At 39.7% G+C, this 123571-nt stretch overlaps 2 protein-coding genes across 4 annotated transcripts; one reads left to right on the plus strand and one right to left on the minus strand.

Moving 5' to 3' along the window:
* Nucleotides 1-45129: 45129 nt before the first annotated feature.
* On the minus strand, nt 45130-62323 carry LOC119900764 (guanine nucleotide-binding protein subunit alpha-11-like). 2 transcript variants are annotated; one of them, XM_038715994.1, is made up of 8 exons: nt 62164-62323; nt 61707-61868; nt 57745-57929; nt 57347-57501; nt 53979-54107; nt 52531-52660; nt 48825-48978; nt 45130-46603 (listed from the first exon to the last, which is right to left on the minus strand). In XM_038715994.1, exons 2-8 carry the CDS (start codon nt 61855-61857, stop codon nt 46398-46400), a joined length of 1110 nt encoding a protein of 369 aa, XP_038571922.1. In that variant the 5' UTR covers nt 61858-61868; nt 62164-62323; the 3' UTR covers nt 45130-46397. The 2 variants fall into 2 exon arrangements, with proteins under 2 accessions (XP_038571922.1, XP_038571923.1); XM_038715995.1 differs by having other exon boundaries at nt 61707-61879; nt 62164-62296.
* Nucleotides 62324-75236: 12913 nt separating this feature from the next.
* On the plus strand, nt 75237-120831 carry LOC119900765 (guanine nucleotide-binding protein G(q) subunit alpha). 2 transcript variants are annotated; one of them, XM_038715996.1, is made up of 7 exons: nt 75237-75372; nt 103037-103221; nt 104236-104390; nt 108429-108557; nt 112066-112195; nt 114942-115095; nt 115582-120831. In XM_038715996.1, the coding sequence occupies exons 1-7, from the start codon at nt 75237-75239 to the stop codon at nt 115770-115772; spliced, it is 1080 nt and encodes a 359-aa protein (XP_038571924.1). In that variant the 3' UTR covers nt 115773-120831. The 2 variants fall into 2 exon arrangements, with proteins under 2 accessions (XP_038571924.1, XP_038571925.1); XM_038715997.1 differs by lacking the exon at nt 108429-108557 and adding an exon at nt 107739-107867 and having other exon boundaries at nt 115582-115772.
* Nucleotides 120832-123571: the final 2740 nt, after the last annotated feature.

Raw genomic sequence — 123571 nt, forward strand, 5'->3', positions numbered from 1 at the left:
TCAACCTGACTGCTTTACTTTACCACAGAAGTTAACTTACATGCTTCTAGATATACCTGTAGGTGTAGAGTAATAAACTATATTATTATATCATTATTACTTTTATCGGATCAAAATAATCGTTTAGTTTGCATTGAGCCTAGATAAGATTAAGTTTAATATTGAAATCCAATACACTTTTCATCAAATTTAGCAAATATTTCTTTGGTTTGCTAGCTCTCTTTTTTTCCTAAACAGCCGGGGCTCTGTAAATGGAAAACAAAGAAAGTGGTGTGGACCTTGCCCACAACATTGTTCCAGCCAATCAGCAACAGGTGGCGGAAGTGCTTGTGCGCGGAAGTGATGGGAGGAGGGGGAAAGAGGGATCACTGAAGGGAAGGGTGTATTTGTTTGGCAGTTGAGTTCAAATATCAACAATCCTTCTGCAGAATCACTTAACCCTAGTTCCAACTACACATTTGAAACCCGATTTGCAAGTAGCCGAGCTCGCTAACCATCTGGCTGTGATGAGCACTCGTCTATTGTTATATGTGAACTACTCAACAACGCGTCAAAGAGGCTATCTAGCATGACAGATATCTAGCATGACAGATATCTGGAGGAGTGGGCCAACTTGACATCCACATCCAGCCAATGAGAGCAGGCAGCTGGCAGAGAAGGCAGTTATTTTTTCACTACAAAACATTTTTTTACTCACCTCCAGCTCTCTCTTTAAAATGTCTATTTTTATAATAATAAACAACTCCCGTTTTGCACGTGATTTCCCCTGTCACTTGGCATAACATGATTTGGAGACCAGCAGTCAGGTGACAGAGTAGTTGTCAGTCTAGTTTGAACACATAGCAAAGTCAAGACTCCTGACAGCAGATCATGTAGTCTGAACAGCACAGCGATCTTGCTGACATTGAATGTCGTGTAGTCTGCACTAGACATAACTCTTCATTGGTCTTTAAACATTGACGTTTGTAATTTGAATAGAAAAGATAACATTTAAGTTCCCTGCTTGAAAGCAGTTTCTGAAATAAAACTATCTTGTTAAAAAGATGTCTGTCTTCTCTTTGTTGTCGCACCTGAACCTGGTCTCGACTCTCCTCAGATGAAGAAGATTCGGTTGCAGATGCTTTAGTAATGCCTTTTTTCCTTGACTTGGGTAACTCAGCCTGTAAAAGAAAGGCAACAGAGAGGTTGTCAAAACCATGAAATGTCTCATTTATCTCCATCTCATTCAGGCGAAACACCGTTTTATCCCTGCTGATGAGTTATTCGTCAGTGCCATTTTGTGGAATTTAGTTCACAGTTTCTTCTTATGACTCATGTCATGGATTTGTGATTTATTCTTTTACTTCACAGTCCTTCTGATGCCTTTATTGATCCCAGGGCTTTACAAGTGTCTCTCTTTCAACACTCATACTGTAAAGGCTCTGAATTGCTCAAGTACCTAGAGAGAGTGCTGGGGCTGCCACCTGTGTATAAGATCACAACACAAAGGTGTATGTTGTGTCATCTTCGCCTTAAACATTATTCAACATTATTATTGTTAACCGTATAATGATGTTCAGTATTTGGCTTCCAGGTAGATTTGCCAGAACATGACCTAAAATCTTCTTATTCAGTTGTAACAGCTACTTGCATTCAGAGTTTAGTTACAACATAAACTCTAAGGTTCTTAGTTCCTTTACCTTCTAGACAAACAAGAGTTTGGAGAAGAGTTAAAATCAGCGAGAATGAAGTAAGCAGCTGGATTTATATACAAGTAAATCATTCATTGTCTTATGTTTTTCCATTATTGCCTTATTTGTTAGTTGTGTAGCAGGAAATGTCAGATGTGCCCCTTATTCTGCCTGTCACCTCTTTTAATGAGCATTTGAAGCAGGGTTCTTAAATTGACATGAAAGCTCCTGCTGAGAGGGTTTTCATGGAAACTCTGGAGGGTGCTTATTAAGACTCATTAAGTTTATGTTCCAGACAAAGTAGAAAGAGCTGTTTTTGCAAACTGCACGAATATACACAGCAACCTTTATCTTTACATCCTTTTAAAAAATAATTTTTAATATGTGTGTTGTAACTGACTTATCTCTTAATATTAATTAGAGTTAAAAAAGAGAGATGTGCTTGTTGAATGTATGTAAATGTGGAATTTTTAAAAGCATGCATGAAATCTTGCATGCTAGTGGTTTTGAATTCACCAGTATGTTATGCAAGATTGATGTTTCACACAACTGAAAGCTTTCTTTGCATGGTTTTTGTTGCTATTATGTTTCCATGGCATCTTAATGTCATGGTGAAGATGCATCAAGAAATCAGAAATACTTTAAAGTCACCATATGGTATATAAATATTTTGCATATAACATATTTAATATAATATGATCTCAGACTGGCAGAGTGCAGGGCTAAGTAGCTCAATAATTTGGACCTAAACCTAAAAGAAACATTCAATTTCTACTTCTGTGAGTTTATCTGAATGCGATCACCTCTGAATACAAATTACACTTGACTGTACGTAGATAGACCCTCGTTTTATATCATAGATAAATATCTTAGTTTGATGACCCAGATTCAAAGTGAACAGTCAAAACAAGAGAACTTCTTCTTTATTAAAAGAGACAAATGTGCAGGCCATCCATTGTACTGGATCCATTGCACACTGTTGTTTTCTGTATACACACTTACTCTCAGCCAGATCAACTATGGCATCTTCCATCAATGGTATGCAGATGACACAGTTATATGCCTCTCTCCAGTCCAGTGACTCCTGCAGTCTAGATTATCTCTTTGCCTGCCTCAGTGATGTTAAATGTTAGATGTCCCACAACTAAAAATGTAATGATGATAAATCTGACGTCATAATCTTTGGTCCAACAAATTCCACCAGGCAATAAAAATGTGAAGCTGCTGGAAAATTGCTGGAGACCTGGAAATGTCCGATGCAAATCTCTGTTTTGAGGTTCGTGTTAAGAACTGTCCTGTCATGCTTCTTTCAGCTCAGGAAAATCTCCAAGATCATTTTTATGTCCTACTGCCTGGACTACTATAATGCACTTCATGCTGGTATCAGTCAGAGCGCCCTTCACCGACTCGATACAAAGTCACGTGCTAACCAACTTACACTGTGTGCTTGTTATGTTCCATAGTGATTTTAAAGTTCTACTGATCACTTTTAAAGCCTTAAATGGCCTTGTTCTAAATTATATCAAGGATTTATTGACCCCCAATGTACTTGTTTCCTTAGATCTGGTTATTCCTAGATCCCGGCTTGTGAGTAAAGGTGACCCGGCCTCTGCTGATAGTGATCAAAAAGGCACCATTATTAGCGTATTTTATATCCATTCGTAAAATTTTCTTTTAAAGGAAAGAGTTTGTATATTTTATATGTTCACTCTTGCCATTTTACTCTGTTTACTTTGTTTTATTTCCTGGTTTTTGTGATCCCTGTGTTGTTCAATTAGTTTTTTCTTTCCACACAGCACTGTAGCCTATATTAATAAAGTTTCTATATAGACACTTCAGTATCTGATTTGTCTCATCTACCATGCCAGACAGCAACAATAGTGTCAATTATTATTGTCATCTATCTGCAGGTGCAGGAAACAGTACCTTCTGTCAAAGAAAATTTCATGCATCTCTCGCTGTTGTATAAATATATTCATTCTTTGGGTGAAGTCCAACACAAACCTGTTTTCCCATTCCACAGTCGTCTACACTGTCCACATACATTTCTCGGAAATGGGTTATTAACTGTTGACTTACTCTGTGTGCTCTCGCTGTTCTGTGTGGCTAGGTGTGGCAGTGCAGGTAAATGATGTTTGCAGAGTTCACACCCCGTGTGAACTAGGAACAGGGAAAACTAACAACAAGAGGAATCTGTTACAGAAACTGAGAGACTTATTGTGACATATTGTGATGTGTGCTACATGAAGCATGTTTATATCAACAAGTCATCATCTCATTAATCGTCATTATTCATTTGAATCCTTATTATATTGTAATATACAGTTTACATTTACAAGAGCAAAAGTGTTAGGTGGCTAACTAGCTTACTACCTATAGTACTAACCTAACATTACTTCCAAAGGTAAGATCATTAGTTACTACATGATTATGTGGGGTTACAGTTTAATTTAGAAAAAGCCCTATACGGGACAAATACATTTACATCCAGTATGCTACTGTATCAGGGTTTAGAAACGTTTGTGACTCTGTCCTGCTCTTTTTTGGATTTGTGGATGTTAATCCTCAAAGCCTCTTGTAAGCTATAGAAAATTCAAACAATAGCAAAAAGAAAAAATGAACAAATACCCTTATTTCATTTACTGCTTTATGATGCAAAAGTACATTGATTTATGACACAAAGCAGATAATTTTTTTCTATTGTCCAGCTACGTTGAGCTATCAGCTTACACCATAGTAATGATGTGCGCTTGTACTGTCAGGGCCAGGATGAAGAGAGCCAAGAAGAGATTATGTGTTATAGCTAAATGAGGTCAGGAGTGTGATTATCACAACAAAGACTCTAATTGAGGTAATAATGGTGAATAGGTCCTTCAGAAAACTTTTACCTCCATCATCTGCAATTGACACACGTCAGTATGATATATTTATGTTGTGATGCCCTGTGGGGTCATGAGTGGGTGTGGTCTCTCTCTCACTCTCTCTCTCCCCCCCTCTCTCTTGTAGCTCAAGAGCTTACTGTGTTAACTGAAAGCACCTGGGCCCTGTGTCTTGAGTGTAGGCTATTTGTAACCTTGCTCTCTCATTCTGCAGGTAGCTGCTGTCGAGGCCAGGTCAGACCTCCCTGTGGGCTGGCTACCTGGTTTCCCCTTTAGTTTGGGTTTCTTTGGTTGGACTATTGCTTTGTGGTATTTATCTTGTTTTTGCATATTACAACACCTTCATACATACATTCATGCACCCATCATCCTGCACAGACACTACTGAAACCACAGACTATATACCTCATACTTTAATTATGTTAATTTGAAGTAACTATTGATTAGGCTTATTTTCATTAAATAAACATTTACCATGGTGTGTCTCCCTTTGGTTGTGGCCTTTTGAGCCAGGTCTTAACAATGTGAACAGACACACATGAACATGCATCAGGCCATACAAAACATTGTTTTTGCTTCTGGTTAAAATCTAAGCAGGCACTGTGGTAAGCACTCAAGAGGACAGGGAAAAAAAAGTGTGTGGATGACAACTGTTTGCATTTGTTGGACTCACCCAGTGTGATGTGGTGATGAAGAATGAACATGACAAAACCAGCTGAGACAGGCAGCAACCATTTCCCGGCTCATCTGTATCTCCAGTCTCCTCCCTGTTTGTTGTTATTAGAAGGATACATTAGCAAACACCCACACGTCCATTGACAGATGGGAGTTCCTTCTGGATTAAATTGTCTGTATAAGGAGCATACAATAATTTATGGAATAATTTGGGACGGGGTTAAATGATACCCTTTTCTGTTTCTCCCCCCAAAATCTTTTAAATATATCTCTATAAACTAAAGACCAAACACAGTGACAGCCAGCGAATTGAGTGGACTGTGTTTGCTTTCATTTCAACATGTGATATAAATCAAATTTCTTCCCAATCATTCGTGATCCTGTGAGATTCCTGGAATCAAATGACATTATTGTGATGCTACAGGAGTTTTGTCTGTCTTATTTCTATTTTTGTTTTGTTTTAGAAGATGTCACTCGGTACCACTTTGGCCACGATTTTTTTTATAGGCTCTGACATTAACAGCAAGCCTTCTCCACATGCAACCCAGCTGCTGCTGTCAAAATGGAATTGCGGGTGGAAAAATCCAGAATGCAAGTTTTTTAGGTGACTTTATAAAACTGCTGTCTTCGGGTCCTCTCGCACACTTCTAATTCTTTTTCAGTCAAATAGACTTCCATGCAAGACATGTTTTACTGTAAATTCAAAACAGAATACAAGTGAGCTGGTCCCAGGGAGCAGCTGATCTCCCTCCGAAATACATTCACTTTTTAAAACTTTCTGCTCCTCCTTTTGTGGGCCTTATTGTGGGGCCCACCTTCTTTAAACATATCCTGTTCACCCATGACATTATTATGACTTTTTACAAATGTAATGGTATCTATTCCCTACTGGGGTTTTCTGATTCTTTTTCCTTCTCTGGAGATAATGGTGTCTTCTTCCTATAACTGTTGAATACAGAAAGCACATTCATATTCTGTTTCTGTTCTCATGATGCACATTAACCGTATATTCCCTACAGCAGGTGTTTGCAGAAGCGCTCTCATGCTATTTCTGTCCTCATGGCTGTACAATACATTCACTGAAGACACCATTACAATCCGTCATTAGACATTAAAAATAAATGTTTTATCACACCATCCTTTATTCTTTGACCTTTATTATTTATACACAGATGATGATCAATAAGAAAAAAATTTCCCACCCAGACACATACAGGGAGAGAGTAACAGAGAGAGACAGGTGTGTGCATGTGTGTCTGAAGGGAAAAAGCATGGTAAGCAGATTAAAGAAGTTTATGAGTACATACATTCTTTTCAAATACAACACTCCAAAAAAATAAAGGAACACTTAAATCACAGATCTGATCTCGTTGAAGGAAATAATTCAACATCTTTCTTTGTACATTGCATAATTCGTTAGACGTCAGTGTAAACCAAAATCACTAACTGATTGAGGGCTGGATGCATGGTTTTCTGGGGGATCTGCTCCCAGACCTGGATCAGTCTGTGGCACTACTTGGCGGCATTGGATGCACTAATAGATAACGTCCCAGAGGTTTGAAGTTGGATTCAGGTCTGGGGAACATGAGGGCCAGTCACTGGCATCAGTTCCTTTGTCATCCTGGAACTGCTTACACACTCTGGCCAAATGAGGCCAGGCATTGTCCTGCACCAGGGGGAACCCAGGGCCCACTGCACCAGCACAAGGTCTTACAATGGCTCTGAGGAGTTTTACCGATACCTAACAGCAGTCAGGGTACAATTGGCTATCATGTGGAGGTCTGCGTGAACCTCCAAGGATATGCTTCCTCAGAACATCATTGACCAACCGCCAAACTAGTCATGCTGGATAATGTTGCAGGCAGCATAACGTTCACCTGGTAAGAGTTTTATTTAGAGGAAACATAGTCTGACATGACAATTATTTTTATTAGAATGTTACCACTAGGAGTAACTGCACATATTGCCAAATTAATCCCAATTGCTTTCATCAATTTGTCAATTTTCATCAACTTCATCCCTCATAAGCTCACCGATTTGTAACTTAGCTGGTTATCAACAGAGCTACAGGTAAGTTCCATACTACCATCCATCATGATGTGGGATGAAACATTAGTGAGACATAATCACGTTGGGCAACTCATATCTGCTTGTTGCAATTGCTTGAGATGTAACCCCTGCCAAGAGGAGACCCTTGCCTGCCGCTAATCAGTCAGTGGGCTTTTGGCTAGTAACGCTAGATGTTAACAACTACACTGAGCAGACAGTAGCTGTGGTATGTGGGATGTTTTTGGTTACAGTTATGTGTGGACAAAGTTGGATGAGCACTTTAGACACTAAAGTATAACCCATCTTGCACTGTCTACTGAGAAAAAAAGTACATATACTGTATTTATATATCTTTTTCAAGAGGACTGAGTATTTCTTGTTTTTTCATGGACTTAGTTAATTGCACATTCCTATTGTTATGTTTTGGTAATTAAAAAAGGCTGTACTGTTCAGTTAATACATTTTCTAAATCATAGCACCTATAGGTTTCTGAAGTGACATTTTTAAGCATGAGGTGTTTTCTGGTTGCACAGTGTGTAGCTGTAAAATGGGTGGAAAAAATCTCCACCATATTCATTGTGGTTTCAATAAGTAGGAGTCAGTTACAATCACTGTTTCAGTGTGTTCAGTGTCGCAGCTAGAGCCCATTATAGATGAGGGTGGACCACATTTATTGATCTACCTTTGTTTCCAAAATTACAGAGCAGTTCGATTTCAATCAGAGTTTGCTGTTTATTGTTATTGATTAGACAATATTTGTACATGTAATATTCGTGCATGTTTTCTAATTGTTTTGGGGTGAATAGCTGGGCCTTGCAATAGTTTCCACTGAGCTATTTTTATAACAGCAGTGATTGATCAATGTGTAACTTTAAATGGTTTAGGATTGCTCATCTCATCATTTTAGAGTTTGAGTTTATCAGATGCAGGAACTGGCGTACTGGTGTCTTATTGGTATGCGTGTGCTATATCTGTTGTCAGTGCACACCAAGCAGAGATGCTGCTCATCCTGTTGGCTCAGAATAGGGCAGTAACCTTTTTTTAAATAACCTGTGTGTTTTGTAATGAATTTATTTTATTGATTTATTCAGCATACTCATTTAGATCATGAAATGTCAGGAAAAACACATCACAATGCAACTCATGGTGACATGAGCGCTTGCTATGGCCAACCAACAGTCCAAAACCCAAAGATCAATTTACAATTAAATAATACTGAGAAAAGCAGCAATTGCTCATATTTTAGAAGCTGGAACAGTGAAATGAATGTCATTTGGTGCTTTTGAACTGACTTCAATATTCACTGCACTAATCAATATTTTTATATTAACAATAGATCAAATGACTACGTCTAATGTGAGCAGGGTTGCTCATAGCGAGACACCTACAGAGAATTATAATGCACTTCTGCTTAGCATCTTTCAGGTTTTTGTTTTTTTGTTTTTTGATTTTATGAACTTTACTGACACATCTCCTTTCTCTTCAACCCGATTTCCAGCAGCATCAGCAATCAGCTGTTTTCAGTCAAAATGATGAACCCACTGTACGCTACTTGCCCACCAGCAAACATCAGACAAAGTTAGCGGCTAGCTGGTGATCATAATGTAATTAGTGGAACATTTAGCAGCTATAGAGCCAGATGTTTCCTTCAGGAGTTGGTGGACAGAAACAAGACTAAAATTAATTATGTTCTTGAGGTTGACGGACACAAGAATCTACAAATCCAAATAAATGCTGATGTTGCTCTGTGTCAATCAACTAAATCACTTCTGTCACTAATAGTTTCAGCACCAACTCAAGACACTCCATGAAGTGCTTGGTGCTGACACACAGATTGACAGTCAAGAGAAAGACAACTCCACCCTGCCTCCTTCCAGCTGGGCTAATTTCATGACTTTCAGGTGGGAAACGAGCAGCCGTCTTGCTCTGAGTATATACTTTCATTCGCACCGGGCTGAGGGCAGAGGGTCTTAAACGTATTGATTGGTCACCGAGCTGTGAGAAGCACAGATGAGAATCAGACCTGCAGCTGCATTTAGGGATTGAGTGTGATGATATTGATTGTCTCAGCTCACTGTGTCTAATTCCTCTTTTTTGATCACATTTGGCTGGCATTGCTGTTGTATTGTATTTCGATACACTTCTTTTATTTCTATACTGGACTTGTGATCTGGATCACAGATTAATGAACGCTTCTACTTCGGGTTTGCCTATTCATTCCAGGCTTCAGTGGTTATTCTGAGATGCTATAATAGACTTCTACAGTTAGCCTGTCATGAACCCTCATCACACCAGACAGCATGACACTGAAAGCGAATGGGAGCATGGAGAGATGAGGAGTTGTTTGAGACACACTTGCTTCCTCAGCTCCATGAGAAGGTATGGTTTTGATGTTAAACTATGGTAGACCGGCATAGCATGTCACAAACACATGCAGAGACAAGTGACTGCACATTCTCGGCTCATCTCATACCTCAGAATGTGGTGGATAAGACGACTGTCAGTCTTTCCATGCGCCTAAAGAATGCCACAATAGAATTTGATTATATTTTATTATGAAAAAATGCATATTGTACAGCTTGATATGTGCAACATATTAGACACTAACACGCTAAAGCTAAATTTAGACATTTTGGCAAATATGTTTCAGTTGAATTCAATGAGGCTTTATTGGCATGGGAAACCGATGTTTACATTGTCAGGACAAATGTGAAATAAAAATATGAAAATATATGAAGCTACAGCCAGCGGCCACTTAGCTTAGCTTAGCTTATAGCATAAAGACTTGAAACAGAGGGAAACAGCTAGCCTTTGAAAAAAATTATTTTTTAAAAATCCACACAATAGCACCTACAACCTCTAAAGCTAAAAAAAAACACATGGCCTATCTTGTTTGTTTAATCCATACAAAAAACTAAAACTGGAGACTCCAGGAAATTGTATCTGGTAAAGAAACAGTTCAGTACTAAACCCCTTAAAACACAGTTTTTTGTATGGATTTAAGATTTACAGAGCCCAAGATTTCCATTGTGACATTACAGTATATTTTCACCTGTTGCATCTCAGGTTTGTCTTCTTTTTCAATCACTTCCTCATATTTCTTCTTTTCTTTGTCCCCCTCCTCCTCCTCTAATCTCTATCTGGTCACGTGGTCCCTGGCTGCAGATTTAAGAGCGCGATGAAGGGATTAGCTTTAGATTTGGTTTGCTTTTTCTCTGCTGTGCTGAGGGCCATGTGCTCTTTAAAAGCAGACAGACATGGGAGTATAGATTTCCTTTACAAACTGACTTAATAAATTTGTCACTTGTAATAGCACCCACACCACGCTTCACTTCACACTCCGGCAGCCTTTTCTAATCCACAGTTAAAATGCGATGCATAATGTACAATCTAGTAATGTTCAGTCCCTTCCACAATTACAAGCACCACTGATAAAGACAAGCCAACAAGACTGCAACAGCTGAAGCACACAGATAATAAGCCAAACTGGTTTTGGTTTTAGCCTTTTAATCTTTCTTTTTGGAAGCAGCTCTTGAAATGTGTTCTCTTGGTGTGCAGTAACCACTCTGAAAAGGTCACACTTTGTGGCACCCTTGCTGTGCTAATTAATGTCAATAAAACTAGATTATGAGTATATTACCAAATTGTGTCTCAGCATTTCAGATGAAGCCCTGCTGGATCAACAAGCCTGCATTTTATACTGCCATCTTAAACTTTCATGAAACATTTCGTATCATTTTATTCACCAGATGTTCTTTCTTGTGTTGAAAAATGCCAAACAGAGGAAATATCAAATTATTCAATTCAGTTCACTTCAATTCAATTCAATCAACTTTATTAATCCTACTAGGGGCAATTAGTTAAGAGCAGCATGTCTGCAACAGTAGCCTTCATAACACAAAACACAAAATATTCACAACATACAAACTGTGCACACTTGAAACCCCATAAAGGACCCTACAGGGAGTTTAAAAGTCTGATCACCAAAGGGATAAAAGATTTGCAGAGGCGGTTTGTCTTGCACACAGGTAGTGCATAACGGAGAGAGAATTCACCTGCCAGAACATGTCCCAGAGAGGCTAGGACACTTGCTGCCTTCCAGACTTTTTGTTGATTACAGAAGACATTAAGGTCTCTCTGTTTCACACCGATGATTTTAGAACAGGAAAAACTTAACAGAGTAAAAGACAGGAGCCACAACATACTTCAGGCTTTGTTTATTGTCTGTGAGGGGCGGTGTTGTGGTGTGGACACTGATGGATACAGGTCTTAGTCAGTATATTTGTGACCTCTATGGCAATTTTGACATAATAACTACAGCAAAAACACTAAGGACAAAGGACAAATAATACACCCCTGTGAGTTTACCCGTTGAACATAATATATCAGTAAAGAATCATGGCCAAGAAGACAAAGTCAAAGTCACAAATGTATCAGCCTTAATCCACTTTAGATCACTTTCTCCATCTCCACACCAACAACCTCACTCAGTAATTACCCACCTTTGTTTTAGATCTTAAAGAGGTGGTATTATGCTTTTTGTTTTTTTTCCTCTCCTTTATTGAGTTATATATCTTTTTTGTGCATGTTAACAGTTTGCAAAGTGAAAAAGCCCAAAGTCCAGCCCAAAGGGAGTTCCATCTCCCACAGAAAGCTCTGCTCTGAACTGCTTGAAAACAGCTCATTTGTAGTCCAGCCCTTCACTTCCTTTACTTGTGACATCACAATGAAAACGCATCATAAAGCTTGCCAAGCAGCTAGCGGGCTCAGGCACGCCCTCAAACCAAGCTAGTCTGAGCGGAAGCCCTTTGATTTTATTTAAGCCCCTTTTCCACTGCACAGTACCAGCTCAACTTGGCTCAAATGGCCTTTGTTTGGTTTTCCATTGCAGAAATGTTGTACCTGTACCTGCTCCCAGGTACTTTATTTCGTATCACCTCACCTCCGTCGAGGTTCAAAGCGTGAAAACACGTCAGAGAATATTCACTATTCACTGCATCATCATTGCTGCACCAGACAGAGGCCAGCAACAGAAAGTTTTATATTTTACAGTTTTCGTATGGAATTTCAACACTAAATCCACTTCTGAGAAGTTTTGAGGTGAGAAATCAACTGTGTAAATTTCAAATATTGACAGTTTCACGAGAAGTGATAGCAGAACAAAAATGTGCTTGAGTTGAGGAGCTCCACGAGTGGCTGTGGGGGAAGCCTGTGCCAACCCGCGGGAGGAGCGTGTGAGGCCGGCCAGCCGCCTGCTCACAGAGCCCTCTGCTCCTGTCGTCACACAGACCGCTGCAGCAACAACGACAGAAGAAAAGACAGCTGGAAGGTTTTCTTACCACTTATCGGTCCTTACATCTGAGGAATGTTGAAATGTTTTAACCTAAAAAAGACGTACTATCTCTGGGTACTATCTGCAATGGAAAACGGAGCAGGGCCGAGTAGAGTCGAGTCTATCGATTTGCGCTATGGTAGCATTTTTCAACAAGGCAGCATAGATTGTCAGAACACCGGCAACAGTTCAACGTTTAGTCCTAAAAGACGATGCAACTCTGTTTGGGCCTGGAAATTCACAATCACAACCTGTAAGTATGCTTTATTGGTTGTAAATTATATTTAAAATAAACTCGACAACGTAACTTCACATACTGTTCAAGTGCGGAGTTGTAAACGTTGGCTAACACAGCTAAAGTTATAACTATAATGCTAATGTTACACCTGATGTGAAAGCTACTGAGCAAACGTTCAAATTGTTTGGACAATTTTTATTTAAAACTGAGTTGAAATATGGTGATTTTTGTAGTGGTTTATGGTTGATGTGGAACAATGATGTTGTGTGGTTGTGGACTTGTGAGTAACTTATACCATCTGCTAGGTTACGGGTGCACTCTGAAGCGGCTTTGATTTGCATCACACTACCTTGTTTCTTCTCTGCTTCTGATTACCTGCAACTCCCAACAAAGATTTTGTACAAGTAAGATGCATCACTCTGTAGCTCAAGAGCGGAGCGTACAACACATAGGGTGAAAAGGAGCTGCAGCAATGTGCAGTATGAGAAAAATATGGTGTTTTTTGAAAATTAAACCATGTAAACCTGTTCTGGTACAACCCCTAATTAAGATTTTGAACCTGAAAATGAGCATAATACCACCTCTTTAAATACATTTTTTTAATGCAGTGATTCCCAAGTTGTGTTTCAGTACATGGCATTTTACAAATACTCAGTTTAAAGAGGACTTTTCCCCTTTCCTTTATTGTGTCATATGTCTTTTTTGCGCATGTAATAGGTTTACAATGTGAAAAAGCCTCAAGTGCACCCTTAAGGGAGTTACCTGACACGGGTTTGGGTTGGTGGGGTGTGATTTGTATTTGTTTTCTGTGTTCATTCCCTGCCCTTGTGTTTGCTCTTCTTCTCTGTAGTGGGTGTATGTGTTACTTTGGTCATTTGTTTATATGTCAGGTGTCCTTGTTTTGAGTTCATCATCATTTCTAGTCTGATTTTACTGTCTCTGTGTTCTTTGCTTTTGTTGTTTTTTGTCAGCAAGTCACTTATGCTGTCTGTGTTATGTTTCATTTTGTGACATTGTTCCTTGTATGTTTTAGTTAGCTTTACTTCCTGTTTTGGTTTGTAGTTAGTCTGCCATAGTGTCTCTTGACATGTTTTACTTTCTGTGCTTGTCCTTGATTGTCTTAGTGCTCTCACCTGTGTGTAATTATTTTCTCCCTCACCTGTGTATTTAAGTGGTTGTCTGTCTCTCAGTTGTGGCCCGTTCATTGTGTATTTTGGTGTGTTAATTTTGTGTGTGTTTCTGATGTTTTCAGTGTTTCTTGTGTGGATTTATACCGTTGGGGTCATCACCTCTTCTGAGTGTTGGATGTTTTGTGGTTTTTCGGAGTGCTCACTCCTCACCACCTGTAACTTTCGCCGTTTGTGCAATGAACAACAAAACTCACAAGTACCATCTCCGTGTCTGCGTTTGGGTCCACAACCTCTGTCTCCAGCGAAAATTAAGCCATGTAAACTTATTCTGGTACAACCCCTAAATAAAATTATGAACCTAAAAATTAGCATAATATGCATAGCAGCAAATTGTCATTGATGCCATGAAACATAATTTCATGGCATCAATGACAAATTCTTCCTCAAGACTAAGATAAGGTACATAAATGTTTCACCTCCACCACTGGCATGTGTATACTACTAATATTTCCTACATGACCGTGTGGATATAGCAGGAGAAGGGGGTGGTGGATAGACAGTTAATGATGCACCAACCAGCTGCTCGTGCAAGCAGGTTTTCCATTCAAACAATAAATTGATGTGAAAAATGCCAGAACTTATGGCAAATGTTTTTGTCAGTTTGTCATAACATCATGACAAACTTTCTGGACAGTTGGCTTGATGCTTATCCAGTCTGCCTTATGGCCTCTTCCCCATGTTTGGTTTGGTTCTTTGTTTCAGGGTGGTTGGGCTTTTGTTGTTGGATCAGGGGGAATCAGTTTTTTTTTTATTCAGCTTGTGCTTTCTTTTCAGTGGATTTGATGACAGTCCATGTAGACATTAACAGGGAGTGAACCAAGCCATGATCTCAGTGATGGAACAGGGAATTGAGGATCCAATGGGAACTGGTGCTGCCACTCTCTTCAACAATAGGACCCAACTCTACAGTCAAGAGGTATTTCACCCTTTAACCTGAACTCAACAAAAACACACACACACACACACACACACACACACACACACACACGTAGACACATAGACAACGGCTAACCAAGCTAGTTGTGTACATGATACACAACCACTGTTTTTTCCCCCACAGAGCATATTTATTCTCCTTCAGAAGAGATTAACTTATACAATGAAATTGTCTTGAAAGACTTGCTTTGGGTGTTTGTTTTTACTTTATTTTTTCCCCCTTTTTTAAAACAAAGGACAAGACAAAACAAAAAAACAAAACGATGCCATAAAAGGAAAGGAGTGTGAAGGCCTTGTTCACCCGTGGGTGCAGCCAAGGGGTGAGGGATTGATGGGGGAGGGTTGGTACAGATTGACATTGGGGATGATGATGCCAAGACAGTTTCCAAGTCACTCTCGACATCTTCACCCCATTCAATATCATCAATTATACCTTGCATCCTGCTCAGGTCCTACGATTGAACCAATTTTTTGTTCCCGTTGTAATTTAGTAGGGGTTGTGCTTTGTTTGATTGCTTTGTAGGGATCGTGATCGATGTTTCTTACTGTAGGGGGGGGGCTTACTGTTGGAGGGTCCAGCTGGTCTTCTCTGGTCTCATCTTCAAGTTGATTGTGTGGATGCAAAACATGGCATTGTTGATCAGAGCCACAAACTTGTTGCAGTAACACAGACGGGACCTAGACTTTCCGAGTGTGTTACCTTTACAATGGAGGAGGTGTGAGTGTGAAGTTACCATGACCCATAGTGGCACACAATGGCCACAATTATGAGAATAAGACACAGGTTGAACCATGCCATACCATACAGGTACTCATGCCGCGTTCCTGACCAGTCGGAACTGGAAAATTTCCATGTTGATATATCCGAATTCTGACCTCTTTGTCAAGTGTGCACACAGTTGAACTCTTTGCAGTGCACTTGGTGTTAATTAAAAGGATGGCAGTTTTACTAAAAACAAGTGATAAATATATGTAATTCGTTAACTGTATATCCTTCTGGCTACATCAGTTGGTAATCCTCAAAAGTCAGCAAAAGTTATATTTTCAAATGTTTTCACATTTCTGGGCTTTTTTAACATTAGAGATGATGACTTTCAGAGACTGTTTACTGTAACCAGCTACCAAATAACACTGACAAAATATTTCTACATCAATTTACATGCAGAACAAGTTTTACTATTTGATACTAGTATGTATTATTTTAATTTAATACTTTGCTCTTTAGTTTATAGTTTACCATTTACAATGTGTGCTTCCATGGCAGCTGCCATGGTTGTGTGACGTCATTCAGCTGCTACTCATGAAGTCGGGGTAGAATTTTTTTCTCCGAGTTCATAAGTAGGAAATTCGACTCCCGTGGCGTTTCATGGTACGTTGTTGGAGAGATCGGAAATTTCCCAGTTCTGAGTTGCCTGGAACGCAGCATCAGCTTGCCCCAGCTCAAAAGGGGATAAAAGTTTGCAAGCATTTTTTCAGCTCCAATGTGAATTGTAAAGTACTTTAAAACTGCCACAGGTAGCTTATGTGGTAAAAACAAATGTCCTGAAAAAATCAGTATCCCTCTGTCGCTTGGGAAATGATATACCTGCAGATACTGTATGATGAATACCTGCAGGCAGATTTTTCATCGACTATCTAATACTCGTCTCTCTCCAGGTCCTCTCTCAGATTTTCTCAGAGCTCCTCGCCCCTCCTCTTTCCCCCCACAGGGAGCATTATCTTTCTGCTTTCTCAACCTCATCCTTCCTTTTTTGCTCTATATACCCCCATCTCTTCTCCCGATTTGCTCTTTAATTTCTCTTCTATTCAGCCCACACACACACACACACGTGCACACGCACGCACACAAATATCTCCTATCTCCTCACTGCGTCATGGCTGTAGGGTATCAGTATTGTGTTGAAACGACATCATTCTCTCATTTGCTCACTGTTGACTGTTGCCACGGTAACACCATGTTAAGCTTATAGTTTAACATAATAACGGTACAATTTACCCGAGCCAAAGCTTGTTTAATAAAATATGAGGATCAAGCCAATCAGTAGATGGAAAGAAATAACCCACAGGTGGACAAAAGTATTAGTGGCGCCCCGCTGCTCATGTTGAAACAACTTTGCTCTCTTTATGAGTTGCTGCATTAGCATTGTGGTGTATAATTTATCAAAATATTGTTGTCATTATTGACTGCCATACACCCTGTTACACTCTATCTTTGTAAGATCCATTTAGCATTTAGGCACATAGCCTTTCTATGTGTTCCTAAATGCTTCTGCTTCGGTAAATAGCGTAGAATAGTATTAATAGATTTTAAACTTGTACGTTTTGAATCTGATATTTTCTAGTACAGTTATTCATCGTTTGTACTGATGAATCAACCAGGAGAGTTTCATTCCTATTCAAGTGTTAGAAGTGCTCCAACTGCAATTACAGTACTTGCTATTACAAGTTGAAATGCCAGCACAGCTACTCACATCATCGCAATATGGTTTGTCCTTATCCATAATATCCATCAATGCTTTCTTTTAAAGTTGCTTTTTCCCTTCTTCAACTTTTTATCTTTGCAGTCTAAAACAGCAGAGTTGTAGTGACTTCATTTTTAAGGATGATTGTGTGTGTGTGTGTGTGTGTGTGTGTGTGTATCTAAAATAAAATTTTAAATATAATTACAATAAATTTATAAAAATAAATTATAATGAATTCAATACAATTTCCCTCAACATTTTAATAGAACAAATACATTTTGGACAAAGAAAGGCTCATGTGATACTACTATTGTTGATTGATCTGGTTGTCCAGAACAGAAATATTGGTAATGACGATCTTTATTTAGGTTATCATTTCCTTTATCAGAAACCAGAATGGTCTATAGTAAACATAATGTTACGTTCAGCCAGCAGGGTAACACATACACCCACTACAGAGAAGAGCAAACACAAGGGCAGGGAATGAACACAGGAAACAAATACAAATCACACCCCACCAACCCAAACCCGTGACCGGTAAACTAGTTCTACCATGGACTTTAGAGGTTCTTAGGTTTAAATAGAGCCCTGAGGTACCTTATCGACCCTTTTTATTAGATCAATTTTTGTGTGTATGCAGTCTGTCCTCCAGATGTATAACCCCAAATTGCCACACTGTAATGAACTGTGTTGATTGTTCATTTGCACTGAAGAAGTTTAATTAATGTCTTTTTAATGTCTTCTTGCACATGAACATGTTGTTGTTAAATTATGCAAAGTGCTGTGACTCTAAACCCTCCCCAATTGCAAATTTCTGCAATATCACAACCATGATGACATGGATTTCTTCCAACTGAGCATGACTTTATTTATTCATACACATTGACTTTACTGTGCAACAATGGCTTTTTGAAATAGAGTTTTAACCTCAACTTGGAAACAAGGAGCTTTACCATTTCTCCTGTGGCCCTCTCAGCTCGTGCTCAGCTTGTAATGTCCATTCTTAGATCTTAAGTCTAAATATTGTCTTTTGTTACAGTCTAAAGCCCTTAAGTCAGTAACTCAGCCTCAGCTCTGTAGACTCTTAAGTCTCAGTTCCCTGCATTTCACGGCCCTGTGCTCCCCTGCTGTTGTCTTCACTGCATACAGCTTCCCCATGCTTCGCTGCCTGTCTGATAAGAGGGAGAAAGAGTGAGACTGACAGACCCAGGTGGGGGGAGGGAGGAGCAGAGAGGTAGAAAGAGATGAGGGTAGAAGGAGAGACGGGGTGAGGGAAAATGGAAGAGCAAGACGACGAGAAGAAGAGACACTGGACTAGACAGGAAAAGGCAGACAGTCAGTGCCATTTTATGAGAGGGGGAGGAGTGGGTGGATGGGCTGTGAAGGAGGTGGGCAGCAGTGGGTGGGAGGAGATGGAGGCCAAAAGCTTCATCACTCGCTCATTCCCACCTTTATTACCCATTTTATTCATCCGCGGCCACTCATAACTTTCCTCCTCTGTGAATTAAGAAGTGCCTATCATCATCTGAATTCTCTGGCTCTGCTGGCCTCTGGTGTCTCTCTACGACTTTAAAAGTTTAAATAATATCAGTCATTTAGGCATCTGAGTCAACAAAGGGTCAGTATTTGCATTGTTATGACTTTTTTGATTAAGAAGGATGGGCCCGGAGCTCCTCTCCTCTGCATTACCTGTCTAATTACACCTCTGATGATGAAGGAGAGCAGAGAAACCTCATTATCTCTAAAAGCCTAATGTCATTCTGGTTTGCAGCAGCAGCAAACTGTTGGGATTAGACCAGGAGCAGTGTCAGTTTTCAGTGAGATTATTTTAAAAAAAGAGTAATGACAGAATAGTTATGATTCAGAAATTAAATATCAACCATTAAAAAACTGATCCAACCCCTGGGCCTCATGCATGAATCACACTAAGAGTGATCTTAAATTGTGCATGCAAACAGTGTATGAATACCTGTAGCATTTATTTATACTTGCATACCTACCACTTGTTCTAAGATCAAATTTTGATCTTACCAAGATCTTGACAAGAGCGACCAGCAAGTAATGTAACTAACATTAGCTAAGATATGGGTTAGCAAACTGCCTCTACAGTTGTTGCTGCAAAGCTAACATGAAGCTAGCATGCAAAGAGGACGAGGTCCCAGAGGAGATGGTCCCAGAGTCAGCACACAGCTCCAGACAGCAATACTCACAACTCTCCATTTTCTGCAACAATTTATAATTTATAGCTTATTTTTTTGGCTTAAGTTACTTTTTTGGACAAATATTTACATTGCATTGCAGGTTTTCATATTGTGCAAATAAACCTTTCTTATAGCATTCATTTGTTAATTAACATTTCTTAATTTTTTTAGAACATTTTTAATAAATGCTTTCAAAACTTGATGGGGACATCTGCCATTTCAAATAGGTTCAAACAGGTCCCTACAGGTTGAGCTACTCCATGCTTACCACTTCACCTCCACTCTCCTCCTGCTAACTCTCTCCCTCAGCCCTGTCACTGCTCCGAAAACAAACGCCTCCTCCTCTGCTTGGCAGTGGCATCTCCTTTACTCCTTCAGGTGCCTGTGCTTGCACTATGTCGGGTACTACAGCTGATGTTGAAGCTACTGCAGCCGTGGTAGCAAACATATCGGTTATTTTTGCGCATGTGGCGGTCTCAGTCTGAAGACTTATTTTTGGCCCACAACACAAGAAACACAAGAGGCCACAGGGGGACGGAGTGGGGGCCAGTAAGAAATGTGATTGGACCAGACCAGTGTCAGCATAGAAAATGACCCAATGGGCCGCTGTATGTGCTCTTTAACAAACATATAAATAAATAATTTATGTTACACCGGCCCCAAAGGTGCGTAGGCCCATCAGACATTTGCCCTGTATGCCAGATTACCAGTCCACCCCTGTTATAGCCACAAAGTAACACACGTGCTCTTTTACCCTTTTAGTTTTCTAGTGATAACGATGGTGGAAATTACAGTTGCAAGTACGGGGGAAGTGTAGATGCAGGACTTAGTGTTGGACTTTCACGTGTTATGGTTTTACTGTTCACTGACACTTAATGTAATGTATTGGAGGCCACGCCCACCCCCAACTCCCCTGTCCCGGATTTCACCTGTTCTCACCCTAGTGAAGACCATTTTTAATCCCAGCTACATGGGTATAATTGGCTCTGGAACCAATAGAGCCAATATAATTTCCTCATTGTGTCCATATGAAACTAGCCATAAACAACTGCAGCTACTGAATTATCTGCAAGCAGTCACTACTCTGCTAAGCTTCCAGTACTACCTATTTCATGAAGAGCAAAGTAAAAGTCATATAAAAATATTTTTTTACGATAAAACAGTAAGCTGAGGCAAAAGCTGTTGAGAAAATATAATGAAAGCCTCCTTGTGTTGGGGAATTTCTTTCTGCTGACTTCACTGATCCACAGCTTTTTAGACTACGACAGCTGCAACGATTGCAGTGTTTTGACGACTTTTCTAAAAAGAAAATTGCAAACTCCCCATTATCAGCAATAGCAAAAGACTCCTTAATAGTCACAGTTTCAATGAGCCAAAACAAAAAAGTTTATGTTACATCACTTTTCATATAAATCTGGTATTGTAGTTATACAACACTGACATTGGTACGTGCTTTTTCTTTTTAAAGCTCAGTGATTCAATCCCAGCCACGATAGCTGCTTTAATTGGCCTATAGAGGTTTGTTATAGTGCTCATAGGGAGCAGGACAGAAAACAGAGGAGCTTATCTGATCCTCTGCTGCCAGAAAAGTCCTATGCCTCTGGCAAAGTTAGAGAGAGAATGATACCTGGACTGTGTGAGGCGTCACGGAGGAACATCTGTGGTCACTCATGGATTTTTTGGGATTGCATTTCACCCTGAAGTGTCTCTACACTTGAGCTTTCAGTCTACTTTTACGTTTTCCATGTCGGCTTCCATATACCTAGGTTCATTTGCACAGTGCTGTAGGATGGGATTTCTCTCTTTGAGGGATTCAGTACTGCAGGCGAGATGACAGCTACAACCCCGAAAACACGAGATATTCAGTGGCAGCGCAAACATGACCTGAAGCTCATTATTCAACTTTTGTAAAATAAAGAGGATCCACTGTGTCATGATTCATTAACCAAGGACTCAGGTTACCCTTTGTCCTTAATTAAAATGTGCCATTGTTATTTTGGACTGGCAGCACAGAGCAGGCAGAAGAGAATGGTGAGAAAGTATAGATAGTTGTGAGTTGTTTGATAAGCAATATAATGAGATGAGCAATGAAATATGTGCCTTAATGTGCAGGTACATTTTTTGTAGATGCATAATTGTACGTTGCACTTAGATAATACATATATAAACACGTTGTTTTCAAGATAAGGATGATAAAAATGCCTTTATAATGTGTTTTATGGCAAAATGTTGCAGGCAAGCACTATGGGCCAAAATAGACGTATTGTATAATGCATGAATGTTTGTTACACCTTATGCTGAAGTTCACACGCATACACAACAAGGCAATGGGTACATCCCTGCAGGTCACCCAGAGCTGCCTGGAAAATGTTATTACAGTGTTGTTTGGCATGGGTAAGTGCTCCATAATGCTTAATTTGAAAGGTCGAGAGTGCATTTAAAAAAACCCCCATCTACTCCCCACTCATCTGAAATCTAGCAATGTTCCTTCCTACATCACTCTCTTCTCTCCACCTCTGTCCATCTTTATCTGCGTGTCTATTAATGTATCTCTCTCGCTGGTTTAAGCTAGAATTATAATGTCCATCAAGTAGATAAGTAGCCTACTTTTTCTCTTTTTGAGTTTGTGAGAGATGCTTGGTGGGTTTTAGTTTTGTCTGTCAACGTGTGGTGGTCCCCTTTCTCCCTCTCCCTCGCCTTTCCACCCCTCTCCTTCAGGGCGGAGTCGTGGGCCGTGTCTCTGGGAGCTGGGCGTGTTCCTCCAGCTGTAGGCCATCGGCACTTTACACACCTGTCTCCTGTTATCATCTGGACTGGTTTATATACCCCGCCATCTCCTCAGTTCCCCGCCGGATTATTAAGTCTTGTTGTAGGTAACGCTACGACTCGCCTAACCTGCCTCCTATACTTTGTATCAGCTTTGAACCTGTTTTCCCTGTGCCCTGTTTTAGTGTCCCTTGGAGACCCTGCTCTGTCCTGGAGTCACTGTCTCGGAGAACGCCTGACTGGAGATCTCCCCACCGCAGACGCTCTTCCCAGTCAGCCCTGTTACCCGCCCTGCCTGGCTTAGCTCTCACCTGCCCCGCCACAACAGAGGAACCCAACCCCCTGCATCAAGCCAATCCACCTTATCTTGTGTTCAATAAACCAAGTAAATATCCTTCTGAACTGAGTTCTTGTCTGCATTTTGGTTCGAGCCACAAAATCCCTGACATTAAGTGTGGATCTAGGAGTACTTAGCTTAAGATAAAGACTGGAAGCAGGAAGACTAAAGGCCTCTTTGGCTAGCCTTCAACTCAACAATCAATCACGATTTCAGTTAAACGCTAAAGTTGCTGTTACTGTTACCTCGTCTGTGGTCCGCTGGCAGAACACCGGCTGTTTTCTGATCAGATGCCGTCGTGCTGTTGCCGAGGCGACATAAATTTAGTTGTTTTCTTTAGCTTGAAATAATCCCATACTTTGAACACTTTCTTCTTTGTTCTCGCTATTTTCTCTCTCTTCCTCCACTTTGCAAACAGCGCCATTATAATCACGCCGTGTTCAAAGCATAAGCGCAATGTGCGACAGTAATAAATGTCCCTGCGAAACACGGTGCTGGCAACGCTGTGTAAAACTGCGTAACATCATCTAAATTTTGATAACCCCCTTCATTTTTCCACCTGTTGGTAAACAACCCACACACACAGGAGCTTTAGCTACAACCTTTCACTGATAAACTGTAATCTTCGCTATATATTTGCTGTTAAACTTCACTGCTCACCTTTTTCCTCTGCTCCACTGCATTCACCTGCAGCTCACTCTCTTTTGCTCAATCACACACTCCCTAAGCACACAAAAAGAGGCCACTTGTAAGCGCCTGTGGCGGTGGGGACAACTTTACAGGACTAGTAAAAAGAAAAATGTAGTATATAATAGTTGGGGCTCCTTTTGCCTGAATTACTGCAGCAACGCAGCGTGGCATGGAGTCGATCAGTCTGTGGCACTGCCACTGTCTTCAATATTCAACCTTTTCACAATATTCTAATTTTCTGAGATACTGATTTTGGAGTTTTCATTAGTTGTCAGTTATAATCACCAAAATTAAAAGGAATGAACACTTGAAATAGATCAGTCTGTGTGGAATGAATGTATACATTATACAAGTTTCACTTTTTGAATGGAATTACTGAAATAAATCAACTTTTTGATGATATTCTAATTATATGACCAGCAGCTGTATACACTCACCTAAAGGATTATTAGGAACACCTGTTCAATTTCTCATTAATGCAATTATCTAATCAACCAATCACATGGCAATTGCTTCAATGCATTTAGGGGTGTGGTCCTGGTCAAGACAATCACCTGAACTCCAAACTGAATGTCAGAATGGGAAAGAAAGGTGATTTAAGCAATTTTATTTATTTCACAAGTATTTCACAATCTGCTCAGTTACTGGGATTTTCACGCACAACCATTTCTAGGGTTTACAAAGAATGGCGTGAAAAGGGAAAAACATCCAGTATGCGGCAGTCCTGTGGGCGAAAATGCCTTGTTGATGCTAGAGGTCAGAGGAGAATGGGCCGACTGATTCAAGCTGATAGAAGAGCAACTTTGACTGAAATAACCACTCGTTACAACCGAGGTATGCAGCAAAGCATTTGTGAAGCCACAACACGCACAACCTTGAGGCAGATGGGCTACAACAGCAGAAGACCCCATCGGGTACCACTCATCTCCACTACAAATAGGAAAAAGAGGCTACAATGTGCAAGAGCTCACCAAAATTGGACAGTTGAAGACTGGAAAAATGTTGCCTGGTCTGATGAGTCTCGATTTCTGTTGAGACATTCAGAAGGTAGAGTCAGAATTTGGCGTAAACAGAATGAGAACATGGATCCATCATGCCTTGTTAGCACTGTGCAGGCTGGTGGTGGTGGTGTGATGGTGTGGGGGAGGTTTTCTTGGCACACTTTAGGCCCCTTAGTGCCAATTGGGCATCGTTTAAATGCCACGGCCTACCTGAGCATTGCTTCTGACCATGTCCATCCCTTTATGGCCACCATGTACCCGTCCTCTGATGGCTACTTCCAGCAGGATAATGCACCATGTCACAAAGCTCGAATCATTTCAAATTGGTTTCTTGAACATGACAATGAGTTCACTGTACTAAAATGGCCCCCACAATCACCAGATCTCAACCCAATAGAGCATCTTTGGGATGTGGTGGAACGGGAGCTTCGTGCCCTGGATGTGCATCCCACAAATCTCCATCAACTGCAAGATGCTATCCTATCAATATGGGCCAACATTTCTAACAAATGCTTTCAGCACCTTGTTGAATCAATGCCATGTAGAATTAAGGCAGTTCTGAAGGCGAAAGGGGGTCAAACACAGTATTAGTATGTGTTCCTAATAATCCTTTAGGTGAGTGTATTTATCTGACAGCTTCAATTACCTACTAGTTACTTTACAAAGTAAGATTTTTACCCCCAAAACATGTGAAGAGTTTATAAAATATGATGCAGGTTCTGGCCCATGGCAAAGGCGACATAGGCGGTTGCCTAGGATACATAATGTCAGGGGGCAACGCAGAGTCGGCGCAAACCAACTCTGCCCAGCTGCTGCGACACCGGCGTACGCCCATGATAATAATTAAGTGCACCTCGCGCTGTGAGTACAGACAATTGTAACAAGTCGTGTTGTTGTGTAGAGTTTTGCAATATAAACATCTAAAAACCTGAGGCGCAGCCTTGCTCTGTTTGGGATTATGAGCTGCACTTTACTGGAGCTGCTGAAGTTAACATGTGTGTGGATTTGTGGTGAGTGTTTTCCAGTTGGTTTCGGTTTCACATGCAACATGCAGTCTGTGCACTGTGTCAGTCTAAAGGGGATAATATAGGAGATATAGGACAGGTAGAATTGAAAAATACTCTGAATCAAAATTAAATAATGACGTCAGTCTCGTTAAATTACGAATTACTTTTTTCTGAACATGAGTCAGAGAACTAAGATATGTGGGAGAGATTCTGAATGTGCAGAAAGTTATGAACATGAGCAGAAAACCTGCTGAAACACAGCGGCTATTAAAGTACAGGAATTTATAACTTAAACTAAAATTACCTTATTTGAGGTGAAAATGAGGTGAAATCCCGAAACAACATTTAAAAGAAATATCTACAAAATACCTGAAAACCTTACTGCATTATATTCTATTAATTTTTGGTATATTTTGAACTGTCACCTGCCGACTGAATTTTGTGTTTCCCTTTACATAAATTGACTGAGGCAGAAAAGGTAGAAAGGTGGTGCAGAAATTTTTACCAGAATGCAGGAAATTCTCCCAGACCCTCCTCTTCATTTCTGTCCCCTCCACCATTGAAACTAAACAAATACTCTTGCATTTCATAAAATCTACCCCATAATGCAAGAAAACAGTCTCACACGTTTTTGATGTGGAGGTTGACAAGTATGCTGATCACACTTAATTTAATATTGACCATAATTACTGATTTGGTTATTCATCTATACATGCTAAAATTGTGATATTGGCTGCTGAACGTTTAAAACAATTCCTGTGGATTGAAGAGTGATGACCCCAACCCCTGAGGTGGACTTTTTAGGGTTGGGCATGGGGGGGCTCCAATATTGTCAGGCTAGTACAATAGTTTATTGAAATTTAATTGGCAACTATTTTGATCATTGAAATAATTTTTCATGTAAAAACAGTTCATGGTTCCAGCTTCATGAATGTGAAGATTTGCTTCTTTTCCTTTTGATTATTTTAATGTACTTTTAATCATTCTGAGGTTTGGACAGACAAAACAAGCATCGTGAAGGTGTCACTCTGGGTTCTGGGCAATTGTGACATTATTTCTCAATATCATCAAAACTTTCCATTAATGGAGAACATAATCGGCAGATTATTCCATAACAAAAAAAAGTCATAAATTGCAGTCTGATAAAAAATAGTTCAACCTCAACCAACTATAAAAAATCGTGCTTTTACATTAATGCATGAGTAATAATAATGATATAATGATATAATATTTATTAGCATAACAGTCACAGGGCACATTTTTCACTCTACAATGAGATATTTTACTTTTTAATACGTTAACTACATTATATTGTATGTATATACTGATTATACTGACCTTGTTTTCCAAAAGTAACATTTTAAGTGCATTGATTTTAATTGTAACAGAGTATTTTTACAGGGAGGAATTAGTACTTTAAGTAAAGGATCTGAATACTTCATCCACCACTGATTATTCTATGGGCCATACATATTTAAACTCAGCTAGACATGTCTTAGTAGACTAATTGCATATTAAACACTCACTGTAAGCTAGACAATGGCACACATACTACAGTGACTTCCATCAGATAGGTATTAGATAGGTATGAAGGTTTGAAAAATAAATACTGCCCAAGACTGGTCTGTATTCATGTATTCATGTGTCACAGCCTCTCCACAGTATGGCCGTGGCCTCATCACAGCTCTCATACAAAAAGAGAATAGGTCAGGCTCATCCACTTCATCTAATCAAACATCCATTAGTGTACAATATGTAAATAGGCCACCCAGCTATGCATCTATACTGATGCACACAGGTTACAGCCCCTCTGTCACAACCCTTAATTCTGCAACATATACACACACTTTTGTGGGGCTCAGTTGCAGTGAACTTTCTCTAGAGGTAATTACACCCTTGTATTCTATCTCTGTAATTATACCCTTAGCAGACACCCTGCACCTTACTGCTGAGAAGAGTAGAGAGAGCCACTGAATTTTCACTTTCCCCGTTATATTTTCTTTTATGGGGGGAAAGTAAAGGATTTAACTTTACTGGTTCTCCTTGAATTACATACAAAACTGTTCACGCCAGACTTGTATATCATCATATATATATCATTAATATACATTCAAAAACATTTGAATGTAAATGCTAGACATTATTCTTCAGATCCTAAGTAATATACAGATCTCAAATTCAAATTCAAATTTGCTTTATTGGCATGAATGTATAACAACAATATTGCCAAAGCTATATATAAAGGTACATAAGGACAATTAATTTCATACATTTCATTATGAAAAATACAGATCTCTTGAAGTTCCAAAAGATAACAAATTAATATATCTTAGTGTGCACAAGAAGCTGTGCAATTATGTTGTCTATATGAAATAAATTTGACAAACAGAGGACACGTGCTTTACTTAGCTTTACTTAGCTGTAGTGCAGGCCTTTTTACCATTAAATGAACATCCGTCACATTCAAGTCCTTGCCAAAGGGGTTCACACATTGCTGATTAAGCCTATCAGTGCCACTTGAATTGAAAATGAATGGAGATAACGCAACTCTCTCTCTCTCTACATAGCTCTGGAACAACTGTAGCAACAGAGTAGGCTACAGCAACCAAGACTATGACAGACCTATGGTAGAAAGACGCTCCAGATAAAAAAATTATTACAGACAAAAAAAATCAAGTGTTGTCTTCCAATTTTTCCTTGTTGGAGAGTGCTGTGTGGGTTGTATATGTATGGGGTTGAATTTTCTTATGTAGTTTGTATGATGCTTTGGCAATATTGTTGTTACACATTCATGCCAATGAAGTTAATTTGAATTGTGAATTGTGAGTGCTGAGAGAAGAGAGAAGAGAAGGGACTGAGGACAGACATGGATGTCGCATCTTGGACAAGTCGGTGTTTGTTAAATATTTGGAGTAGGCTATGTAGCTATAACATTTACTCTACCTAAATAATGTTGTGGCACTGAGGATATTTCTCTGTATTTTTGTAATTCTTTCTGCTGAACTCGAGCCTGGGGCAAGCTCATCTGTAGGCATAAGTCATGAGCACACGTTGACAGTGTAAGTACTGTGTAAGTACTCTCACTGCCAGGGGAAACAAAAGTTCTGCACTGCAAGTTTAAGTTAGAGAATTTCAATTTTTTATTTATTAATCTTTTACTCATCTACTTTAAGAATGATCATGCTTCAACTCTACAGTCTAAAAGGTTTGAGCAGCTGTAGCACCAAGTGTCACTATGCAAGCTGTGAACAGGAAATTAGGAGCTCAAGGGATGAGACGCCGACCATGAAAGTCCCCAGTGCCCCCCAAAAAGTTGTTAAGTGAGGATGAACCGTTTCAGATTTAAAGAGTAGCTTTACACCCCCTGATGATCTTGTTTTTGCCGACGTCCAGTAGTTTAACTTCTCAACTTGATTCTGTGATGTACAGGTGTACCCCACTACACTGTGAAATCCCTGTTTCTGATCATACCCAGACTTGATCCTGAAAGACTTGAAACTTTCAACCGGAGAGGGCACTGAAACACTGCCTTTCAGCCTGAAGTTGCTCTGATGATGAACTTTAAAAGAAAGAAAAAGGATGATGTTTGTTCCCTTTGTTGCTAAATAGCTACGCTAGAGCCTGGTTGCTGCTGTTTATTGTTCTTACATGAGTTTGTGGCACTCGGTTAGCCTGAGCTCCTCAAACCAACATGGCATTCCTGTCACATCATGTCTCAGCATGCGTCATCACTGTATGTTTGAAATGAAGCCATCAATGACAAAAGACCGCAGTGAGCTTATCAGTCACAGAAGTCAGTTACTTTACCTTGTTGTTTTTTTCTCATGATTGAACACCTTCAAAATTATTTTCTTTTTAATACTTTAACAGAAGGAGAACTGGGTAATTAACATAAGCAGTTATAACAAGGCTTGTGCCCTGGTTGAGCAGACAAACAAAAGGCTAGTGTGTACTTACAGAAAACTGCACCAACGGAAAATGCAGTTTAATTACTGTGAGCTCTGAGGGAGGCACATGCGGGGCAAGGCCACCGTGTCTGCCTAAAAATAACACTGAGCATCTGTGTTGTTTTCAAGATACTCTCAGAGATATAAGAGGACTACAAACTGATTCAGACAAGGCCCTGCCTGTTAAAAATTGTATTTTTTCTTCTTTTAGTGCGATGGTTTCATTTATTGTTTATTATCTTGGTTGGTGTGAGACCTCTGAGGCTTACACTACACTACAATAGGCCTACTTGTTGACTTGGTATATCTCTTGGTAGTAGTTTATTTAATAGTTTGACATTAGAGAATAATTTATTAGTATTATTTGAGAAGGAGGATATTAAATCACATACCACTACAAAACGACCACTGTGAAACAATAAAGTCAAGGACTTATTTCCACTGTGGTCATTAAGATAGCAGGAGGACAGCTATATTATCATATAAAATCTTTTTGTTGTTTGTCTCAAAATGTTTTTGAGAAATGAATTATGTGTTGAGTATTTGCTTGCTGTCACAAGGGTGCAGGAGAGTGGCAACAGGGGAAGGACTTAAAGACAGACAGTGGAGACCGCGGGATGAGATCAGTGGTTTAATGACCAAAATAGCTTACAGGCAAGTTCAGGTAGGCAGACTGGTAACAGGCAGAAAGGATGAGGGGGCTGATGCTACAAAGCAAAAACACAAGGTAAGACAGCAACATAGTAACAAGGACAAACTGACAGAGGACAAAGGAAGTGTACCATGTATGTACTGAGAGGCCGATGATGGAATGAGATGCAGGTGAGGAGGTGGGTGGGAAAGGCCAGGGGCACGTTCAATTCTGAAATGGTGTGCACAACATTGCAAGGAAACGTCGTTCAATCCAAAAACGTTGCAAACAGGTGCAAAACGGTGCAAAACGTTTTGAGATTGAACGTTTTGAGATTGAACTCGCCCCAGGTGTTTAAATGTGTTGGAAAGTCAGGTGATGGGGAAAGGATGATCATGCTGCTTCCCAGACTGCTTGGAACTGAAATTTCCAAGTGGAAAAATCCGACTTGCGACCTCAAAAGTGTTTCAGGTGCATGACGCTGAACATGAACGAAAAACATGGCTGACTGTGACAAACTCTTTGTCAAGTGTGCACACAGTTGAACCCTCAGCAGTGACCTTGGTGTTAATTAAAATGATGGCCTTTTATAGAAAACAAGTGACATAAATAGCCTATACGTCACTAGTTAACTGTGTACCCGTCTAGCTACATAAGTTGGCAGGCTAATCCTCAAAAGTCACTAAATGTACGCTATACTTCCTAATGTTTTCAAATGTTTTGGCATTTTTAACATTTTACTTTTGAATAACTTTTGTGCAGAGAAGATGACTTTCAGAAATTCTTTAGTGTAATCTGTTACATAAAAACATTGGCAGCATATTTCTGCATCAATATACATGCAGAACAGGTTTTCCTATATGACAGTATGTATTATTTTAATTTAAATACATGGAAATATACTTTATGTTGCCTTTTAGTTTACGGTTTACCATTTACAATGTGTGCTTCCATGGGAGATTCCGTTGGTGTGTGACATCATTCAGCTGCTACTCGTGAAGTCGGGTACATATTTTTCTCTGAGTTCACAAGTAGGAAATTCCATAGTGCTTTTTCTAGTTGGAGTTCATACATTTCCGAGTTCTGAGTCGCCTGTAACGCAGCATTAGTTTGAAGGTACCTGGTGGATGGATGGAAAATGGCAGTGAAAGTTCTTGGGGGAATAGGGAATGTGGCTGGAGAGGAGGGACAGAGAGAAAGACAGTGGCAATTTATTCCAATAGAAGTATTAATATTACAAAGCAAAATGAGCCATCATCTTGTTTAATAAAATATTCCTGGTTCTGTGTAAAAAAAAAAAAGAAAAGAAAAAAAAAAAGAAGCACATCTTGTTTGAGTTAAAACTGTTAAAAACTGATTTTGGACTTATTATGACCCTTTTGTTGGCCTATCAGTTAATTAAAGCTTTGTCTCCTCACAGAAAAGAAGATGTCTGGGCTTCCTGAATCCAGAACCTGGTGGCGGGGGGGTTGTCTCTGTAGGGATGGTCTAATGAAAGATGCTTTTAGTTGCTTTAAGGAAAATATAGTAGTCAGTGAGCTTGATCCATACTGAGATCTGAAAGTCAGGTTATCAGTTGCTTCAGTTTTAACTATTCTTTTTAAACCTCTCTCTTTTGAGTTCTCTAACTTTGTGGAAGTGCAATGCTCAGTCGCTGGAGTACCCCCATAAATTGCCCGCAGGTGTAATTCCGAGTAAATGGTTGTCTGCTTGTTAGCTCCGTGGCAGACTGCAGACCTGAACTGGGGTAGACTTTTAAATTGTCTTTGCCCTCTTAAATGCTGTCTCCGTGTTGACTTGAGTTGACTTGACCTAACAACATCACATTTTATTCATAATTTTAAATATGTAGTCATCCACCTCCATTTCACTTTCATTTTTCATCTTAAGGCAGTTTTTCAATGCAAATGAATGCAATTCATTTGCCTCCAAAAAACATTCCTCTGTACAATAGTCTAATTGGTTGGATTCCTGACCCCAATTCATATTAAATCACATTATTTAGTAATGAATCGTATTTTCAATTAATTCCATGATGTTTTTTTATGGTTGATCACAATATCAGAGATGCTTTTCTCTTCACTAACACGCGGTGGAAAAAAGCTTGACTCAGAGGCTTTTGTGTAACCCAGCACTGCTTTCTAGCCCTCGACTCACTTCTGTGTGTGTATGCATCACACCGTGTGGGTAGCCAGTATGAATAAAGCTTTGTACTTGTCATTTGTGCACATCCAAACCCTTTCCCAACATCACCAGGGGGCTACCAGTACAGATACTGTCATTACAAGCACAATGGCTTGTAGAAACATGTTCATTGTTCTTCCTTGTATCTCCCTCTTGTGTATCTCTTCCTCATTCATGAAAGCAGAAAGACTGAGAAAGTGGAGGAGGCCGAGAAGATATGAGGACAGGAGACAGAGAGGTAGAAAAATTAAAACTCAGAGGGCGATAGACAGGTGCAGAGGAGACTGAAAGGAAAGCCAGTAGAGGTAGGGCAGAAAGGATAGTGCCAGAAAAAGAAATGATTGATATGAAATGCTGCTGCCGTGCTGCCTTGGCCCAATTAGAACGGCATTATGGAATCGCTGTAATGACGCATCATTTAGCGTGCAGAAACTCTCTGACTGGTGAAGTCGCACCAGTGCAGAGCTCCGTCATTCCATAATGCCTTTCCGTCTTCCTCCTTCGGCTGTGGACCCAGACAAAGGACAAGAACAAAGGCTGTGTGTGGGTGTAACTTATTATTCTGAAGGCTGACGTGCAGCTAGGATTAAGGGCCCACCCCCGGGGGCCGGAAAAGACCAGGTGACACAGTGCTGATAATTTCATTGCTGCTTCCCTGTACTACCGTGTCCAAAGGGAGATCTTTACAGTTTATATGATTTCTGGTTTGAGACAGTAATTTACTTTCTCTTTTTTCTACTTTTTTTTGTCATTAGGACAGATATTCATACTGTATGTGAAAAGCAACATAAAACACATGCAACACAAAATACAAACGTGAATTTATTTCCTTATTTATCATGGGGCAGGCTCTAAGCCTATATAGTTTGTCATTACAGAGATTTAAAAAAAAAGTAACCATCATAGGCAAGACTTTTCAAAATGTTTGTTTCAGGTACAGTAAACGTCCCTTTTAAACCCACCTAATCCGCTTTTCAGACATTTTAATATATAATGTAACTGAAAGTCTAATTTCTCATTTCAAGTGTCAATAATTAATTTATACACATTTCTAATGTTTTTTATTGCATTTTCTTACCAGATTAATTAAACAAAAAAGTATCAAATAGTCACAAATGATCAAAGTGAAATTACTACTATACTAACAGCCACCATTTACTACATTTACAAATAGTTAAAGGGCTCTGAGGTACAACAGTACATGTAATCGACTGATTAAAACATATTAGATAACTGGTGATGACCAGTTAAACAAAGGTAACCAGTTTGAGTTCCTCTACACATGAATATCAAGTCAGCATTAAAATACATTAAAAATTCATGTATTATCAAATTTGAAGTGACAAAATTATCTTGAATTCAAAGAGAGAAGGAAAAAGATAAAAACAAACAGAGAAAAGAGCTAAGATGTTAAATACTCTAGACAGCTGGTTCTGATTAAACATTAATAACCCAAAAATGTTTGAACTCCGTGTACATTATCCGTGTGGTCTACATTTTGATGACTTGAATCATCTACTTCAATGTCTTTGCTTTACGAGGATCCCACGCTTGTTCCTTGGCTCAATGCAATAATGTGATGCTCAGGAAAATCGTTACCCCGGGATCCAAAGTTTATGGCACTCTTTCTGGCTCCCAGGTGGTTGAATATGCTGGTAGAAACATCGGCCACCACATACACACCATCTGTCTAGGTAATTCTCATTACTCCCCTTTGGAAGGAAACTCCTGCAAACTCCCAGCAGCTTTGAGGCTAAATAAGCTGTCACACACTGTGGCTGGCTTGCAGTAATGAAACATATTGGGTGAGTAACAGACTTACTGACTAATTCATTGGGTTCTTACTTTGCTCTCTTTCTCTTGTTTCAACTTTTTACTTATAAAAGGCCTATGCTGACAGTTTGTCAGATTGGCCTTGTATTCATTTTGTAAAATATCTAAGCATTTATATCAAAATAATTTCTGTAAGTCTTGGAGATAATTGGCTGATGTGAGGTGACAAATGAGAACAAGAGGACATGTGCGGCTCAAAGGTCTAGATTCTTTTTAGGGCACATTTAAAGAAATGGTAAATATACTAAATACACTTATTTGCTGTCATTTCTGTACACAAATATGAAGCTACAGCCAGGTGACGCTTAGCTTAGCATAAAGAATGGTAACAGCTAGCATGGCTCTAGCCAGAGATAACAAAATTCATCTATTAGCACCTCCAAACCTCATTAACATTTGATACCTTGTTTATTCAAAAAAATACAAATACAAAACAGGGGGCTTAGGTGCCAGACTATTTCTTGGCAGGGTGCAGTGACTTACTGGAGTCTCTGCTAGTTGCCTGGCAATTTCCCAGTAATGACAAGACTCCAGCACGTCACAGCTCCCAGGCAAGAAATAGTCCCACAAATACCCCCTTAGGACTAGGGTGATATGAATTCCTTAGTAATATTTAGAAGTGCAGGTAGATGGATTGTTTTTCGACCTTTTCCCAAGTCCGCCTAGCTGTTTCAGTCTGCTAAGCTAACATAACTACCTCTCGGCTGTAACTTCATATTTTCAGACAGGTGGTATTGATCTTCTCATCTAACTCTCAGCAAGAAAGCATATTTTAGTAATTAGTACAATTAAGCCACTGCCACTGGGCTTTTAGCTGATGTTCTTTTACAACAGCTGATTTGGTTTAAATTCACACTCACACAAAGAGCAAATTCCCAAAGCATACAAACATTTTCAAAGTACTGAGGACTTTTGAGAATTTAAGCTCTATCAGTTGCTGGAAAAGAACATCAGCTAAAAGCCCAGTGGCAATGGCTTAATTGTACTAATTACTACAAATTAATACGATGCCATCTATCTACAAAGAGGATGCAAACTGTGTGAGTGCAAAATTTTGTATAATTACAGACTTATAAAGGTTGTAGAAGTAATTAGGTTATGGAAATACTGAAAGTAAAACATTACGGTGAAAGTAAAATGTGAAAATGTCTTGATACTGGCTGCACAAGACTTCAATTTTCAGATGTTTCACCATGGAATTTATAATATGTTCTTTTTATGTAAATGAAATATGAGTATCAAGGTAAAAGAAGTGAAGAGCCAGAAGTAGTTACTTACATTAAAGTGGTGCACTGAAGAAGTGTCACATTCTCTTCAGGCTGTAATTGTGCAGGAGTTCTCTCAGAGAGCTGGTGTTATCTGCATTTTCTACATGCACCACTGAATGCCGTAATTATTTCTATCATATTTCAGGACCCTGTGCAGCACTCAAACGTGGAGAGGTATCGCTTCACCTGAACACCTTTGCTAGTCAATCAGACATGCACGTCACACAGGCAAATTACATGAATGCATTTACAAAAGCACACACATAGTGCACAAGAATGCAGGCATACGCTGCAACCGTAAAATCTGCCCACTGCAACCTAACCTAGTTTTCGCCAACATCACCTGTATTGTTGTATCTTTCAGTCAGATATTTCACACTAGTGTACGCTCAGTATCACTGCTGATCATGCTCCAAAGCATGCCAGGCAGCCATTGGTTTCACTTCATGACAGTATGGTATGATAATTAATTAGCAGAGGCTGCTTGAAATTAGTAACCCAATTGTCCTTCAGCAGCTGAAATCTGAGCGTGCTGCAGGGGAGCACATATTCCTGACAAACAGTGACAAATGAATACATTAACAAATCACCATTGACTTAACCCCTGCCCCAATTCAGCAATTGTCCAATTAGCAACATTAACTAGGTACAGCAGGCATGTCAATGTTGGGATTTTTGCACATGATGAAGTGGTGTGCATGGAGCTGTAGTAACAGCAATACTTGAGCAATAAATTTAACAGTATACAGTACCTGTCTATGATAACCGAGCATTACTTTTAAGGCAAACAAGCAACTACATTATTATGTGGGGTTACAGGTTACAATAGAAAAGACCCATTCACAACTAGCAAATCCACTGTTTAGTAACTTCGCACAGAGTGGAAACCGGTCCTTGATGCTATTAGTGTTTAGGCTAACGTTAGCAGCTCTGTCCTGCTCTTGTTGGATTTGTGGACTTATACCAGAGACGTTTTGCTTATACTCCAGCAACCCCAGCCAAACTCATTAGTGCCTTACTGTATGTTTCCCAAACACATTCCTAATCCCTCAAATTAATGCCTTCTCTTTTTTAAGAGAAATGTACTGATATTCCTTATCATACTTGTAATACTACTATGTTTGCTCTCCACTGCAAAACAAGCAGAATGCTGTTTCTTTATTTCAATGTTTTCTATATATCATCAACTGGTGAGGATGCTAACTTTTTGCTTGGACCACTTTAACAGGGTTGCTACTTTAAAGTAAAACAGCTGGAAACTGTTAAACGTCAGCTGGAGATGGCGATTTCAACCCTTTTGTTGAGCTAATGCTATCTTAATTAGCAAATTAGGTATAGCAGATTAAAAATATTGACAATTGCCGTTCAGCCAGGATAAGCGACACTGACTCGTCAAAATCAAAGACCTGTACCAAGGTTCAAGGTTCTATCGACGCAGAAATAAATGATCATTTTGATCGCGGCGCGAGAATGAAAGCTCAGCAGGTGTAGATAATCTTGTAATCAAGAGGGCCAGGCTTTGCGAACAGTCAATTATTTGATAAAAAGATTGAGTATGTGAAAACTAAACATGATGAGTCTTTAAGAGATTTGAGCCAAGAAACCTTTGTTTCTATATAACCTAGATATTATAGTGCATTTGCAGATTGAACACAAAATGACCACTATTTATTACCTCTTTTTCATCTACACACTTTCTCCCCCACCATCACTCTAGACAAACTGGGTTACTCCCTTCAGATACTGCAAGTAGGACCTTTTAAAGCACTTTACAGACTGAACTGCTGCTCTAAACCAGACCAGACAATGCATTCCCTCCGGGAGAGGAGAGGGCCACCGAGACAAAACCTTTCCAGTTAGAAGCGTCAAGCTGCTGACCTGATGTGGATCTCATATCTCGAAAGCATCTCCCCCGGCTACAAATATATGTGTGTGTACTTTTCCATTTGATTTGGTGTCAGCGGTCAGGGACGATAATGGGGTAAACATCGCATAGCTCACCGAGTGTCTGGCCAACTGGAAAAAATAACTTTTTGGAAAGTTTGCTGTTAAGTATTTGAGTGGAAGGAGGGGAGGTGTGGAAGCCTACATTTCTGTGTATACAGAATGAATAACTGTGTGTATGTGTGTGTCATGCTGTAACATTAAGCTCCAAGGGAGATAAAAGCAGATGATCGTCAGTTTCTCTTCCTTTTGCTTTGTGCTCCATTAGATGAAGTGATCAGTGTGGCACCACGCAGTGATAAAGAAAAGAGGAAGACGACGACACAAAAGGCATCACAGCAGCAGCAGAACAGAACTTTGTCGCCATTATATGAAAACACATTGTACATGTTTGAGCTATTAGAGACAACTGATGGCTAACTGGCGACAATCAAACCACTTTAACATCAGATTATCACATCAGACCTTCCGGGATTGAATAGAGTGAAATACCACCAAAGGAATTGCAGTGCTGGTTTCAAGATTAAACTGAGAGGTTACAAGAAATCTTCGCAGGACAGGACTACAGAAAGAAACATTCCACTATGCGAAATTATGCTTATTTTTATAATTTTTTAAAAATTTTTACTTTTGATTTTTGAGAATTACTGAATCATTTTATCTCTTTAGTCTTCACTCCATGCCCAAACTGGTCATAGTCTATAGACATGTGCAACTGGCAAGGATGGGTCACCAGAAATTATTACTTCATTTTATCCTGATCCTGCAGCAAAACTAGCTGCCCCCAGATCTAGACTTAAAAGTAAAGAAGATTGTGCATCGGCTGTCAGGGTCCCTAAACTCTGGCTCAGCCACCATGTTTATTGCAGTCATTTTCTATCTGTACCCTTGTTGTTTTTGATTCCTTTTCATTAATTTGGGACATTTTGTGTTGATCAAAACACTTTTCATTTGTATTCTGCGTCTTGTAGTCCTTCCTTTTACTTCTATTAAGCACTTTGTTACTCTGTTTTGAAAACTGCAGTTCAAAAAAGGTTAGTATTATTAATACTGGTTGAATAATATATTTTTCTAGATGTTGTCATGCTGAATAAATTCAGTTTTATATTGTCTCTATTTTCTGTCTTTCTTATGTCTTTTGTTGTAAAGCACTTTGTGACACCTAGAAAGCTGATAAATAAAATGCACTTTACTTGCTTCCAAATGACTTTGCTTGATGAGCAGTTTATCACAATGCAGCATACGCCACACAGTAATCCTTATTTTGGGAAAGAACTATGTCATTTCATACTAATTTTAGGGAAAATAGGAATTCCTTTGAAAGAATGGCTCAATAACAATCCATGTAAATTCTGTAAGAAAGTATTCAGTAAAGTATTATTCATTTATTACCAGAAACTTTAATCTTCCCATATGTTGAATTGTATGCTTGCTTGTTGACACATTTCACATTTTTGCATGCTCAGATAACCTGCTGGGCACTAAAAGACTTTATTTAGAAACTGGAAAAGGAGAGGTCTACCAAATGATCTTTATTTCCCTTGTAATTCATACCAAATTACAAAGGTCTTCCTAAGAAAAAAAACAGGAAATGGTGCATCATTACCAACCTCGTAAATCTGATCTTTGGGGAGTTAAATTTAATTTAGGATAATAGATTATCTCATCTGTAAGTTAAGAACATTCTTCTCCTTTGGTCTTATGAAAATCAAAATGAAAAAGAGGAGGAAACTTTTGTTTTTACAGTGAAGCACATCTTTAACTCATTTATACATGTGAAGTAATTCCACCACATCAAATTGTCCTGATGAGTCTATCTGAGCTTCCTTCTCCACCCTCACAGCTTTGTGGCTCTGTGTACAGCACATAGAGCATCTCTGGCAGGGATGTGATGTGTTCAGGCTGCTATGCTGGGGGACCAGAGCAGCCTTTAGTGCCTAACGACCTGTCTGTATGGCAGAGATTTACAGACAAAAGTAGAGCCACAGCAGGGGACCTGCTGCCGCAATTCATCTTCATTTTAATTGGGAACATTTTGTGTTGCTCCCTCCTCCACATTCATAAACAGCTTCTCAAAAAGTCATTATTGCACAAGATGCTGTCCAAGCCGGGTGTTTCTGAACAGAGAACACACCAGAAATGACACTTTTCTGCTTGTTCATCTTCTTATTTGATATCTATTCCTCCTTGTCTTTTTCACCATTATCGTCTTTACCATCGTTTTTCTTATCATCACATTGTTGTCTGCAGCTGAACCTATAGCTGAGATCTCCAACAATGACAAACAATAATCCTATAAAAGCAACAGTTATTGATGAACAGAGGTAAACAACAACATTACTTTGGATTTTATTACTGAGTACAAAACTATTGTTAATGCTGCTTTTTGAAATGGTTTCAAGTCCTGACCCACACGCAGCCTTTTTAGACCAGGTGAAGATCCTATAGGATTTATTGATGCACAGCATTCAGACAGACCCGTTCCCCCTCTGAGTTGAGCGATGTGTGTGAAACAGCACAAAGTGAGTGAGATTCGGGCTACAAAGGGACAGCTGCCAATGCAAAAGCTAGAGTTGTTTTGGGAAACCGAATGGTGATTCACGCTGGCAAATTGATTCATTTCTTCTCCTGATAAGCACCTTTTTTTCTTTGTACCCATACGCTGCAATGGTGTTGAAAAGACCCGTTGAAAAACATGTCTGCCTTGCCACACTGAAAAGGTACAGGGTGGGTACACAATTACGTTATATCTTACAATATACAGTGATACAGTCCAATTCAACATCAAAACAACAATCTTCAACAATCACATGCTGTTAAATTTGCACCTCTCTGAAGTCTCACTTTGCTGCAGGCCCCTATATTAGGTTTCATTGTGTTCTACAGGTGTTTACATTATTGCAGCTATTTTTGCAATGCTTATCTTGACAGGTTATTTGTTGGGATTTCAAATGCAGTAGAATCTGTGTGTTCATCTGTATACGTGGCGCATATGTTTGATAAGTGCGCAGCAGGTGTGTCTCTGCTTTGAGGAACACTGGTGGAAATGGAAAAGGTTTGACCGGCTCTTATCAGCAACAGGCAGTCCATAACAACAAACCAGGCAGCAAAATAGGTTTTTAAAAAGCCCACCGGTTAACCTGCGCTGCACGTCTCTGCTCTGTCTCTGCTCAGGAGATCACACAAGCTGCTGGACTTCTTACCTGTCGTCACTCAGCACCCACGGAAGCTGAGCACATGTATGCTCGGATTCAGCCTAGATTAGCGGGGGGCTGATCAGAGCAGAAGCAGCGGTGGTATCTCAGGAAGTAGCTGCATGTGGGAATGTTGTCTGAGATTTACATAAACAAATCCCTCATTATCAGCAAAGGCCACCAAGGCCCGGCTTCCCACCTGTTGTCAAATCCCCTCATCTTCTGCAGCCAATTTTTGGGAGACTCGCACACACAGTCCTGGAGGAATCAATCATCTTAAATGTCAGCCATGCAAATTGGGTCTGTCCCAAACTGGAGCCCATTCTGTGAGCGTATGCAGAGGTTTCCAATCAGTCATGTTGGCTTCTTCTAGGCAGAGACCTAATATTTTTCTTTTTCAAACTCAGAACAACATTACAAACCTTACTTTAGAGCTGGGATAGGCAGTAGTGACATAGTGTGTTCTCTTTAAAATCCTAACAGCAACCAATAAATCAAATGCTCTGACAAAATAACTTTTGTTTTTTGCATATGCCTCAGATTCATTTCCTGCCAGAGATCGGTCTGCCTGCTTCATTCAGAGTTTGCTTTTGGGTCTTCAGGATCGCTAAGCATTAACACCAAATTTCATGTGCTCACTGCACAGCTTCTAACGTTACGTGTGTGAGGGGAGGCTTCTGTGCTTTCAACCCATTCTGTCCCTCGATGGTCTCGGGACACATTCAACAGCAATTCACTTCTCACTAACTGCAGCAGCTAACTTAGTGAAAGCTGCTTCATTTCTAAATATAGGAATAGTCCTTGTAGAAGCGATCATGACATTGTGGCTAAGTGTTTTCTGTTTCCTACCCACATGCTGTGCACTCATCCTTGATTTGGTAGGTCAGCAGGTCAGCGGGAAACCTGTCCATTGTTTACAGGCCGCATTCACATCATATTGTTCAGACCGTAAATGTGCAGCTGAATGAGAAAAATCATTTGCACCATCATCATTCACTGGCAGTTTACATCTAAATAAAACCCAATATCAATATATATAACTAATTTAAATAGTACAATGCATTTCTTGTTTAGCTTATTTATCTGGTGTTATCTAATGTGTGTGTGTGTGTGTGTGTGTGTGTGTGTGTGTGTGTGTGTGAATCTCCCAGACAGTGATGGGGCCACAGCAGTTCTTCTGTCTCAGTTTCACAGCTCTGTCAGCAGTGAAGCTGCATTGTTATTGCTGTCTTATCCACCTTCAGCCAGCATCACTGCAGCACCAAGAAAAAACTTTTTTAAAAAACACTGATTAAAACAAACAAAGCCAGCAGTGGAGGTAGCAAACTTCAACAATGTCTCAACACTTCTATGTCAGAATAACAGGAGCTTTTCCTGTTTAATCCCACTCTGCCAAAACTGTGTGAACGCAGCATTAGTGTCCTCTGCAGGACAGAGGATTGGTATTCACTTGTCTTACTTTAGTTTTATGTATCAGAGTTTGTTTGTATCAGTGTTTTTTTATTAAAAAAAAAAAAAAGCATTTTCATGGTGCTGCAGTGATGCTGGCTGAAGGGGGATAAGACCGCAATAACAATGCAGCTTCACTGCTGACAGAGCTGTAAAACTGAGACAGAAGGACTGCTGTGGCCCGGTCGCTGTCTGGGAGGTACACACACACATACACACACACATACACACACACATACACACAGCTGCAGACATACTGACACATACATTCTTGTAAGCACAGATGCACAAAAATTGCACATCCAGACACAACCTCACCACACACACTATCTCTCTCTATCTCACACACTCACAAACACACACTTGAGAATGTCAACTCGTCTGGAAGAGATTGACAGTGACCAGGGCTACAGGATCACACTCTCACGCTCCCTTGGCGTGGGACTCTGACAGCCACTACCAGCCACAGTGTGTGGGCATATGTTCATTTGTGTGTGTTACAGTGAAACTACTCAGGGACATGCTTTACCATCTGTCTATCTGTATATTTGTTGTGTAAATGTGTGGCATGTGGCATAGCGTACTTTTGCTGTCAGCGGATGATCACAGTGACTTGAATTCCGGCTCTGTGACTGAATTTTGTTTGGAGAAGCGATTTGTCACTCACTATTGAGGAACTACTGTACTCCTGCCAATAGGATGGAGGAAAAAGACAGCTTAAACAACTATAATCTGACTGTGTAAAGCCTGAACTGCTCTCAACTGTCAAATCTTCATTTTAAGACTCTGAACATGGTGAAAGGCTTCTCCTTAATAAATGTGACAGCTGTTTTTACTGAGGAATTCTCAGTTTGCACATCAGGAACACACACATGATGGTTTATGGAAATGAGTACGGTGTGAAAAAATCCCATGTGTCAATCCTTTTTGATGTTTTGAACTGCGAGTCACTGCGAGTGTGCAATTGCAGCCTGTGAGACCATATTTGTCTTGGTGACAGAGCCTCACGGAAGAGAAAACACATCACAGAGGCAAACAAGGAGACTGTCTCTGGCCATATCTGCCAGGAAAGTCAAACAAAAGCAAGCAGAGGGTGTGTGTATGTATGTTCAAAAGTTTGTTTTTAATATTACAGTAACTACAAAATAAAATATTTGCCCACTTCCTCCACCTGAGGCTACACAAAATGATTCACTGTCACTGTATTAGAGGTCTCCCAATGCCTGAAAGTAGCAAACACACTCTCTAGTCAGCTTATGTGCTCTTGGTAAACAATGTAAAGAAATACAGCATTTAAAAACCAATAAAAGTTATAGTAGTCATCAGTAAATGTACAGTAAAACTACACATGTGTATATACAAGAAAATATACGAACCATATCTGAATGCAAAGTGTAGCGGTATGAGATCAAAGATCAAGATGTTAACTTCCCATTAAGGTTAGTTAATTCAATGAATTTCATTTTTCACTCAACACACCCTTGATACTCAGTGACGCACAAGGGGATAGAACCCACGCTTCTAATCAATATTATGAACTTCCCCTCTCCACATACACAGATATTAATAGGACGGACAGAGTTCACACTGCCACCTCATATTAATATTCTTTACCCTTTACCCAGCAGATCGGCTGTTTTATTTTTTCACCATCAACGTGTTTTCTCACAGGACAAACAAGTCTCAGTTCCTTCACTTGTGACCTTTTTAAACTTGTCAGGCCCCATTTGTGATCTGTGCTCAGATGTGCGATATTGATTTTAATGAAGTGCATTAATTGTGTTGGGCTGACAGGAGAATTAAATGAAGATGGTTGAAGTTAAAGATGGAGAGTCTTCTAAACCACTTGTCTGTGACTCAGCTCAGAGGTTCAATGAAGACTTTTAATGAGCTATCTAACAACGTATAAGCACTATTAGAAAGCAGCTTTATTGCCGTGCGGAAACTGAATGTGGAAAAGTTCAAAACAGCACATTTCAGAGACCAAAAATAGACATTTAAGCACTTAAACCAACTTGAACTACTTTCTTGGGCACTTGGAGGGCAGCGGAAACAACACTGACATCACCTTTTAAGCTGCTTTAAAGAACTTTTTCTCCCAGTTTTTTGGACCTAAACCATTCAAATCTCCTTCTTGTGCTTATCATTCCCAACATCCGTAATGAACATATTGGGGAGTGTTAACGGATCTGATGGTCAGGACTTTGCCCTTTACTGTGCATCCATCAGAGTTTTCTGAAAACTTGTGGTAAAACACAAAAGCAGTCCTGTATAAGCACAAAACTGATGCATGCCAACAACAGGTGGATCCGCTAATCACCATCCCAGCAAAAACACGCACATCTGCCTGCTCAGCCAGTGATCAGCTGCGTTACTGTACAGTCTAATTGGTGCCTGACTAAGAAATGCAAATTCATTAGTTAGAGGGGGAAATGTATTTAAAAAATTGAAGAAATTGTGCTTTAACCTATGCAAAGCTCTTGAATCAGTTTGTTGAAGCATTCAGTCTCTAAATTTTGCAACTATATGACCTTTTTTTCATCCACATCACATTCATTTTGATTCCGTCTTTGTTTTTGTGACGCCCTGTTTGTACTGGCTGCGGAGCACTTTGCAATAAAGATTCACTCTCCTGTTGTGTTCTTCTCTTTTTTAAACACAGTCTGTATGTTATCCATATGTAACAAAGGGGATTGCACATAATATAATAATTGCTGGGACCGTGGAGACTTCACAGATCATGTTGTCAGTTTCCCACAGGTTTCCCACAATCCTCAGGAACTTCACACCTGACTGGGTGGTAATTCAGCCCATGGACCCAGCTTTCAGCTATGATTGGTCGCTGACCTGTGACCCATGATGTCACATGACATGGACATTATATAGCTTCACATAAGTAAACTGCACAGGACGGTTAGCTTTTGTAAATGGTCATGAACTGACATGTTTTCCACTGAGGTTTATTGTTATGATTGTTTCATGGTGAAGGTGAGGTTATTGTGTAACTGTAGTTCTCAGCCACATCGCTAAATTGGTAATGTTATGCTCTTGCTTCACTGTGCTTTCTTTGTCTGCAAAAGGTGTGTCTGTGCTCGTACATGTTGAACACACGACGCAGATCACAGAGGCGCATGTGCGCGCACACACACGCTCTCCTTATTGCACACACACATCTCTGTCCTTTAGTTTAGTGCATCTAAGTTATATTTCATATTGTGCGTTATCTGTTAAATAAATGCTTGTGGATACACATGCTGGTTTCTTTAATGTAACATATAGTGAATATATTGCCAACCTCTTCTATGTAGAACTTCAAATCCTTCAACCCACTAGCTATTGGTGATCACTTTGGTTATACTTATTTAATTATTAATCAGTTCCAAATAGATAGTTAGGTTTATTTTACTAAATTAGGTAATAGGCTATCAATTTGCTCTTAACAGTGCTGCCTCAAGGTGAAGTTAACACACGTTAAATAATAATAATAACAATAATAATAATACTTCATATTACTATTGATGCCATTTAAATGTTATTTCCCAACATAATAAACCATTTAATACAGAAACAGCAACAGACTGGAATGTAAGGATGGAACCACACACTGTTGTTATCTTTCGGCGCATGATAACCAATAAAGATCGTGCCGAACAGATGTGTTGAATAAGATAATGCGTAAGAAATATTGCCAGTGTGAGATAAATGTAATCAATAGGGATTTACCGTCTGTGTGTAGTGTTTGTGAAACAATCAAAGTCTCTGTGGTGACATTAATCACACAGAGAAAAGCCACTGATTCCGGATGTCTAATAATAAAAGGTGCAGCAGATTGTAACTCATGTATTGCCGTTTACGGTGCATAATGAAAACGGTTTGTTTACAGTGTGTGTGAGCATCTACTATACCTGGTGGATTCAAATAAAGCATTTAAAATGTGTGTGACAGTGTGGTGTACCCAAGCATGACCCCATCTCCACTTGTAAAAGTCATTATGCCGTTAATGGCAGCACAGCTCTTCACAGCATCTCTGCTCCTGGTTCAATTATGGATCAGTTCAGTCACTGCATGACCCAAACACTTTTTCACCTTCAAAAAAACAAAAAAATTCCACAATGAAAACGGAGAATGAAGCAGCTGGCTGAGAGGAACAAGGACGATTACTGGTTCCTCGCTCCCTGTCTTGTCATATCTCCCAATATCCCTAAACGTCATCATGTTTTCTACTTGAGAGGAAGAAGAGGAAGATAGCAGACTAGTGATGGTGGTTGAAGGTGAGAGAAGAGTACAAACGTGTCCCTTCTTTTTCCACCTACTTATACATTAAGACCTGATAAGGGAGAAGAGGATGAGGAGGAGAGGTGGACAGAAGTATGAAGGATGGGCAATGGTCTGATTGTCCGGGTTTTAGAAAAAGAAGCCACGTCTTCATCAAGTCCTTCACTCGTACAAGCAAATGATCCACACAGAGACAAGAACCAACGCTTTTCTTCTGTTTTTCACCACGGAGTAAAAGTTCAGATGACCCCATAGTCCCTGAGAGACTTGAGCAGCACAGTGTCCTTGACGTCGCTGAAGACCCTGCGGATGCTGTTGGTGTCTGTGGCGCAGGTAAAGTGCGGGTAGAGAGTCTTCCACTCCTCCCTGTTGTCGCGGTTGATGGCTTGCTGCTCGTACAGCTTGCGGATGTAGTTCTTGGCGTCCTCGGGGTCTTGCCTCTTACCTGTCATAGAGATAGTGAGACAGAAGTGAGGGATGGGAGTGGACAACAAAAAGGCAAGAGATGACTTGAGGTCTGGACTACAGATGAAACAATTAGTCAGAACATGAAAATGAATCAGAAGCTAATTTGATAAAGATTTTTTTTTTTCAACCAAAAATACCAAATGATCGAAGTTCCAGCCTTTCTTTGTCTTATGTGAGAGTAAATCAGGTGCTTTGGGTTATTTGGACTGTTGTTTAGAGTGAACAAGCTATTTGAAAATGTCAGAAAATTGTAACAGGCGTTTTACACAATTTTCAATGAATCAAGACAATTGTTAAATTAATCAGTAATGAAAAGAATTTGACATAATCTCAACAATTTTGTCACTGGAGGAAAGAGTTCTGCTTTGTTAGATAAACAGCAGTTTGCAGCTCAGAAGTGCAAACTGAATGTAAAGATGATTACAGGCAGTTGTCATAAAGTTTATTTGGAGCATCGCAACATCAATACATATTGGCAACGGAGACAAAATTAGGAGTCCAATTTAGTTGGGCTGCGACTAATAATTATTTCTATTATTGATTTAGTCCATTATTCTTTCAATTAATTGTTTAATCTAATCTAATGCAAAAAATCCAAAATAAGTAGTGCAAAATTCCTATCAAGAGTTCCCAAAGCAAAACATAGTGCTCAAACAAGCTATTGAAATAGAGTTCCCCGGACTGCATTTTATTGATAAAATCTATTCATAGTGATAATAGACAAGTAGGCATATTAATCAAATGAAAATGATCATTAATTACTAAATTAAACAGAAAAAAAGCTGCTCATCCAACATTTGAAAAGCAGGAAGCTGTCATTGTTTAATTTTTTTTATAAATGACTCAATTAGTTTTGTGCCAACTGACAACTTCACATATATGTAGATCATTTCAGGGTTAGTCTAATTCACCAAGCGTCAACATGGCATAGGACTGCAGTGCTACTTAACAACAGAAGCCTTCATATGTGGTTACAGCAGCAGTAAAAAGGGCCACACACTCTCCACACAGGAACACGGCAACATTAGCAGCCTGTGCTGGGAACCGCACGGAGTTAACGTTAAGGTTAAATGGACATAAAGGAGCTTGACCCTGTATGAGTCATTACTTTACCCTGCTAATGCTGATGGTAAAACACAGTGGGCACACTGCAGACACACACACAATCCCTTGCAGTCATCAATTCCCACCTTGTGCACGCACATCTCACACATGTGCACCTGGGGGTTTGTGGGGGATGCAGTATCTTCTGTGGTTGTCATGGGTAACAGATGGAGAGAGGGTGGTGGGGTGGTGGACTGTTAGCGCAACGCTCTACAGCCTTTCACATCAGCAAAGTTACAGGCTGCAGCCACATCACACACTGTGTGTAAGTGTGTGTGTGTGTATGTGTGTGTGTGTATGTGTGTGTGTGTGTGTGTGTGTGTGGTGTGTGGAGTGAGAGCAAGACAAAGAGAGAATGAAGACAAAGTTTGCTAAAAAAACAAATGATTGCTGGCTTTGCTTACTCCAGGACAGCGATGGAGGGGAGAACCTTTCTAGTTCAGAGTCACTGTGGCTGAAATGTCTTTGCAAATGATTTTTTTAAATTATACATTATTTCCACCGGGTGCAGTAGGATATGATGAGATAGCTGCAAGCCCAAAGCAAATTGGACGGAGGCAAAACAACATCACAACCCTTTTTTGCTCTCGGACATGCATCTGTCCACACTGTGATGAGAACACACACATGCAGACAACTAGCTGCAAATGTGTGTATTAATGGCTAGAAAATCTGCTACTGACCAGGCTCCGTCTCCAGGGTTTCCCTCAAATATGTTAGAATTTTTTGTTTTATTTGTCTGAACAGCAACTTTGAGTTTCACCAAAGTGTTAAATTTGGTTTAGACATTTCAAACCTGGTTTTATTGTGTCGGTGTTCCCACCATGAGTGTCCCCAGTCACAAAACTACAGCCTCGCAAACACACATACACACTCACAAACACTTCCATACACAGACATGCCTAAACACTAGAACAGGTACGCACAAACTTGTTTTATCCATTTCCGTTTTACTACATGTTTGTATTTCATCTAAAGTGCAGAAACGAATGAGTATTTTCCTCATTGATTATCTACTCTAAAGTGTTGGACAAACTGAGAATATTACCTGCTTGTAGAAGAAAAACAAATACACACATTCATCCGTAGCTTACCTGTGAAGCTGGGGAAGTATTTTTGCAGGTCTGAGGTCTGGATTTTGTCACTCAGGATGTCAGTCTTGTTGAGGAAGAGGATGATGGAGGTGTTGCGGAACCAAGGAGAGTGGATGGTGGTGTAGAACAGAGCCAGACTCTCCTGCATGCGATTCTGAGGAAAGAGACAGAGTTAGATATTATAGAGAGGCGGCAGCACTTTAGCTCAATAGGTAAATAAAAGAATTACACCAATGAGTTTTTGAGAGTTGATTTGGACTTGAAAAGAAAAAACACTAGTTCTCAGGGATGGCAAGATGGATATGGATGGCTGAGGATGAAGCAGAGAGGAAGCATTCCTTTAAAGAGATGGTGGGGGGGGTGGGGGGATTTGGGGTCTGGGGCACATGAGCCACTGTGGAGGTTAATGAATGCATTGGGAGGCTGAAAAGTGGCTGGGAGAGATAAACAGCTTAGTGACAAGATGGGTGGGAGGACGGGCGACAGAAGCTGAGGAGAGAGAGAGGGGACAGGTTTTCTTGTGAAATAGTGAAACCTGCTGGTGGACAGATGAAATGACTGAAGTGAGCACAACGCTGACATGAGAGACACAATAGAAGACGGATGGATAGATGGCATTGTACTTTACTGAAGTATTTATATTTTATGACAGTTTATACTTGTGCTACTCCACTAAATTCCAACCAACAGTCAAAAATGCAAAGATATGCAGTTTACAATTATATAAAAACAGATAAGAGCAGCAAATGCTCTCTTTGGAGAAGCTGAAATATGTAGAATATTTGGAAGTTTTTGCCTGAAAAACTAAAACAACTGACTACAACAATGAACTGATAATCAAAACAGTTGCTGATAACTGATTAATAGTTCAAGCTCTACATTAATATAATATATACGATAAATAAACACTCTAAAAACATTCTGCAAAACGAGTACTTGTACTATTAATACTTTAAGGGCCAGATCTACTAAAGGTTGCATGAGTTAAAACGTGTGCAAACTTGATATCACCAGCAAATTAACACGTAAGCTGATCTACTAATGGTGTGCACAGACAATGATGTCTTCCAAAAGTGCAAAATAGCACCTGTTGTTCATTTAATACTTTTTCCTTAATGAATATGCAATTTGGGGCATTTCAGTTTTATTGTGGGAGGATAACATGCAAATACCTTTATTTACTATACGCAATGTGATCTACCAAGCCTAAACGCAATTTCATGTGAATGCAACAGCATCTGCATTTAATACAGTGAGGAAAATAAGTATTTGAAAACCCTGCTATTTTGCAAGTTCTCCCACTTAGAAATCATGGAGGGGTCTGAAATTGTCATCGTAGGTGCATGTCCACTGTGAGAGACATAATCTAAAAAAAAAATCCAGAAATCACAATGTATGATTTTTTAACTATTTATTTGTATGATACAGCTGCAAATAAGTATTTGAACACCTGTCTATCAGCTAGAATTCTGACTCTCAAAGACGTGTTACTCTGGCTTCAAAACGTCCACCTCCACTCCATTTATTATCCTAAATTAGATGCACCTGTTTGAGGTCGTTAGCTGCATAAAGACACCTGTCCACCCCATACAATCAGTAAGAATCCAACTACTAACATGGCCAAGACCAAAGAGCTGTCCAAAGACACTAGAGACAAAATTGTACACCTCCACAAGGCTGGAAAGGGCTACGGGGAAATTGCCAAGCAGCTTGGTGAAAAAAGGTCCACTGTTGGAGCAATCATTACAAAATGGAAGAAGCTAAACATGACTGTCATCTCCCTCGGACTGGGGCTCAATGCAAGATCTCACCTCGTGGGGTCTCAATGATCCTAAGAAAGGTGAGAAATCAGCCCAGAACTACACGGGAGGAGCTGGTCAATGACCTGAAAAGAGCTGGGACCACCGTTTCCAAGGTTACTGTTGGTAATACACTAAGACGTCATGGTTTGAAATCACGCATGGCACGGAAGGTTCCCCTGCTTAAACCAGCACATGTCAAGGCCCGTCTTCAGTTTGCCAATGACCATTTGGATGATCCAGAGGAGTCATGGGAGAAAGTCATGTGGTCAGATGAGACCAAAATAGAACTTTTTGGTCATAATTCCACTAACCGTGTTTGGAGGAGGAAGAAGAATGATGAGTACCATCCCAAGAACACCATCCCTACTGTGAAGCATGGGGGTGGCAGCATCATGCTTTGGGGGTGTTTTTCTGCACATGGGACAGGGCGACTGCACTGTATTAAGGAGAGGATGACCGGGGCCATGCATTGCGAGATTTTGGGGAACAACCTCCTTCCCTCAGTTAGAGCATTGAAGATGGGTCGAGGCGGGTCTTCCAACATGACAATGACCCGAAGCACACAGCCAGGATAACCAAGGAGTGGCTCTGTAAGAAGCATATCAAGGTTCTGGCGTGGCGTAGCCAGTCTCCAGACCTAAACCCAATGGAGAATCTTTGGAGGGAGCTCAAACTCCGTGTTTCTCAGCGACAGCCCAGAAACCTGACCGATCTAGAGAAGATCTGTGTGGAGGAGTGGGCCAAAATCCCTCCTGCAGTGTGTGCAAACCTGGTGGAAAAACTACAGGAAACATTTGACCTGTAATTGCAAACAAAGGCTACTGTACCAAATATTAACATTGATTTTCTCAGGTGTTCAAATACTTATTTGCAGCTATATCATACAAATAAATAGTTAAAAACATTCATGCCAAAAAAAGCAAATTTCGTTTCGACCTGACTTCTTTTCTCTGTGAGATGGAAGAATTTAGATAGTTGCATGGCGCTGCGGAGAACCCCCAGCTGCAGTAGTAAATGGATCACGCATAAAATTCATCCAGCCAGAGGGAACGATCACAAACTGTTCACAGCGCAGTAGTCGTAATAGCGACACAACCCATGGTAGGTATCGGAGAGGGAATGGGGCGTACAGGGCCAGGGACAGGAGATCTCGGTGCGACCGGGCACACTGCGGACGGTCGGTGATTGTTCCCTGTGGCTGGATGAAGCACGACCTGCTGGCATTTCCTCACGTCTGGGTCATTCCAGCAAACTGTATCTGTTTCTAATGGGGTTTCCCAGAGCAGTTTTTCAGGTGTGCTGTCCCGAGTAGCCTACTTAGTGCAATCTCAGGCAGGATGGTCAGGTACATACGATTTAGACATACTGTCGCATTGAATGAAACTAACAGTTTTTACGCAGTGGCTGCTTTCCCTCCCGACTCTCCATGGCAGAAATCATTAAAACACGCAAAACCCTCATTTAAACACTGCCACCTCCATTGTGTTTGCGCCTGTTGTCATCTATGCAATAATTTTTAGTAAATCACCTACGTATAAAAGGTACTACAATTGCACACGCAATTACTGGGGATATTAGTAAATCGGGCCCTAAGTACACTTGATTGACAATACTGTACTTAAGTTAGTTTGGATTGATGGATGTATATAGTATTATTACAAAATGTTTGTTGTTTTTGCAACCAATAGACTATTGGAATATTAACTAAATACCATAGTTACCTCTTAACTGGCGTTCAACTTAACAACTCACCTGTCAGGCTGCCTTTGTCAGGGGCACTACTAACATTAATTTAGAAAATCCTTTATCTTGAGGTTGTTTCTTTTATTCTGTCCACCTTCTGCAGTGGTAGACCGAGTGGGGGATACGTAGACACATCTGTGAAAAGACAAGTACACACTTACAATGGTTTCTCTCTCCTCCAGGACCTGGTCATACTCGCTGAGGGAGGCCAGGAAGATGAGGGAGGTGACGTTTTCAAAACAGTGAATCCACTTCCGACGTTCCGACTTCTGTCCACCCACGTCCACAATCCTGTCAGGGAGCAGGGCAGAGGAAGGAAGCAGGGAACAAAGGAAGGAAGGAAGGAAAAAACATTAAGGTCCTCATAAAGGTCAGGTTTTTATTGCTGTCTGTTCAGTATTGACCTGGAACAATTAAAGGTCAACTGCCTTGCTAAAGAGTCTCCTAACAGTAACTGGCAGGGGAAGAACATGCTCACTATCACCTGCAACAAGGATTCAAACTGGCAACCAGTCAATACCAGCTAATTATGGCCGCACACTAGAGAATAATTAAAGAACAAGATTAAGAAGATTTTGGGTCAGATTCGCCCATCCAGACAATCGGTGTTCCCGATCCGAGGCCAGTCAGAACAGATTATTGGCCCAAATGATCGTGTTGTGTTAGGGGTTTACAGACATAATGTTAAGGTCACCAACTGGATTGGAGGCATACCGATTTAAATTTATGATTTGAAATCGGGAAGCCTCCAATCAATTAGTTAATTCTCCCATGTTGTTAAAATCTGTACCATGCATTATGCTCTTCAAATTGACATACATGAGTTATATGCAGGGCAGCAAGTATTTACACTGACATATTTTCTGTTATTTTGGTTCTGTACATTTCTCCCCAGTTCATCCAATATGGACGGAACAACCTCAAACTAAACTTGAAAGTCAGAGCTTTAACCTTTTAGTCATTGTTAAATGTTTCGACACTAGACAATGAAAAATAAATTGGAATGGTTATTTAATGTTGATGTGTTGAAGTTTGTACATTTTTTAGCTTTGTCTCAACGGCCTGGAAAATAAGTGAAGATGAACTCTCTCATTAGTATTTTCTCTCCAGTATTATTTGGCAACTGTTTCTGTTATTTATTCATTCTGTTGTAAACAATGAAGGTCTGAAAATTTGGTTGTGAACATTCAAATTATTTTTGTATTATTACCAAAAAATAGTCTGTATTTAATTTTGTCATCAAAGAACCAAGATTATCCTTTTCCTCAGTTCAGTTTGTTTTATTTCTGGCTACACCTTATGGATTAAGAGTAGGTGTCAGTTCATTTGGGAACACAATGTTCCTCTTAAGTTGAACATTGATCTTTGTCTGCCTAGCTGCACTCACCCCCCTCTGGTCCTGGAAAGAAATGATAACAACTGGTGTTCAAAATAAAACCAGATGCCTCGCCACCTCTCTTCCCAGCAGGGGCTTTGTACGCAAAAAGATATTTGATCCTATCGCATCCAAACAGGCTTGACCAGACAACGCCTCTGCGAGCGTCAATAGTAGCCTATTTTTTTTCACAGTTCAGTGAATAGTGTCGGTATTAGATCTGTGCCTCCTTACCTTAGTGTGATGGTCTTGATGGTGAAGGAATAGTCGTGGATGCCTGTGGTGGGGAATCGAACTCGCAGCACATCCTGTTCTGTGGGGATGTAGTCTGGGGCGGAGATGCGGTCCAGGTTATTCATGTAGCTGAAATAGAAGGAAAAAAAAGAGAGAGAAAGTTTAACTATGGTGCCAAAAAGTCTGTTTCTGACCTGTGCTAACACATTGCTGTTTACATTCCATACAGACATGTAAACCAAACTGAAGTGACACAAGAAATATGATGAACTAATGATGATAAAAGAAAAACAGTGATTAAAGATAGAAAAAGGGAGTGGAGAGAATCCATATGACCCTGTGTACAGATGACGGCTTTATGGCTCGTGTTGATAAAAGCTGTCATTAGCTAATGTTGACTGCCTGTCTCTTATCACGCATACACCATGATGATTGAGCTACTGGGTAAACACAGAAGAGAACAGCAATAGAAAAGGGAGAAAACAGAGGCAGGCTGAACCAAGCCTTTGTTCTGTGACACATCAGATACTTTGAGGGTGAGGCTCTACTATGTTGAATGTATTCAAGTTGATTACAAAGACACAGGTGTGAGGGTAACTCTGTATGATGACTTCTTATGGTTTCAGTTTAAAAGATGAGTTCTCACAGACAGGTGGCTGTTTTCCCTCAAATACTCCTTGATCAACTGGTGGTTTTAACATTGCTGAAAAACAGTACAGTTGGTAAAGAACTAGCCCCCTCCAGTGGTCTCACTGCTAAATACAAAGTAGGAAACTTATTCTAAGCACCACAATGAGAATCAAGTGTGGGGCTGAAATAAAGGCAAAAATTATTTAAACACATTAATAAAGGGATATATTTAAAAATCTGAGAGGGGTCAGAAAAAATTTTTAACAGGGCAAAAAAAATGTGGCTATACCAAGAGAGACATTTCCCATTATTTTAAGATAATGTCTGAAAAGATTTTTTCTTGAGATCACAGAAATTAACGAAAAAGAAAACTGATGTAGGACAAAATAAAAACATGCTTTCACATAATGAGAATATAAAAACACGTCACACACACACCGCTTCTCCAGCCCTCCATACTTTTTCATTTAAAAAATTCTACAGGAATAGAAGCTTAAAGGTTCAGTGTGCAAGTTTTAGTAGCATCTAGTGGTGAGGGTTGCAAATTGCAACCAGGGGCTCACAGTGCATTCACATGCTCCACAGATGGTCCCATTTCCCGAGTTGTGAAGTCGTTCTTCCGACTTCAGTGTATGTTCATGTGCTCTTAAATCGGAATATGGAATCAACATGGATGCTACTACAAAGATGTGTTGGATTATCAGAGCATATAAATGTTATGTTAGGTTTCTTCAGTCGGTGCCATTGACCAGACACTGACATAGATCTGGAGTTGATCCCCGGGCACTGCACAGCGGCTACCCACTGCTCCCTTGAGGGATGGGTTAAATGCAGAGAATGAATTTTGCAACATGTATGTTTATGTGACAATAAAGTACCTTTACCTAACATGCAGACATCTAGTTCACTCTACATGGACAGCAAACTAACCTTTATAACCATGACAAATTATTTGCAGAATATCTTTATGCAATGTCATAATTTTGTTCAGTATACAAAGTTCAGTATTCTTATTTATATTCCATGTACACTTTTTTTCTCTTTGTGCAATAAAGATTTAAGGAGGAAAAAAAGATACTGATTATTCCGACAACATATGAATGCACCATAAGTCACTGCTCACCCCTCCCTTTTCAAGCACGTAGAAGCTACGGTTGTCGACACGCTCTGTCAGCTTTGTACTACATAATACGTGTCAGGCTCAGTTTCCAAATTCCTTACTTCTAATAAACCAGACAATTTCTACTACTAGTGAAAGTAACATAAATTGTTCTTGTTCATATTCGTCTTTGTACATATTTAAAGTACATAGTGATAAAACGCACTGTGTAGAGTGTTGTTTGACCGTTTGGGCTACTGTAGAAACATGGTGACGTCCATGTAAGAGGACCCGCAGTGTATGTAGATAGAAATGGCTCATTCTAAGGTAATAAAAACATAATATTTCATTATGTAAGGTCATTATATTGCATTTCTGTCCAAAGATCCTCCTAAATATTACACAGTGACCCCTTAAAACCTGTCTAGACAGCCATGAGTTTTGGTACAAATAATGCAGTATGTCGCCACACGTTCTCTTGTGACACATTAGCTGGTACACAAATTGTAACATTATTACTGCAGTTGTACTTTACTATGGATATAGTATTTAACTTCTGGAACCGTTGTGCTTTGTGGAATTTCAGCCTATTTGGTTTATGCCTGTTTGATATTAGAATGATGTTGCTGTTCGTGTTCAAAGGTCTTATTCTTGTGCTATCAGCCCATGCAGACAGTTGTCAATTTACAACAAAAAAAATCTACTTTGATAATAACCTATGGACAAAAAGTAAGGAAATTTGTGTTTGATAGAGTATTTCTTTGTTGTAACAATGATTTTTGGCAATAAATCTTTAGCCTGTTTACGTCCCTTTTAAATGGTGCCCCATTTGTAAGGAATATGTATTTGTGGGATGAGCAACAGAGCTGAGAATGTGGGTTATGTGCTTGGTAGATTATTCTACCAAAATACTTTGGTAGAATAATTCTACCAAGTACAAATTTCCTTACTTTTTGTGCGTAGTATTGTGCGTAGTATATTTTAATTTTCAAGCAAATATATGAAATATTGCTGGTTCCAGCTTCTCAAATGTAAGAATTTGCTGCTTTTCTTTGTCTTATATGATGGTAAAATAAATATCCTTTTGTTTTGAACTTTTGGCCAGACAAAACAACCAATTTAAAGACACTAACATGGGCTATGGGCAGTTTTCATTAGGATTTTTTCAAATTTCTTTGACATTTCATAGATTGAATGATTAATAGAAAAAAATGAAATGAAATAATAAAAATATTTAATTCATAATGAAAATGAACGTTAGTTGCATAATAATTAGTAACATAATGCATGCATAATAATATACTCTTTGAAACCACTAAAACTGTTTAAAATTGTTTAATCTCAATCGTCTCTTAAGTAAAACATAATGTGCTTTAAAGTGTGCAGTAAATACATATAGAGTAGAAGATGACTTAAACTTTTTGCTCAAGTAAATCTTAGTATTTTTTTCATTTAATTTTAAGATGCTGTAATTCCCTTTATTGCAAAACGCCGTCTTTCATAGATTCCTGTGTTGTGATAACAGTTGACAACTTGCTATGACAGTGTTTAGCATGTGATACCCTCTGATTCCCAGCCCTGACTCGGGGTGTGTTACAGTGTAGAGAGCATCGGCTTCCACTGCATTACAGCTACTCACTATTCTGTGGAGTCCAGGAGCTGATACTCGCAGCGACGGCTATAACAGACCCGGATGCCCGAGTCTGCCCAGAGGCGGCGGATTGCGTCAACGTAGCCCCTCTCCAGCTGGTTGATCTGCACTGTGTTCACATCCTGCAGCCACTTGGAGTAGATCTGAAAGATAGCGAGAGACTCAGGGTGTTAGAAGATTTTGTGCTGTACTGAAACTTGAGTGTTTAATAAGTCTATTTATCTTTCATGGCAATACTGCCTGCTTCTAGACTACAACATGACTACAGTGAGTGGACTTGCCCTGATGCCCGGCCAAGGTCTGTTTGTGAGTGAATGCGTTCATGTGTAACTTGGCGCATCCGTGTGTGTTTATGCTGGTGGAGGTACGCATGCGTGCAAGTCTACCTCGTTCTCTGGGTTGGAGTAGGGGATGTTGAGTGTGGTCATGGCTCCTGTCATGGCCTTCATGGCTGTGAAGATGTTCTGGAAGATGCATTTGGAGAAGGACTTCCTCTCCTCTTCTGAGAAGCCTCGTCCGTGGATGATCCTCATCTGACGAATGAAGGTGGTTTTTCCGCTCTCCCCAGTACCTGAAGGCAACAAATGGGGTAAATAATAATTAATAAAAAAGTATTGTATAAAGTACAATTACGAGTACGGGCAGCTCAGAAGTTAGCACTGCTGCCTCAATGCATTAACGTCCTTGGTTTATCATGTTTTACCTGTGTCTTCATGGGTTTATTTCCTCCCAATGTCCAAACCTATGCAGGTAGAGTGATCTGAAAACTCTAAAATGCCCGTATGTGTGAATGTGTTTGTCATAACAACCTTAACTGTGGTTGATGGAAAAAGTGGTTTATGAAACAAATAGATAAAGACGATTTAAAACGGTTCCAGTTTTTCTAGCGCTAAATTCTGCTCATAGTGATGAACCCGCAGAGAAGTGTCTATCCCCTCATCTCTACAGAGCGCTTTAGCATATTTCAGCTCACTGTTTTTGTTTTAAGGCCCAAAACTTTACTGTTTTGGTTCAGTCTCACCACTCTCATTAACATTCTTTCCAGCAGCAGCAGACGGCTGTGACAAACACAATGTACGCTATCTGCCCAGCACCAAAAAACAGACAAAGTTAGTGACTAGCTGGTGAACATAGCACTTAACATCTAAAGAGCCAGATGTTTCCCTCAGGAGTCGGTGGAGACCAAAAACAGAGCTCAAAGTAAGTAATTATTGGACTTAAGCCTGCTTGCCAGAAACTACTCCAAATAAATGTTATTGTTGCTCTGTGTCTGCTGGATGTGTAAATAAAGAAACTTTAAAAAAAAAAAAATATGTTCACCATTTCAACTTCATAAGGCCAATGTTGTGTTTACAGCTATCCCACTGCCCCAGGTGGCCAAATAAAATCAATAAAGCAGCTTTAAGGTAGATAAATAACCCCTAATACAAAAAAAGTGATCTAGAGGGCATTGAGTCTACCTGTATATCTCAGCTGGAAGAAAGATTTGACTCAAGTTGACTCAAGTGGAAATTCATTAATAACAATGACAAGCCATCGTTGCTGTTCGTTTCCTGCTATGACGAGCCAAAATTGGCTTGAATGGCTCTGAGAATGGAAATAGTGTTACCTATGCTCAGTTCAAAAAGTTTTAAATAAAAATACAAAATGTAGGACTAATGTTTTAGAAAACATGTGTAAAACACTGCCACTGTGAGTTATGGACGGCATTGAGCTAAAAGCTAAAGAGCTAAAACCCCCAGAAGAAAAAACAGTAAATTACAACAGAGTAGGTCACTGACTGACACTGTCGATCCGCATGTTTCTCTAATCGATTTGCTCTTCACTGTTCTTTTTACAGCCTCAGAGATTAAAGTCAAAATCAAAGGAAGTACCTGTGTTAGACATAAAAAGAAAGACTTGATTTATTTTCTTTGATAGCCTCATTTTAATACAAGTGGTTTGTATCCTCACACATGTAGGCAGGCCGGCAGAGTGACCTCAAGTCATGATTTAGTCACGTTATCTGGTAGGCTATATCATTAAGTCGGTGGTAGTGTCAAAGGAAACTGCTGGAAACTGCTGAATGTTTTATTGACAGTCCTGTTCCCGTACACTAACATTTGTTTTCTGTCATTCTACAGAGTTAGAGAGGACGTACGAGTGGCCAATAATTCAATATTATTGTTTACTGTCACTCCATATCATTGCAGGGTTTCCCCCAGGAAATTGTTTAGCACAAGTGGTAAGCCCCTGTGGTGTATAACATATGTGCATTTGCTCGTTCCTAATGCATCTTGTCTTGTTTATTTAGTTTAGATTGCTGATAAAGGACTAAACAAAAGACACACTCATTAAATACGTGGGAAATAATGGCGCTGCTCTATTTCACAATATTGTTTCAAGAATGTATTAGTTTTTACAATGTAGGTGGTGATGGTAATTATTTTGGGCGAGGTTGCCCACCTTTTACAATAAAACAATAAAACAGCAGGAAAGGAGCTGCACAACTGTCATCTTAAGATGCTGCGGTAAACAGTACTGTTGAAAAAAACAGTCAGTCAAAACAAAATAAATCCACACTTTGATAATTGATTAATGATTATATTAAATTATCAGTAAAATAAATATTTACTGGTTTCAGTTTTTAAAATGTGCAAATTTCCTACTTTTCTGTGTTTTTTTTATCGAAATTTATTATCTTTGGGTTTAGGACTTTTGGTCAGACAAAAAGTAATTTTAAAAATAATCAACACATTAAAACGTTTTAACATATGATTTTGAATACTTTCATTCCATATCAACATTGAGAAACTGCACTGATAATTATTAGGGCATAAATGTTGTCCATATTGCTCTCATATAACATCTCATTATAAAACCCTGTGTTGTAAAATGATAAATAAATATACCCGCTACACTATATGGGAATATTTGTTTTATAGTATCAACCAATGCAATTTAGTGATGCATTGTTCTGTACCTCCTGTGTTCATGACTTTGTAATCAGTAACCAGCCAATTATTTTCTCAATGAATATTTCTCAATGAAGAGTATCTAGCTGCAGTCGCTTCCAGTGCAGGCTCCACTCTCAGGTCGGCTCCACTGTCAGGACAGGAAACGCAAAAATTATAAAATAAAATTGTGTTGACACTTCTATTTTGTCATTAATTTATATTTAATTGATTAGACAACATTGTAAGGTTAAAAACGATTAATTCCTTAAATCATATATATATATATATATATATATTTGATTTGAGCTTTTTCTGTCCACATAGCACGTAACGTGAGTATCTATGCCAGTGTAGCAACAACTGTATATGGATTTAATAATTCTACTAGTAATAGTATCTTTATTCATGCACTGTGAAAATAGGACATAAATGTCCATGCAGCCTAGAGACATCAATTCACAGAATAACATCAATTTAAGGTCATTGATTGAACACTGGGAGTTTAAGCCTCTCTTTCCCTTTTTTTTCAAAAAACACACACACATACACACACACTTCTCATTCATAATTTCCATTTTAAGAATAATATACTATGGCATTTGACTGCAATCAGCAGAATTTAATATAAAAAACTGACAGCTTTGGGAACTGGACAATATAGCTAGTGGACTACAAAACTGTAAAATCTGTAAAAATGAACACACATGCAACACAACCTGTATACCTGTATGGATAATTCTGTAAATATCCTAAATAGGCCTAGACACTTAAATTAAAACACTAAAAATGAAGGCCTGGGGTGGAGAGCTGCAGCGGAATGGGCGTCACAACGGGGAGCTGGCAAGGGAACCAATGAACACGGCTGGACTAAACACAACATCGGAGAGGAGGCCAATTTGACGTCCTGGAATACAGTACTGAGGTGACTTACAGCGACTCCGACCAGGACCCTGACTCTGACAACAACAAAAACATGGCGGGTTCAGGAGAGGTGTGTCAGCATTATGTTCCTTTAATCCTACTTTACCACCCATTAAAATTCTCTCTCTCTGTCTGGCAGTTGGTGGCAAAGCAAAATCAGGTCATCAGGTCTAAAGTCATCAAACCAGCTGTGAAGCACACCTGTAGGTTTCTGGGCTGAGTGTCTCCCTGTAGTTTTCACATACAAAGCCAATCCCAACTTGGACCATTCCTAACATACTCACATCACGTCACATGCTTTACATAGTTTTCTGACTTGGCTGCAGGCCACCAAACAGGCCAAGCTGATTTAATTTGTATGCAGGGTGTTTCTTATTGTCTTCTCATATTTAATTGCCATCCACCGTCAGTTTAAATCATTGTATTTTATATAGCCTATAGTTAGCAATCATTAACGTAGGCTACGAACAGCTGTGTGTGCAGTCACTGACCCAGCAGGAGGATTTTAATTTCCTTTCTCTCCTTCTTCTTCTGCTGCTTGAGGATCCTCTTGATCTCTTTGTCCACAGCAATGGTCTTCTTCTCCTCCTCGGACAGACAGCACAGACAGGTGCGGCGGCACCACGGCCAGGAGCCCGCCATGGCGAAAACCTCTGAAATGAAACTATTAACAATCAGCTGTAATGCGCCGATAAAGACAGAGAATGAACTCCTTGTCCATTTGATGGCCATTAGTTGTGTTACTTTCTACATGACTCATTATACCTGTAAAGACTTGTTCTAACACACCTGTGGTCCTCCGGAACTCTTAGGCTACTGTAGCTGGAAACAATCACTAGCTGTTTAAATGGCTTTTCACACTTTTTACAGTAACATTAGCCTATAAAGTTAATGCATACAGCGTTTTAAACTTTTAAGTTACAGACACAAAACAATAAAGCTCCTCACCTCCAGTCAGACTGTCACACTCCCTGAGAACGAGCAGGTACAGGCTTTGATTGCTTTTCGCGGTCCATTCCCCACCGTGTCCCCCGTCCACACCTGCAGCTAACAGCTACTGTCGCTAAAGCGTCATTAGTCTCTCTCTCTCTCTCTCTCTCTCTCTCTCTCTCTCTCTCTCTCTCTCTCTCTCTCTCTCTCTCTCTCTCTCTCTCTCTCTCTCCCCAGCTCTCACGAAACATCCTGCAGCTCGGGAGAGTCCCCCCGCGCCTACGGAGGAATGTGCAGCCGCTGTGGTCCGTTTAAAACTATCTGTGACAGGAATGCGCTCATGGCGACGCAGCCGCAAAGAGAGCGGCAAACAACCGCAGCAGCGCCGGAAGTCACACCGTTGTGCCCATTTAATAAAAGCATGAGGTTGCTATTTCACATTTTTCTTGGACAATTACACATAAAAGAACAATTTAGGTGATGAGTTTTAGTAATGCTGCTGGGTTTTACTGAAAATGGAATATAGTTAAAAGCATCTCAAAGACGGAGTTGTAAAATAGGTTAGACCGGGGATGGTTGTAACATTTGAGTAGTAGTGACCATAAAAATAAAATTTAACAAAATGTGGAAATGTGCACCAACTATTATTATTAGTGTGTGTGTGTGTGTGTGTGCTTGTCTTTCATGGCAGACATGGCACTCCTGGAGTGCGGGCCTCATGGGACCACACACAGAAGCCTACAGGTCTTACACTAATATTTAAACATAATAATTAAACAATTAAACGTTACTGTGTGTGTCAGACACATAGCCAACTGAAATTAAAAGAAAACATGTAAATACAACTAAACACTAAATTGTTGTTACAACTAACCCAAAATCTTTTTGTTACAACCAACCCAAATTGTTGTAGCCATAGCTCACCTTACAGTTTATGGTGCGTTCACAGACTGTGCCTGTATAGTCGCATGAGTTTAATCGCTGGACTACACGTGTGAGTGTTCCCATACAACGTGAGGATACACAGCATGGTTTACAACAGCTGAAAAAAAAAAGAGTATTTTAGCTGTGATTTAATTGCAGTAAATAACTAGGCTACATCATGATGCCGATTCGTTAAACATATGATTTTAAGTTTTGTCAGGTCCATCCACTAAATAACAAGCAAACAACCTTTAAAAAGCTTGTTTTCTAAAGGATGTTTGCATCAATCAGGGCTATGTTATGCTAACTTGTTTAATAGTGAAGTACAACAATAGCTGTATCACAAAGCAACTAAGTGGCTCTCTGCAGCAGACAGGTTGAGACCCGCTAGTGAAGACAAATCAACTTACTAACCTCAAAATTTACAAATAAAAAGATAATTTAATAAAATAATTAACACTGAGCTCCTCCTGCCTGCGGGCTCAGAGCAGAATCTGGTGCACAAAGCTACTGACAGAGTTTTTGATTTGGTGTTCTTATTAAAATATTTTGTAGGCCTACTGTGCATATAACACTCATATCGTATGTCAATGTTTACTTTGCAACAACTTCCAGTCTGTTTTCAGCCACCAAAGTCAATTTTAACTCCCGTATTACATTCAATAACAGTCCCAGCTCATTATTGGTCCATGCAAAAAAAAATCTTATGTGGTTCTTTGCCTGCATTACTTTAATTAATCTTCTGTAACTATGGAATAGACCATCTGCTTCATTTTAAGCCTGCATGCTCATGCCCAGTACGTAAACGGCCACTGGATGTGCGTTTTCAGTCGATTTAATGTAGACAGAGATCAACTAAAACGCAGCTAAAACACTGGTGGGGACTGAGATCATATTTGTTTTAAAACTCAGTTTTTAAAGAACAACGGACTAGCCTACCGCACAGTCTGTAGTGTGGATGGGTTCTCAGTAGCCTATCTTTCAGTCGGCGGTAGGTAGGCCTATTGTCCCTCCACTCTGCCTCGTCCACTCCACACAACAGTCGGAAAAGTTTCACTTACTGAAGCAAATTAAGCGTGCATGTTCACGTCATTCGCGTCGCTCATTCGCATTACCTGGCAGGAAGAATTCGCATTTATTTGCCTCTTTGCATTGACTTGGTATGTAATCCTGAAACGCTAGCTTTGCGTGGGCGCACTGACAACTAGCATTTAAGATATCTAGATAGATAGACACACATTAAACATGATTTAAGTTCAGTGAGTTTAACTGCAAAGCAGGTAATGCTATAATAAGTTTTAAAATAACTTTTTACCTTCTAAAATTGGCTTTGCCTGTCACAGGGGGCTACTTTTTCCCATGTGGAATAAGGACTAAACTCAACAGAGTGAATCAGTGATTCATAACTTGTTCCTGAGAAATTTTACAACTGACCCCTGTTACAACCATCTCTGTGTCCCCTATATCCTCATTAATTATGTTTTATATTATTCTTTTCTTCTTTTCTCCAGTACAACTCTGGCTAACAGATTAAGTTTTTACATGCAAAACACATGATCAATTTGTAAAATATGAGGCATGTCCTTAAATCTTAATCTTATTTTAAATCTTAATCTTAAACATAATTTGCCTTTACTATTAGGCTAGTTATTTTTAACAGCTGTAAAAAAAAAAAAAACACGCCAAAAAAGCTATGACATCAATGATTGCATTGTGACCAAAGGTGCAACACGCGTAGGTTGACTCCATGCTGGTTATAGTTCAGAAGACAGTATGTTATTCTTTGTTGATACTGAACTCTCCTCTGGCACAATGTTCAAAAGTAAACAAGCTGGTCACGAGTTTTACAGATGGATTCATGGATGACATGAATATGACAGAATAGCTACGCAATGCTGATTGACAGAAAATTAATAGCCCACGTCTATGGCTGAATGTTTCATGCTGTCTTTGATGTTTGACACTGACATGAAAACACCAGTATGATACTATGCTCCCCGCGACCCGACCCCGGATAAGCGGATGAAGATGGATGGATGGATGGATGCTATGCTGACACTGTATCATTCAGATTTATTTATTATTTAAACTTTCAATCATATAGTTACTTAGTTATTTGGGGGCTTATTTCTGACACCGATGATGGACTGACTAAAGTACAAATCATGTTTCATGGAAGAATCATCGAAACCCTTTAGCCTACATGTGGTCCATTCTACAGGATATAAAGTCTAACTAATGGCAGATGCTACCTGCTACCTATTTATTTATTTGTGTTGCTGGTGTTGTTGTTTTTTTTGCATTCTGTATCTGTTATTCTATTGCTGCATGTGTTTGTGTTTCAACTAAAACGTTTCTCATGGTCAGAAAGCAACATTATTTTGAAAAACTTCTACCGGAAGTTAATATTCTTTCTTTCAGCTGGATTTGACAGCAGCATGAATGAGTGGGCTGCGCTGCGGATAAAGTTTCGGCTGAGGCTTCCCTGCTTATGTTTCAGCTAAACTGGAGTGAAATCACGGCCCGCAGGAGTTTTACTGAATTATTATTTACTACATGCTGAAAGATACAATTTTACATTCCATCAGGAATCTTCACAGACATCCACCAGGTTATGTTTGGTGTACATTTGGAAACTTTACTAGTTAATCTTAACTAAAAATATTAAACTTTCATCTGGTTATAAAAAATATAACAGCTATGTAAAACACAAACAGCTAAATTATACACTCATTACATTTGTAATAAAATATACTAAGTGATCCAATAAAACACAAGCTCATCGCTGACAAACACATGCCTGTAGGAATCATACGTCATACATCAAGTATAAAGGATGGAAAGAGTGATCCCCTTGCAAGTGTTTTCCTAGCTGAGATGACATGTACAGGCATTTTGTCTGTCCTCCTCTGCTGCTATTCTGATGTCAATCTTTTGTCTCAGCCACCCGAACCGGTTGGTCCAGGCTTTCAGGTCTCAGATATTGAGATCACTTGATCCACTGCCATGGAAACAAGTGAGGTGAAAGAGCAAGAGAGGTGTGCATGGAGGGGTCTTGTTCGTGTTATAGGCCTATAAGTGTATAAAGTTATAGATCTACTACATGTATATTTCATGACACTTGGTTAACTTTGTTTTACAGAGGTGTTAATCCTGTAAAAAAACAAAAACAAAACAAGGCCCTTTGAGATGGGCCTACTTGTGATATGTTTTGTGGCTTAATGACAATTTATTGTTGAGGATACTTTTGTATTTAATTCACATAGAAAGTTTGTTTACATGAATAATGTATATAATATTGAAATGAACTAAGTAAGCACTGGGGAATCCTGCACAGCAAGACGGTGTGTACTGACACTAACAGGATTGTATCTTTTTAATGTTTTCAGTTACAGGAAGGTTAGATATCTGAAGACATCAGAAGTGAGTCTCCAAGAATGATACAACACATTGTCTAATTAGGTCTGCTCTGTAGGTCTTGAATCATCTTGTGGATGAATCCTCATAGGCAGCCACAGTAGCAGAGAGATCAGCAGGAAGGAGAGCGGGGGGGAGATGAGACTTTGTCCCCTGTTGCTGGCTGCTGTGGGAAACAGAGGATGATCAATGATTAATCTGACAACAGCCGTCATCAGACGCTGACATGAGGGAGACGATGGAGACTCTGCAGTCTGTTTCCTATCATGTTAACCTCACTTCTAAGAACAAATTGACTTATGCAAACTGTCGTTAAGCAAGAGTAATCACTGAAACTCAATTGTTCAAACAAGATTTTTAAGCATGATTGTTTTGGGGGAGTACACTAACTAAGAATGCAACAAAATCTTTCAAGACATTTGCTCATGCATGTCAGAGGTAGAGATGAAGTGTCCAGCTTATGCCAGTGGTTCACATCCTTGTTGGCTTGTGTCCTCTTTAAATAAAGAGGTGAGCCCTCAGGTTCCGTCTGCATATGAATTGTGAGCAGTTCCACCAAAGAGTGAGTAAGTAAGTAAAGTATAGCACCTTTTTAACACAGGTTTCAAAGTGCTGTACAATATGAAGCAGAAACTAACTAAGCTAACTTAAGATAGTGGGGTTTTTAAATGTTTTTTGAAACAGACCTAGCTGATCTAATGAGGGAGGAAGATTGTTCCAGAGCCTGGGTGCTAGGACAGTGACTGCCTGCTCAAGAAAAAAAAGGTGGAGTTCTCTCCTGCTCTGTTTTTCATTTAGCAACCCCTCACATTCATCTTGTTGGTAGTCTCCCACCTCTCAGGTTAGGAACCACTGCTGTATAACAGTTTTCTTACAGTCATTTGTAGACATGCAAATGAAGATTGCAATTTATTTTACATTCCATTACAAAGACTTAAACATAATGTGAGGATGTTCTTCATGAAGATCACTTTTTATTAAACTTGGAAAAGTGCACAGACACATGAACATGTGGATTAAAAGGAAAAAACAAAACAGACTAAATTAAACAGGAAAAATACATAAACACTAGGTATAAAACAGGCCCATTCATAAAAGCTAAGTGTTTGTTGAATGATGAGTCATTTTCTGTGGGCTTGTGGCATGAGTTGCAGCCCGAGTTAAATCCGGCTGAGATGTGTGCAGGTCTAGTTGTTTTGTCATGAGTCATGACTGAAGATCTTCCTGATCATACCAAACATACCCAACCACGGTTTTGTTGTTTGTTGTTTACGTGGGCCTGTGTGTTTTGAGGTGCAGCAGTTTAGCCTTGAAAACTGCGAGAAACTACCAGCCAATTATTTAAGTTGAATTATTGAAATGTTTTAGGGTGAATGGATTTAATTATAAAGCCATATCCCATAAACTAACTTCAAAAAATGTCTGTGAATTGAGGTTTGGATGTGATTTGAGCCTCAATGCATTGATATTGATTTGGATGTTTCTTCTCATATCCAGATATGATAGCAAGATGTAAATGTTCTGTACTTGTATAGCGCCTTTCAGTGAAATGCACTTTTACACTACATCTGCATTCACCATTCATACACTGAGCCTAAGTGCTCAAACAGAAACTAACATTCACACACACATTCATACACTGGCGGAATAGCCGCCAGGGGCAATTCGGGGTTCAGTATCTTGCCCAAGGACACTTCGACACGCAACCAGGGATTGAACCGGCGACCTTTCGATTAACAGCCAACACGTTCTACCTCCTGAGCCACAGCTGCCCCAAGGTTCAAGGTTCTGATACAGGTCAAAAGTGCCTGTTGTGTATGTGTTTTATTGAACCTCACTGTTGTAACTACATCTCATGTCCACAAGATGTCACTTGGCTCAACAATATTGCCACAATACTGCCACCTCAGTACACTCCAAAGGATTAAGAAACCCAGTGACATTGTTGTAATTCTACTGTTAAAACTGGGATGATGCTGGTGGTGAACACCTGAGGAGCATTTTGCCTTTGCTTCTGTCACAATCACCATTATCACCATTGGAGTGACTGAAAACACTGACAGGATGAATAATAAGGCATTAAGTCATCAGCCTAGGAGCCTACAATGCTACAAGAATTTCTCTTCGGGCTTGGCTGAATTTATCAATGGAAAGTACAATTGCTAACAAGTATTTTCATCTCTGCATTCACAGTTAACAACTCTCTACTGCAGCGGTGGAAAATAAATATCATCACTATCCAGTACTGTACATAAGAGCAGTTTTGAGGTACTTGTGTTTTACTGGATTATTTCAAATTTGTGCTGCTTTATATTTTTTCCTCATTATATTTGAGAGCGAAACATTGTACTTTTTACTCCTATATATTCACTTGACAACTAATTACTAGTTATCCAACGAAGGTTAAAATGAAGGGCAACTGGACTTGGTTGAAGCTTGGTTGAAGCTACTGGAAGACGTTTCGTCCCTTATCCAAAGGACTTCAGAACTGAAGAAGTCCTTTGGATAAGGGACGAAACGTCTTCCAGTAGCTTCAACCAAGTCCAGTTGCCCTTCATTTTAACCTTCGTTGGATAACTATGACCTGGATGACTGAGAATCTTCATAGACATAATTACTAGTTACTATGACAATTAGGATTTTATACACATGATGTGATGTTGCAAATTAAGCTCCTCAACATTGTATAAAGTAGTTAAAATTAGCTTCACGCCTAAAATTAAAATGCTGCTTTATATTAATTAACATAAATTATAATCCAGTGAACAGTGGCAACTACAGGATTTTAGAAATAGGGTGGCCACGGCGGGGCTGTACAGGACCCCAATGGTCCTGATGGGAATTGTTATTTAAAATAGGCTACTTTAGTGTTCCCTCTGATTCAGAGAGAAAGACTGAGGTTTTGTGTTGCAGGCTTGACTTGTTGTGTGATCGACAACCTCTGGTTGTGACCACAACAAGAAGGGGCACATCCTCAGCTTTGGCTGGCTCAGGCGCAAGTCTGTGTCATTACAGCTAGCTAGTTAATTAGGAGAGCTAGTTAACCGAGGTCTCTAACCGACTGCTGCCTAGGCTGATTGAGACAGACTATAGCTGTGATCATGACTGTAGCCATGGGGTGACATAGCTTTGGCCGGTGCTGTCTCTGTGATTGTGGCTGTGGCCATGGCGGTGCTTTGGTTGTTATGATTATGGCTGTCAACCACCACAGCCAAGCAGAGCAGCTGCAGCTGTGGTAAGAGCCAGTGGCTGCATACTGTTAGAGCTCTGCCTTTTGACAGGAGTAATGAGCAATAAATGCATGCGGTATTAAGTCTTGTATAATTTCTCTTTTCTGTAGTATCTGCAGAGCCTTAGCCGAAACTGGCAGTGTATTATAACTGGACTGGACCAAATGCTCCTATGCATCATGGTGGTCAGATGACTCTTCAAGAGCTTCATAAAGCTGAGTGTGAGGGGGGAAACCTATTTTGGTTTATGTGCACATGTCATATAATTGTTCACTGAATCTTTATTTTTGTCCCAGCTTTGACATATTAATACAAATATTACGACTTAAAAAACCCAAAGTTTCTGCCCTGCCAACTCTGTTGGCTTGGTTTATGCCAATAATATAATATGTATATTGATATAACATTGTATATAATGATATAATACTCTGAAATGCATTTCACATCTGATTTCAACATGTTTTCACATGTTAAATATCAGTTTTCATGTGCAAAACAACAAGTACATGCTGTCACATTTGCGCATATGTAATGTGTACATAAGTACACATTACTGTTAATACTTGTGTACTTTTAATTGTTTTTACTTTTAAGTACAATTTAGAATGCAGGACTTTTACTTGTGGTAGGCTACTTAAGTAAATAGTCTGAATAATTCTTCCACTACTGCTCTACCCTATGAAGATAAAAACAATGGATTATTTCTTTTCACAGATTTAACACAAATTATTACTCGCTAAAGCTTAACCACTACCACAACAACAAGATATTCTACTGCCTGCTACACAAATGACTTGTGGAAAGTAACTAAGAACATTTACTCAAGTCATGCAAATAGTGAGGTACATCAGTATTTCTATTCTTCTGTATTATACTGATACTCCATTACATTTCAGGGAGAAATATTGTTACAATATATGATGCACTGTAAGAGGTTAAACTTTTAACAAATCACTGATAATGATAATTTAAAATGATAAAAAAAGTATAACCCTCTAAAATGAATAAAAATAATTTATCTGTGCACAGTAAGGTCCCAGACCTAAAAGAAATCCACTGTCCAACAGTGATTTCTTGACTATAGTACTTTTAACCCCAAAGCTTTGCCGATTCACACAGCGGCCCCAGGCCTGACCTGCTGACACGTCTGTCATGCACACCCCGTTTGGTAGCTAGAATCATTACACTTGAACAGCCTACTCACCAGAAAGAGAGTGTTGCTAGCCACCAGGTTCTTATGGATCACAGCGGTGAGCGAGCCTCAGACACTCAGGTGTCAGGCCCTCAACGTCTCACCAGTATTTCTGAGGGGAGGTTTGAAGTCCCAGAGTCCCAGACTCTGACCGTACGGTTTTTACCACCCAGCTCTGAGTGTCAAAGTCCTCTCACGCGTGTGATCCTGCCGACAACGCCAAAATTTGAGCTTTTCAAATAAATAGCTCAGGCAAACTTTTATTCAAGTCTTCTGCAGAAGGACTCACAGCAACACACATACAGGTGCTGGTCATATAATTAGAATATCATCAAAAAGTTGATTTATTTCAGTAATTCCATTCATAGAGTGAAACTTGGATATTATATTCATTCATTACAAACAGACTGATATATTTCAAATGTTTATTTCATTTAATTGTGATGATTAAAACTGACAACTAATGAAAATCCCAAATTCAGTATCTACGAAAATTAGAATATTACTTAAGACCAATACAAAAAAAGGATTTTTAGAAATGTTGGCCAACTGAAAAGTATGAACATGAAAAGTATGAGCATGTACAGCACTCAATACTTAGTTGGGGCTCCTTTTGCCTGAATTACTGCAGCAATGTGGCGTGGCATGGAGTCGATCAGTCTGTGGCACTGCTCAGGTGTTTGAGAGCCCAGGTTGCTCTGATAGTGGCCTTCAGCTCTTCTGCATTGTTCGGTCTGGCGTATTGCATCTTCCTCTTCACAATACCACATAGATTTTCTATAGGATTAAGGTCAGACGAGTTTGCTGGCCAATTAAGAACAGGGATACCATGGTCCTTAAACCAGGTACTGGTAGCTTTGGCACTGTGTGCAGGCGCCAAGTCCTGTTGGAAAATGAAATCTGCATCTCCATAAAGTTGGTCAGCAGCAGGAAGCATGAAGTGCTCTAAAACTTCCTGGTAGACGGCTGCGTTGACCTTGGACCTCAGAAAACACAGTGGACCAACACCAGCAGATGACATGGCACCCCAAACCATCACTGACTGTGGAAAATTTACACTGGACTTCAAGCAACGTGGATTCTGTGCCTCTCCTCTCTTCCTCCAGGTTCTGGGACCTTGATTTCCAAAGGAAATGCAAAATTTACTTTCATCAGAGAACATAAGTTTTGACCGCTCAGCAGCAGTCTAGTCCTTTTTGTCTTTAGTCCAGGTGAGACGCTTCTGACGCTGTGTCTTGTTCAAGAGTGGCTTGACACAAGGAATGCGACAGCTGAAACCCATGTCCTGCATACGTCTGTGCGTGGTGGTTCTTGAAGCACTGACTCTAGCTGCAGTCCACTCTTTGTGAATCTCCCCCACATTTTTGAATGGGTTTTGTTTCACAATCCTCTCCAGGGTGCGGTTATCACTATTGCTTGCACGCTTGCTCGCTTTTTTCTACCACATCTTTTCCTTCCCTTCGCCTCTCTATTAATGTGCTTGGACACAGAGCTCTGTGAACAGCCAGCCACTTTGGCAATGACCTTTTGTGTCTTGCCCTCCTTGTGCAAGGTGTCAATGGTCGTCTTCTGGACAGCTGTCAAGTCAGCAGTCTTCCCCATGATTGTGTAGCCTACAGAACTAGACTGAGAGACCATTTCAAGGCCTTTGCAGGTGTTTTGAGTTAATTAGCTGATTAGAGTGTGGCACCAGGTGTCTTCAATATTGAACTTTTTCACAATATTCTAATTCTCTGAGATACTGATTTTGGGGTTTTCATTAGTTGTCAGTTATAATCATCAAAATTAAAAGGAATGAACACTTGATCAGTCTGTGTGGAATGAATGTATACATTATACAAGTTTCACTTTTTGAATGAAATTACTGAAATAAATCAACTTTTTGATGATATTCTAATTATCTTACCAGCACCTGTATACTTGTATGCTCGAATGAGTGAGGACAGCTGAGTGAGTCTGTTGTTTATCCATCTTTAGAGTCAATCGTATCGTCCCACAGAGACAAGTTGTCCCACTCTGGATAACAAAGAGAACTGAGATATTTGGACTGTTACGTTTACACAGATTCAGTGCCACATCACACATTAATATCCCTGAGTTCAGGGTTACATGCAATATGTTTGGAATTCCCATTACACATGCATAATTAGTATTTGTACTTTTGGCACATTGTGGTTATAACATTACTTTTACTTCAGTAAAATATTGAAAGCAGGACTTATTGTGTGATATTGTTTTATTAAAGGATCTGAATACTTCTTACAACACTCTGACTGATAAACTCAGGTTTCATATCTTAAAAGCAAATTTTTAAGTGACAAACACATATCATCAGAACAACAGAAAAAAAAAACCTTTTAGCTGATTATAGTAGAAGGTACGCCGCTACCCATGTGTTAAATGAGTCAGGGTCATGACCGTCTGTTAAAAGGAAAACGACTGAATTGTTCTGTTAAATTGTAATTGATATAGGCCTACTGTTTCTTTGACTTTATCCTGTCTCGTATGCGTCACAAAGTAAATATGAGTCTTGGTGTTTTCCAATACCAAGTTTACTGGAAAACATGAGACACTTAACTTATCCTAACATCCATAACAAAAGGAAGGAAAGCCATGTCAAATATTGACAGTATCTATGTTTGTTGACAATGTGTTCTTTTTGGGTGAAAGCCAAAGCTGATAATGTGGCAGAAGTATATAGGCCTACTTTACGTATTGTGCTGCAGACAACAGTAGAAGAAATGGTCAAAATATATTTTACTTTATTTATTTATACATTTCTTTACTTACCAAATTTCTATTATTATTTCTATTCCTTTTTTCCTTGATGTGCACTGTGACACAAGAATTTCCCCTCAGGGATCAGTAAAATATTTCTGATTCTGATTACTAATATAAAATGTAAAAATATTACTGCATTCATAATCCTACTTAGGTAAAAATACATAAGTATAATTAGCAGAAGCAGTCAGGATGAAAGCATAGTGCGCTGGTGTTTGACAGGAGATGGGCGTTGCCCGTCCAGCCAAATGTCAGTTGCTTTCGCCGACACGCCTCCGATAGGAAGACTTCCTCTCAAGCAAACTTTGGGAAGTTGACCAGCCAGGAAAGGCCCGCCTCAAACGCCCACAAGCTCTGTTTTCATTCGCCCTGCCTCTTGTCAATCAATCATATCCCAAGCGACGTCAGCAGCAGCATCACGCCGGGGTTGAGGAGTGGGTGACGAGGAGCAATCACCACCAAGGGAAAAAAAATACCAGGAGCGAGAAAATGCACGGAGTACAAGGGTCCATTTGACTGGCAGATAGACGTTTTCGCATTTTGAGTGTTTGGTCCTGGTGAGGTCTTTTGGGGAACACTAGCTAAACACAATGAAGGTCCTCTGTCAGGCCGAGCGTTCTGGTTTTTAGCCAGCTGGCTGCAATTCCAGGGATGGCTAGCTGAGCTAACTTAGCTAGCTAACAATTAGCCTGCCCATTTAGCTTCACTGGTCACTGGGTGCCTCGGTCTGCAAAAGATAACTGTTCTGTGGGCAATTGTAACGCGGTTCTTAGGGTTGTGGTTCGTCGAGTGCGTGAGACCGAGGGCCAGCCTATCGGTTTGTTCAGTAGATGGACAGTTTTGACGGACGCTCATTGTCACTGCGCGGGCGTAACAGTGTTGGTATCGGGGCGGCTAGGCTTGTACTCGGCCGGCCAACCAGCAGAGGGATTGTACAGATGTGGCAGTGGCAGCCAGTAGTGTCCCACTGTGTCTGGGACCGAAGTTGGTAGCTTGACCAAAAAAAATCCGGATTTCTAATTAGTATTAGGCTCATGGGCTAACCAGCGGGAAGGAGGATTAAAACGTGTTGGCACACTAAACAAAATCATCAACTTGTCACGTTAGCGTGGTTATAACGTTAAGCATCATTTAGCTTACAAGCTAGTGAGCGAGTTAACGTTACCTAAACTGATTTCATGCTAAAGTGCATCAAATAAAATTGCATCAAATAAATTTGCACCTTAGATAGTCATCTGAGATGTTTGCGGGCGTGTTGCATTGCAAGTTTTCTGTAATCAGCTGTCAGTCCCTTTAACCTGAGGATTTACACAAGACTTTGACAGAGCTGTCTAATATTTGACCCCTTGGCTGCAGTTTTTCCATCAACAAGGAAGGCCAGTTTCTGCAGGAAGCACACCAGGCTCTGTTGTCTGCGTCTGAATATAACTTGTTGAAAAACGGACTGTTGCTCCGAGGGGGGGGGGGGGGGGTCATTTATTTGAGACTTTGTGTGTGAGGTGTAGCCCGGCGCCCCTTGTCAGACGGGCTTTTCAGCTCATGCGGTGATGACTTTAGACTCCATGATGGCTTGTTGCCTGAGTGAGGAGGCGAAGGAGTCCAAACGAATCAACGCTGAGATCGAGAAACAACTCCGGCGAGACAAGAGAGACGCAAGAAGGGAGCTGAAGCTTCTTCTGCTGGGTAAGCATGCATGATCATCAGACTGTCTCATAGGCATGGCTGGACACTTCATTCTCTACCTCTGTTACACACACACAAACCAAGATAGTGCCTTTAAGCTGCTGATTTGATTGTATTGTAAAGGTTTTGCATGCAAAACGCTGCACCCACAATTGCACAAGCTGCATCACACTGGTCACCACAGGATTTGTCTGTGATGAGATATGCAAACCCAAAAGTCAAACGTGGTAGGTTGATTGACGGGTTTATAAACAGGAGGTGGGAGATTGTCTTCACTACCTGGTGACTCTCCTTTTATAAGCATGTAACTGTGTTGCTTGGACGTTGTTTGACTTCATGTCAGCCTTTTCTGTCTAGTTATGAGTCACTCAGTCTTCACTTTGGCTATGGCATGCTTCTGCTAATTGTTTTTATACAGACGAAACACAGGAGTGCATTAGAAAACGGGTTGTAACATTAGTACTCTAATGCTGTAAATCAGCTCTTCTGTTAAAAGACATATAAATCTACATGGTTATCCTCAGTGTTTGTTAGTATTCAGTCATAACAATATGACAAACTCTGAATTGTATCAAGCATGAGTTTGGCTTAATAATTTTCACAACCAGTTGTCAACAGTCCCCTCTTATTATTATCCTTCCTGAAGTTGTCTTCCACATTAATGTAGTTTTATCTACTTGTAAAACATGGCTTATATAATGTAAAAGAGTTGGGTTTTAATTAAGTCTGCTACGAGAGAGAGAGCACTCTCTTGGTGTCTGGTCTAGAAGAGACCTTCACTGAGGTGGCCCTCTCTGGGAAATAACAGTTCTCCAGAGAGTAGGCAGAGCCATCCACAGACTAATTTTCATGCTTCAAGAAGAGGAGCAGAGCCACTGTGTGTTTTGATACAATGTTATTTTGATACAATGTTTATTTTGTTTTCTTTATTCCACACTACAGTTTAGTTCAAGTTTAGGGTTAGCTACCGAACAGCATCTTTACTGTACATCAACGTCCAACATGGGAGCGGAATAGCAGCTTATAAAAAAATAACTGATTTATTGTGTTTGTTTTCAAACAATTTGTGTTTGAGTTGTAGTATCGTTGTCAGAACCTCAGGGGGGCTGTTGAATGCTGAAACACTAATCACTGTTACAGCTTTGTTAACATAATGAAATGTTCAAATTCTATTAGCAAGTAGAGTAATGGATGCCTATTTAGCTTAGACTATGACCATAATAGCTTTTCGGATAGATCCATTAAGAAACCCTCTATCCACAAAAAACACTGTTAAATGGATGCCAGTGAAACAACAACTTGTGTGGAGGTGGGACAAGACGAGATATCCACAACTGGCCTTTAAACCCATCGGATAGCTCAGAGTCTAGTCTTTCCAAGATGCATATGTAATCTTCACTCCTTTCAACTTCAACTACGTCATTCATTTGCATGCAGAAGCTGAAATAAAACAGAAATACACTGAACTAAGCTGTCATTCTCCTTCTCCTGTTAAAGCGTCAGGAAAAAACATTTGTGTGTTTTGTTTTAGTTTATGAATATTTGCTAGCTTTTTAGCTACATCATTATTGTAATTAAAAGTGAGAATGTGAGCTGTGAAGGTTTTTTTTTGTGGTATGTCTTATATATTATATTTTGAAATATGTCTTTAGTATTAAAGGCTGTGTTTTACCTAGGAGACATATTTCTCCAGAGGGGACAATAAAATGTTGAAACTGCCAAAGCTATTCATATTTTGGAGTTTTTAGTCATTACCAAGCAGCTTCAGATACATCAGGCCAGCTGTGAGTTGCTTACTCCGACACACATGTGGCTAGGTGCAAACAAAAGCGTATGGAACCTCTTTGATTAGAGGATTGTTACTTGTTTTCTGAGGCTGATACTAATATTGATATTTAAGAAATCAAACAATGAGATACAGATTTATTGGTCAGGCCCCAGATACCACTTATGATATTTGGCTGGTGTACCATGATCCGCTGTGTAACTCAAGTCACTGTAACGTTACATCCCAAACTCACGGACTAACCAGTCGGATAACAATACCAACAAACGCATGGTTATACATTTACAACTAAGAATTGTGCCTTTCCTTTGCTAGCCTTCATCTCAACCAGCAATCATTATCTACGTTAAATGCCTTGTTTGGTGTCCGCTCCGTAGATTGGATGCTCACTGTTTAGATGCTGAACCGTTGCCGTCGTGCTGGTGTGGTAGACTAGTTCCGTTTTACAGTAGACACATTGTACAGAGTTGTTGTTGTTTTTCTTTTAGCTTGATATAATCCCGTACTTTGGACACTGTCTTTTTCTCTGGCCTGTCTCGTCCTTGTCTCTCGCTATTTTCTCTCTTTCTCCATTTTTCAATTCACGCAATTAAATCATGTTGTCTTCACTTGTCCACAGCGTAAGCGCGTTGTGCGTCAGTAATCTTTATTGTGAAACAGTGCCCTGTATATAGATATATGGATTAAAAGAAGCATCGATGCAAAGAATTCAAGTTTCTTAATGAATTGTTTCGGCCCTAAATTAAGACCTCAGGTAGTCGTTAGTCGCATGTGTGTAATATGAATCTGGGGATATTTTGGTGTAATATGAAGTCTCCATGTGACTGAATACTACGCTATATCGAAGCACTTATCTACTTGTGAAATGGCCTTGCTTGTGACTTCATGGTTGGCAACACACAGAAAGCATCTGTTTGTTAATTTGGCCAATATAATGCCAGACATTGATTAGAAATAGTGTTTTACACATTGTTCTGCTTTTCCTGCTCTCAGATGAGATGCTGGGATGGTGACTCATTGAGAGAGAGAGTGATTTGGAAGACATCCCTTTTCCGTCCTCGCAGCCCAAATGTTTTGATGAAAATGTTAAAGTACAAATTGCAGGAGCCATTTTTGCTTCAGCTTGTGGTGGGAGTCAGCTGTCACATTATTTAAGCTTGTGTGAAAAGGATCTAAGAACTACCTAGCTACAGTGTGAGTTATAGGGCGCTCTGGTTGTCTCACTTCATTTAGAACCTATTATGGACCCCTTTGATCCTTTTTATAGACCTTCATACATAGTGTAGCTTTTTATTATGTTTTTGGCTGCATATGTATCAAGACTTGAAACTTTTATTTGCATTGGCTTAAATTCACTGTTATTTTTTTCCCAATCTGCGACAAAAAATAAATAAATCAACAACAAAGTTTTGGTAATTTGGCTGCTAAGGTAAGATAAGATGTTCCTTTATTGATTGCTAATAATGTTAGAGCACAAATGCAGCTGTAACCAAATATTTCAGTTTTCAAAAATATTCATTGCATTTGAAGCTTAAAACCTTTTATTTAAATGTTTATAGTTTTCTGAAGTTTGGTTTGATGCAGTGTTAAAATACTTCTCTGCAACCTATACGGAGTGTTGGTGGTTTTGTCTTATGTTTTAAACAGAGGCAATTATTCCAGCTGTTTATCAGCAACAGGCTGGCTTTCCTTCAGTGGTGTGGTTAGCTAGCTGCTAGTGCTTTGTAGACATGCAGGCTGAGGAATAGCTGGGGTCAGAGGAGTGCTCTGCAGCTAATGAAAGTCACAAGTAATTAAATGTGTACAGCCGGAGCGCAGGGAGCTGCAGTAACAACGGCAGTTTGTGAGCTTTCCTAAGTAAATTGGACCCTTTTTTTCCAAATGTGGGTGCTTGTTAGTGCAATTGTGTCGAACAGCTGATGTTGATTTTCACATTGGTATCTTCACGGACTGAACTTGGCAGATGCACACTAAAGTATACAGGGGGAAAGGGACGATAGGTTCCTGTACAATGGCAGGGCCTCTTCTTATGGCAAATTATATTTTTATGTTCTTGTGATGTATATTTCTCTGGATTATGTCATACCAAGTTAATCTACTATAACAAGAACTTCACTATGTACCAGAGGGAGAGGTACGCCAGTGTTTAAACTAAAAGATGATATACAATATGGCAGTGTGCAAACAGTGACTCAAGACAGTGACTTTGGCTTTTGTAGATCCACTGTTGACCGAAGGTTAAGTCAGTCATATGGATGAAAAACCTGTAAAACATGCAAGTAGTTTTTCCAAAGCACACAAGTCAGTCATCTGACTTACCCCCTTTACTTATAGTTGTGGTTCCTCCATTAAATAATATAAAATCACAACGTACTATTTTGAAATGATCTTAAGTTATTCGTTTTACAAGCTAAAGAAGATGTAGTGCCATCCCTCTGCAAGTCAGCATTGTGTACGTTTGGGGACATCTCTTATAAATTGTTTTTGAATTGTTGTGCATAATCATTTTATAATCATAACGGCCAAATATTGTCTTTTTGATCAGTCATTCACTGTTACTGTAAGACACCAGACAAATGCAGTGTTTTTCCAGCAGAGCATCATGGCAGAGGTGTGTCGCCTCACCTGTAATGAAGACTGCCCATGCAAATTTCAGAAGAAATATAACAAAAAGAGCAAATAGAGCAAATATACCAGAGAGGGTGACAGATGTGAACAGGTAGAATTTGGGACAGGGAAGTTGGGGGTGGGCGTGGCCTCCAGTACAGTACATTCAGTGTCAACGAACAGTAATTTAATTTTATTCATTTCAAAAGTGTGCTGCCAATCACATCTGTCTGCGTGTCAGATCTCTCTTCTAGATTCCGATCAATAGGGGAAAAAGAGACGATTTCCATGCTGATATTGTGAATTTGGATAGTACACCACTTTCTTGTATAAACTACACTTAGAACAGGCGGATATTATGCTTTTGAAAGCTCTTATGTAAATTGACTAATACCTTTTCCTGAATGGATTATGTTTAAAAATAAAAATCGTTCGATTACAGTCTCCTTGACTGAACATGTAAAGATACATTTTACTGATAAATCAGTTATGCTCTACACTCCATGGATGCCTGCAGCTACACTTCGCCTGTCCTTGTGACTGCAACTTCCACTGTCTTCATCTACACTAGAAAACAAAAAGGGGGAAAGAGCACGAACGTGTGTGTGTGTGTGTTTGTGGCTATAACAACGCTGTTGACACAATGTCCACGATACCCAGCAGTCCCTGCTGTAGTTTATGGAGAGCTGGAACAGAGCCCATCTGTGGCCAACACCAAAGGAATGTTTCACAACAATCAGTATTTAATGTTTTATTAGATTAATCAAAACTCAGGTTTAGTATAATTTTCAAGACGAACAGGAAAGGATTTGTGATTGTCCCTAAGTTTTGGGGACGTCTCATCACCATAGTGCCAGATCACATAGCTAATGCCATACATTTAATGCCTAGACTGGACACAGACACTGTGAAGGCCCCTTAAGACCAAATTTTTTTTAGCTTGTTTGTTTGAATTTTGGCAAATTGGCACCATAATAGTACTGATAGATGGGTCAGTCACAATCAGGTGAGGCTCATTTGCACCTAAATACTATGTTCACCAACTAGTAGCTAAAGCCCTAGATATACTTGCTTTTAACTACGCGTTCATCCATGCAAGTGGGCTGCCACGCGTATCCTGTGTTCCTTTCGAGCGTAGGTTGTGCACGTCTCCAGAAATTAAAGCTACGCGTCCGCAAGATGCAATTCAGCACATGAATGTGGGGACAGTTTGTCGATCTGACAGGCAGCGATCTCCTGTTCGACACACCAGCCCAGGTGGTGGCGGCATGCAGTTGGTTTGCCAACCTATTAAATGCAAAAGAAGAAGGTCAGCAGCAGACTTTAAAAAAAGTAGATTTATGGTGAGATGTTTACAGTAAAACTCCTGGAGCTAGTCCGTAATTACAGAGATCGTTTTATGTCATTAAAATCATGACCTCCTCGAGGTTCACTATATTTGGTTTGTTTATGTTGTGCAAATTCGGAGGTTATCAAGGAAGATGATCCGTTGTCGGCGAGGGACGATCCGGCCCTGATCTGCTCCCTAGTGGATTCACATTTAATCCTCCAGGTACACGCGAAGTACGCAGGCAAATATGTGAACATTGCCGTTGACATCGCAGCCACCTACGCCTACACACTGTTAAATAGCAAGTATGTTGGGGTCTGAGATCTGCTGGTGCTGAGCAGGTGGTGAACAGTGGGTTTTTAGAGCTTTTTGCTGAAAACAGCTGCATGCTTCGGCTGAAAAACGACGCTGTGAGAGTGGTGAGACATTATTGACATTGTTAATATAAGAATTAATTATAGACTGTTTAACATAATAACACAATAATAAACTTAAAATTGTCTATCAAATCTTATAACTTGGCTTTACAGACAAACATATATAGATGTAGAAATCTCTCTGGGCCGCTTGAGCGAACGAGAGAGATGAGTCGTCGCCCACTTGGATTATACACCAGCCCACATCCTCCTACTCAAGATCCTCAAAACACGTGAGTCTAACTTTTAGTCGAGGTTTTGCAGCTGAAGCGGTAAGAGAGAAGACAATAGGGAGTAGATAAGCAGTTTGGGTAGCTGGCTAATGAGTGCTGTATTGAATATTGAGTAGCTATAAGGAGTGCCTTTTTTTTAAATTTTTTTTTAAAAACTTGTTCAACTTTTCATAAAGCTGATGCACTTTCACTTTTCGTGAACTGACCAATCACAGGTTGGAGCTGGGGAGGACATTAAAAAAATTTGTGCTACAGAAAACTTTTGAAATGTTTGATTATGAATGGTTATGACTGTTGACAAGTTAGTTATTAGTATTAACAAATTGGAGACTAACCTCAATTTAGACAATTTTTCTTGCCCAAGGATTTAATGAATGAAAACATCTGACAAAAATGAAACTGCTGATTTGTCCAACTGGAATTTATTTAGAATACTATTATCTGAAATTATAATGAATAAAGTAACATCAAATAATGGCTATATTATTATACTAACAGTAAACTATTATATTAACATTGTACTTTTTATTTTCTGTTGTAATATTGTACTAATACAGTTATGTATACTAGTTACTTCTCCAGGTTGTGGCTAGAGCCTCTGCAGTGGACAGATGTAGGTTTAGCCAGAGTCAGGATGCCATTGTGAAAAACTCAGAATCAGAAGGAGCTTTATTGCCAAATAGTATTTAACACATACAGGGAATTTGTTTTGGTGATAAGGTACTAGAAATATATAAATATGGGATAGACAATGCGAGTTATATAAGAATATTAAAAAGAATAGAGAAAAATAATACAACTGTTTGCAGAATATACAACTAACATATACAGCTATATGCTTGTTTTAACCACCTTCTCCTGAGAGCAACATGTTCCCTTGTTCTATTTTACATATATTTCACTAAAGTTATTGTTATAAATATTGTTCAGTAATCTCAACATAAAGTGTGGTGTGGATGGTGCTGGTTTTTAATGTCTCTGTCCCTGGTTCAAAAACAAGTCATTCCACAAGCCACAATGAAGCGATCACAGTGATCAGTGTTTTTAAAAAGCTGTGTCCGTGTTTTTTTCTTTCTTTCAATGTGTCAAATAAAAAAAAAAAAAAAGTTTTAAAAAGCTTTGTCAATATTTATAAACCCATTGTCCACATTGTAGGGTCTTCACTTTTATAGTCCTCCACTAGTTTTCACATCAAATTGCACACAGGAGAGGGAGTAATTATAGAGGAGAGGAGAATCATGTGTGTTTTTGTGCATGGCGATTGCAGGAGGGGGGGCGGGGCGTTAAACACAGTCGCTCCGCTTTAATCTTGAGAAGCTGCAGAGCTGCAGTCTCTATTCATTCAACTTACTGTAAATTTTCAGCTTCTCTCTCTCCCCCTCACTCACACACACACTCACACACACCTACCTGTCATTCACCGGCCTTGTGTGAGTTTTGCGTGCATGCTGTGCTGCCGACAACTGCATGCACGTTGCGGTTCCTTGCAGGTCTATTTCAAGTAGCCGGCTATGTAAAAATGCTAAAATATTCTTTATGTGGTTCATCAACGGTGATAAATTATTCGAAAGTCCCGCAAGGGGCGGACAACTAGGCACAATACAAGTGAAGCCTGGGCTCCGTCTTTTCAGCAAGTGTTCCTCCTGCCGCTACACACACACACACACGCTATGCCTACACATGCGCACTGACGACACAGGGTTAGGGTTACAATTTTGGAGTTATTTACGCACTTTTAAAAACATTTATTGAAAGTTTTATTCTTTTTACATGGTTATTTACGGCATTAAATGTTGAAAAGTATGTTGTAATAGGCTGCATATTAACTTATTGGGAGAAAACTGGTAGTTCTGTGTAAAATCAGACATTGAGCACTCCCATACCGCCAAAATGGCATGATCCTTGTTTCACTGCGAAGCTTCAGCTGTGACTGTGACAGTTGAATCAGGCTCGAAGCATTGAATGTTCGACTATTGGAGGTCAGCCCTACTAAAATCACTGAATTGACCCTGCCTATATTTGGGACAGGCGTCCATATGGGACAGGCCTTTCGCACAAAACTGAAATGGGCTACTATAAAACGGTTTAAAATTGATCAAATACACGTCATTCATTCAGATGGCTTATGCACTTGTAACAAAAACAACACAGTGCAGGAGGAGAAAAGTGCACATGTGTGGCAGAAGTTAGCAGACAGAGAACGATGGACTTCACATGACAGTATTCACAACTTGGATTAATTTTTATGAAAAGCTTTTCTGATTCTTTTGATCGGTGGACCCTAACAGACTAAAGGAATATAAATAATCACGGAAGAGCGCTTCAAAGATAACGGGAGTCAGCACTTTTTTTCCCCATCTCTTCTATCATGCAGCTTACACCGGTAAATCTATAAGAATTAGACTTTGGGGCTTGTTGTGTCTGTTAAATTAACTGAACAGTTGAATTTTGGAGAATCTAACCGATCTAACAATGTGTAGCATGTCCATACTGACATATTGATTATAGCCTACATTTAAACATTAATATTTGTATTAACGATCTAAGCAACTTAGAACCAGCTAAAGCGGATGAAACGGCAGGGTTTTATGTATCCGAAGAACTTCTGTAAAAACCAGAACAGGCGTTTAATTGAGGCCTGCGTTTATTTGTCAAAATGTGTTCCCACACCAGGCCAATAAACGGGGTAGGCGGCTATTTGGGACTCGGCTGTCCAGTATAAATGTCTGTGAAAGCTCCCTATGAAAAATGGCGTAGAAAGAGATGCTTCAAATCAAACATCAGGAGAACATTCTGTACATCTTAACACGCTAAGGCCCCAGGCAGACCAGGGTATGTACCTGAACTTGTAATTGAAATGGGAGTCAGGATACTGTGTGTGTGTATACACACACACACACTGAGCACACACTTCATCTGTCAATGTGCACACCATTCAAACAGGTCCGTAGTATCTAGGTTAATGAGTGTTTGTTTTTTGGCAACACCCAAGGATGTCTCATGCATGGAGCCTACCTACGCCTATTATGGTTTCTCTTAGTAAGCCAAGCAGATAAGCCCAGTGTTAGCCATATTTATTTGGATCCCTGTTAGCTGCTGCCAGGGTAACAACAGACATGGCAGAGTTTTGTAGAAACAACAAAACTGCAGACAGTACTGACGAACAACCCTCACCTAAAATGACTAAGACTTGTGAGAGTGTGTATGTGCAGTAGCATTGTGGACCATCATAGGGCTGCCCTGTGCTATCCCAGTAATCCACATAGGCACATCAACAATGTTGAAGGAAGAGTTGGCACATGCCTGCCTTTATCCATACTCCCACAACTGTATGTCTAACAGCACCTACTGACTCTCAGCCAAGGTTGATAATGCTAATCATCGCCCACGTGCGCTCATTTCTCCAAAATCTCAAATAGCTAGACTCACACAGCCGGACCTGGCACACTCGGCACAGTCTCAGTGTGACTGTGCCAACTAACTGCCACTGAGTTTAGCCAAATGCGTTTTGGTTTATATTGAAATCGTTTTCATCCACCATGAAAGTCACATGCACTTTCAGCTCCTTTCCACTTAGTAGTAAATTGTGTTTAAACAGATGAAACCCTTTCAGCCAGTTATCCTGGCTGAGTTTAACAAAGTGGGATACTGAATACATTTTCATTACTCTGCCAGGACATCTCTTTATTTCTTGATCCAGTGTGACCTGTGTGGCACCTTTTTCCTGTCAGGAAGCATTGGTTGGTGGTCTAACATTATGGTTATTGTGTTGGACATTAGATGATTCATTATCATCCAGTATATTGATTAAAGCATTAGTTTAATTGATTAAAAGAAAATTGATCAGTGATAGTTGTTTTAATAAGTTTACATTTGCTCTGACTCAAATTTTAGCCTTTGTCATAATCAGCACACGCCACCGGGAAAGACACTGCCAAAACTTCCAGAGTGGAAGAAAAGAGCGGGCTGTTCGGTTGGACTGCAGAGCGGGGCCTTTCAAAATGAACAGACGCTACAGTGTTTCTGCTGGTAATGCTAAGCTACTTTATTGCTTCTGTTATCAAGTGCAGTTAGCTGGCATTCTAGCCGCTGGCTAATTTAGCTGGTTTGCAGGGATCTTAATCAGGCACGCACGTCACTGCTGTGAAGTGTTAAAAAAAAAAGAAATCACCTTTTTCCGCCTTATTACAGAATAGAAAGATCAGACAGACATCCATAGAACATGATATTAGTTAATTACAATACCTACATCTGAGAACATGCATACACATACTGATAAGAGAATACTAAATACCTTATAAATTATCTGTCTTCTGAAAGTGTCTTGTAAAAGTGGGAAGGGATTACTTAAAATACATTTTAGTTGCATCAAAAACAGGAGATCTATGTTCGTTTAAATAACATTTTGCCAGCAGAATCCAATAGTTTTTCAAGATATTCAGTATATCATTATTTGTGGTCATGTTCTCAGTGTCAAACACAGCTTAACCATGTCATGTGACATGCTTCAGTAACAACAATTACTGGGACTACTAGAGAAATTGCTGATGAACATTTAATATCCAGGAATTCACATCAGCTACACTGCAAGATGACCCCTGTGAACATTGAATGAGAATAGCTTTCGTTATATTTGATTTGAAATATGTTGCTGTTTGTTAACTGTGTAGATTAATGCTTTAGCTTTTATGTTGTGATTTGGTTTATTGTTGAACATGGTTGCTTTTTTATTTTTTTAAATAAAATATGCTTTAATGTTAGGGATATAATTCTTGGCTAAAGACAAAACCTGATATAATGAAAAACTTTCCCTAATACTGAATACCGAACAAGGTTTTTCACATTTTTTTCCCATTTATTTATTTTAGATTTTTTATTTTTTTTACAATTGCATAATAAATAGTCAAACTGTGCTTTTTACTCCCTGTTTCCCACAGGATTTGGAGAGACTATGGTGGATGGGTCCAAGGCCCGAGAGGGTAAATTACATGTGTCCATTTACTTTTAATGTACACATGTAATATGTTTTATACTTTCTGTGAATATAATCGTATTAATCTTATTTTATTTATTTATTTTTTTTACCAGGAAGTCTCATTGAGATTAAAAATCTCTTTTACAAGAGAGACTTGGCCAAGGTAGCAGCTATACATAAACGCAGCATATTAAAATGCAGCATATTAAAATGCTACATCCAATCATGAAAAATTCACAACAAAACAAACAAATCCACATCTATTCAAAAACCTCAAGAAAAACAACCACATGTCTCCTTCACCACATTCTTTATGACGCTCTTAAATTTATCAATTGATATAACGTTTCTAGTTTAAGATCTTTTTGGAAATTATTCCATGCCCAGGGTGCATAGTATGAAAATGCAGTTTTCCCCAGATCTGTCAAAACCCTGGATACATTAAAAAATAACCATACTGTTTTACATACTGTATAGACACTTTATTTTGTCACATGTGTATCCTCGCGCTAAATCAAGACCGACCCAATTTGATAAATAATGTTGTATGGGGTTCTTGTATCGCATAACAATAACAATGTTTTTTTTTTTTATCATTGTTGGGCCAGATGCTGGTCTACTGGTGACATATAGTGCAGGGCATATGCAATAAAAACAAATTAACATCGATTGGGATTTCATGGGGACTTTAAAATTGTTGATTTAATCTACTAATTGTTGCTGCTCTAGAAGAATTAGAAATGTTAGAATAATCAGTTGCTACCCTAATTTAGTCTGAATACCTTTTATTAGTGACTAGTGATAGCATCTTTATATGCACAGAGACAGAAACGACGTGGAAGATATTTTACAACCACAGACCAGGTAAACGGTGAGCACACGAGTGCTAATTTCATTCGGTACCACAGTCGGTTGGTTTCGAAAACCTCCCACATTAACCACAAGCCTCCTCCACGCACTGCTCAGCTGCTGTCCTGAATCTCGAGTGGAAAAATACAAAAACATACAAAAGTGTGAGAGAACTGAAGGCAAAAGCACTGTGAGCAGATGAAAGTAGTTTGTGAGTAAACACTAAAATAAGGTGTAGAATATAATGGTGAAATAAGAAACAAAACTCCCTCCCCACAGATACTCGGTGCGAAACACTGAATTGTTATAGCTCTCAGCTGCTCCCAATAACAAAGCGTAGGCTGCTGTCTTTAAGAGAGTGAAATATGTTGCCTGCCAGTAAATAAACAATTCATGATATTTTCTCATCTCTTAATTTTAATACTTAAAACTGCAGTAGGGAATTATTTTCAAAATAACTATGTCATATTTGCTGAAACTGTCACTATATACTGATAGTAGTACATGAAACAGAAAATCAGATAAACAAATCAGGTTCATCCGGCTCCACTGGCTGCTCCTAATGCCATTTGCTTGAATCCACCGCTCCCTGAACAAAACAACCAATCAGAGCCAGGAGCTGTCTCTACCACAGTATCAATTGTTGCTTGTGTACATGCTGCGCAGCCCCCCTCCTCGCACATGCTCTCAGTCAAGCTCAAAGTCTTCAGTGCACGTCTTAAGAAGTTTTGCTAACACAATGGCTGAGAAGCAACCACCAGCAATGAAGGAACTGCCCATCCCTCCTTTGCAAACAACAGCGTATGTTGCAAAACATGTGCAATCATGTCCCAGCTCCACATGGAGTCTTGGACTCATTATGTTTGATGCCATGGAGCTCATATCCAACAAATGGCAAAGAGGCAAGTTGACATACAGTGGGGAATAACTTTTGAGAGGGGACTATGGTGATCTAGTCTCTCATCCTGCTGTTATACATTGTTGCAGCTGCCTCTGAAGCCTGGGTTACTCTGCCTTGGGCCGTGAAGCGTTGGAGAGGGCGTCTTTGAGAAGACTAGTGGCGATGAGAGGGACCAGAGTCCTGGCGAGCCTGTCTCTGGGGAGAATGGCCCTATACCTGAGGCTTCACGGGGCAACCTGCTCCTTCTTGTGGGTTTGGTGGGCAGGGCTTAGCGGAGTGATGCGTGCAACGGAGAGAGACCCCGTGGGTTTTGCATTGTATGTTTAATAGTTACCCACTACAGATTTCATTTACAATGTTGTTAAGAATAGTTAAATAAATAACTAGTGCTACACAATAAATAGAAAGCCTCAAAAGACCCTGGTAATGACCCCCCCAAAATCCTGATTGGACCACCCTTAGTAGAGATCTGATCAAAAAGCAAAGCCGCCTGTGCTTTTATTTTGTTTTTTCAGCTCCAGGCCTCCACACTGCAACCATTTGGTTCTGACCATTTATAGAGACACAATATAGAAAAGTTTATATTCAGGGGCAACGAGTTTCTGTGCAACCATAGACTGTATATAAGAAGTGGACGTAGCATTTGTGACGTCACCTGTTGGTTTGTGGACTGCCGTTTTGAAGCCTCGAGTTTGGCCGAAAGGGCGCCGCCATGTTGAGTTGTGCAACCAGCAGCACTGGACGTGGGCATATTTGGATGAGACGGTGGAGCTAACGAGAAGGGTCCAGCTGCAGCCCGCAGACAAACCATAGACTGTATATAAAAACCAGACAAACGTGATGGAAGTTGAACTTCCATATATGGGTTGTCCCTGAAGCCACCGCGCACAAAACGTGATGACGTTTATCTCGACTGCTCGGCCCACGCATAGTTAAATAAAAAAAAAAAGAGTACGTGCTGTACACGTCTGCTGTGTTGGTTGCACTGGTCTGTGTGACTGGGCCTGGGGGAGCTAACTGGAGCTAGCTAGCTATTCCTGACAGCCCCCCGAAGTATATTCCTCTTACCCCAACCAGGGTATGTGCCTAAAGTTATTGCTTATATGCATGTTGACCGTTTAACCCTACAGCGGCTAGCAGATAGGTTGCTATGCAGCCTCCGGTAACGTTACTGCAGCTATATAACACCTGCCGGCACCATGGTCGGCACTTGCGGAGCTTCTCAACTCCGAAAACGTTTGAACACATTTTCGATTCACTGCCAATTTTCGTAAAACTGCCTCTACACAGTTGATTTCTCGCCTAAAAACTTCTCAGAAGTGTATTTAAAGTTCTGTTGTTGGCTTCTAAAGAATAAAATGGTTTGCATTAGGATCTATCATGTACGTAAGCCGAGGTGAACGTCATCACGTTTTGTGCGCAGTGTCTTCTGGGACAAACCATATTTGGAAGTTCAACTTCCGTCATGGTCTGCAGGCTGCAGCTGGATATACTTGGAGCTAAAGGCCGTGTGTGGAGCTAGCTAGCTTGCTTAGCTAGGTGCATCTGTAATTCACGTTAACTGTCATTTTAAGAGGGCTGTCAATTTTGTCTAGGGAACAGCAGTCTTAAAACTAAACCTACTCACCAGAGAAAGTGAACAGCCAACTCATAATAAGGTTTTTCAACAGCGGTGGTAAAATTTACACAGTGCCATGGGTATGAGTCACTCTAGCCTGATTGACAGGTCGGCATGGTAACGACTTGTCAATCATTGATAATCCCGCCCTGAAGCACACTCTACTTTATGGCCTATTTTGCTCTAAATGGGACCATAATTTACTAAATGAACATTATATTCTATTGAAGAAGAAACTAGTGACTGAGACCATAAAGTCATTATGAAAGTGTTTATTGAAGTAATAAATCAGGTGAGAATTAGGGTCACTTTACCATTATTTCTAATGGAAACAGACTTCTTTTTGCATCTAGAATAGGCCCTTGCTGCCCGTTCAATAGAATGCAGGTTTAAGGGACCTCGGCGTTGGATTCAGACCGGAAGCTTACCGCTTGTGTGCAACACATCCAATATACCACTGCATTTACAAGAGCACAAAACAGTAGCTGATGGTAATAATGCAGCCCTCTTTTACATAGGGAATCCAGCATATTGCCAGGTTTAATTATCTAGTTATGCTAGTAGATTTCAGTCATGGCTCTTGTCTTTGTGGAACTGTGTTAAATTTGTTCCAGTGGGACATTAAGGATCTTTAAATGCTCAGCAATGCTTGTGCAAGAACGGTATCTAGCTGGCATGGTGCGTGTGTAGTAGGGATTTGGGATGAAATGATTAACGGTAAACCAACGGTAAACCATGGTAAAATTCCTGATTGTCATTATTACCGTACACATTTAGTTACCATGATAACCGGGTACGGTTAACTGCGCTATTATAATGTCATGGCAAACACTGTCTAGCGTCTCCGAGAAGCAGGCGCGCATGCGCAGAATGCAACGTGGGTTTGTTTGGGTCAATGACAATACGGCGGAAGACAACGCCGTGTTGTCAATTTTTCAGTCACTCTGAAGTCCGGTCGTATTTTAGTTTCTATGAGAGCGCTGAGGGAAACTTGATTGAAGAAAATAAGTACATGTGTACATTAAAAGTGAATGGACACATGTAATTTACTTTACCGGACCCTCCTGGGCCTCGGACCCACCCACCATAGTCTCTCCAAATCCTGGGAAACACTGAGTAAAAAGCCCATTTTGACTATTTAATTTATGCAGTGGTAAAAAAGAAAAAGGCAAAAATGTGACTGTACTTGTTCGGTATTCGGCAATTTTTTTCATTATCTTTGGCTTCAGCCAAGAATTTCGGTGTATCCCTAGTTTGCAGTTCACATTCATACCAAGGAATATTGTAATGTTTTTCATGGTTTATCTGGAATATGGTCGCAACTGTGACTGTAGCATAGACCCGAGTGTGAATGTGTGGCATACATATCCCTGCACTGTATCATCCATCCCAACCATTTACGTATGCAGTCCTAAGCTCCTGTGCCTCCTAGATGAAAAATTGAGTTTCACAGTGTGGTACGAAGGCAAGACAGGTAGGTGTTCGTAGTTCTGCACTGTTTGTTTGGCGACTCTGTTGGTTGAGCAAACTGATGTTGACACACCCAGAGTTTCAACAGTTCTGTGGCAGTCGGGCCTGTGAATGAATTCCCAGTGCTTCTCATGTCACCGCCTGTCTGGGTGGTTATTACTGATATGTGTGGCCCAACTAAAACCATCTCATGTTTCTTAATGTCTTAATTTATGTCTGATGTCTATTGCAGAGATTTGCGACTCTAAGAAGATGTCTTTTATAGTGCATAACTTGTGCATGTACATGCCATTGTCAAGACTGCCCAAACCGAGACGAAGTCAAGACCAAGACCAGTTCCCCACATTACATGACACAATGTTTAGTTGGTGCCTGGTGCCCACTGGATTGGTTTTGAACTTAGGGGTGGATGTGTTAAAATTTTAAAGTCAATTTTAGGTTTTTTTCTTTTCTCAAAAATGAGGACATTGGCCAAAGGTATGTACCAGAGCTCTGGTGTGTTATTCTGCTCCTGTAACTCACATGCTGCAAAATATTGTAAACAAGCAACACATTTCTCAGCTTGAGAAATTAACAGCTATAAAGGAGAGGCCTGCAAGACAATAATAATAATAAAGCATTTATGATCACTTTTTTAGTGTTGTTGCATTGGATTTCATTAGGATATAGCAAGGCATTCACAAATGGGCATTCACAAATGGAACAAAATTACTGAGCAGCTTACAGTGTAATGCACTACAGGAAACTCCTGACAGTATAATACAGTATATTACAGCAGCAGCCTTAATTTCAAGGCTGTTGTATTTGAAAGTAGTATATTGTAAAGATGTTGCTTGTATGACATCCACCCACTTTATTTAAGTGGTGACACTAAAACTGTTGTTTTGCCTTTGTGGTATTTTCAAGAATCCAGGGGAGGGGTTTCATCTCATGACAGGGAACAGTGGTATGGGAAAAGAATATAAAAAACAATTTTTATCTCTCCCTCACACAAACACAGACACCCTCTTCTCAAGCATGCAGAAGTTATTGTATCCAGAGCAGCTGTGAACTGTAGCATTCAAGTATTATAGTGGCACTGCCTGTCAGCCAGCCTGTCCATGCAGATACTGTTTTTAGTCTGCAGAGGCTGAGTCAGTCAGTCACACTTTCGATGATGTAGTTTCAGAAACTAAGTATCCCAGGAATATAAAAGTTCCTTAAGTGCATTTGTATTTCTACCACATCTCAAGAACCATAAAGATTAGGCAAATTAGACACAGTGGATTAATCAATGACTTTGTGTAGTGTTTTGTAACTCACTGTTATGAAAATGTGATGTTTAAATTAAGCCACGGAAAGGATTCTTGAAAATACTACAAAGACGAAACACCTTTTAAGCAAGAACCCGCTGAATTTTTTTTCCACCCTATTTTTCTGCTTGTGTAATTACATTGAATTAAACAAATCAAACTGACGGGTAGGGCTTGACAATAAAACAATAATTATCGCAATATAATTTTTTTTCAATAACAATATAACAAATGTTCAATAAATGTTTGACTTTATTCACTTGAATTATACACAAATTTGTTGACAAAGATTTTATCATAATTATGTTCTAGCTCAGATTTGTGAAGTTATCCACTGTTTAGCATCTAGTGTTAGAGTTTAAACCACAATTAACCATCAGGTTTCTTCAACTTCCACTCAGGAGCAAAAATCAGCATTTAAACTCAAAAGAAATAACGATTTGATACTTCTCGTGGTAATTATCAAAAGATATGAAAATCTTTATCATGATAAAAATTTTGGCCATATCGTCCAGCCCTACTGACGGGTGACAAGTTAAAGGAAAAAGCTTAATGAATGAGCGGAGAAACAGAAATAATACTTACATATACTGTAGGTACTCAAGGAGAAACTGAATGGTTTGAGTAGGAAAATGATGTGAATCACATGTCGTGGCCTTTGCAGTCACGTCATCTCAACCAAGTTGAACACTCTTGGGAGATTTTTGACTCATGTGCTAGACCGCGCCAACAAAATAAAAAATGTGGGAATTTGTTTGGGAAAAATTGTGTTCAGCTATAGTTCCAGATACTTGGAGAGTCTACACAGAGGAGCATTGAAGCTGTTCGTTGTTGAGCTTGTCACTGAACCAAGATGCTTTCTGTTTAATTCAGCATTTGTATGTTTCTGTTCCCTTTTCACCAACACTTTTTTTAAGTCATTCAGTCAAGTCACAATCAAATAAAAGAATATTAACCGCCAAATGAATTTATAGTAATAAAGGTAAAGGTACTCATTAAGCAGAATGCCCTCTGTCAGTGTTATATTTTATAATGTGTTTTTATTATTTCAGTTTCATTACAACCTAAGACACAGCTGGTCAAGGTGGAGCCATTTTTAACTACTTTAGACGGTATTTTAATGACTGTACATCATATAAGGTCATTTTATAAGCTGATTGTAGGTTTAGTGTGTAAGATCTTAATCTGCAAATTAACTAGTAACTACAGCTGTCATAGAAAGTCAGTGGAATGAATAGTACAATGTGTTCCCTTGAAATATTGTGGGTTAGAAGTATACCATAACAAAAAATGGAAATAAGTAAAGTACAAGTACGTCAAAATTGTACTTAAGTACAGTAAATGTATTTTGTTACTTTCCACTTCGTAATATTGATATTTTGCTTGCTTGCTTTCTGAATAAATGCAACAAACAAGTTGTGAAACTTTGTCGAATCACTATGCTCAGAATGCCAAGGTTAGCCAAGGAACCCAGGAACTAAACCCAGAATTATGCTCCTATTATGCAGGTTAAGTTCCTAAAATCTTCCTGGAGAACTCCCTCTGGGTGAAAAGACGGCAGGGCTGCGAATAAAGACTATTTTCATTGTCGATGAAACTCTCTATTTTCTTGATTTTAATCGATTAGTTGTTTGGTACATAAAATGGTGGAAAATGTCGATCGGCGTTTCCCAAAGCCCACAATGACGTCCTCAAATCTTGTTTTGTCCACAGCCCAAATAAATTCAGGGTACTGTCACAGAGTAAAGAAACCACACAGTTTTTACCTTTTAAGAAGCTGGAATCAGAATTTGGATTAATTGCTTATCAAAATAGTTGGCGCTTAATTTAATGGTTGACAAAAAAATCAGTTAACTGTTGCTGCTCTAGTAGAAAATCATTCAGCTCCTCTACAGTCAGACAGGCCATTACCAAGCTTGTACCCAACACGGAGCTGAAGTGGACATAGCTTCCTGTTTGATGTGCTTGGGGAAGTTTTAAGGAATAATTTACCTAGAGTGCCCTTCTCTTCCACTCTGTCACACTTTTCACCCCCTCCCTTTGCCGCTTGTCTCCTTGAATCTCTTTTGTTCTTTCCCTTTCAATGTGGATGCCAAACTCTGCCTAAAGTTATTGCTCTTCATGTAAACCATTTCTGAAATGTCTGTCGTGGCCTCCAGCTGGCCCGACCCAATGAAATGGATCCGTTTCAACTATTTTTCCCTGTTCTTTGTGAGTTAATGGTTATTGAGAACCGGAATGATTAATACCCTGGTCGGTGCACGATGCGGACAGGGTGACCTGGTTCTGCCTCAGTTAATGGTCACGGCTGTGTGCTTATTGGGCTTCTCTTCATCCTGCCCCCTCAGGCTTTGCTGTGTTGGGGATTTCAAAATTGCTCAATTGTCTCCGGTAAGCCTGTACGGGTCTCTACACCCAAATTTTTTGAAGCTTCTAATGTATAAGCTTTGCATATAAAAAGTTGTGGATTTTGTACAACATGAGTTTTTTTTTAATCATTGATTATTATAATTGTTATGCCTATAAAAGGTAACACGACAGAAAAATTGTCCATCACAATATCCGAAAGCCCAAGCTGACACGCTCAAATGTCTTCCTTGAGCAACAGCCATAAACCCAAAGCAGCAAAAATGTTGACAGATGAGAAGCTGCATCTGGGAATATTTAGCTTTTTTTGCTTGAAAAATTATTTGAAACAATTAATTGACTATGAAGGTTGCAAATATTTTTCTGTTAATCAACCAATCATTTCACCTATAGTAGTTTTAATAATGATATGTGATGATATGGGAGCACCTTTTATTTTTTATTAACAGACTTTAAATGGAGACATGGTGTACAATGTTGACTTAATTCAGTATTACATAACTATTTTTTTTACTTTGGAGAAACCTTTTAGAAACCTAAAAATGTGCGTCCGTGTTAGACATTAGATAGTAGTTTGTGTTTTTACTCCACACCACATCTTCAGGGTTTTTTTTTTTTTCATGGATATCTTGGAGCAGCAGAGGGGCTGCTTTGAACTCTTTATTTCCCAACTTTATGGAAATGCAATACTAGACTTGTTTAAAGCAGAAATGACCTTTTAAGTAAGCTGTACAGTCGTTTGTTAGTTTTAGTTTATAAATAATTATTAAGATATTGTACTGTGCATTTCTAGTGAAGATGATTGTGGAATATTTAAATTTTGCCTACATACAGTATATGTCATACACAAAACGTATAAGGGTGTACTCAAATACCTAGTTTTTAGATAGATGTACCTGATAAATTGGCAAGTGTGTGTATATAAATCTATATAATCATGTAAAATGCTTTTATTTTAGGTTTTTAGTTGGACTGAACGATTTTTTTAAAATCGAAATTGCAATTTGAAAGACCGTGATTAGCTAATTGTGAAGACTGCGATTAAATTGTAGGTTAATTATACTGCACATCTGACACTTTTTAAATAGTCATGCAGTTACAAATTCATTCGGTTGTCTTCCTTGTGTGACAGATCTGCTCGCCAATCACAAGCTCCATGCCCCTCCTTTTACGGTCCTACTCCCCAATCAGAGCGGGCACAGGGCGTGTCCATTTTACAACAACAAACGACACTAGTGGAAAACGTGGGCTGTGGCGCCAGCCGAACTAACACAGGCAGCGGCTGTGCCACGGTTTTGTCTGGCATCAACTCACACTGAAGTGTTTCAGCAGCAGAACGTTTAGCCTACATGTTGTTAACGTGTTGTTAATTTGTCATTTTGTGTACTTCAACTCCAGATAACAGCTCTCTGTGAGCCCGTTTCGTTCTCTACAGGCTAACGTTACATATCCACACGGAGCATTTCAGAATAAGAGCGTTTTGCCTGTCTGATTTTGCTGACTTGTTCAGATTTTGCTGACTTGTTCAGTTGTCCTTGATTTGTGTGCTTCTGCCATGGTTACGTAGGTTACATAGTTAAATTTCTTTTTTTTTTTTGTCTGTTTTAACTGTTTATTGTTGTTGTACGATCGGGAGTCTGCAAAGGGTGTTTCATTTTGAAAATCGACTGGATTCTAAATGCCGTTCTGTGTCAGACTTCCTGCCTGGTTCATCTGCTCTGTGCTGCCTGACGTGGGTTCTGTCAAAAATAGATTGGCAGTGAATATTGTACTTTAGCAAAACTTCAATTAAAGATTGTAATATTATAAGCAACTGAATACCTAACTAATTTAATCACTACTGAACATGTAATATATTGTTCCCATGAAACAGAAACCGGAGTGCTATTTGCCTCCGTATTTGTACGTGTTTCCTGTTGAAACACAAAAGGGGACTTGAGGGACTTGTCACAAATATTGATTGACGTTTGCAGTAGCCGGTAGCGCTGAATGTGCATTACGTCCGCACCCCGTCATGCAGACTCTGTGCAGACTGGTTCCAGCTCCCGCCGAGTGAGCACGGCAGCTGGGACCAAACACATCTTCCAAGACCAACAGAGGCCAGTTTGACGAGAAGGTATACTACCGAGGTGTTGTTTTTTTGTTTTTTTTTTAAATTTTTTTTTGTTGTTGTTGTTTTTTTTGACGGGTTTGGCTCTTGGAACCCCGGGCCAGATCCAGCTAATAGGATCACTAGCAGCCCGGCTAACTTAATGTTAACCGAGCTAACTAGCTACAGATGCAAACAGATACAGTTAGTAGCATCGGTTTAGCAAAAGGTAAAGATATCTGTCCATCCTGAAGCTCTGTAAATCACCTCAGTACTGTATTCCCTGTTGGTCTTTGAGGCTGTTTGGTCCTGTTCAGGCTGTGTTCGCTGGGAGGCTGCTGAATGCAGTTTCATTGCCTGCTCGTCGGCTCCGGTGCCCATTCCAGTGCAGCTACCCGCCATCACTCCCTGCTGGGTCCCCCGCCCCTGGCCTGAAAATCTCCATGGCTCGTGTAATATTAGAAGTGTAACGGTAAACAGTAACACTCCCTCAGTGCTCCAAGCTCCCAGTCCAGGCAGAGCCGGCTAATATGACAGCTAACTGAGCTAACTAACAACAGCTAGTAGAAGTTAGCTTTTATTTTAGCAACAAGTAAAGCTATCTGTTAGTCAGCGAACTTCCGGGGGACATCAGAGGGAGAACCAGAAAATATTGTTCTCCATCAAATATGATCCAGTTTCACCAAAATCAGAAACACTACACTCCAGTGGTGTCATATAAATCAGAAAGCTTTTCATTGGACGCTACATTAATAAACATCAACATTTTGAAATTGTTTTTCAGAAACTGTCAAACAAAAAAAAAATTCAAGAATACCTACAAAATGTTTTTTTTTTTTTTATCATTGTTGGGCCATATGCTGGTGTATTGATGACAGTGTATGTAGATAGAAATGGCTCATTCTAAGGTAATAAAATCATAATGGTTCATTATGTAAGGTCTTTATACGCCACTACATTGTTATGTATAGTGCTTGTGTGTGTATTTTGTATGTACCTGAGATGAGAAAAAGATGCTTATAAGATTCAAATCTATATGTCCGGTATTTGCTTTCCTAACTTTTTAATTCCCAAAGAGAACTGGCTGAGGACGTTTTGGGAAATGCTAAAGTTGCACGTTTGACTGGCCTCTGTGGAGACGTACTGAAGCCTATCAGCTGGTGTTTTCTGCCTTGTATTTATGAGTCCCGCACAGGCGTTACCATGGGAACTAGCATTACCCCTCAGGAGCAGCTCCAGTGGATGTACAGTAGCTTTTCCGTGAGAAATGCTTCTGCTGGGTTTTCCAGTTAGGCAGGAGAACAATGGGATCTGTTGAATTAAGCTGATCATGCCTGCAAGACATGCCCCTCTCCTGTCGGTCGGTGTGTGTGTGTGTGTGTGTGTGTGTGTGTGTGTGTGTTTGGAAAATTCGAATACACATGAATAAACGCCCACACTCAGTTAACCAACAAAGCTGATATCTCTCCCCTGTCCCCTTTCCCTTCATTTCTCTGCTCGTCTGTTTTAAATTTGCCTCTAAATACCCTCACTATTTTTCTTTTCTTACTCCCTCTCATCCCAAATAACACCCCCTCCCTCTGTTCAGCTCTTTAGTCAATGAGAAAGTGAACTCTCTTGTGCTGTGTCTTGACAATTGCTATTTATGTACTCTGTCTGAAGGGGAAACTCCGATGTTTCCTGACCTGCTTTCCACAGTGAAAATCTGGATAGACTGCAGGCAGCACTCGGGGCACTCCCTCGCTGTAAACTCAACTGTGCTCCTCAGTCAGCAACAGTCAAAGTGGACTCTCGGCATCCTTTGAAGACATTTCAGATTTGCCTCGGGAATACCAGCTGTACTTTATAACACAAAGCACATTGCATTATCTTATCAGCCACTATAGTTCTGCTTAGACAATGTGGCTACAAACATTATCAGTGTCAATGGTGTTTTTTCTTTTACAGATTGTTATTGCTGATTTGCGATGTGCCCTTCAAATAAATAGTGTGACATCCATTCTTTGGCCACGCTTTTGGTCGTTCTAATACTTGAGCCCAGAAATATCTTATACAACTGGATGGATTGTCACGATTAAAAAATTCACATTACTTGATTTTGATAATTGTCACGAATCGTGACAATTATTTCATTATCAGAAATAATGATTTGACATTTATCGTGACTCACGATAAATGTCAAATCATTATTTCTTTCAAGCTGAAAGGCAGATTTTTGCTCCTGAGTGAAAGCTGAGAAGGAGAAGAAACCTGATGGTTAATTGTTGTTTTAAACTGTTCTTTATGGTCAGACCACGACAAACACTTGCCAAATAGTCGAATCACTTAATAGATCTGAGGTAGAACACTCAAAACAATTTGATAGAATCTTTTTTTTTTTTTTTTTAACAAACAGTAAAATTACGTGTAAACTTTTTTCAGTCTCTTTTCCTCAACAAAATAAATATATTTATAGAAAAATGAAGTGGTGATTTGTTCGTGATTCAAATTAATTAAAACAAACATGAACGAACATTTGTTATATTGTTATTGAGAAAAATTATATTGCGATAATTATCATTGTTTGGTTGCACAGAACTATATTTTCCCCTGACTTCTCCTCTAGCATCACCACGAGCTTGATATGTGTGGCTTTGAGTGAAATGACTCAGCAACTCAGCTATTTTAATTTGTCCAATACATTTTGTTTTCGATTAAATACCTGCAAAACATTCCTAAGAGCCTGAGCTGGACTTTGTTTGGTGCTAATTAGCAAGTGTTACCAAGCTAACATGCTAAACTAAGATTGTCAACGTGGTAAACATTATGCCTGCTAAATATCTATCTATATATACAAATACTACAAAAACCTGCTAGCATGACTATAGATTATTAGTCCTGTTTCACCTGCAAATGATGAGCTTCAGTACTGGGCTGAAGCGACCAGGATTGTATTTCTGCAGTGATTGTGTCTTGGGTTCTCAGTGCCGCTGTGACACCAAAATCTGTGACCTATCAGATTCTGTGACCAAAACCCAAACAACGATGTTTTCCTAACCATAACTAAGTACTTTTAGTACCTAAACCCAACCAAACTGTAGCCGCTTCACATCGTCAACAAAGCCTCTGGTGCTTAACTTCCCATTTGGGTCACAGAATCTGATAGGTCACACATTTTGGTGTCACAGCTGCATCGTGATTGTAAAACCCCCACCGTCACATTATACCACCCAGTGAAAGCAGGTTTTCATGACCATAGACATTCTTACTGTTTTTAAGTATGCTTTGCACCTGCCTGGGAATTCTCTTCTCCCCACACTCTGACAACTTGACACACACCTACACATCAGGTAAACACCCCGGCTTGCGCCGCCTCTCTCTCCGCCCACTGCTCCATTTTCTCCGCTTATAAGACTGAGAACTCGTCTTTTTTCTGTATATTTCCACCCGCGAACCCTTTATCATGGCAGCAGGTGAGCCGCACGTCTGCTTATTAATGACGCAACCTATCAAATAACTGAAACCAACATCTGCACCCCGTGTGTTCACTGCTGCTTTACCTGGTCCGTGCTTAAAATATACACCGCGACTTGTAACGTAAGTTAATAGTCTACCGTATTTTTTACTGAGTGAGTCTGTGCGAGAACACATGCACATAAGACGACTGCTGTCCCCCCGCGCGCGTGCGCACGATATCGTCTATCCCAATGTTTCATTGTAGACATCGGCCAACCTTAGTAGACACGGTGTAAGATCAAATTAACGCTGTGAGGACAGTCACAGCTATGCGGACACAGAAAGTCATGAGCACTTTTGTATAAATGGCCTGATCATTTGCATGAAATATGTTCAAAAATGACATTGAATCTTCAGACTGCACTCTTTTGGCCTCCTTTGGGAGCAATATATTGATGCTCTGCTAAATATTTTTTCAGGAGTGGAAAAAAGAAGCACAAGCAGGCCATTTTTACCTCACTTGGCATTTATAGCTATGCTGTCTTGTGCAACTGTCCATTAAAAAATAGCAAACATCACAGGTTACAGCTTGTCCTATGTAAATTAAATATGCTCTGTTTTTTGTGACTTTTCAAACAACAAGCTTTCAGCAATTTGAGTTAATTCAATTAATCCATAATGAAAATAATTGTCAGTTGCAGCACTGGTTGCAATCAATAGAACAAAAACAAGAGTGAAAGGTAGATACCAGAGAGTATACATGTAGCTGAAACTGCAGTGACTCAGACTTGAATGTTGGGAGAAGTGAGGTGGAGAGATGAGTGGTGGAGTGCTCGGGCAAAGTTGTAGAGGAAGAAAATAGACTGTGGAATGGGGGTGGAAGAGAGGAGGATTGCTCTGCAGAGAGAGCTGCTTAGTGAAACTAGAGGTTAAGTTTGGGTTAGACCGCTACCTGCCTTTTGAATGTTCCTCTTTGCTTGATGACCACAGTATACAAACTTCTGAGGCTTTCATATTGACTCTGGCGTCTCGTAAGCCTAGAGTGGTAGTTTGCTCACTTAATATGTCCATATAAAGAACAGAACCTGCAGTGGAAGCTGAAGAGAAGTTGGTGTTTCTGTGTGAGAGGGATTTGAGATGTTCTGTGTGTTTTTATCTCTGCATGTGCAAGCAGGTTTCCTTCTCTCTGACTAGGTTACACTTTCTGTGTGTTTCTGATTGTGTGTGCATGGCCGCTGCGATACAAAATTGGAGGAGTGAACTCTGTTTACCCAGCTCTTTGTTGAGCTGAGGTGAGCCATGCAGCCCTCATGTGGTTACTCTGGGCTGTTCCACTTACTCAGACAGTCCGTTGACTATGTGGTAACCACTGCCAAAGAACAATGATTACACTGCATCGTTACATTGCACATCTCAGAACACTAGAACCAAGATGACCAGAGGCAATGGCTTGACCATAATTGGACCCAGAAACATCTGTCCATATATATTTTAGACTTTGTTTAAATTCTTATCTAGAGTCATACAGCAATTAGTAACTTAAGGATACATTGGTGCATTTTTTTTGCCTCGTGTTTCAAAACACAGATAGGAAGATTTTACTCTTTTTATGGAATAAAAAGGTCTTTTAACGAAAAGGTCTTAAGGGAACTAGGAGCTGACACCAAGTGGAAAAATGACCAGTTCAGCTAAACATCCTGTATTGGTAAAACACTGAGTTTGCATTGAGGTCTGGACCCATGCCTGGGGACATGATAGTGCAGATTCCTTCACAGCCATATGTATCAGCGTCAGGGTGTATTTGGGCAGACAAGGTCAGGCAGTTGTAAAGACCTGCCTGTGTTGCTGCAGAAATATGAGTTATACTGAAAGGCTACAATTTTACCAAGTTAGTTATGCTTTGTTGACTCTGTTGAGAACAGTTTGGCATCCACAGGTCTTTTTTTATTTTACGTTTTTCTATTTTTTTCTTTTTTTTTGCTCTTTCAGATTACATTATTGTGAAGGACCTACTACATGATACTGTCAATTGTACTTTTAATTAAACTTGTGGCTGGATTACAGCTTGTCTTTGGGTATTGTGGGTTTGAAGCATTTTTCAAACAATTGTTTTCTAGTTTAGTTTTTTTCTTTCTTTCCAGTTGTAGGTCAGCACTGTAGGATACTATAACTTTCTATTTTGTTCCTGGGGCATGTCAAGGGTGGGAAGAAACCTTTTACACCTTTTCCATGTATCCATTTATGACCCTTGTTCAGTTGTCGGCTAACCTCCTGTCTCTTCTTGTCTTCCTCTCAGGTACTGGAGAGAGCGGCAAGAGCACCTTTATCAAGCAGATGAGAATAATCCATGGGTCAGGCTACACAGATGAAGATAAGAAGGGCTTCACCAAACTGGTCTACCAGAACATCTTCACTTCAATGCAGGCCATGATCCGTGCAACTGAGAACCTCAAGATCCCGTTCAAATATGAACAGAACAAGGTGTGTATCATCAGGTGTCGGGGTGAAAATATTGTGTGATGTGTTAATGAGATAATGAATCAAGACTTCAATAGTTCTAGACTAAATTATTGAAGCAGTTAAAGACACTGAAAACTTATTTTCTCAAACTATAATAATGCTTCTCACTATAAGTAGTGTGATCCTATAAGAATATACCATTTGCTGCAGAAGTTAGAACAGTTTTGTTTTTTTCACGAGATTTATTTATTTATTTTTAATTATCTCCGATATTCTTGCTGGTTTGGTGGGCGGAGTTGCCGGTTTGTTGGTTGGTCACTGTCAGTCAAATCTGATTAAACCACACCTACACAGTCCTAATAGAGCATATTTTTGACTGTTTTTGTCTTTTTTACTGTTAAACAAGATAAATGAGTAATATGTATGCAGGTAACATTTTGAAGAAATTTAAGATGCAACCTAATTAGCTAACATGATTTAAAGGGGAACCCAGGTCGTTGGAAGTACTATTGCATATTTGAATAATGTTGTATAAAGCATTCTGTGACTCCAGTGTCGGTTGGGGCTGAAGACTACAAGTTTAAAATGGAAATTAAAGGTGACGGTGGTGGAGTTAGAATGAGGTGATGGTACCAGACCTCTGTAGGTCGCTCCTCATCCCTGCTTGAGCCTTTAAGGCTACATTAGCCGCTACTAGCATAACTCACTTGAATTTCCGACCAAACTGTCGTTGGTGGAGTTGCATTGTGGGTAATGTAGGCAGCATATTTTGACAAGGAAGAAGAATGCCTGGAATAAAAAAGACGAAATCGATTTGATCCGGATGTTTTGTTGTTGTTTTTCTGTTGTGCCATTATTATGAGTTTGATAGTTGGAGTATCGGCATGGTACTCTTTAAATTCATTTACTCAAGATAAAGTCATCTACCCTTAACTGAACTAGAGTCCAAAAACTAGTTTCATGAGTCAAAGTCATGAATTTACATGTTCTTGTTGTTAAAAGAGTGCTTTTTTGCTTTGTTTTTTATTCTCCTAGAATAATGCCCAAGTTGTGCGTGAGGTGGATGTGGAGAAGATTTCATCATTCGATCAGCCGTACATCGGTGCGATAAAGATGCTGTGGGCTGACCCTGGCATCCAGGAGGCCTATGATCGCAGGAGAGAGTACCAGCTCTCCGACTCAACCAAATAGTATGTCTGCAGTCTATTAATATACTAGAAAGAGTGATGATTTATTTTATGTATAGAAGTGGAGAAGCCGTATCCCTGGGCAACTGTGACCTCCAAGATATCTAATGCAATGTGATGAAACGAGTAAATAACAGTTATTCAGTCCATGAGTAATAAAGTGCACAGATGCATTAAAGGTTCAGTGTGTAATATTTAGGAGGATCTATTGACAGAAATACTAAATAAAATCCATTACTATGTTTTCAGTGGTGTATAAAGACCTTACATAATGAACTGTTGTGTTTTTATTACCTTAGAATGAGCCATTTCTATCTAGATACACCACGGTTCCCTTTACATAGACGTTGCCATGTTGGGCCGCCATGTTTCTACAGTAGCCTAAAAGGAAAGACTGCTTTACAGAGCATATTTTGTTACTACTTTTTTCCACCATAAATCTTTGTTGCAAAAAGAGGAATAAAGTGTACACGGGACATAAAGAAGTATACAGAACTTTGATTTGTGCAAAATCATGTATACATATTTGCGAACATGTAATTTGCAATATGGTTATAACAGTTAATTTGCTGTCCATGTAGACTGAACTAGATGTCTTGGTGTCCAACACATCTTTGTAGTAGCGTCCATGCTGATTCCACATTCTGACTTAAGAGCACATGAACACACTGAAGTTGGAAGACAGGGTTTTTCCTGGCTCAGAATGGGCCTTTGGAGGGTGACCACACGTGACAGTAAGCATGATTGGTACATGTAAAGAAAAGGCAATGCATCTCCCTAATCTTCTCGACAGAGATTAGCAGGCAGGTGAGAACGGGGACAGGTGAGCGTCACGTAGTGCCCAAAGAACCTTATATGTAGAGGGCGGCGAAGGTTAGCGGCAGCTTTTGAGAAGTGCCGGTATGCAAGAAAAGTCCCAGTATGCCAAAAGAGTAAAATGTAGTAACGTTACTGCGTACCAATGAGCACCGGTCCACTTCAAGCACTGCACACGGGTGATCCAGTTTGAAGGCTCTGCACTAAAACTTACACACTGAACCTTTAAACACTTGCCAGATGTTAATAGACCTTCTTCTGCAAATTTCTTCCTGTGTTACCATGCACTGGATGGAGAAAGGAAAGGTAGATTGGGAGAGTCAGGGAAAGGGAGTAAATGGTAGCAGGTTTATAAATGACTACTAATAATATCAGGGCTAATTCTAACCTGCATTAATCTATTTCAGACTAACATGGCTCCTTAAAAAGTTGAGCATTGGGGGTAAAATGAAAGCTTATGCATTGATGCATTTGAGCTACTGCTGGTTAGGGATGTCACAACACCAAAAATGTAGTTGTCGGTACCGATACCAGTAAAATTACATGATTCTCGATACCATGGTAAAAAAACAAAAACAATAAATCTCATGTGCTTAAACATACACTCCTTTTAATAAAAACATTTAACCATTACAAAAAACAACTTACAGCTGTGAGAGGATGTCCAGGACAGATGAGACTTGATTTGGGTGGTCACAATCTATATTAATAGGCAGTGATTTGAAATTGTATGTTGAAAAATAAGTTATTGGTGATTGAAATGGATTGTATTGCACTTTTGAGATAGTCCCTAACGACGTGACAGGCGTGTCGGACAGACATTAAGTTTGTAGCGCTGCAAACTGCATCGTCATCTTTGGTGATTTTCAGGTGATCCAAACTGTGAAAGGTTTGCCTATATTAGCTCTCCAACATATCCCAAAACCAATAGAAATTGAGACTTTGACAAGGAGCTGTTAAAGGTAATAACCGTGAAATAACTTCACTTCTTTTCCATACTCGACTCTTTTCTATTCCACGAGTTGAGTCACTGCAGCTTTTCTTGTCGCCATTTTCCACGTATTGGATCTCCAGCTACTTCGGTACCTTGCAAAACCGACATGTTTTCACAATTTTGGTACCGACTAGGTACTGAAGTATCGGTTCTTGTGACATCCCTACTGCTGGCTATATGTATATTTGTTTGAATGTTTTATAATTCTATGTGTTTTTGACAGAAAGAAATTGTTTGCATTTGTTCTTTGTAGACAGTTGTGCTCATAAATTTGCGTACCCTGGCAGACATTTTGAAATTTTGGCATTGATTTTGAGGATAGTGATCATATGAAGATATCTCTTTTTACATAGTTGTTTGGCTGCTTTTTAAACAATAATAATAACAGAAATAACCCAAATGGCCCTGATCAAAAGTTTACATACCCTTGAATGTTTGGTGAAAATGTCAATTAAAGGTTTTTTCCCCACACCTGTGACTGTGTAAATTGCAATTAGTGTCTGTGTATAAATAGTGAATGAGTTTGTTAGCTCTCACGTGGATGCACTGAGGAGGCTAGATACTGAGCCATGGGGAGCAGAAAAGAACTGTCAAAAGACCTGCGTAACAAGGTATTGGAACCTTTATAAAGATGGAAAAGGATACAAAAAGTTATCCAAAACCTTGCAAATACCAGTCAATACTGTTCAATCACTTATTAAGAAGTGGAAAATTCTGGGATCTCTCAATACCAAGTCAAGGTCAGGTAGATTTCTGCCAAAAGTGCAAGAAGAATTGTTCAGGATACAAAGAAAAACTCGGAGGTAACGTCAGGAGAATACATGCTGCAAGACAGTGTGGTTGTTGTAAGGAGCAAAATACAACAATACTTGAACAACAATGAGCTACATGGATGGCTTGCCAGAAAGAAGCCTTACTGTGCAATGCCATAAAAAAGCGTGCTTACAATATGCCCAACAACACCTTGACACGCCTCACAGCTTTGGGCACACTGTAATTTGGAGTAACGAGACCAGAATAGAGCTTCATGGTCACATCCATAAGCGCTATGTTTGGAGAGGGGTCAACAAGGCCTATAGTGAACAGAATACCATCCCCACTGTGAAGCATGGTGGTGGCTCACTGATGTTTTGGTGGGTGTGATCTCTAAAGACACAGGGAATCTTGTGAAAATTGATGGCAAGATAAATGCAACATGTTATCAGAAAATACTGGCAGACAATTTGCATTCTCCTGCACGGAAGCTGCACATGGGATGCTCTTGGACTTTCCAGCATGATAATGACCCAAAACACAAGGATAAATTGACGCTCCAGTGGTTACTGCAGAAAAAGGTAATGGTTCCGGCATGGCCATCACAGTCTCCTGACCTTAATATCATTGAGCTATTCTGGGGAGATCTCATAAGTGCGGTTCATGCAAGATGACCAAAGGTTATGCAAACTTTTGAGCACAACTGTATACATGTGGCCTCACACTGTTGAAAATGCTGGTTTGCCTACATGTGCATCTCTGTCATATGTTCCCCTCCCCTTCCACAGTTACCATAGTAATTTAGATCGCATAGCATCACCAGGGTATGTGCCCACTCAGCAGGATGTGCTGCGGGTTCGAGTACCTACCACCGGCATCATAGAGTATCCATTTGACCTGGAGAATGTAATCTTCAGGTAATGGTGTCAAGTGCTGCCGATGACTGGTTGGCTTGCTGCTCGACAGTTGGAAACCGTCGATGCTGCTATCACCGTCTACCTTGTGCTGCACAGCAGGGCCCAGCACTTTAACACATCCCTGATGGTACACTCTCAAAGGCTGGCCTCAAAAACAGACTCTGCTGTCACGACTCTCTAGAAAGTCAGTAATTTTTATTTTCACCCAGGCAGTTAAAAGTCGGCCTCTGGAGTGCTAAATCATCCTTTTGGAGCCAAGTTAAAAGTTCCTGCTTCCCTAAACCTTCACTGTGAGCACTTTGAGGGGGAGCAGAGGATAAAACTGAGGAATGTTTTGTCTTTGGGAGCTGCTATCAAGGATGAAGCTGAATTTCTAAGAGAAAATCTGGGGGTAGAGGTACAAAATGTCACCTAATCCCCTCATAACTCTTGGGAATTGTTTTCTGTGGTTACATATGGACTGATCCACTTGCTTTTGGAGGTGGTGTGCTGTATGTGCTGTTATGCTTCACTTTCTCTTTCCTCCCTCTCTCTGTCTTTTGTTGTCCTTCCTGTCTCTAGCTATCTGAGTGATCTGGATCGTATTGCTGAACCGTCCTATCTACCAACCCAACAGGACGTGCTTAGGGTTCGAATCCCAACCACTGGGATCATAGAATACCCTTTCGACTTGCAAAGCATCATTTTCAGGTAGAATAACTACTACACTACTTTGACTAATCATGCTTTTTTGTACCCCACTAGAGTTCTGTTTTAATTTTATAGTCTAAAACAACTCTTAAGTCTGAGTCAACGTGTTTATTGTGTCCATTATGTCTGAATATGTGCAATGTTACATTAGATTCTACTAGAGCTGAAATTACTTATTTCAGCATTACAGCAAACGCTCCTTGAGCAGCTACTTTATAAATATGACAGAAGACCAAATGGTGTGTCCATTTATGGTGCAAACAAACAAACCAATATTTTCATAAAGAAGCCAGTCAATAGTTCCATCATGTTATGAGCAATCATAATCTGATTTCATACTCTTCACAGTGTGAATAGTTTTCCAGACAGCAGTTTCTTTTAATGAAAAGGTGGCAGTTAGATGTTCCATTTGCTTTAGCAGTAACTTAATATAGCTCAGACAAGGATCAATTAAAAAATATCTAACTACGATTATTTTGACTGACCTTGCAATTGCGATATAATTTGCAATATTAGAGGGAATGATAATTTTTACATCATTATTGTCATTTCCACTGAAAACATTAAAATGATTACGGTGTGATTTTTGAAAAGGATCAGTAAAGATGTTTTCTTAAGTCTGTAGAATATGACGTGTAGGCCAGGACATCTCCGCAGCATGGCGATATTTAATTTAAAATAGTATTTTGACACACATTTTGCCTTCAACAAATATTGCACATCCTTATTCGCCATTGTTTAGCCCTATCTCACACCGTGTAAAGAGTGAACAGTAAACAGTGAGGCTGATATAAACTACATAAAATTGTGCTGGATTACATGCGTGCATCGTTTCCTATGAATCCGTTGCATTATACACATTCTGAATCGAGGATGGCAGACTCAACCACTAACAATAAATACTACTAAATATGGAGATAATTACTGAATGTGAATGCATTGAATGGCTACTGCAGAAAAATGGTACCATAAATAGTAACAAGGATGGGGTTTGATTTCATGAAAATCTTAAAGATACCAAAAATACCAAACATTCCCTGGTTACAGCTCCAGTGTCACAATGAACAGCTTTTTTGTCTTTAAATCACAGTAGGCTGACTGTCTTTGGGGTTTGGATTGTTAGGACAAAACAAGCAGTTTAATGAAATTACTTTGGGGAAATTGTGATGGACTTTATCAGTATTTTCTGACAACTTATAAAGCAAACAGTTAATCAGCAGAATAATTTATCATGAAAATAATTGATAGAAGCAGCCTTGGCATGTACATGCATCTATATTATAACTGAGCTGCAGTCTCTAATCTGGCACAATAAAACAAGTTGAGATGAGTGATTGTTACAGAAAGTTGTGTAAATAATTATGCTTCATGACTATGCCAAAGCTGTATTCTTCTTAAAGGCAGTATTTTTGCATAATAATCCTTCCTAGTTTTTCCTGCGTTAGCCCAGAGACAAAGCCTCCAGGACTTGGCACAGAGACAGTCTTACGACCTGCCACCAATATGCAGAGTAGCTTGCCTTCTGCCTTCTTTTTACAAAAAAAGAAAGAAAATGAGGAGATAGAGATGGGCCCAGGGAACAAGAGCGATTACAGAAGAGTGCAAATCGATAGGAAGCCATCATGTCAGCCCCCTCCTACGCTTGGCAAGGCTAGAAATAACTCTGCTTGCAATGAGGTTGTGCTGAAGAGGTTCCCAGCAGCCCTGCTGCAGCTAACTGACAGGCTCTGCTCTACTTGGCTGCTGATGGTGAATCACTACATGCTTCCAATGACATCAGTTTTGTGTTACTGACTGAAATTTAAAAAAAAAAAAAAAAACTAGTTGGGATCAATGTGAGGTGTCAGGTGTTATTGGAAGAAATGCATGATTATTGAGGTTTCTTAATTTAGTGATTTATGAGAATATGTTGTATTTCTGTAATTAAACATGAAGGATACGTGATTTGAGAAGTTCACCACCCTCACACGACTATACTGCCTCTGCTTGTAGTCGAGAAGGCCGTAGCTGCAACAAGGAACCCTTTCATAGACAAACATCTCCATTAGGCTTGCTTCCCTTTCTTTTAATTGGCTTTTGAAGTCACAGAAAATGTCATTTCACTTGACTTATCCAGCAAAGGAGAGCTTATCATGCTAAGTAGGTCATTCATCCTTGCTAGAGGAAAAGGAGGAGGTCGTCTGATGTTAAGGAGTTTCATTTTAGGCCAGCTCTTATGGAGGACTCCATTTATCAATGCCCTCCCTCCTTCTGGCAATCTCAATGACTGAGTTCACCTTTGTGATGTGTGATCAAAGTGTTACTGTCTAGCTTTTGAATTGTATTGGATGACATTTTCTGGAAGGGAGACTGAAATTGATGAGTACAGTCAGAGCTTAAGTCTCTGTAATTCAGTTAAGTCTAAATGGACAATCGAACAATCTGACTTTCCCCTTTATGCCCATCTTCCATTATCTAGCACCATTATGTCTTAAGTGTAATTTAATTTGATTAATTTCTCTTTTCTTTAGTACTAATTTCATCATCCAAACAATCAAAAACGTGGACGGTGGAAATGGAAAACCAGTCGATCCATGTCTCCCAGAATCAAAACACACGTATCATTACTTACAAACCTGTGTTTCAATTTTCTGGCATTCTTCAGTGTTTCTTCCTTAATTTCCAAATTCTTTAGTATTTTATTTTTTCCTCATCTCTTTTCCTTAAACGATTTCCCTTGCCCTCCTCCAACTTCTATATGCTGCTCCGGTTGCTCCCCGCGTATCCCTCACATTTAGCACCCTACAAGGCAGTTCTAAACAAGAAAACATTTTGTACTACTTCCTGTCTCCTGCATGGACTCTGCTGCATGTACTTTGTCGTCATTTTGCCTCACTGCCTCCTCTCTGTGGCTCACGCTGCAGATTCGTTTCACGTTTCTTCTGTTTATATTCTCGGTGTAAAGAGGTTGTTTGCCTTGAACAACATGAAACTTGTTAAATATTATGTTAACGTAGTAGTCAGACTACAATGGCCTTGAAATATATTTATTGGCCACTGCTGGATTCAGAGCTTTGTGTGCATGAACATGCAAAATGTAGGCACCATTGTACAAGATGAATGCCTCTTTGCGCTGATAGATTTTCTACTTGAGAATCATACTTCTCTCCTTGACTAACCCTGATCCTTGGCTCGTGGCTTGTCCTCAGCCGAGTCACTTCAGGGATTCCCCTGGTGCCTCTATTACACAATTAAGTAATTTAAGTTAAAAGTAATAAATGTAATTAAATTAACTTGTTTGATTAGGGACATGTGTATTCTGATTTTCTGAGATTCAAGTTTGATTTATTTGACACCCATGGTAGTTCCAAAGATGCATGCTAGCCTATCTGCCACTAATTCTAAGGTTCAACAACTAAACAATGAAGCTCAAAAGATTTCAAGCTAATTGTAATTTCTTCTCTTTTATGCCATTCTTTCTGCCCTCTGTTTGGTGGCTCTCCGTTTCATCCCGTCATGTTCCGATCAGGATGGTGGATGTGGGGGGTCAGAGATCAGAGAGGAGGAAGTGGATCCACTGCTTTGAGAACGTCACCTCCATCATGTTCCTGGTGGCGCTCAGCGAGTACGACCAGGTCCTGGTGGAGTCGGACAACGAGGTGATTTCTGAATTGTTGAGTGTGAACAAAACACTTTTTCCACATTGCATTCATTATGAGGCTTGACGTATTTTAGCATTTGCAGGTTCTCCCTCTGGTTTGTGAGCACATTATTTTGCTTCCATAACTTAAAAAATGTAGCTTCTTATTAGCTATCCTACCGCTGGAATGGGATATTAAGAAAAGATAAAGATACCTTTTTTTTATTCATCCTGAGGAAAATTAATTTAACCTTTATTTAACAGCAGGACAGCATTATAGGTTATAAGGACACATATACACACATATGGCAATACAATACATTAAAACATTTTCCAAGACGCCTATATGTACAATTAATAAAAGTTAGAGTACAAACATCTGACAAAGTTATCTACTACCTGGTGAACAAAGTGGAGCATTTAGCTGCTAAGGAGCCAGATATTTCATAAAGGAGTGAGTTTCTTATTCTTTTATTTCTTTTTTGAATGGAGAAAATAGATTTCATTGGGAGTACCCCCATATGTACACACACACAGTTATGTTTATGGATGAGTCTCTCACAACAAATAGAAAAGAGGTCTTCTATCTCTTTACTCCTCAAATAGTTAGTTTGTCCTTGACGTTGGCTCTGTCTTCTCTGACTGCTCAGATAGAATTATCGCTAATAAAGCTAATTTGATAAGCCCCTGCATGCCCTCTGCTCCTCTCCTGACAACAAACCCCTTCTCTGAACTGGTCATATGACAACTGGGTTTCATAAACCAGACGCAGCTGCCAGCTTGACTCACTATATCTGCTGTACATCACTACAGCTTCACGGTCAACAGTTTAACAGGGTCGATGTTTATCCACTCTGGCAACAATTTAACTGCACACATGTACTTTGCTTTATGTCTGCTGGGCCCGCTCAGGTGTGGGGCCTTATTGAACACCGAAGGGCAGGAATATGTTTTCATTTTTGCAAGTTGCTGTTTATTTGCTTTTGCTGCTTGTAACGTGTACATGGTCACAGATGGTAGGCCTCAATAGACCATTTTGATGCTGTTACTGCGCTCTGTTGCTAAATGGTTGACAGCTAAGACAAGGCTGAGCAGCCTTTAGACCTTGCAGACTGCAGAGATCATCCTGTCTTGTTGACAGGCTCAAGACCAAGACTTTGACCCCTAAAACCAGTCAGAGCCTGACAAGATTGTTTTCAAACAGCTTTGATTTTGTCGGCCAGGATTATATTATGACTCGCCAAAACTAAACTGTAGGAGTGAAGCTGGCAAGGAGTTGAGATCAGACAGAGCAAGAAAAGTCATCTTTGACAGCAGCTCTTAGCTTTTAGTAGTTTACATGAGTAGGTTTTCAACTCCACTTGCTCCACTTTTCTGTTTGCTAGACAGTTTTCTTTGGAAGAATAAATCTTATATGGGGAGCATGCCTGGATCAGTTAACAAAACGGGGAAAGTCTCGTGTCATTTTTGTGGTTGTTTTGACAATCTTGAGTGTTCCCTGACTGATTCTCATACGTTACTACAATAACCTATATGCACTGTAAACACCACGAGCCATCCAGCTACAGTCCATCATTATTAGTTAGCCAATGTTTTCAGTCAGAAAAAGCACTTTGTCTAACAGATGTAAAAACAGTGTCCAAATATAACCTTTAATGCATAACAATTACTTCTTTTTTGTGCCTTCATTAAGGGTTAGACGAAACAATGAGTGCATTAGCTTTGCTAACTGCCTGCTGATCAGCGCTAAGCTACGCTAGAAATGGTAGTAACCATATATAAGAGAATGTATTGTTACATATTATTGCGGGTTTTGGTAAATCCTCTGTTTCTTCATATGTTTGTCTTTGAAAAGAAACTTAATCTTTGTTTCATGCATTGGATTATGATCCCTTTGCTGCTGACTAGATCGTTTCTTTGACTTTATTTTTTAATAAAGTCCAGAGATCCTTTTCTCCTCCCACCCAAAGCAGAAGCTGACAAAATTACTGTCCATAGTGAAGTTTACTGCACAGGAAATCACTCTGATCTGTTGGTCATTGCTATAAGCTCTATTCAGCAACCTCTTCAAAGTGTCATCAAATATAAATGTAGGTAAATAGCGAACAAAGAAAGGCCATGCCCCAGAGGGTAGCAGCCAAAAACTAGCAAGTACTCTTTCACATTCACAGACTCACCACAAGTAATGTAACTTGCAACCAGCACTGCTTTGGCAGCGATTCAGAGACACACAAAGATCTGTTCAGTGTTGGGGCTGCCAGTTGAATACATAGACTAAATATAAAGATGGATGAAGTGTCTCCGCTTCCTCAAACTGTACAAAATCAAGTCAAAGTATCCTGGATAGAGGCGCTGCCATGTTGCACTAGTGATGTCATTTGGAGCCAGAGTACTGCGCAGTAGAGATCGGGGTTTGAGCCGTGGTATTGGTGTACCGCCCAGATACCCAGCCAACTCAATCACGAGCAGGCCTCAGCTGTCAGTCATGACATGAAACCTCTTTTTTAAAGCAACAAATAACTAATTAAAACCAAACTTATAAGAATGAATATTGAATGTTGGAGATAATGCCAAAAGTCAAATCTGTACCTTAGCATCTGTACATAAGCCAGAAATAATCAAACCTCTTTTTTTTACTAATTGCATGCACAGTGAAGAGTGGATCAAGCAGAATTTGAGAAGTTTTTTTATTGGGAATGTATCCTAACCTTGTGTTTACTTTCCTCTTCTGTCTCTCTCTCTCTCTCCATCATGGCCCTTGTTAGAATCGTATGGAGGAGAGCAAAGCTCTGTTCAGGACCATCATCACATATCCCTGGTTCCAAAACTCGTCCGTCATCCTCTTCCTCAACAAGAAGGACCTGCTGGAGGAGAAGATCATGTATTCTCACCTGGTTGACTACTTCCCAGAGTTTGATGGTGATTTTATTTTATTATTTTTTTTGCCCTTTTACTTTATTAGAAATCGTAACTAAGCCATACACTTCATATGATCTGGCTATCCCAGAATGGTTGTGTAATGTAGGACCATAGCAGTACCTTTATATATACACACACAGGTTGATTTTCTTTTAATATTTTTCCTCTGTTGCTCTATAACTTTATCTAGGCTGGTACGTTTCACTTAAATTTTTGATTGTACAGTGACCCCCTGTGGTTATAATGCTGTACTACAATGCAAACTGATACTTGACTTATACTAATCACCCCTCTCATCAGTCATATCTATAATAGGAACATCATCGATTTCAGTGATTATTATTATTTTTTGTATTTAATTGTTAAAGGTTGCTCATATTTTAACTCATGCTGAGAATTTCTGAGTACAAAAGTACAATAAACGTTCAATGATGCTAATATGAATGCTCAGTAGAAGCTAAAAATAGTGGTCTGTTCTTCTCCCAGGTCCCCAGCGGGACGCCCAAGCGGGTCGCGAGTTCATCTTGAAGATGTTTGTGGACTTGAACCCAGACAGTGACAAGATTATCTACTCCCATTTCACATGCGCCACCGACACGGAGAATATCCGCTTCGTGTTTGCAGCTGTCAAAGACACCATCCTGCAGCTCAACCTCAAAGAATACAACCTGGTGTGAAGAGAGAGAAACGGAAAGAGAGAGGGAGAGAGAGACCCGCAGCCGTACACACCCACTATATGCAGAGTCCACTTCTAGAAACACACAAGGAGTCAAGCATTGCTTCATACTTTTCCAGACCAACACAACCCATGTTCTGTCTCTGCTGTCCACTTAGCTCCTCGGTTGTTGATTTGCCCAATTTTTTTTTTTAAAGAATGGGTATCTGTTTTGTGGCTCCTCTTGTACAAACACACATGAAACACTCAAGTATAACACTCCCCCCATTTATCCCCATCTCGTGGGGTTTTGGTCTACTGCAGGGCTCCTTTCGGTCCTTGTTTGGCCCTGGGCATGGCTCCGATTTTTTTTTTTCTTTCTTTACACTATATTATCAACAGCGCTTGTGTGTTTGAGGTGGGTAGACTAAGTTTTTATGGACAAAGGGCTCTCTCCCCTTCTTCTTACTTAACCCATGCATGTTATACACTACAGCATGAGGGGCATGAGGCCAGGCTGCAGATTCTGGACTCGGCTCATCTGCAAAGGGTAACTAATTATGATGAAAGGAATATATTATCAGGCAGTGCTGGGGTGCAGTGAGGTACTTGGTTCCCCTGGGTTTTGAATTTATTTTTTTGTTAACCCTGCCCCAAATCAGAGCACAGAAGCTCTGGTTGAATGTAAATAAAGGTTTCATGCTGCTCACACAGAGTGAGAGCTAGACAGAGATGATTACACGTACTCTGTCGACTTTAAATATTTTCAGCTGTGTTAACTTCTTGGATGTGTTATTACTGCTATTGTTTTCCAGTTAACAGTGAATTGAAGATGACTACTCAAAGGAACACAACGCACCAGAAAGAGTCACGATATGTTCCTCTTACACCGTCCCCTCTTTTAACATACGTCATGAAACAAAGCATTAAGAGACGACACTACCTTTAATCACATATTGTATACTCCCCTGTCATTTTGTATCACGTTGCCAAATTAAAACCACCAACTTGTTGTCTGTAAATATGATTAGGTTGCCAGTGTCCTTGCTCATGAACTGGTTGACATACTAGCAAAAGCCTATTTGGAAACTGGCATTGCCAAAATTAAGTGCGAGTTTTCTGTCGTGGTGGATCATTCAGATGTTGATGGCACAGTGTGGCTTTTTTTTTTCATGTGGACTGTTGTCTGAATCACACGTGTATTAGTACTGTGATTTATTTTCTTTGTTTCTTTTGATGGTGAGAACAATCTACCTGTGCACAACGTGCAAATAATGATACCAGATTAGTACAGTGCAATAGTTGTAGATTAAATAAAGCTTTTGCGCTGCCAGTTTGCTTAAGTCAAAAGTTGGTCTCGATCATCCATAAGGCTCCTTTCTGTAATCAGCTTTCTTTTGCCATAATTTTTGGCCAACATTTGATAAACTGTAATGGATAGCAAGAGTAAATAGTTCTTTTTTTATGTATGTCTAATTTATCAATCAGATCTACGTATTATTGATACAGTAAATAAGACTTCCTCCCTAGTTTCAGCTCAAAGTTTTCCAACCAAGGAGATGGGAGGAGATTTTATACTGCTGAAAAATATCAAAACTATTTTATGGACAAGTGTTCTATCTTTCTAATGATACTTCATATATTTAGTTGTTGCAGTTCTGTTTTGAAATGCTTGACAATGGCGAAAACACTGTTTCCATGTCAGGTTTGTGCTTTATGCAAATAGGAAAATGAAAACAGACAAAAAACGTAGTGGTTGAATATTTACTGTTCAAGGATGCTTACATTTTTTGTATATTTTAAGGACATGCGTTGGCTATTGGTACCAATCCCATATCGTGTCTCTTGCCTGATAGTTTAAATATTCCATTAAGCTGAAAGTTGATAGATGGCTATTTTTGTCTTCACAATGTAATTCAGGAAAGTTTTCATAACTTTTTCATCACAAGGGCTACTACTAGCAGCTTTGGTAGAAATAAAAGGACTCTATGGACAGCATAGAGCAAAAGGTGCAATTAATTAAGTGGGGGGTGCTATGAATCAAGAGTGTGATGACATCCTGTTGAGGTTGATGGCCGCAGGTTCAGTGAGGGAGGAATATAGCAGTCCACAGATGCCTACACGACATTCCTGTGGGAACTATGGCGGCTGTTGTGCTCTTTGTACACACATCGTTTTGCCTTCAGAGGAGGAGAATGGCTAAAGTCAAAAGAAGTGAGGTTTCCCAAGCTGCAGTAGCACACTTTTAGTGTCCTGGCTGTGCGGATCTTAGCTTTATAATAATTTCCACTATGTGGTTAAACATATTAGGCTTATTATCTCATTGGTAGTGTTTCCATGTTTGATGTTGGTATTGGATGTGTTGGAGTCATAAAGAAGGGAGTGCTTAGCATATTTTGACCTTTTTGTGCACATTGAAAGAAATTAACATCAAAGAATTGATTACAGATCCTTTCGTACTACCTTTGCATCCTTGTTTGCTAAAAGGTTTACAAATAAATTTTTTCTGCTCAGTTTTAGGGGAATTTACTTATTACTTAGCCTTATTTTTCTCCACATGCACCCAGTCATCTTCCCACTGTAGTGCAGATGTGCACATTGCGTTGATGAAGTTTGTAACATCTGTGCATAGAGAGAGACTTCATGAAGAGTGTATATTTATGCCAAGTGCCACAATTTTCTTATGAGTTGTAACAATATGGAGATGTTGCAACGCTATGACTTTGACAAGTTATTTTGGCTGTGATCTTGTTTTGTCCCGCATGTATTGAGTCCTGGGCTCATCTTTGGTGCTTCAGCCAACATTTAAAGGCCTTTTCTTCACCATCTTGTCCTATAGATATATACACATATAGAGAGAGAGAGAGAGAGAGAGAGAGAGAGAGATTTTCACAATGGCTTGCTTGCAGAAATTAATTTGTGGGTGCCACAATTCAGCACACTTTTCAGTTTTAAATTTAGAGCTTGTGTATTTTGATATGTGGATGAATATACTAGCTGAGTTTTGAAGGGAGTATTGTATTCTGCTTCACTGTTGGAATAACACAGTGATGTCGTGTTTTTAAAATTCTCAGCTTGGCTTTCAGGAAGCATACCTTAAGGATAGGTGTGTGGTCTCTTACACTTCTCTTGTAGATGAGATGTCATGCAGCAAAATGGACTTGAATGGGCTGCTATGAGGATGATTAAAAAAAAAATTAAGATGACCACTTCAGGGAGCAGTGTTGATATGACAGTGTACTCTTTTAAAACGTTGTCAGCTGTCAGTTTTCACGTGCTGACAATTTGTGTACTTCATGCCTTGTCCGGGGAGCGCCTCGCAGCCCCAGAACCAACAAAGAAAAGGTCACATGGCTACACTACCAGTGAGAGCTGGGTCAGTTATTTACAATCCTTTCCCGTTGAGTTGTACTGTATTAGCTTTATTTGCATTTTGGAGAAGGTTTGTACAACAATCCAGTACAAAACACTGTGCCACACAAAATCAATCAAATCAAAATCATAATTTGTAGTAATCTGACCCAGATCTCTGCAGTAAAACCTTTGTTAAACTAGTTTTACATTATGGTTTCTTTGTTCCAAATGAAGCTTGTGTGTTAATCCTCAGTATTAATGTATTTATTGAAAGACTTGCCAAGTGAAGGTACTGAAATGGCCATTATAATATTTTGGTGGTTATAATAGCAAGTGAGTGAACGAATAAGCTGTGTGTTTACATGTCCGCCATTCTCCGCTATTTTGTCCGCCCTTCTCCCCCCCCCATACTTGATTGGACTGTGTATTCTTTCCCTGGGTCAGAGGCACTGAAACTGCACCACTGCAATGGGCCTGCATTCATGCAACTTAGATGTTTGTTCAAGCGCGCTCGTTGGTACTCTGAGGTGTGTGTGTGTGTGTGTGTGTGTGTGTGTGTGTGTGTGTGTGTGTGTGTGCTTTTGATGGCTGTTGCTTATGCTTGAAATCCATTCTGATTAGAGGGATGGACATACAGTGATATTAAAAGCTATCTTTGCATCTTTTTTTTTCTTTTGTAAGGTTGACACACCGTAACGTGTATTTAGGACCACTTAAGATGACAGACCTTTTTTTTTTTTTAAGAGTTCAAATAAATTTTGTGTAGTGGTGTACAAATTGAAAGTAATGTATTTTTGTTGATTTTTTTCTTCTTCTTTTTTAAATATACCAAATGTAAATTATGTACAATGAGTGTGCCAATCCCCTTTCTTTGTAAAGCCAGATTCTTAACAAGTGCCAATGTTGTGAAAAATCAGAGGGCCTGTGAATTTCCTGGTCCAGTTTTTAAAACAAATAAACACTTAAATATGTGATTAATTAACTAAAAAAAGGACAATTTTATTCTATATTTAAGATTAATGATGAACTGCTGTTTTTAAGATAAATGTCATTTTAATTGCATGTGTTTGTCAGGTTGGGGAGGGAGTGGATGGGTGAGATACTGTATTCATGCAACACCCTCATGAAAAGGGTCCTAAAGGTCATTGATTTACAGTATTTTAGCCATGTTTCTCTTTTGTATGTTTCATTTCAACCACTGTTGCCTGAACCTCATTCGAACATGAAAATGATTTTCATAGCCTTCTCCTTTAAATGTTTTAAATTGGAATAAAATATGTTCCTATACTCTCTTATTGTATCATTGTACATTTCGTTTGGAGTGAGAAATTGTTTCCTTACATATTGTGATTAAAGGACCATACCACTTTTTATGGCCAATACAAGTCGTGTATACTTTACATAATTTTAGATTTGGGAATGTATTTCCCTGCCTTTATATTAAGCTGTTAGTTTCCATTCATTTCAGTACAATATTAAGATTTGACAATTATCATGCAACAGTAACAAAACTTTGACAAAAAAGAAGCTGATGGGTATTCATAGTGACATGAATTATTTTTCTTTTTTGTACCATTGTAACATTGAAGTCAAAGGCTGCTTTAAATGTAGTATCTGAAAAATCTGAAGAACTACATCATGCTTTGGGAATTTTGTGAGGAAGCAGCTGTAATATACACTGTACACGTGTCTTTTTGTATTAAATGGATTAAAACATGCATGATGGGAGGTCTCTGGTTCAGTTCCCTGTAGCAGCTGATGTTGACTGTCTATGGTCCTCAACAAGACAATGAACTGTACCTGCTTGTAAATGAATGTGAACCTCAGTTAAGTTGTCATCACTGACATAATAAGGTACATGTACTGGCGAACAATCGACTGAAACGATTTCAGTCACAAAAATACCTTGTTATTATTACAAATGTGCATTTGTCAGCTCTTTAGAGGAGATCTGGCTCTCAGTAGTTTTGAGATTTTTTCAAAGCAACATGAGGCAACCAACACATCTCGAAAAAAGCAGACCATCTGTGCGCAAACTGCATAGACTAAGAGAAACCGTGGCCATAAATTTTAACCAAATATCTTAAGTGTATTACTCACATGGCCAGTGGTGGAAGTCCCACTTCTCCTAATACTTGTACTAGGATGGATTAAATGCAGAGATTGAATTTTACTAGACGTTGTACTGTGTATGACTGTGTATGTGACAATAAACTCAATTTGATTTGATTTGAAATACTGTACTTAACTTATACTCCACTACAGTACAGAAGTAAGTATTGAACTTTTTACCCCAGTAATTTATTTGCTAAATTTAGTTACTTTACAGAATCAGATTATTAATTCAAAATATTATCAACAAATTCAGTATAGATTAAGCTACAGAGCAGTATTTAATGCAGTTAAAATTAGCTCCACCTTTACCAGCTGCAACATTAAAGTGATACATACATTATGAATCAATCAATAATTGTAATCCAATACAATAATATACATTATTCTGATATATATATACACACCGATCAGCCATAACATTATGACCACTGACAGGTGAAGTGAATAACACTGAAATTGTGATGGCTAGACGACTGGGTCAGAGCATCTCCAAAACTACAGCTCTTGTGGGGTGTTCTCGGTCTGCAGTGGTCAGTACCTGTCAAAATGGTCCAAGGAAGGAAAAGCGGGAAACTGGCGGCAGGGTCACAGGTGGCACACAACTAGCGGCTGTGGCTCAGGAGGTAGACGGGTTACCCGTTAATCGGAAGGTCGGCAGGTCAATCTCTGGCTCCTCCAGGCTGCATGTCGAAGTGTCCTTGGGCAAGATACTGAACCCCGAATTGTCCCTGGTGGCTGTTCCACCAGTGTATGAATGTGTGTGAATGTTAGTTTCTGTCTGAGCACTTGAACGGTGAATGCGATGTAGTGTAGAAGCGCTTTGAGTGGTCGAAAAGACTCAAAAGGCGCTATACAAATACGGAGCATTCACAACTTACAGGACTACAGGACCTGCTGCTAATGTCTTGGAGCCAGACACAACTGCACACCTTAGGCCAAAGTGCTGGATCATTTTGTGGAGCAGCAACTGTTCCATTAGGGTCTGAGCTGCTTGTATCTGATGCTGGCTGTACATCGCTGGCTGTGCTCGAACTTCTGTGTGTTTCACCTGGGTCTGTACTGGAACTGGCTGAGGGTGGATGTGGATCAACTGTGCTTGTACTAGCTGACAATCCAGCATCTACTCTACTAACAAAGCATAGCCTCTGTAAATTATAGATAACAATACTTGCTAGAAATTAATGTTTATAAACTCCATTAGGCCCATTCAAACTGGCTCCCCCCAGGTTTCCTTTTAATACATTTTCAAAGGTAAAATATTATTTATACTATAGGACTTAAGGCCTCAGGTCTGTTTTGGGTAAGGGTTAGGGTCAATTAAAAAGGGGGGCCTACACAACATTAGGCAGGTCTTCATAATGTTACGGCTGGTCGTGTGTGTGTAGGTGTTTGCCCCCTTCCAGATTTCTTAGCGCAGCGACAATTTATCCAAGAAGTCACAAAAAAAACTCACAACACACAAAAACTGCAGGCTTCACTTGCCTCAGTTAAAGTCAGTGTTCATGTCTCCACCATAAGAAAGAGACTGGGCAAACATGCCCTGCATGGCAGAGTTCCAAGACGAAAACCACTGCTGAGCAAAAAGAACATAAAGGCTCATCTCAGTTTTGCCAGAAAACATCTTGATGATCAGAGACAAAAGTTGAACTTTTTGGAAGGTGTGTGTCCCATTACATCTGCCATAAAAGTAACAAGTTTCAGAAAAGGAACATCATACTAATAGTAAAACATGGTGGTGGTAGTGTGATGGTCTGGGGCTGTTTTTCTGCTTCAGGACCTGGAAGACATGCTGTGGTAAATGGAACCATGAATTCTGCTGTCTACCAAAAAATCCTGAATGTCTGGCCATTCGTTCGTGACCTCAAGCTGAAGCGTACTTGGGTTCTGCAGCAGGACTATGATCCAAAACACACCAGTAAGTCCACTTCTAAATAGCTTAAGAAAAACAAAATGAAGACTTTGGAGTGGCCTAGTCAAAGTCCTGACCTTAATCCGAACGAGATGTTGTGGCATGACCTTAAAAAAGCAGTTAAGGCTCGGAAACCCTCTGCTGTGGCTGAATTACAACAATTCTGCAAAGATGAGTGGGCCAAAATTCCTCCACAGCGCTGTAAAAGACTCATTGCCAGTTATTGCAAATGCTTGATTGCAGTTGTTGCTGCTAAGGGTGCCCCGACCAGTTATTAGGTTTAGGGGCAATCACTTTTTCACACAGGTCCATGTAGGTTTGGATTTTTTTCGGCCATAATACAAACATTCATTTAAAAACTGCATTTTGTGTTTACTTGATATCTTTGTCTAATATTTCAATTTGTTTGATCTGAAACATTTCAGTATGACAAACATGCAAAA

Source organism: Micropterus salmoides, unplaced genomic scaffold (genome assembly GCF_014851395.1).
Source record: "Micropterus salmoides isolate LMB-PRFRI ecotype aquatic unplaced genomic scaffold, ASM1485139v1 Ms_hic_scaffold_13, whole genome shotgun sequence".
Taxonomy (NCBI): Eukaryota; Metazoa; Chordata; class Actinopteri; order Centrarchiformes; family Centrarchidae; genus Micropterus; species Micropterus salmoides.

Excerpts from the sequence above, each read along its gene's own strand:
- LOC119900764 (XM_038715994.1), bottom strand. The coding sequence starts at position 61,857 with ATGGCGGGCTCCTGGCCGTGGTGCCGCCGCACCTGTCTGTGCTGTCTG. Across the intron at positions 54,108-57,346 it reads CTCCTGGACTCCACAGAATA|CTACATGAATAACCTGGACC; the intron begins GTGAGTAGCTGT and ends CTTCTATTTCAG. Across the intron at positions 46,604-48,824 it reads ATACTTCCCCAGCTTCACAG|GTAAGAGGCAAGACCCCGAG; the intron begins GTAAGCTACGGA and ends TCTCTATGACAG.
- LOC119900765 (XM_038715996.1), top strand. The coding sequence starts at position 75,237 with ATGACTTTAGACTCCATGATGGCTTGTTGCCTGAGTGAGGAGGCGAAG. Across the intron at positions 104,391-108,428 it reads CTCTCCGACTCAACCAAATA|CTATCTGAGTGATCTGGATC; the intron begins GTATGTCTGCAG and ends TCCTGTCTCTAG. Across the intron at positions 108,558-112,065 it reads TTGCAAAGCATCATTTTCAG|GATGGTGGATGTGGGGGGTC; the intron begins GTAGAATAACTA and ends TGTTCCGATCAG.